The sequence below is a fragment of the Trichomycterus rosablanca genome, chromosome 20 (genome assembly GCF_030014385.1).
Source record: "Trichomycterus rosablanca isolate fTriRos1 chromosome 20, fTriRos1.hap1, whole genome shotgun sequence".
NCBI lineage: Eukaryota > Metazoa > Chordata > Actinopteri > Siluriformes > Trichomycteridae > Trichomycterus > Trichomycterus rosablanca.
The window spans coordinates 10,524,370-10,644,573 of NC_086007.1; the positions used below are offsets into that span (position 1 = coordinate 10,524,370).

Consider the following 120,204-nt stretch of genomic DNA (forward strand, 5'->3'; position numbering starts at 1 on the left):
CTGAGTGGACCCTGCTCTTTTAAAACGCTGGATGATCTTGGCCACTGTGCTGCAGCTCAGTTTCAGGGTGTTGGCAATCTTCTTGTAGCCTTGGCCATCTTCATGTAGCGCAACAATTCATCTTTTAAGATCCTCAGAGAGTTCTTTGCCATGAGGTGCCATGTTGGAACTTTCAGTGACCAGTATGAGAGAGTGTGAGAGCTGTACTACTAAATTGAACACACCTGCTCCCTATGCACACCTGAGACCTAGTAACACTAACAAATCACATGACATTTTGGAGGGAAAATGACAAGCAGTGCTCAATTTGGACATTTAGGGGTGTAGTCTCTTAGGGGTGTACTCACTTTTGTTGCCGGTGGTTTAGACATTAATGGCTGTATATTGAGTTATTTTGAGGGAAGAATAAATTTACACTGTTATATAAGCTGCACACAGACTACTTTTCATTGTGTCAAAGTGTCATTTTGTCAGTGTTGTCCCATGAAAAGATACACTTAAATATCTGCAGAAATGTGAGGGGTGTACTCACTTTTGTGATACACTGTACATGCAGTTTGTAGTTCTACAATTACTGACTGTAGTCCATCTGTTTCTCTGCATTCTTTGTTAGCCCCCTTTCATGCTGTTCTTCAATGGTCAGGACCTCCACAGGACCACTACAGAGCAGGTATTATTTAGGTAGAGGTTTCAGTGTTATGGCTGATCGGTGTATACCTACTGTAGGTAGACTTCCAGTTAACCTGTCCGATTGTCTTTGGACTTCTAGAAAGTATTTTATTTATTTATTCATTTATTAGGATTTTAACATCATGTTTTACACACTTACATTCATGACAGTACAGGTAGTAGCTGGTTACACAAGGTTCATCAGTTCACAAGTTTCATATCAAACACAGTCATGGACAATTTCGTGTCTCCAACTCCCCTCACTTGCATGTCTTTGGACTGTGGGAGGAAATTGGAGCTCCCAGAGGAATCACGTTTACTTTTACATCATGTGGAAGGCCGGGCACATGTGTCGCTTGTACCTGGGGAACACACGGCACCAGTATGCACTATGGCAGGAAGGCAAGCCGGCGGAGGCAGTGTGATGCTTTGGGCAATGTTCTGCTGGGAAACCTTGGGTCCTGCCCAAGTTACTTTGACAAGCAAAAATGGTTCAGGAATGGTTCGAGGAGCACAACGAGTTTGAGGTGTTGACTTGGCCTCCAAATTCCCCAGATCTCAATCCAATCGAGCATCTGTGGGATGTGCTGGACAAACAAGTCCGATCCATGGAGGCCCCACCTCACAACTTACAGGAGTTCAAAGAATCTGCTGCTAACATCTTGGTGCCAGATACCACAGCACACCTTCAGAGGCCTAGTGGAGTCCATGCCCCGATGGGTCAGGGCTGATTTGGCAGCAAAAGGGAGACCAATACCACAATATTAGGAAGGTGGTCGTAATGTAATGCCTGATGTGTATATCAACAGTTAGGAAGAAGTACACATTCAATTCATGTTTTACAATCTTCTTTTATTTAGTCAACCCAAATAAAAGGCACATAAAACATTGTGTTTACACAACTGTTCGACATACATACATTTAAAAAATGTAGGAATGTTTTACCTTTCTAACCAAAACTCCTAGTCTTCTTGTATATACAAAATTATCAATGTTAATGTTCTAATACAAAATTTTATAAAATGTTATTTTTTTCCTTGCACATGTCTAACATGACTACGACATCCTCTGAGCTAAATGTTTTTGTACAAAGATATACATTCACTGGCATTCACATCGTTCTGCCAAATCAAAGCAAAGTTTAAAGGACTGAACTACAGTTTAACTCTCCAATGCAAAACAAACTATTTTGTCCTCACTAATGAATGTTTTTTGTATGTAATATACTGTTGGTGCATAACATAAAAAACAATACTTCAGATACAAAACCAAGAGACAAATTCAAATTCAGAATTCCTTACATGTGACATTTATCCAAAACAAAATAGACTTAAAATGTTCAAAATGTTTTGGTAAACAGGACAGTCATATTCCTATGTGGCTGTTTTTTTTTTTTATAGACATTTTCAGATTAGGCACTGAAGTGATGCCACAGTAGAGGGACAAAGATTTCACAGGCATACTCCAAACCCATGCGTTCTGTAATGCTTTTAACAAGTCCCATCAGTCTCATTCTTTAAATTCCAGTTCTTAGAGTTATGGGAAAAGATCATGCCCCGTAACACAAGGCCAGATGTACTTCTCAGGCTGCGCATCCCATGTTTGGAAGTTAATGCTATGTATGGGATAGCTATGAAGTGAAATGAAAGAAGTATAGAAATGACAGAATAAATCAAAGTAGAAGATTAACCAAACATGCAGTAGCACTTGGACTTGACTCACAGTCAGATTTGTTATTATCCCCATTGTATATTCATTCTATTCCTTATCAGGAGAGCTTGTGCGGCATAAGACCACACGTCTGGGTTTGTTTGATTGTTTATTAGGATTTTAACGTCATGTTTTACACTCTTGGTTACATTCATGACAGGAACGGTAGTTACTCATTACACAAGGTTCTTCAGTTCACAAGGTTACATCAAACACAGTCTCCAATTCACCTCAGTTGCATGGTCTTTGGACTGTGGGAGGAAACCGGAGCACCCGGAGTAAACCCACGCAGACACTTGGAGAACATGCAAACTCCACACAGAAAGGACCCGGACCGCCCCACCTGGGGATCAAACCCAGGACCTTCTTGCTGTGAGGCGACATCTGGGTTTGAATGTCGTGCAGAAGATGCATGGCACTATGTAAACCTAGCCATAGGGGAGAAACATCAGTGCACCCTTAGTACCGGTTCCAAGCTCAGATAAGTTGGAGGGTTGTGTGTTGGAAGGGCGGTCGAACAATTTGCTATGGCATTCACTTTATATTTCTAATCAGAACAGCAGAAATGACTTTCAAAACAATTATTTAATTTATTTCAAGCCAATAAGCATAACACATTGCATGGCTTAAATATTGGTATTCAAATGCATCAACTGAGAGAAAACATCCAACATTTTCCAATACAGATCATCATTTGATTTTATCTTACTTATTCAGTTTAGAAGACAATTCTATAAAATGACACTTTTGCTCACCAAAGAGGCTGACAGATTTCCTCCCAACACCCCAGCACTGTCACATAGCTAACTCCAGTGCAACCTGGAACTTTAAATCCTGTTGCTAATATCATTAGCTTCCATGTTGACCAGAGTCTGTACACTTTCTTGTTTTCGGGTCAAAGCAATAGTACCTGCAAATCCTGTTATGTAACAGTACAGTAAATCAATCATCAAATAAGTTAAACAAAGTATATGTTTTTAATATCACAACACAATTCACCAGTGTGTGTGGATGTTTTGGGTGCTCACAACTGTGATTTACATATTAAATAAAAACCTTTAAGCTGTAAACACAGTACTGACATTTATAATAAAGTATGGGCACATTAAACCAATCTTCAGATTTATCCAGACTCACCCTGATTATACAGGGCACAATCGTAAACGAGTCTAACATACACATGTCAGCAACTGATTAGAAAGGATTGGCAGTGCAACCAAGATATTGCTTTTGCCATCCATAACAGATGAAACGCTGTTCATTGCTAGCTTCCTACAGACATCTGGAATCCAGATGTGTCATAAACAAACACTATACCTACAAACCCTGAACATCAGATGGCAGTTTTGGTTCAATCGTTATGGAAAGAAAAAAGAAAAAAACACAATTAAAATAATTAAAAAAAAAAGCTTTTAAAAAATTAGAAATGCAACCAATTTTATATTCAACCCAGATCATTTAAAGTTCATGTCACATTGTCAATATGTTCAAACAATATAAAATGGTTTAGTGTAAAGTAAAAATTCTAAAGTGTTGAGCATGGTATGATTAAAGAGTGTGTCTAATAATCGAGATTCTCTCAGCAAAGACCCTGAGCAAAGGTCTATTGGAGCATAGCCCTCCCTACAGAACTAAACTAAACCAGTGATTCTCAACCTTTTACTGGGTGTTAACATTAACCGAATGTATGGTCTACAGAGTTTGTTTATGTATGTCTTAATGCCATGTCTGCTGCTATGGCTAGCCTACATTTGTTTGTTTATTAGGATTTTAACGTCATGTTTTACACTTTGGTTACATTCATGACAGGAATGATAGTTACTCATTACACAAGGTTATATTGAACACAGTCATGGACAATTTAGTGTCTCCAATTCACCTCACTTGCATGTCTTCGGACTGTGGGAGGAAACCGGAGCTCCCAGAGGAAACCCACGCAGACACGGGGAGAACCAAGGACCTTCTTGCTGTGAGGCGACAGTGCTACCCACTTGGCCACCGTGCCGCCCGGCTAGCCTACAAAGTAAAGTAAAGACTAAATATATTCATTATTCAGCTGTTATTTAGAGAATTTGGTTTTCTGCAACCACCAATTAAAAAATCAGATGCCTACTAAAGAAAATAGTCATGGTAGAGCATGCCGTTATAACCACTGGCAGATGTCACTACACCAATCACGTGGTACTGTACTGGTCTGGCGCCATCTGCTGTCAAACGCGTGAAACGACATGTCAGACAATGCATTAAAACTGCATAGTGGTGATCAATTCAGATGACACTGAGCACACTGTGATCTTGACCAGCACTACACATTTGCTCATACTAAACACCTGCATTTGAGACTTTGTCATACAGAACATTTTCTGTCAGGCACCAGTACAGCAAGTCAAATTTCTTGTATGTGAAAACTTAATAATAAATCGAATTCTGATTCTAAATTAAATAAATATTGTAAATAAACTGATCAGCCATAACATTAAAACCACCTCCTTGTTTCTACACACATTGTCCATTTTATCAGCACTTTGTAGTTCTACAGTTATTGACTGTAGTCCATTTGTTTATCTGTGTGCTTTGTTAGCCTGCTTTCACCCTGTTCTTCAATGGTCAGGACTCTCCCAGGACCACTACAGAGACACTGACATGGTGGTGGTGTGTTAGTGTGTGTTGTGCTGGTATGAGTGGATAAGACACAGCAGTGCTGCTGGAGTTTGTAAACACCTCACTGTGACTGCTGGACTGAGAATAGTCCACCAACCAAAAACATCCAGCCAACAGCGTCCCGTGGGCAGCGTCCTGTGACCACTGATGACGGTCTAGAAGTTGACCGACTCAAACAGCAGCAATAGATGAGCGTCTAATATATATAAAGATATAAAGATGTCTAATAGAGTGGACAGTGAGTGGACATGGTGTTTAAAAGATCCACTCATACCAGAACAACATACACTAACACATACACACCACCATATGTCATCGTCACTGCAGTGCTGAGAATGATCCACCAGCTAAATAATTCCTGCTCTGTGGTGGTCCTGACCACTGAAGAACAGCATGAAAAGGGGCTAACAAAGCATGCAGAGAAACAGATTGACAAGAGTCAGTAATTGTAGAACTACAAAGAGTGTAGAAACAAGGAGGTGGTTTTAATGTTATGGCTGATCAGTGTATATAAATGAATGGTGGGTGTAATATTGATCACTTCCATGTGTCGTCCATAAGCTGCAGGTTGAGAACCACTCGACTAAACATTCTCAATATCATGCTTGGGTCTTGCCAACCCCTTCAGTGAATATGTCCTCCAGACAGTCCGACATCTACATAAAGACACTTAACTCCCAAGATTTAAAAACATGTTCTCATAATACTGCCAGTAGAGTATCACCAATCGGACAGGTTCAGTGCAAGACGTCAGATTTCATGTCAAACCCCCACTAAGCATAAGCATGTCCCAGATATTCAAAAGTAAAATAATAGTACATAATCTTCTACTAGAAATCTAGGAATGATCATCTCCAGAAATTATTTAAAAACTTGTATAACAGCTACAATTTTAGGTGGCTTACACTAAATGTTAAACCAGTACAGCCTCAGAGCAAATAATTACATAGTATTGTATTTAAAAAAATAATAATCTTCCACAAAAGGAAGCTCGTGTCCCTTTGTAGTACACAACTCAATGCAATAAACTAGGGAAATACTGATAAGCAAGCTTAATATATATATATAAAAAAAGGAAAAAAAAATCACAGTTCATAATTCCGTTAATATCAGTCCCACACGCTATTTTATTAAGCAATCTGCTTCTCTCCAAATGGCCACTGGCACAGATTTTCTGGCACTGGCAAAGTGAAATCACCTAACGTATGTTGTCAGACCTTCGCTCTATGCATTTTCTACTTCTTTCCACCTTCCTGTAAGCTATTTTACTAAACTCTAGAAAGTTCTGGATCTGCTCCGTTACCAAAAAGGATAACAGAGCATCACCTAATAGGAACTACCAAGATCTTTACTTTCTATTATCTGCTGCCACTACGTCTATCCACGAGTCTTTGAGCTTCTACCTCATGTACTTGCATGCCCTTTTTTTAAGCCGTGCTACTGATGGAAGACCGGACCAGGATTTAAAATAAGACACGAGGAGTCCAGACATGTACCAACTGGCCATTCGGGATCTACCAGGGAGGGGAGGAAGGCAGGACCTGTGAGAGAAAGGGCATACTCTCCATGGGCCGCATGGCGATGTTGAGCGGGCCCGTGATGTTCATGGCCATGGGCGTGCTGATGGCCACCGGGTGGGCGATGTTCATGGCTGATGCCGTGGCAGGTATGTTGAGCGAGGCGATGTTGACTGGAGCAGTGAGGGTGACTGGGTAACTGGTAGAAATGGTAACTGGATTGCTGACTGTTCCACGGTTCATGCTGGCAGTAGCCACGTTAGTGACCGGCGTAGCTGAAGCAGAGTTACATGAGTTGTTAGTGTCTGGAAGGCAAAGAGAAAGCCAAACCCAAAATTCATTTTTATATTAAATGTGCATTAAAAAAATAGAAAAACATTTGATCCAAATAGAAGTCACTTCATTTGTTTTAATTTTTCATTTACAGCATTTAGCATACCCTTTCATTCAAAGCGAGTTAAGACTGTGATGAATACAACCCAAGGCCTTGTTCAAGGTTTAACTAATTTCCCCATAGAAGCCCAAATCGTCTGATGGACGTGGTCCTAATATCCCTAACATTATGACCTGGCAGTAATATATTGTTTGTTTATTAAAGCAATAAGCCACGAGAGGCCGTGCATTACTGTGATTTTAGCACGGGGATGACGTTTTCTTTCCCCGTGCTAAAATCATAACAGTAATGCACGGTCTCGAGTGGCTTATTGCTTTTATAAAACGGCGGTCAACATAAAATATAATAAATACAACAATGTTTAATTCATAAATGTATTTATTGTGTATAAACTTACAATAAAGCGTTCTTCCGCGACGCAAAATAGTTCGATTAACAGTGTTGCTAGGCAACATGAGGGCGAAAATAACATTAACTTTTTCTATTCAGTGGCGTATTAATATGGAATGATGTGAGGTGGTCATAGGTGTGCCTTTATCGGGGATTTTACAACGGCTTCGAACGCGGCTCAGCCAATCAGATTTTAGGACCGGAACTATCCGTTTTATAATAGGATTTTAACGTCATGTTTTACACCCTTTGGTTTCCCAGCAGATCATTGCCCAAAGCATTACACTGCCTCCACCGGTTTGCCTCCTTCCCATAGTGCATCCTGGTGCCATGTGTTCCCCAGGTAAGCAAGGCACACGCACCCAGCCATACACGCTCAAATCCTTACGTTTGTCCATTTTTCCTCCTTCTAACACATCAACTTTGAGGATAAAATGTTCACTTGCTGCCTAATGTATCCCACTTACTAACAGGTGCCGTGATGAAGAGATAATCAGTGTTATTCACTTCACCTGTCAGTGGTCATAATGTTATAGCTGGTCGGTGTACAGGGTGAGTCAAAATTCCACTAATGGATCTATTCCCCATGAAATGTGTGTCCGGGCTTTAAATGGTACTGCTGCTCACTGGATTTTGTGTGTTGAACATGATGGCGAACAGGTTGAGACTGTCCTATAAATCATCTTATACGTATGAAGTATGTTTTGTGAATAAATGGTTTCCGCCATTGAAGTGTTAACATAATTTTGACTCACCCTGTATATATATATTTTTATTTTTAAGTCCAATTGAGACCCTGCTCATGACCATCACCAATCTGCAGTGAAATTTGCACACAGGCATGTAAACAATTTCAGAACTATGGTTATATAAAACAAAAGTACTTTTTGGAGTCCAAAACTTTATAATATGGGGCTTTTTTGCAAATGGTACTGGATCATGTAATGGAATATCTGGAGAGATGTTTTAACAGCTCCAAACATTAAACCAAAATGATGTATTATTAATTAATATAGTTTGTAAAAAATATATATATATATAGTTATTGTGTGGTCAATACCTTCTATACCAATTACTGGTGCAACTATGAAAAAATATTCTAAAAATATTTACAATTTCATAGGGAAAACCCTACACATATCTACACAGCATCAAACACTTACTGACAAGCAATACATAATAAACAGGTAAAAAGTGCTGAATTTTGTGATAGCAGAAAAAAGGAATGTTTAAGCAAGCGACATCACCACAGCAGAGGTAGATGCCCACCTGAGTTCATGCCGTCCTGGTTTGGCACGGCCTGGTTGAGTGGAGACCAGGAAGACGTAGTAGAGGTGGTAGAGGAGGAGGAGGAGGAGGAGTTAGGGGCGAGGACTGCCGTACCTTTGTTACAGGGTGAGCTGAAGCCGGCTTGGCTGTGTGTCTTTAAGTGGCTGGTTATGTAGGCTGCACTCAGCATCTTGCCGCAGATGTTGCAGGTGACTTTCCCCTCGTGCCGGATCATGTGTGAGCGCAGCCGGTCTTTGGTGGCAAAAGCAGATGTGCAGGCCTGTCACACAAGTAGATGAAACAGGTGGAAACAGACAGACAGAGACAAAATGATTAGTGCCTTATAAAGCACCACGATTGCATGATCTCTACTGCATAATCATTATTATTATTATTATTATTTATTTGTATTTTACTGTCATGTTTTACACACTTTGGTTACATTCACGACAGTACAGGTAGTTACTGGTTACACAAGATTCATCAGTTCACAAGTTTAATGATAAACACAGTCATTTTGTATCTACAATTCACCTCACTTGCATGTCTTTGGACTGTGGGAGGAAACCAGAGCTTACGGAGAAAACCTATGCAGACACAGGGAGAACATGCAAACTGCACACAGAAAGGACCCGGATGCTCACCTGAGGATCAAACCCAGGACCTTCTTGCTGTGAGGCAACAGTGCTATCCACTGAGCCACTGTGCCGCCCGCATAACCAATAAAATTGCATTACATATTTGCAACATGCAAACAACCACTCTGACAAACCAAATTTTTAATAGTGTTTCCTAAGTTTAATGGCTAATCTCATAAGATCCAGATAAAACTTTAATAAATGTTTTGATATTTTACAGCATTTTGTAAATGTCATGTTAGGGGTGGCACAGCGGGGTGGCACAGTCTGGTTTCCTCCCACAGTCCAAAGACACGCAAGTTAAGTGAACTGGAGATACAAAGTTGCCCTTGGCGGTGTATGACATTGACTTTGAACTGATGAATCTTGTGTAACCTGTAACTACATGTCCTGTCACGAATGTAACCAAAGTGTAAAACATGATAAAATCCTAACAAATAAATAAATGCCATATTAGTCTATGGGCTATCTCTATGGCCAGAAAAGTAGTGTTTAAATTAGCGCTGTCGTTTAACGCGTTAATTAACGAGATTAACGCGTTAAAATTTTAATCGTGATTAAAAAAATTAATCAAGATTACAATTTTTAATCTAACTATTTTTATTTGGCTGTTTGTGCCACGTAAATATGTGTCTCTGTGGTAATGAACTGTATTTCAGATGAATTAGGGTGTAAAGCGCATGAACTGTACACAGAACTTTACAAACACTGCTGTTAAATGGATCACACTGGACTGTTTATAGCAGTATGTCCAAAGTCCGGGGTGTTCTGTCGACACCGGATCTGGTTTTCTACGGCCCGCATCTTCTGTTTCAAACTGCATTACTTGTGAGCCGCCAGCGCAGTCAAACAGAAAAAATTAATAAATTATCATCGCTGTCCGATGAAAAACTACTTTTTGCGGTTTTCACTATTTTTACGTGTTAATGAAAAGATGAATGAAATCACGCAATCTGTGTAACTCCATTAGCTGCTAGACCTGTCCATCAACACCGCGTAGCTCCGCCTCCCTTCCCTCAGGTACTGTTTGAGACAGAAGTGAAACTGCGTAATGTTTCATCTATACAGTTTATTCAGGTTATTCTATCACATGGCTATAAACATGATTTATATTTGTGATGTTTGTAGTTTTTTAAAAACACATTTGTATCTGATATTTATATGGACTAAGAGTTTACATGGACTGTATTAATTAACACTTTTTATAGCTACAGTCAATAACTTATATATAATGTCTGGTAACTTGATTGTTTTAGGTATTTAAATGGTAATTTAGAACAATATTTCCCAGTCATGTTTCTGCACAACACAGTATTAAAAGGTTCTGTGGTCCTCCACGACATGAACTCAACCACTCACCTCACTGCCCCCCCCCAAAGCCCCACCTCCCCCCTGGCTGCACTCGCCAAGTCACTTGAAGTGTAACGTCCGAGTGACTTTTAGTTCATTCTGTTCAGCCATCAGCATGTGCAATTTGTTGAGGGGGCCCAACTTTTTTTTTATTTTTTATTTTTTTTATATAAAAACAGGGGCCCATGAGCTCCTAGTTCCACCACTGGTGTTGCATCTAGAAATTGTTCTTGCTATAAAAATGGGCATAAGTGTTCAAATTTTGCTTAACTATTAGTTTGCGATTAATTAAATAATTAATTAAAAAATTTTAATTGCATGACAGCCCTAGTTTAAATGTTTTATTTATCAGTAAGTATACTGCAGTTCTGCTGTGCTTAATGAGTTTGTAATATTGGTTAGATCTGTGGTTAGTTTTGTTATAGTGAGGGATTTTTAGTAGTGTCTCTGCCTTGGTGGTGTTGAAAATTTAAAAGCAAGTAATTTAAAGCAAGTAGGAAGAAAACTGGAAAAATTCTAAGCTGAATTTTTGAAATACTATTTTAAAATCAAAAGCTTACCGTTACTTGGCATTTAAAAGGCCTCTCTGTGGAGTGGACATGCTTAACATGACAGCTGAGATGATCGGGCCTGCAAAGAGGAGAGTAAAGAGTTCTTATTTGTACTTGAACATGTCAGGACTTTAAAGTAAGAGTCAAAATACAGATTAAGTAGGTAACATATATAAATGTTATATATGGTCAAAAGTTTGCATACACCCATCTTAATAACTGAGTTCAGTTGTTTAATTTACCAGTTTCTTTGCGAGAAGTCCCGCTCAGCCAACATCACTATCTGACCTCACTACGATTGTGTTCTCAAAGACCAAAAACCTTGTGTAAAGTCTCACAAGAGTAGTAATGCTTGTTATTGCTGTAAGGGTGGAGATGCCCCAAATAAGATGTCCAACAAACTCATGTTTGTTGATTTATAGAGATATTATAAAAATATATCAGAGGACTAACAGCAATAATTTATTTATTTATTTATTTTTCCTTTTTCTTCCACTTCAGTGCATCCAATTTCTGCCCGTCAATCATCCTCTCACTAATGCTGGTCCCTGCTCCTGATTGGGGAGGACGAGGCTGCTCCACGCCCCCTCTTACACGTGCACAGCAATCGAACATCTCATCACCTACACTTGATGAGTGCAGTGCAGTACAGCACTGTGTACGGAGAGCCACACCCTCTACCGCACTCCTTTCCCATCTCCGTGCAGGCGCCACCAACCAGCCAGCAGAGGTCGTAATTGCAATAGTCTGAGGCTTAATCCTGCCCCTATCTGAACAACAGGCCAATCGTTGTTCATGTGGCTGCTTAGCCTCAGCCGGCAGGCAGAACCAGGATTCGACACGATGTATTCGAGATCTCAGCTCTGGTGAACAGCGTGTGTTTTTACCGCTGCGCCACCTGAGCGGCAATATTTTTATTTTAAGTAAACCTAGTCCAGGTTAAAAAGATTTTAAGGAGTTTTATTAATAAATTAATATGTAATGGTCAATTATTTAAAAGAAAATCCAAATCAAACTTAAACTTAATTTGTGACCCTACATTTAGTGTTTATTGCCATTGTTAAGTGACCGGTACTGTACCTATGCTAAAATATATAAAAAAATTATCCTGCTTACCAGCTGCAACTCTGATGCTGTGCTTAATGTCACAAAACAGCTGATCCATAATAATGGTAAATGCACTTACTATGACTAAGACTATATAGACTAAGACTTTATATAATAATACCAAACCAACCAATAAATAAACTCATTCATTCATTCATTAGATGTCTAAGCTTAGCAGTAGTAAGCTTAGATAGCAATCCACTGGCTCGGACAAGTATACAATCACATAATGTATAAAACTTGGCTTCAGAACATTCAGAACATTAATGAAGCTGCAAAACAAGAATAAATACACAAATTGCAATTTCCTTAAAGCTAAAATACAATGCTGATGCTAAATCATGGACCACAGGTTCAAGCTATTTAAGCCACGGAATCAAAACACGCAACACTACCTTTATCACGTGATTTAAGTCAACAGTTTTTTAATTTTCTTAATACTATAAATCATCTAAATCTTGGCCTATGTTAATCACTGATTCGCTACGTATGTGGCAGGCAGAATAGGTTCAAAAAGATGAAGCAGTCAAGCTTTAAAATTCTACAGACACTCAGGACTTGGAACTTCACCCACCTGGAGAAGCCCTTTCCACAGACAGAGCAAATATAGGGCTTGTGGACACCACCATCATGCGAGCGTACGTGGTAGGTCATGCGATCCTTTCTCTTGAAGCGCTGGTGGCAGATGGGGCACTCAAAAGGCTTCTCGTCCGAGTGCGACAGCTTGTGTCGGTTCAGGTGGTAGACGTCACGAAAGGCTTTGCCACACATATCACACCCGTGGTTCTTTTTAACTGGCTTGGGCGGCTTTTTGGGCACAGCGGGTTGCTGCTGCTGGGGCAGAATAGACATCGTGCACACTGGCACAGAGGCAGACGTGGTGCACGTTGACAGGATTCCTGCAGCAGAGACGTAGATGGGGTTGCCGTTGCTGTCTCGTTGTTGCACAGTGGAGATCATGGGCACCATAGTGGGTGCTGCTTGAGTCTTCTTCGTCCGGGATACCATCTTGATTCCTGTGTGGCATGACTCGTGTCGTCGTAGGTGATAGCTGTCACGAAACGACTTGTTGCAGTAGCCACAGATGAAGGGTGTTTTGGACTTGGGCTCCTTCTTAACCACGACCAGACCGCCCCCACCTCCTCCTCCACCACCATCCACCCCACCGCCCATACTGTGCTTAAGGAGCTCGGCCGCACTGACTGGTGGCTTCTGCTCCAGTGGGATTGGAAGCACAGGCTTTTGGTCTTGGGGTTCAGTTGCAGCATTAAGCAGAGGCAGCAGGCTGTTCTGCCCAATCTGGTGTTGGTGGTGGAGAGTGTCATTTGTCTGGACAAAGAAACAACACAAAAGAGATGAGTTCAGTTTGAGTACGACTACTTTTGGACGCAGAATACTTTTACAAACTACTGTACAGAAAATAAACAATTGTTTTAACTAATCTATGCCTTAGAGTACAATCACACATCACAAGTTTCTAGTCTTTGTTTAGTGCTCTGTTTATAGGGTAAAGAAGTAAGCTGTGTCAAACACATATTAATCATAATAAAGACAACTTGTCTGAGAATCTTAGAGCAGTAACTACCACTTCATTATTTACTTCAGGGATTTAAAAAACAAAACAACTATAAATCATTAGTCGGTTGCTGTTTGGCGCAAAGTGTGGACATTCATGGGCATGAGTCCCTAAATATATTAAATATTCCGTTGTTAACCGAAAATTAATGTCTGTGATATCAGCATCTGTAAGAAAAATACAATACAATAAAAATGATTGTTGTGTATACTGTTGAAGTTGAAAAGTTTACACACACTTGTAGGGATCTTTTGTGACTGAATAATTAAAACAAAAACTTCTTAATCCAAGAAACACAAAACACGTCTGGCATGCTGGAAGCTGCTGGACCACAGGTGACAACTGATAATAATTTACTTTGCGATTTAGAAGCTACGTCGGTTTAAAGAAGCAATGCAAGAAACTCCCAGCTCCTGCTTGTTAAAGCAGAGCATCCTTTAAGCTTAAAGAGATGTGACGTGTAGACAGTGAGACCTTAATGAAGTGCTTTCTGGGACAGGTAAAACTCTCTATCCATATAGTTACAGAGAAGTTTTTACTCTGAATGTACTTTTATCAAGCTAAAAAAGAAATCCCAAGCCCAACAATGATGGATCCTTCGATTAAAGCTTATTTTTATCTTTTGAGTTAAAACAGAGAAAAACTTTTGCTTTCAAGTTAAATGTTTACCATAATTAGATAACTGTAGAACATGTAAGCTCAACGATCATATCATCATCATTTTATCTCTTGCAGTAATTGAACTACAGCGTGCATGCAAATGCAGTCATTCTTCATAGTAGACTTGTTTGGTGGTGGTTCTCATGTTCTCATTGTGGCACAGAGGCCACTGTCAAGTCAAGCGAGCCCTGTTTATAAGGGCACAGAGATGACTAAAGCTATGGTCAGTAAATCACTAACAGGGAATTAGGAGGCCATGCAACACAGTTACGTGAAATTCTGGAACTTTTTGGCAAGTTATTAATCAAAAATATAGCAGAAATATTTTCAAAAATCTACAATTAACTAAAAAAAGAATTAAAATTTGATGAACTATTTTGAATAAAGTAGTATGCTTTAAGCAGTCATAGTACAAGTGTAGCAGAAATAATTGAAATCCCAACACTGTCACATGCCACATACATCCCTAACAAGTATACGTACATTTTGTTCTTGGCTCAAAAGATTCTGCTTAGTTTTACCCACAATACTAATATTTAGTTTCAAATGTAGCAAAAAAATATATATCTATTTCTGTTCATTTTTATTACGTTTAGCATAACGACTTTTAGCATAATAATAATAATAATAACATTCTAAAACAGCACAGGAAGAAGGACTGAAAGACAAAAACCAATAGCATATACTAGTTTAGGGATCTGATAGTGTTTCAGTTATACTATCGAGTATGATTAATCCAAATGATAATGGTGTTGAATCTTTATCAGAAATAGAAAATGACTCATGAGTGTGTGTGCAAGTCTCAGCAAGATGCAGAATGCAGATAAACAAATGACACAAAGTGAAACTGGTCAGCACCAAACAGCCCAACTTAGCCAGGTCAGGAAATACTAAAGCCAAATGAAAAAGATAAATAAAAATTACACCACTGCATACATGTACAGAACATTCTAGCCTGTTCTTGTTGTGAAGGATGCAAAATTCCCCAGGTCCCCACAGGTCCCACCAACTAAATGCCAATATGTAGGATTAGATCAGTATAAAATTACTATATAAATAACCCACATCAAAAACAACTGTGATACAGAAACACACAAGAAAAAGACCCTACGTCACTGTAGAAATGCCCACAGGGCTAACGAGGCAAAATATGTACATCAGTGGATTAATATGGGCAGACATTAAAGGTTTTACATAACCACACTATTTAGTCAAAAGTATGTGGACAGCCCTCCTTATCATTAGGTTTTGTTGTTTCAGCCACACAAAAAAGGATAACAAAGAATCAAGAAGACAGAGCCACTTACTACTAACAGCATAACATTTGTAAAACATGCACAAAACAATGATTGTACATTATGCTATTTTAGTTAACAAATATGTTAATGTGATGCTTTAAGCTTGTTGGCTTTGGTTAACCATCATTAAGAAAAATGTGTTGAACACTGTGTTGAAATAATCAGCATTTTGCTCTGTATGTGAATCATGACGTCATGTTCCAAATCATATTGGTACAGGCATGGCACAAGTTTAAATAACAACACATTAATCCATAAATATGTACAAACCCAATTTCCAAAAAGTACATATTTAGAATTTAATGCCTGCATCACATATTTGAGTTGGACAGGTTATAGTATCTTAAAACGTTCCACAATAAAAAGGTAAATTGGTTACAGGTGAGGGTATAAAAGGAGAATTTACAAAAAGCAAAAAAGCAAAAACTGCAAGCAAAGATAAGTCTTGACTTTGTGCCAAACACTAAAGAATTGTCAATCATTCAGCTTGTTTTTGGAAAAGCAGACATTCATGCAAAGTGAAAATGCAACTAAACTTCAGCAAAAGCAAACATCGGTCACGGAGGGTGGATCAGTGCCCCTGGTATGGATGAGATGCATATGTCTGAAGGTACCGTTGTTGCAGAAGCTGATGTTGGTATTTTAGAGTGACATATGCCGTCATAAAAATGTCCATGATTAGTTCAGCGAGACAATGGCAGGACTCATTCTGATTGCACAACAACAGTGTTGCTTTATAGACAGTGTGTGCGCTTGGATGGCCTTGCCTGTAGTTCAGACCTGTTTAAAAATATTAAAAATGTGGTGGATCTTAAAAGAGAATCAGACAACAGTGACCACAGGCGTCTCTTCCACCACTTAGGGTACTTACACAGCGTATGAAGATCCCACATATAGTTCGGTCCCCACCCTGCAGATACGGTGTCCAATTAGTATCTGCTGCAGGTAGTGCTGGACAATAATTCGATATCGATATATATCGCGATAGAAAATGTTTCAATAACGGTGATATGACTTTTAAACAAATTCGATCGATATGCATTACGTCAGTGCGCTTTGCCCGTGTTACTTTTTTGCGGAAGCATTTCTGCTCGCAGGTTCCGCAAAAGGGACGCAATTTAACAGCGCACCTCAAGCGAGTAGTTCTCCATCAAAACAGTGCAGTTACACACTCAACATAAATGTCAACCACCAACACAATTACAGAAGAAGTACTAGTACTGAGTACTAATACCAGTTATTAATATTACTTCTTATTAGTTGTGGCGCGCTACGAATAAAGGCACCAACTGGATATTCGCGTTCCACTGTTGCCAGATTGGGCTGTTTTCCTCCTAATTGGGCGGTGTTTTTTTTTTCAAAAACAATTTAAATATATTTAAATAAATAACACTTCTATTGAAAAGAGAATATTTAGTTTTAAGAAGCCCCAGCATTGTGGAAGGCTGTTAAAAGTAAAGTCAATTTTCAATACTGATTTGGCTTAATAGTGTTGGTCAGAATGTATCATATTTTTGAAAGAAAATTAAAATTTGTTTTCCATGCATTCACACTGGCATGTTCTGGGGTTCGGATGAGTCTCATCAGTACACACGAGTTTGCAATCAAATGATCAAGTATTGCAAAGGAATATCTTTGAAATTCTGTTAAGGTTATAGGCTATATTTTAGTTTTTCACAGGGAAAATGAGAAAAAATAAAAAGCTTATTATGCTAGGCTTGATGTAATTCTACATGGCACTCACTGCCTGTATAGGTAAATAAGTGAGTGACCAAAACACTACTAGATCAACAGCTACTAGCCACATACAAAAATAAGGTATCAGACAGTTTCTGTGCCACCCCTGTGTGAGCAATGGTCTCAGTCTGGCCACCCCTATGGAAATTGTCTGGCTTTGCCACTGTCCACAGTTGAAAAAGAAGCAGATGAAATAGCTGATAAGAGAGGAAGAACTAATTCAGTGGTGTATTCAGCTTGTATTTCTTGCCAGAAACCAGAAAAGAGGTTTGCAGGTACAGCCATCCAATTTTGGTGTTTTTGGCAGTTTTTCTGACATTTGTGTTATTCATATCGTTATCGAAATTATATCGTATCGACCGAAATTAGGAGTTATATCGTGATATAAATTTTAGCCATATCGTCCAGCCCTAGCTGCAGGCACAGCCAATTATGCCCGCCAGATGCTGCCCAGTCGACCGGTGGCAATGCCGAGTTTCGAACCAAAGAGTTCAGAATCTCGGCACTGGTGTGCTAGCGGAATATTCCGCTGCGCCACCTGGGTGCCTACCACACTGTTAAAACTGTTGCATCAATTAGTGCTAGTCTTACAAACGATTAAAAAGTGGAATAAATAAAAGGTGATGTTACAGTGGTAAACACAGCTTTGACCCAACATTACGTGTATTGCAGACATATTTACAAAATACAGAATCACAGAACTTATTAAAAAAGTTCCCAGCTTTTTCAGAAATTGGGTTTGTAGTTTAATTTAAAGGTCACAATTAGACAGAAGGCTGGATTATAGAGTAAATGTTTGCCAGAAATGAGTAAGCTTAGCTTGCTAAAAACTGTCATGGAAAGGCTGACAAGTAAGGCAGATGCCAATGAGGTCCAAACGTTTTAAAAAAAAAAAAAAAAAAAAAAAAAAAAAAAAAAAAAAAAAAAAAAAAAAAAAAAAAAAAAAGACAAACTGTCAAATATAGGACTATTTGTCTTTCTTCAAATCAATTTTAAAAAGTTTAATAGCATTAACAAAGCTACCAGAGTGCAATTCTCTAAATTGCTACCTTTTTCACAATGGAGGAAGGCAAGTGTCCAGGCTAAAATCTACCAAATCCAGGCTAACCACAACCATGTTCTAAATCAATGCAAATGTGAAATCTATGGTATAACTGGGGCTTTATGTTGGACAATTTGTTTTATGTACATGACAATATTGTTTAAAATCAAAGCCACTCGCTTAGATGTTTTATTGGTATACTGTGATTTAAACTCTGATTTAGGGACAGTGGTAGCCTAGTGGGTAGAGCTTTGGGCTATCAACCGGAAGATTAGCGGTTCAAATCCAGCCTCTGCTATGCATCCACTGTTGGGTCCTTGAGCAAGGCCCTTAACCCCGTCTGCTCCAGGGGCGCCGTACGATGGCTGACCCTGCGCTCTGACCCGGCTTCCAAACAAGCTGGGATATGCGAAGAAAGAATTTCATTGTACTGTACATGTGTATATGTGACAAATAAAGTATATCTTCTAAATTTTTATTTTCCAAATTTGTTATGTTTGACATTAAAAAGTTGCTGCCAACTTAGCTGATCAGCTTTATAGCCTTTTTATAAAACTATATGTCATAGCAAATTCTTGCATTTTTTTAGGGGTGAAACAGGCGAGGTTTTTTCCCAGGGTTTTATTTTTTTATTTATTTTTTATTTTTGAGTAAACTGTCGTTTTCAGCACAGATTGTGTGTCAATTTAGTGTGACCGCTGCTTTAAGACACAGCAAACTATTATTGTTACTATTATTGTTGTGTGTGTGTGTATGTACAAGTTAGGCGGGTAGAATAAAAGAGAACCCAGACAGACAGATCAGACTGGGTGCGCCGCCTTCTTGCAGCTGTGATGATTTAGATCCACAGTTAAGGATGAGCATCAGCAGCAATAATAATGCAGAAGCATGACAAAGGCTTTCCAACCCCATAGGTGGCACAAATTGTAGATTGTAGAAGGGTAATAAAACCTAATTCATGTTAAATCTCACAATGTAATACATTTTCCACATTCACCTGCCTATTTCGATAAAAAAAAAAAAACATTACCAAGAATTGACTGTAAATTCACCTTAATACATAAACATAACATAACAGAAACATAACTCAAAGTTTATAACTCTGCTACAGACGGATTAAGCGATGCCTGTTGGGAGCTAGACAATGGCATGCTTATGAATAATCTCAGACGCCTCATGAACAATGCCAAGCGACGCGCTACACTGCCATCTCAGTAGATGCTACAGCACAAGAAAGGAATCCATTCTTTTTTTGCTTTTCTACCAAAAAAAACCAAACTTTGAACCTTTGACACAACTCTCATTTTTCGTCTTAATTCTAAATCACAAACAATATTTATTATAATTATTAATGCTTTACACTTTGTAACAGTAAGTTGGAACACGTTAAATAACTCATCTTTTCAATAATTAAATGAAGTGTTGATTCATACTAATCTGTTAGAACAATTGAAAAGTAAATCTCACACTATTCCCAATGTAAAAGTTACACCGAGTTCACTCTAATCTCACGTTTCAGTGATCAAACAGATGTACTTTACAGGAGTTTTTCCAGTTACCAGTTAAGTTTTTTCAATGTCTCATACCAAGGCTGCTGGATACATTACTTGTATTTTATATTATTTAAAAGTGGTTGACAATGTTTAGTGACTTTATGCCTTAGGTCTATTTACTTTATAGCTTAGGTGATAAATTGATAACCAATAATAGAACTTAAAGTAAATCATATTACAAAAAAAACAAACCCTCACTTTTCAGAACTGCTGTAGGTACTTATCGTAAATGTATTTTGTTCTCTAATAAAATCTATAAAATGATCAGCAGTTTATAAAATGTTAGTAATAAACTTACTCTTCCATAATGATCAACAAAGAAACTTTGTTAGGTACACTTTAAAATAACTCTGTTTCAAATTTGTCACTTCAATACAGATAAGTTCAATTTAATCTGTTAAAGTTTAATTCAAGTGGCACATTCCTGAATTATCAAAGGCAGGAAAGCAACCTGTAACACTAAAGAGTCACTTTTGAGTCACATAAATAAGCCTAGGTTACGTATTTTTCTTAAGGAACTAACTGGTGTTAAAGAGGCCGAGAACACTTCAAAATCTTATTAACACTCTTAGCATTCCTTTCTGCCTCTCAAGCAAGGAGAGACGAGGTATCTTCTTTCTGATGCCAAAATACTGCAAAGCACAATGCCAAATCAGCAAAAGCAGCAGTAGTACTAGCAGCATTATAAAACCTAATAAATTCACCATATCCACTCTGCATCCAAGAACTGCAGCTATGTAGTACCTGCTACGATGCTGCTTTAAAGACGTCCAAATTGTTTAATTTTTGTTTTTGACAACAGCAAAAACACACTATTTATTCCACAGCATAAATTATCCAAACAAGCACTGAAAGTTGATTTAAAGCTGACATTTTAATTACATATATTATATGAATTGGGTATAATTTTTTTGTCTGTATAAACAAAGTATAGTCTAAATATTTGACTTATCATTTGGCCTTGGTGAAAACTAAAATTTGAGCAAAAAATGGCTTCAAATACTAAAACATCAGTAATTCCATAGTTTTGCATATGCTTTTCTTTCCTGGGTACAGTCTACTGTCTGTTTGAACGGTCTACGCTCTGTTGCCTGTTTATACAGTTAATATAGCCCAAAAGTCAAAAAAAGAAAGTAAACAGTACTATAGTATTGTTGTTTGAATTGTATAAATGGGGCTTGGTTCACTGCCTGTATGAACTGGGTAAGTCATATTGCTTTCGGAAACAGAGTGCCATTATTGCCTGTATGAAGCTAGTACAGTATATAACCTGCTTTAACTATGTATACTTTATTAGCTGTATACACTAAATACATTTCATTAGCAGTATCTGATTTATTAGCATCTGCTGATGTTTTGCCTATGCACCTAACTAGATATACTGTACTCTTTTCTCTATATAAACAAGTAAGGCTACTGTCTGTATAAACTTTGTACATGCTATTTAATTACGTTTAAGAAAATGAGATATATACCATTTCTTGTGATAACTGTGTAAAGGCTGGGGACTGTATGAATGTATTGTACTAGCATAAGGAACTGAGTAATGTCAATTGCTTATATGAATTATGATTATGAAATCATCTTGTGATTTGTTGCTGCTTAGTCTTGCTGCTATACTTTTAGCATTTATGCACTTTAGATCAACATATGTAAGTACTTTTTACTTGTCCTTTTTTTTTTGTTTCTTAGTTTATTCTATTTTTATACTTATCTTAGTTTATTCCTATTTCATTCATGTCACACACACCAAGGCCTGGGTATTCGTACTGTATTTCGTTCTATCATGTACGAGGTTAAATGACAATAAGGCAGAGTCTGAGTCTGAATTACGTACAATATACACTATATGGACAAAAATATTAGGACACCCTTACATATTTTTGAATTCATGTGTTTAGCCACATCAGTTGCTAACAGGTGCAATAAATCAATTATATAAATTATATGTTTCCAACTTTGAAGCAAGGTAAGATCTATTTTTTTTACTGAATGGGCACAAATCTTTACAGACACACTTTAATGTCCTGTTAGAAGCCTTCTCAGAAGAGTGGCCGTTACAGCTGAAAAGATCACACAGCAGTCACTCTATTTTAATACCATTTGTTTTTGAAATAGGATGTCTAACAAGCTCACAGTCAGCTGTCCAAAAACTTTTGGCCATATAGTCTACTGCCAACAAAAAAGTGTACAGACAAAAGGCCTGCATTAATTTGATATACTATATTACACGCAATTACACTAGTCAATATTACCTGACTATTTTTGCTTATATGAAATTACTGCAGCCTTTATGAACTAGGTATATTACACTGTCTGGTTAAACAGACTACAGCTTTTGTGAACTGGGTGCATAATAATGCTTATTTAAAGAGACTAGTGTATATAAACTAGGTATATTAAATTGCCTGTCTGAAAAGACTTTAACTTATAAGAACTGGGTAGAGTAAATTGCTTATATGAACAAACTGGACACATAGGCAAATGCATATATATTTTTTAAAATATTTTCTTTATGCATTTTCTCCCCTTTTTAGTGTATCCAATTGCCCGATTGCATTATGCTTCCTCTCCACCAACGCCGATCCCTGCTCTGGCTGAGGAGAACGAAGCTAACCCACGCCCTCTCCGACACATGGGCAGCATGCCGTATGCATCTTATCACCTACACTTTGACGAGTACAGAGAGAGTACGGAGAGACACACCCCGACAACACTCTTTTCTCATCTCAGGCACCATCAATCAGCCAGCAGAGGTCGTAATTTCACCAGAGAGAGAGAGACCCCATCCGGCTTAGTCCCGCCCATCTGGACAACAGGCCGATCGTCGTTCATGTGGCCGCTCAGCCTTAGCCGGCAGGCAGAGCTGAGATTCGATACGATGTATTCGAATCTCAGCTCTGGTTCCAGCGTGTGTTTTTACCACTGCACCACCTGAGAGCTTCTTCAATGTGTTTTCCACTATTTGTGATGCAACATGTACGTGTGTGTATTTTAGTAAACATATAGTTTAGTTACAGTTAGTGACATTTCATGTGTGTGCAGACTTTAGGGACAGCCTGTACAGCATATATGAATTGGGTATATTAATAACTCCATTACCAAATTATAATCTATATGAACTGGGTATATTTCATGCATGAACAGGCACCAGCCTATAACTATGAGCAATATATTGAAAGTATGGGTAAAAACTAATCTATATTAACTGTGTTTTTATACTGTATTTACAAACAAGCTAACTTATATAAACATGGTATAATGCAGCCTTTGTGAAGAGACATTAGCCTAAATAAACTGGCTTAAAAATACTACTTATACAGGTAGTGTGAACTGCCTGTATAAACAAACTTACACTCATGTGAAATTACTATATTGCCTGTATTAACAGTATATAGCTTGTATGAACTGGGAATTTAATATTGCTTGTATAAACGAACTATAACCCAATGGAACTGGGTATAATGTGCAGATTGTGTGTATATATACTGGGTAAAGTGTTTTGCATGCATGTTGCAGCAGCAGTTGCTTTAGTTCTGTGAACATTGCTGACATTCCTCCTGCAGTCCGCCTATGCTGCTTTTTCAAAGTAAAAGTTTGAAAAGACCCAAAGAAAACAGTGGTCCAATATTAAAAGTTAATTATGTTAATAATTCTAAACAACTCAAGCAAAGTAGAGTTAAAAGGCAACTCGCACTTAATACACAGATTTCTTAATCCATCGTATCGCTCGTACAACACGCACACCGAGAATGTGAGTAAAATGTAAATAAATAAGCTAATATAGCTAAATAAAACGTCAACAAGGTTATCACACAAAAGTTACAAAAGCTAAAACGAATTAAAACAGATTTTATGCACAACCACGTTTGTTTTCGTTCTTTTTCGCCATGGCCTCGGTAGCTCCGCCAAAACCATGCACTTATTAAATCAATGAGGACATCATTAAAAGTAGCCAACATGCTCCGCAGTCAAAGTAAGCAGCCAGCTAAGCTAACAGAAGCCCAAACACGCACAAGTCGGGTGTAAATTCAAGTAAGAAAAAGCGAGAAGATCCGCAGTGTCTCCCTCACACTTCACAGCTGAGAGTCTGGATCTGATGAGGCTAAATTCGCTAGCTAATGGAAGCTGGCACGCTAGCTAACCCTGTTAGCTACCATTGTTTTGCTGGAATTGATTTAGCTTAAATCGTGTTTTTACACAGCAAATGTCGGCAGCACACACAAGCTTCGAGAGTTTTTATTAATTCCGCTCAGCGGTACATTTAAATATGCAAAAAATGTATCTTACCTGAAATAAAAAGCTCCAGCTCGGCTCCATTGCAGCACTTAGCTGAAAATCTGCAGGAAACCTACAACAAAGCAGCTAAACATGGCAGCTGCTCCAACTTCCTGTAAGCCTGCGGGCCAAACCATTATCGTTTCTCATACTCTCATTCAACACATACACATACACACACACACACACACACACACACACACACACACACACACACACACACACACACACATATACACACACACACACACACACACATACACACACACAGACATATGTACACACATTACATTACATTACATTTACATTTAGCCGACGCTTTTGTCCAAAGCGACTTACAATAAATGGAGTACATCTCTAAAAACAGCATAAATAATATAAAAATAAGAAAAGAAAAAATAAATAAACGAAATGATTTGCTAGATTACCAGGCCAGAAAGGTGGCATAGACAAAGAGGAAGAAGAACTAGAGGAGGAAGAGTGGAGGAGAGGGAATGAGAATGAGGTTAGAGGTGTTAGTGTGTTAGAGGTGTTAGGAGAGAAGGTGTTCCTTGAAGAGCTCGGTCTTCAGGAGTTTCTTTACCGTAGCGAGGGACGCCCCTGCTCTGGTAGTGGCTGGAAGCTTGTTCCACCATCGGGGGACTATGTATGAGAACAGCCTGGATTGCTTTGTGTGTACTTTCGGCAAAGCTAAACGGCGTTCTGTGGAGGAGCGCAGCGGACGGAGGGTAACGTAAGCCTTTAGCAGTGAGTTCATGTAAGTGGGTGCCTGTCCCGTTATCACCTTGTAGGCGATTGTAAGAGCTTTGAACTGGATGCGAGCAGCAACCGGAAGCCAGTGGAGCTCAATGAGTAGTGGAGTAACATGTGCTCGTTTTGGTTGGTTGAATACCAAGCGAGCTGCTGCATTTTGTACCATCTGTAGTGGCTTTATGGTACAGGCCGGGAGGCCCGTTAGCAGCGCATTGCAGTAGTCAAGGCGGGAGATGACCACAGCTTGGACCAAGAGCTGGGTGGCATACTGCGTTAGGAACGGACGGATCTTTCTGATATTGTATAGTGCAAAGCGGCAGGACCGAGTCACTGAGGCAACATGGTTTGTAAAGGACAGCTGATCGTCAATCATGACTCCTAGGTTCCTAGCAACCTTTATTGGAGAGAGTGAAAGCGAGTCGATGGTTATGCTGAGGCTGTGCTGTACGGTTTGTTTTGCCGGAAGAATCAGCAGTTCAGTCTTAGATCGATTCAGTTGAAGGTGGTGTTCCTTCATCCAGGAGGATATGTCTGAGAGGCAGTGTGATATCCGCGCCGAGATTGAGGAGTCGTCAGGTGGGAATGATAGATAGAGCTGTGTGTCATCAGCATAGCAATGGTAAGAGAAACCATGTGAGCGAATAATCTGACCCAGAGAGGTGGTGTAAATGGAGAAGAGAAGGGGTCCCAGTACTGAGCCCTGGGGGACTCCAGTGGATAGTGAGTGGGCTGAGGACAGTTGTCCTAACCATGACACCTTGAAGGAACGCCCGGTGAGATATGAATTAAGCCATGAGAGTGGTTTGTTTGAGATGCCCATGTTTGAGAGTATAGTGAGCAGAAGGTCATGATTGACCGTATCGAAAGCAGCTGAGAGGTCCAGTAGAATGAGGACTGAGGACTGCCCTGCAGCTTTGGCAGATTTTAAGGCTTCTGTCACAGACAGCAGAGCCGTTTCAGTGGAGTGCCCTTTTTTGAAGCCACATTTACACAAACATACACATACATTTGCATATACACACATTTACATATACACACTACACTATATCTATATACACACCATTTACTGTACACATATACACACTACACTATATACACACAATATACTATACACACATTTACATATACACACTACACTATATCTATATACACACCATTTACTATACACATATACACACTACACTATATACACACAATATACTATACACACAGTTACATATACACACTACACTATATCTATATACACACCATTTACTATACACATATACACACTACACTATATACACACAATATACTATACACACATTTACATATACACACTACACTATATCTATATACACACCATTTACTATACACATATACACACTACACTATATACACACACAATATACTATACACACATTTACATATACACACTACACTACATCTATATACACACCATTTACTATACACATATACACATTATACACACATTTACAAATACTGTACACACTACACTATATACACACCATTTACTATTCACATATACACACTACACTACACACAAAGCACTAAACACATTTACATATACACACTACACTATATCTATAAACACCATTTACTATACACATATACACACTATACACACATTTACATATACTGTACACACTACACTATATCTATAAACACCATTTACTATACACATATACACACTATACACACATTTACATATACTGTACACACTACACTATATATACACACCATTTACTATACACATATACACACTACACTATGTACACACAAAGCACTATACACACATTTACATATACACTATGCTATATACACACAATATACTATACACATATTACATATACACACTACACTATATCTATAAACACCATTTACTATACACATACACACTATACACACATTTACATATACTGTACACATTACACTATATCTATATACACTATCTATATACACTCCATTTACTATACACATATACACACTATACACACATTTACTGTACACACTACACTATATCTATATACACACTACACTATGTACACACAAAGCACTATACACACATTGACATATACACACTACGCTATATACACACAATATACTATAGACATACATTATCAGATACACACTAAACACTATACATATACATTATTATATACAAACAAAACACTATACACATACCTTAACCTATACACCACACTATATACACAAAACACTATACACACATTTACATATACACACAAAACACTATACACACATATACTGTACATATACACACAAAACATTATACACACATATACATATACACACTACACTATATACACACAAAACACTATACACACATTTACATATACGCACAAAACACTATACACACATATACATATACACTACACTATATACACACAAAACACTATACACACATTTACATATACGCACAAAACACTATACACACATATACATATACACACTACACTATATACACACAAAGCACTATACACACATTCACATATACACACAAAACACTATACACACATATACATATACACTACACTATATACACACAAAACACTATACACACATTTACATATACACACTACGCTATATACACACAATATACTATAGACATACATTATCAGATACACACTAAACACTATACACATACATTATTATATACAAACAAAACACTATACACATACCTTAACCTATACACCACACTATATACACAAAACACTATACACACATTTACATATACACACTACACTATACACACATATACATATACACACTACACTATATACACACAAAGCACTATACACACATTTACATATACACACAAAACACTATACACACATATACACACTACACACATATACATATACACACTACACTATATACACACAAAGCACTATACACACATTTACATATACACACTACACTATATCTATATACACACCATATAGATGCAGGCATTTATCAAGAATCAAGTATACAGGCAGTGGTTGCAAAGTGGGTAGAGCTTTGGACTGTCAATTGAAAGGTTGAGAGTTTGAATCCCGCCTTTACGATGCCGCCACTGTTGGGTCTTTGAGCAAGGCTGTTAACCCTCCCTGCTCCAGGGGCGCTGTACAATGGCTGACCCGGCGCTCTGACCCCAGCTTTCGAACAAGCTGGGATATGGGAATTTTGTTGTACTATACACCTGTATATGTATATATGACAAATAAAGGCATTCTATTATTCTGTAATTTAGTATGAACTGTATCTTGTCTGTTTTAACTGTATATTGTTTGTAATATCTGGATGAGAACATGCCTTTATGATCTTTCATACTTAGTAGAATAAAGTATCAATCTTAGTTTGAACATTCCTATATTGATACGTACGTATATTAGAGCTGTATTATAATCACAAATGACACCAAAGGAACAGGTTGACTTGAACAAAACAGGCTTAATGAATGTCCCTTCCAGCTGGTTCTTTTGAATAGTTTGTTTAAATGATCATGGACATTCAGAGAAGTTGCCTCCTATTGTACTTTTAAATCCTTGTTATGTTGTACATTGGGAGTCTTTGTCTGGATACAGCTCAGTGGGTTTTGAATGGACAGTGTGAATAGTTTGGTCAGCCTGTTCTCTCTGTGCTCACTCAGTGGAGTTCATTCCATCTAACAGGCTTTTCTACAAATGTAGAAATGCAGGTGGCATGTTTGGATCTAATGAAGGTAAAATACCCAAAGGTGAATGTCTACGTCTGTATTTTAATCTTACACATACAAGATGTGCAGCTGTTTTGGTGTCCTTCTATTAGTACAATTTTGGGCATAATTAAGCAATTTTTAAATATTAGCCTTTTGTTTGTTTGTTACCTCTTTTATCAATGCTTGTTGTGGTCTTGATGTGATCCTTGCAACAAGGAAATCCATATCACTTGAGAGGACTCACAAAATTACTGGTCTTTATTTCTTACAGTTTAAAGGATGGGAGACTGGTCCATACTGGGACGCTTCTTAGTGGAGGTCCAGAACCACTCCACAGTAATAGGCAAGATCTGGCTGACAGTGCTGCTGATCTTTCGAATCCTCTTAGTTACTCTTGTAGGAGATGCAGTATACAGTGATGAACAGTCCAAGTTTACCTGCAACACTCTTCAGCCAGGCTGCAACAATGTCTGCTACGACACCTTTGCACCCGTCTCACACCTGCGCTTCTGGGTCTTTCAGATTGTTCTAGTCTCCACACCATCTATATTTTATATCATCTATGTTCTGCACAAAATCACCAAAGATGAGAAACCTGAGGAAGAACGGGATCAGATTGGCCTTCACCAGCCACAAGGAGTGCAAGTTGAAAAGTTGGCTGAAGAAGGTAATGTTTATCAGGAAGTTCAATCTTTACACGGTCCACAGGGTGAGAAACCCAGCGAGGAAGAGTGTGTGGAGCAAAGTCTGCTGCAAGATGACTACCAAAAGGTTGGCAAGGACCCTACTGAACTTTCTAGCCAAGTTTTACTGATATACATCATCCATGTAATTCTACGATGTATTTTAGAAATAATTTTCCTGGTTGGCCAATACTATCTGTTTGGCTTTGAGGTGTCACATTTGTTTCGCTGCAAGGCCTATCCCTGCCCAACACAGACTGTTTTGTCTCACGTGCCACTGAGAAGACTATCTTTTTGAACTTTATGTTCAGCATAAGTCTCGGCTGTTTCCTACTCAATATCGTGGAACTTCATTATTTAGGCTGGATCTACATCTTCCGCATACTGTGCAGTGCTTGCTTCCACTGCTGTGGACCTGAAAGAGAGCTACATGTCACAAAAAATCCTTTCCAACTGAGGCTCAGACATTCAATGCGAGGAAGATTTGTCTTGCAGTCTTCTTCAACCACTCTGTCAAATGGGAAAGCAGCAACTACCATGCTCTCCCATGCTCCAGCTATTGCTTTTGAGTCAGACTCCATGGTGGAGTGCACCTCAAAGCGACGGACAGAGGAAAAAGAGCGTACAAGGTTAAAGCTAGCCAACATAGCTAGGCTGAGCAAAAAGAAGTCTTGGTTATGAGTAATCATAACCAAGTAAAATTAAATGTAAAGCAATTTCTGAAACTAGCAAATGGATTGGATTGTCATGGATTGATTTATGACTGATAGTGGCTGAATAGTAGATTGGTAGTAATATTGGATCAATTGTTTGATACATTGCCTTATTTGTATGCCAAATGACACAGATCATATTCTGGAATGTGAGTTCATATACAGTATATATACAGTATATATATTTTTTTTCCTTTATGCATTTTCTCCCCCTTTTTCTCCCATTTTTAGCACGTCCAATTGCCCCATTGCATCATGCTTCCTCTCCACCAATGCCGATCTCTGCTCTGATTGAGGAGAACAAAGCTAACCCACGCCCCCTCCGACACGTGGGCAGCATGCCGTATGCATCTTATCACCTACATTTCGACGAGTGCCGTGCAGCCTAGCTGCGTGTACGGAGGGACACACCCTGTCTGTGCAGGCGCCATCAATCAGCCAGCAGAGGTCGTAATTGCACCAGTCATGAGAGAGAGACCCTATCCGGCTTAGTCCCGCCCATATGAACAACAGGCCAATCGTTGTTCATGTGGCCGCTCAGCCTCAGCCGGCAAGGCAGAGCTGAGATTTGATACGATGTATGTTTTTACCGCTGCGTTACCTTCGCGGCTCTGGAATGTAAGTTTAATCCCTGATGAAGACTGCCTAACTTGACCTGCATTCTGGGTAGGAGGGATAGCCTTCCACTATCCTACTTTGTGGGTACACACTGTTGCTCTGTACACTTTTTCAACCCCCTCTATGCCTTCCATTAATTGAAAGGGACTGTATATTATTTGGGTAATGTCAATCATTATCAATACTGCACTGTACTGTATGTTATACTGGCACTAAGAGTATCAGGTGCAGCAGTGTTGTTGGCATTTTTAAATACTGTTGATACTGACTTCTTTATCAGCAACACATACCTTGTTAGCACTTGATGTAGCTGTATATTTTTGGTTGGAGCATTATTTTCTTCTCTGAAATTGTTTGTTAATCTTAACAACACTGTTTCTTTCCATAATATACTCATATCAGTACGAAGCACAGAGATTTAATAGATGTATGGTCAAGACAGATGTAAAAAAGTGCACAGTGAGAGTATAAGGGAAAAGGGTTGCACTTTTACGCATTTAATACTGCCATGTATATGCAGTAGCTGATATATTTTTCATGAATGTAAGAGCTCTGAATAAAAAAGATAATTAAAGTATAATTTCAGATTATTACATATAATTATTGGAATTTGACAATAATGTCAGTTCACTTAGATTCTGTCAGGATGTCAATATTTAATCACATAGGTTTTTATATTGGTATTGTACTGAAAATAGAAAACTGCAAATAGAAATAGAAAAACTGCATTGATACTTGATATGATATGATACATGTTCTTTTAAGGGGTCTAAACTTGTGTGGACTAATGCCAAATCATTGCTAAGTAATTTGTGTTCTCAAGTGTTATATATACATGCCTATTTTGTATTTAGCACTGGATAGTTTACAGTATTTCAAATGTCAGTGCTATCAAACGAGATGCTAAATTCTTAAATTGTGTACGCATATAGATAAATAAAAGTAGAAAGCAGATAGTGTGGATTTTGTTTTGCTTATTACAGTTTATTTTTCATTAATTACTGTAAACTAAAAAGGTAACAAATGCGCAAAGAGTATCAAAGTCAAAATTAATAAAAATAAACATCGCGTGCTTTACATTATTAGCCTGCTCGTTTACAGTGTAGTCGTCCTTTTTGGCCAAGTACCACGTTTGTCCATGAGAGGGCACCATTTCCACCTTTTTAAAAGTATTTTTCGTCACATTTAACAACGCGATTTTTAGAAATGTTTTATGAAGCACACATCAAATTTTAAGTGTAAACAGATTTTAAATAACCTAGATTTGAGTAGCCTACACCCTACCTCCCTACTAAAACACTGTATATAAAAAATAAGTCACGGTAACAAATCAGGTGTCGTGTTCAGTAGTACAGAACATGAAAACTACACTGCCTGGCCAAATAGGTAAGAGCCTCCCAGTGGATAATTACTGCATGGGTGATTATGTTTCAGCTGGCAACAAGTGATTTAACCCTAACTGATGCAGTGAGTAGCTTCTCATTCGTTAAACAACCATGTCGAAAGACACAGATGTTAATCTGTTTCAGAAGGGTCAAATTATTGGCATGCATCAAGCAGAGAAAACATCTAAGGAGATTGCTGAAACTATTAAAATCGGGTTAAGAACTGTCCAACGCATTATTAAAAAGTGGAAGGACAGTGGGGAAACATCATGTTCGAGGAAGGAATGTGGTCGGAAAAAAATCTTGAATGATCGTGATCGGCGATGGTGAAATCAGATGGTAGAAAAACTACAGTAGAAGTCAGGGAGATGTTTAATAGTAAAAGAGCATTTCCACACGCACAATGCAAAGGGAACTCAAGGGATTGGGACTAAACAGCTGTGTAGCCTTAAGAAAACCACTTGTCAGTGAGGCTAACCGGTAAAAACGGCTTCAATTTGCTAGGGAGCATAAAGATTGGACTCTGGAGCAATGGAAGAAGGTCATGTGGTCTGATGAGTCCAGATTTACCCTGTTCCAGAGTGATGGGCGCATCAGGGTAAGAAGAGAGGCGGCTGAAGTGATGCACCCATCATGTCTAGTGCCTACCGTACAAGCCTGTGGGGGCAGTGCTATGATCTGGGATTGCTGCAGTTGGTCAGGTGTAAGTTCAGCAACGTTATGTGTCCAAAGAATGAGGTCAGCTGACTACCTGAATATACTGAACCACCAGGTTATTCCATCAATGGATTCTTTCTTCCCTGATGGCACGGGCATATTTCAAGATGACAATGCCAGGATTCATTGGGCTCAAATTGTGAAAGAGTGGTTCAGGGAGCATGAGACATCATTTTCACACATGGGTTGGCCACCACAGAGTCCAGACCTGAACCCCATTGAGAATCTTTGGGATGTGCTGGAGAAGACTTTGTGCAGTGGTCCAAATCTCCCATCATCAATACAAGATCTTGAAGAAAAATTAATGCAACTCTGGACAGAAATAAATGTTGTGACATTGCAGAAGCTTGTGGAAACGATGCCACAGCGAATGCGTGCGGTAATCAAAGCTAAAGGCGGTCCAACGTGTGTGACCTTTTTTTTGGCCAGGCAGTGTATATTAGCTTTCAGTCACTCTCTGTGCTTTGTAGTTTGGAATGTTCTTTTGGTAAGTTTAGAGGTGTCCGGACCCACCAAGACCTTGGCCAGAATGGAGCAGATTTATCATGAATTATGATGAAATTGATTGCATTTTATTTTGCTAATCCCGAATTTGTATTTAAAACAGTGTATTACTATTAAATACACTGTAATATTTGCTCAAGATGCCAGTGGTAGTTACATCTTATGCAGTTATTATTAGTATTATCTGTAGGTCAGGTTATCTTCATCCGAACAGGTTGCCAGTCCATAGGGCAGACACACACACACACACACACACACACACACACACATTTTTAGTAGCTCCAATCGGCCTGACTGCATGTTGTTGGACTTGTGGGAGGACACCAGACCACCTGGAAGAAAACCCACATAGACTCCACATGACCAGGTCATCCACATGACATAACTCCACATGACCAGGTCATTTCAAACCCTTGTGGTGATATCAAATCACAGAATCATGCCGGTTTAAAATGCAGTTTCATTTGAGAGATTAAACATCACAGACATTTATTACTGGGTTTGAGCCAGATTTATTAAATCATTTGATAATATTATGCACTGTAGAGGTCAAAATATATTGCAAAAAAGTTTACAATTTCATAATTTATCCTATTACACATTGTATTCATGCTAAACATGTACGCTATATGGCCAGAATGATAAGGGGCCCTGACCAAAAGCTTATTTAAAATTCACAGCTGTTTTACAGCTATGCACATTATAAAGTTGCCAACACTTGGTAAATTTAGAGGTGTCCGGACCCACCAAGACCTTGGCCAGAATGAAGCAGATTTATGATGAAATTGGTTGCATTTTACTTTGCTAATCCCACATTTATTTTTAAAACAGTTTATTACTATAAAAACATTGTAATATTTGCTCAAGAAACCACTTGTAGTTACATCTTATACTGTTATTATTACAAGACAAGAGAAATGGGTCAAAATAATACAAAACAACAGTGCTGTTTAGGCATAAAAATACATACTTTTTATTTATATGTATTAGTACAAAGTTAAAAGAATTGACTTGATGTGGATATATGCACTAAATGTATATTACATAACAACAGAAGTGGTGAAACACAAGTCCCCCCCCCCCACTGTATATAAAACCAATCACCTAATCAAACACATATGATATTACACACCCCAAATGCATTCACTATAAATGTACCATTTATTAACCTATTTGACCTTTAAACATAAGCATTGGTTATTTCTAAGTAATACAGTAAAAATGCATGTTACATAAATAATCCATAAAATTAAGAGTAATTTGAATAATCCATCGTCACCAAATATCGTTTCACACAATAATTATTTTTCATTGTTATATGAATTTAATCTGACACACGTTCCTTCGGAGACAAAATATTACAGCAAATCAATAAATAACACACAAGTTAATAAACACCAATCTGTAAGCCCACCATACATTATATAAACTGTGAAATATATTAGTCCAAAAATATTCATTTAAAACATTTAAATCTATTAGCACTAACAGCAGGTGTTGACCTCCTCAGCTGTAGCCTTTTGTGCTCCATGCCACAGAGGAGCACTGTTGATTTTTCCCACTTTAACCGTCTCATTCTGAATGTTGTCTTCCACAACACGTTTTTGGATTTCAGAGGCCATGGTTAAAAATGCTTTCTCCACGTTGCTTGCATTCTTTGCGCTTGTCTCCAGGAACGGGATTTCAAGTTGCTCAGCAAATTCCTGAAAAAACATGCATCAGTATTATTAACGGCTACTTCCAAAATGTGGATTTTGCCAATTAAATGAAGCACACAGGATGTAAAGGAAATGGATCACAGCTTTACGTATGAATGAATTAATTTATGAATCAACGAAATTAAAGTACAACCCCCCCCTGCAAGAAAACAACATAAAACAATATTAGCACTATATACAAATACAAATAAACACTCAAAGTAAACAGAAGCTGAACAGAAGCGATTGCACATGTCCCACTGAAATTTGTAAATTTAAATTATAAGTTGCACATTGACCTATTAAAAGTGAAATATGGAATTGCACGAGACCTATTGAAATGACACATGATGTGTCACATGTTCAGACATCCCAAGTTGCAAAAACTCATTTCAGGGAGGTACCCCCGGACCCGCACGCACACAAAAAAAAGAAGAAGCTGAAAAACCTCTGGCACACACCAAAGTATATGGGTGATAACAGAACTTTTAGGAGCTGCTAACTGAGCTACTAAGCTAACTGTTTGCGTCACAAACACATAGTGCACTAGATAGTGTGAAAGATAATAGATTTATGTTCCCTGCATAGTGCACTAGATTGTATATTAGAAAAGAATTTATGTTCCTTACTTAGTGCACTAGATAGTGTACTAGATAACAGACTTATGTTTCTTACATAATGCTTTAGGTAGCATATTATTTAACAGATTTAGGTTCCCTACATAGTGCACTAAATAATATATCAAATAACGGATTTATGTTCCCTACATAGTGCACTAGATAATATTTTAGATATGAATTTATGTTCCCTACGTAGTGCACTAGATAGTATTTTAGATATGAATTGATGTTCCCTACGTAGTGCACTAGATAGTGAATTAGACAATTGGTTTATGTTCCCTACACAGTGCACTAAATTGTATATCAGATCATGGATTTATGTTCCCTACATAGTGCACTAGATAGTGTATTAGATAACGCATTCATGTTCACTACATAGTGCACTAGAAAGTATAACTAGATGATGATTTGTATTACATAATTAATTATGTTCCCTACATAGTGCACTAGATTGTATATCAGATAACGGATTTATGTTTCCTACATAGTGCACTAGACAGTATATTAGATAATTGATTTATGTTCCCTACACAGTGCGCTAGATTGTATATCAGATAACGGATTTAATACGCTTGGCCGCTCGTTCAGATTTTATCTGACTTGCGGGCATCAGGGAGCCGGGAGACTTGGGATGTCTGCATGTTTGTAATTAACAGAGCTATGGCCCTGTTGTAAAAACTGTCTCTCAGTCTATTAGTCCTTGTTTTAAATGTACAATTTCACAATAATGTCCTATTACACATTGTTTTAGGACATTGCTAAACATGTGCACTATTTGGCCAAAATGATGTGGGCCCTGACCATAAGCTTGTTAAATATTCAGTTTCATAACCAAAAACATTATAAAGTTGCCAACACTTGAGTGGATCACAAATAAAAGTTTAGGTTTAACTTCCACTGCTCCATGACAAAGCATTACAGAAACATGTCTAAATGATCTTGGCTGCATCGAGCCTTTCTTGAAGTATAAAACAGATGATTATATGCAGGACAATACGTTTCAAGTTCACAAACTTTTATGAGGCTAAACATCTGTCAAACAGTGCTCGTTTGTTCGTTCGTATGAGTCCATGGATTATCGATGACGACGATATACTGTAGTCATTTATTACTGGTTGGACAACAACAACAACAGTACAAGTACTACTGCAGAAGAAGATTAACATGGGAAATGGTTGCGTAATCCACAGCCCACGAGACTTTGCCACGATCAACAGGAACCTGATGGTGAGGATAAGAATCCAAGACAACCAGTGCTGACAGTGGCTGCAGAGGTCTGCCGGAAGCTTCCAACTATGAGGAAAGCCGCCTAACGTGTGACCTCAACATGAGAGTGTTGTGAGCTTTGGTGGTGGCGGCTCAGGCTCGCCACGTCACAGAGACCGTCATAGAATACATGTGGGCATTTTATAGCAGTAGACGGCACCACCCGTCTACCACCCCCATATTCTGTTGGTTCTGCTACTGTTGGTCCATGACTGTTTATTCCATGTCTGAAGGTTGTTCCTCTATCCGCCACCTGAGGATGCGGTTGGTAGCCTGCAGCTCGGCCCACAACCCACAACAGTGCCACCAGATGTCTAAAATAAGCTCGAGTGCACTTTCTTTTACCATGTTTTTTAGAAGGACTCAGCAGAAATGTATTGCTTATGTTATTTACAATTCACTGCTTTTTTTGTGCATATTTTTAATGTTATAAAACATTAATCTTGAACCTTTTTTCCTATTTTTGTGAACACCTTTATTCCAGTTTGTTGCAACCTTATCATAAACTAATGTGACTACATTTATTATTTAATTTCCACAATGGGTGACTTCACTATGCACAAAATAGGAATAGGAATCTTGGACAGCACATTAGACCATTATAGGGTATGACACGTCCATTCACCTTAAGGCAATTTATCTTCTGTATCCACAGACATGAAAAGAACATGTCAAACTTCTCACAGACATTGCCCAGATGTCAGGTTTGAACCTAGGTCACACGGCCCTTGTGCTGTGCAGCACTACATGCAGTGGGACTGTGCTACCTTAGGCTACGTTCAAAATTAGACTCCCAATGACTTAGGATTCTTACTTCCCTGGGAAATTTGCTTTAAAGTGAATAAATTAAGTACAAAACTAAAAAGCCATGAAATCCAGGAGGTTCTGACTAGCTAATAGAGCACTTCACATTTTATTAGGATAGTGGTGAAATTTGATCATGACATTTATATAAAATAGCTGAATAAGATGACAGTTGTAATCAAATGTATTGGTTACATATTGTATAAAAATTATGTATTAATATGGACATGAAGTTGGAACTGGAACTGGGATTCCTCTAAAGTATGTATTTAAAGTATTAAAATGTGCCAATTTTAAAAAAGCAAATAAAAACATGACAACATTTACAAAACAGAAACCTTTAGCAGAGAAGAAAAAAACTAACAGCTAAGACTTACTAACATAAAAACAAAAAGGTTAAGACTGTTAATTGTTAATATACTATGCATTTTCAAAGTTTAATTGGAGACCTTTACTTTGCAGTATATAACTGTACCTGTCAACACCAGTAAATAAAACCAAAAATACGTTTAATTTACTAAGATGGCAATTATGACACACACTGACAAAGCTTACACTGATCAACCATAACATTAAAATCACCTCCTTGTTTCTACACACTTTGTCCATTTTATCAACTTCACTTACCATATAGAAGCACTTTGTAGTTCTACAATTACTGACTGTAGTCCATCTGTATCTCTGCATGCTTTGTTAGCCCCCTTTCATGCTGTTCTTCAATGTTCAGGACTCTCCCAGGACCACTACAGAGCAGGTATTATTTGGGTGGTGGGTCATTCTCAGCACTGCAGTGACACTGACATGGTGGTGGTGTGTTAGTGTGTGTTGTGCTGGTATGAGTGGATAAGACATAGAAATGCTGCTGGAGTTCTTAAACACCTCACTGTCCCTGCTGGACTGAGAATAGTCCACCATCCAAAAATATCCAGCCAACAGTGCCCCGTGGGCAGCATCCTGTGACCACTGATGAAGGTCTAGAAGATGACCGACTCAAACAGCAGCAATAGATGAGCGATCGTTTCTGACTTTACATCTACAAGGTGGACCAACTAGGTAGGAGTGTCTAATAGAGTGGACAGTGAGTGGACACGGTATTTAAAAACTCCAGCAGCATTGCTGTGTCTGATCCACTTATACCAGCACAACACACACTAACACACCACCACCATGTCAGTGTCACTGCAGTGCTGAGATCATCCACCACCTAAATAATACCTGCTCTGCATGTGGTGGTCTTGTGGGGGTCCTGACCATTGAAGAACAGGGTGAAAACAGGCTAAAAAAAGTATGTAGAGAAATACATGGCCTACAGTCAGTAATTGTAGAACTTCAAAGTGCTTCTATATGGTAAGTGGAGCTGATAAAATGGACAGTGAGTGTAGAAACAAGGAGGTGGTTTTAATGTTATGGCTGATCAGTGTATATAATAAGTCTTTGCTGCACTAGCTTTATATTTTTAATCATCTTTAAAAGGCTTAAGTGTTTGGACACTGATGACACATAAAAAACACTCTATATCAGCTACTGGTATAACAACTTTAGGCAGATACCTTTGCTGTGGTAAAGTCCACCACCTTTTTTGAAGTTAAATCACTTTTGTTTCCCACCAGCAACTTAGACACGTTTTCACAGGCATAGCGATCAATTTCTTCCAACCACCTCTTCACATTGTTGAATGATTCCTGCAATTACAACGCCTATTAAAATAGCTGACAGGGTCATAATTATTATAATATCTGATAAGTAGGATGGTCACTACCTGGTCAGTTACATCATATACAATGATAATCCCATGAGCACCCCTGTAATAGCTTGAGGTAATAGTGCGAAATCTCTCCTGGCCTGCTGTGTCCCACTGTAGCAATGGAAATCAGAATTAGTAAGATATATAAAATATAAAAAACAAAACCAGAATTACCAGAAATTTTAAAGGCTTCACTGTTTGTAAACGGGTACCTAATTAAAGTGGTTTTTTTTGTTTATTTTAATGCATTTTCTCCCAATTTTCCTCCCGATTTAATGCACTTAATTTTTGTCTTCCGCTTCTGAGAGATACCAGACTGCATCAGAGGAGAGCATGTCACTGCACACGCCTCTTCCGTTATGTATACAGCCCTCCTCTTCTCGCCCCTGCATTCTGCACAGGCGTGTCTTCCGCCAATCAGGGTCCTTACACAGTGTATGAAGACCCACCCACCCACACATACTTCCATACTCAATAGTACCATCGCGAAATGAGTGCGCGAGAGCGGTTAGTATGTCCGAATACATAGTATACACAAAAAGGTACGCGAGAAGTACCCGGATGACCTACTTCTTGGGCAGCCATGTTTGAGTATGTAAGCGATGCACACTTGTGGTCCGCTAATGCATCCCATAATGCAACTGGAGCTGCGTAGGCATTCGAAGCGGAAGAAGAAACAAGAAAGATAGCGGAAAACGGAGAGTCCTCTGTTCACAAGTGTAATTAAGATAAATAAAATAAAAATTTTAAAGACGAATAAATAACAAAAAGACGATAAATATCCAAAATTTTGGCGAGTGGGGTTTGTATCGAGTCTGTAACTATGGTGATATTACGTCATCACGTCATCACTTGACGTTGGTAAGATGGCGGATGTAGTACGTAGCGGTGTTGTGTGCATACTGCACACTTCTGTACTGAAAGTATGTACTTTTTTACCGGCCGAGTAGTGCATACTTCCTCCAATCTAGTTCGTACTCTGTAAGTATGCGATTCCGGACGCAGCTATAGTCTGGCCCCCACCCTGCAGATACTGTGGCCAATTAGTATCTGCTGCAGGAACTGACAATTATGCCCGCCAAATGGCGCCCAGCCGACCGGTGGCAACACCGACTTTCGAACTGAGGAGTTCAGAAACTCGGTGCTGGTGTGCTAGCGGAATATCCCGCTGCGCCACCCTTTGCATACATACACACATTCATGTCTGATAACGGCAACCTGTAACTTAGACATGCTTAAGTGTAAATCTTAATGTTTTGACACACACTCTCCATTACTTCTACCCCTGGGGGTACTTATAACCCAGGGAAAACAAACAAGGGTAGCAAAATGTATTGCATTTAAAATACTTACAATTTGCAGTTTAACTATCTTGCCATCCAGTTCAATCGTCCTGATTTTAAAGTCGACCCCTATAGTGCTGATGTAGCTCTCAGTGTAGGTGTCATCCTGTTGGTAGTAACGTGCATTGTAAGATGAATTTCAAAAAATATATAATAAGTAATTTGAACCAAAAGAATTATCAATAAATTGTCTCTGATTCTGGTCTTCTCGTTGGCTTGTAATTGATCAAAATGTGGTTCAGTCATTTGTAGTCCAGGGTCTTACTGTGCGCCTTGTGCCCATTGAAAAGCTGCCTCCCCCCCACCCCCCATCCCCAGTTGGATAAGCGGTTAAGAAAATTAATGAATGAATAAATGAATATAGACTATTCAGGATTTGTATGATATCGTATGACTTACTTCTTATTGTAAATTTTAGTAGTGTGACAGTTTCCTATTATCAAACAGTACAAAGAAGGGAGACTTACCGCAAAGCGCAATAATAGACATGACTTTCCAACTCCAGAGTCACCAATCAGCAGCAGCTTGAATAAATAATCACTGAGGAAAAGCAACACATGCAAAACAGCAAATAAGTGTTATACATACAGTATGTATTCTATGCATGTTGTAGAACAATAGAGGTGGAAGTATCATGATATGGGACTGCTTCTCTGCTAAGCCTTTTGGGGCATTCCTTTTTTTTTTGTATTTTCCCCAATTTTTCATCCCAAGCTAGTCGTATCCAATTACCGAATTGCACTATGCTTCCTCTCTACCGATGCTGATCTCCACTCCTGATTGAGAAGAGCGAGACTGACACACACCCCCTCCGACACGTGTGCGAGTTCATAAGCGGATCAGGTTTGTGTACGGAGAGTCACACCCTGATCAACGAGGCACGTCCTGATATTGCAGAGTGAGATGTGGCCCTGGGTCAACAGGGGAGGTGCTTCAATCGAAATCGTTCGACCAATCACAAACTAGCCGCCCGCTATGACATCACCACATTTGCTGGGCCTTTCTCGTTTTTCTCCTTTTTTTTTTCTATTTTTCTCATTTTTTAACCTCAACCAGAGAAAAAGCTCTGTGCCACGCACGCACTAAATCCCCTTGTTATAATACATGCTTAACATGTAGTAGTACCGGTGGCTTAGCTTGGCTAATCTCTCATAGCTTTTTGCTATGTTAGCTAGTAGTTAAGCTAGCTGGCTAACCTAACAGTAAATCTGAGAAATTTATTTCATGCTTTGCACACTGTTAATGTTTTGCTTGGAACAATGATTTAATGAATTACTGAAAGTAACACAGTTGCCGGATCTTTTAGCTTGCATACTCATTACCTAGCTAGGATTAGCTAGCCCCGGCAAATGTGGTGATGTCATAGCAGCAGCTAGTTTGTGATTGGTCGAACGATTTCGATCGAAGCACCTCCTCCACGCCTCACTCTGCAATATCAGGTTGTGCGATCAATGAGGTCCCTGCTCTGGCTCCCACCCTGTATGAACAACAAGCCAATCATTGTTCGTGTAGCCACCCGGCCTGCCGGATGGCCGAGCTGAGTTTTGAACCGACCAGTTTGAAATGTCAGCTCTGGTGTGCTAGCGTGTTTTACAGCTGCACCACCTGAGCGGCGGGGCATTACTTTTTATTTTTTTTAAAAATCATGTGTTGTACTAAGACATATTAGAGGAGCATTTAATCTCAACAGTTGAAAAACAAAAGGATATAAAAACAAAAGGTTAAGAATCTGGCTAAAAAATAAATGAATAAAAAAGGTGCTTTCATAACAGCACATAACAGCTCTGTGGTTAGCATTATCTGCAGGAGCAGAAGTGTATACGTTGCAAAATGGTACGCTCAGCTTAATGGTCAAAAAGTCCATAAGTACATACACCGATCAGCCATAACCTTAAAACCACCTCCTTGTTTCTAGATACACTGTACATTTTATTAGCTCCACTTAGAAGCACTTTGAAGTTCTACAATTATTGACTGTAGTCCATCTGTTTCTCTACATACCTTTTCAAGCCTGCGTTTACTCTGTTCTTCAACGGTCAGGACACCCACAGAGCAGGTATTATTTAGTTGGTGGATCATTCTCAGCACTGCAGTTACAATGACATGGTTCTGGTATGAATGGATCAGGCACAGCAGTGCTGCTGGAGTTATTAAATACCATGTCCACTCACTGTCCACTCTATTAGACACTCCTATCTAGCTGGTCCACCATGTACAGTAGATGTAAAGTCAGAGACGATCGCTCATCTATTGCTGCTGTTTGAGTTGGTCATCTTCTAAACCTTCATCAGTGGTCACAGGATGCTGCCCACGGGGCGCCGTTGGCTGGATATTGTAGGTTGGTGGACTATTCTCAGTCCAGCAGTGACAGTGAGTGAGGTGTTTAAAAACTCCATCAGCGCTGCTGTGTCTGATCCACTCATAGCAGACAACACACACTAACACACCACCACCATGTCAGTGTCACTGCAGTGCTGAGAATGATCCACCACCCAAATAATACCTACTCTGTGGTGATCCTGTGAGAGTCCTGACCATTGAAGAACAGCATGAAATGGAGCTAACAAAGCATGCAGAGAAACAGATGGACTACAGTCAGTAATTGTAGAACTACAAAGTGCTTTTATATGGTAAGTGGAGCTGTAGAAACAAGGAGGTGGTTTTAATGTTATGGCTGATCGGTGTAGTACAAAGTACAGACATTACAAAATGAATCATGAACATCAAAGTAATTATGCACTATATTATAGTTTCATTTAAATAAAAAACTGCACCATCTAAAACAATTCTGATAATGCATTAAGTAAATTCTTTACAGAACTTATATAAGAAGAGTACAAAAGCACAATACAATGATCTACACTACAAATGGATCCCTAATTCCTTTTCTCCATGCAACATGATACAATAAAACTGTAGCAAACATCATAAGGCAAAATACTCATAGAAAGATACTCACTACTCAGGATTCATGTTCAAACCAACTGATGGCACCGCTTCAAACAGATCTGTTTTCCTAATACTGTGCTGTATCTCCCTTTGAAACAGCAAACAAGGAACAATGCTGGGTATGGAGATCCTAGAAAAAGCTCCATTATTTATTAAAGGCGCTTATCGAGTTACAAAGTGGCCACAGGATCCATCTTAAAGCACTATGGTAGCAGGTTCAGAAATGAAAGACACAACAAAACTGAATCATCGGATAGCCAGTCAGAATATTTATTCTCCTTTATTCCAATAAATACAGCAGATTTTATTAAAAAATTAACAGTGTTTTAACAATTGGAGGAGCAGCGAAGGAGTCAGTGGAAGTGGTATCAAAGTTGTTCTTAGGGATTTTTAACAATAAAAAAATATGGCGTTACACTGATCAGCCATAACATTAAACCAACCTCGTTGTTTCTACTACTGACTGTAGTACATCTGTTTCTCTACATACCTTTTTAGCCTACTTTCATGCTGTTCTTCAATAGTCAGAGCAGAGCAGGTATTATTCAGGTGGTGGATGATTCTCAGCACTGCAGTGACACTGACATGGTGCTGGTATGAGTGGATCAGACACAGCAGCGCTGCTGGAGTTTTTAAATACAGTGTCCACTCTATTAGACACTCCTACCTAGTTGGTCCAAAGTCAGAGACCATCGCTCATCTATTGCTGCTGTTTGAGTCGGTCATCTTCTAGACCTTCATCAGTGGTCACAGGACGCTGCCCACAGGGTGCTGTTGGCTGGATATTTTTGGTTGGTGGACTATTCTCAGTCCAGCAGTGACAGTGAGGTGTTTAGAAACTCCATCGGCACTGCTGTGTCTTATCCACTCATACCAGCACAACACACACTAACACACCACCACCACCATGTCAGTGTCACTGCAGTGCTGAGAATGATCCACCACCTAAATAATACCTGCTCTGTGGTGGTCCTGACCATTGAAGAACAGCATGAAAGGGGGTAACAAAGCATGCAGAGAAACAGATGGACTACAGTCAGTAACTGTAGGACTACAAAGTGCTTTTATATGGTAAGTGGAGCTGATAAAATGGACAGTGAGTGTAGAAACAAGGAAGTGGTTTTAATGTTATGGCTGATTGGTGTATATTCTTTGGGTCAGTAAGTAATTGTTAAAAAATTGGCACTATGACAAAGCAGAGTACATGGTGGTGGTGTTGTGTGTGTTGGGGGGGGGGGTTGTTGAGAAAACGCAAAAAAAGAACTGAATAATACATCAATGTCCAAATACTGATTAAGATAAATATAATACTTTTTAAAATCTCTTGTATAATTTAAACTACTAGCGCATTCTTAAATTAGACTGTATTTATTGCATAATTAAATAAAGCTTTGTTGATTTAAAGTACCGTGTCATTCCACTGGTCCAAACAGTCGATCATTACTGAGTACTTTAATAAATTATTTATCTTCAATAAATATTACAGCTACCCAAGACACTGCTGCTTTTAAGTTGTTCCATATCTCCGTAACATATTCTTTAACTAGTATTTAAAGAACGGCTCATTTTAAAAAGCTCCTGCCCACAGTAAGAAGGAATTAGTGCATGTCTGAAACAAGTCCTGTGGTCGCTATGAACACTGGGAGTGAGAACATTATAGTTATAGTGATACATGACTTAAATAGTGACTCCTGAGGCATATACAGTTACAAAGAAAGTTTATAAACCCTGTAGTATTACCTGGATTTTAGCAGTAATTACTCATAAAATGTGGTCTTTATCTTGCATAGTGCCTAAAATAAATTCAAAACTGTAGTTTTCGCCACTCAGGTGGCGCAGCGGTAAAGTACGCTAGCGCACCAGAGTTGGGGTTTCGAATACATCGTATCGAATCTCAGCTCTGCCTTTCCGACTGGGTTGGGCGGCAGCATGAACAACGATTGGCTGTTGTTCAGGGTTAGAGGGTAAAAAAGTCGGATCATAGGTCCTCATAACTGGTGCAACTGCGGCCCCTGCTGGCTAACTGATGGCACCTGCACAGGGCTGAGGAATAATGCTGATGGGGGTGTGGCCCTCCATACACAGTGCCCGCCAAGTGTATGAACTCGACTCGTGCAGGTGAAAAATGTCAGTTAAGAGATGTCCTCAGTCAGCGGTGAAGGGTCGAATCAGTATAGAGGACGCAATCAGGGTACTTGGCTTCAAGACTTTCTAGTGACTTGGATCTTCATCAGTCTGCTACAAGGCAAACTGTTCATAGGTGGAGAAAATTTCTCTAGAAGTACTAGTGTGCTGCAAACAACACATCAGGAGCACACCATACAAAGCTAAAGGTGGTTATAAGGAATCCAAAAGTCCTGCAAAATGCAGAATAAGTCTATATTCCGCTAGCACACCAGCACTGAGATTCTGAACTCCTCGGTTCGAAACTTGGCGTTGCCACCGATCGGCTGGGCGCCGTCTAGCGGGCATAATTGGCAGTGCCTGCAGCAGACACGTTTCTGCTAGGGCAGGATGACCGGACTACGTGGGTGGGGTTTTCAAACGCTGTATAGGAAACCTGATTAGCAGATAGAGAGGCGTCTGTGCAAAGTGCATGGGTGAAAAAGGGTTCCGTTAAAGGGCCGCACGCGGGTCGTCGGAGGCGTGAGCAGCAATATACCCACCTCGACCGCAATCGGGGAGAAAAAGGGAGAAAACGCATAAATAAAATAGAAAAGAAACGTAAGTATATGCAATGCACTTGGATAGCGCAGCCGTATATTATGCTAGTTCACTATCTCTATCACTATCCAGGGTTGGAATCCCCAGCAGTGCTTTTGGCTGGTCGTGCATCCACATACAGACATCACTTGCTATGTTTAAGGAAGCAGGGATGACTGAGGCCGCACAATAAATTGCTGTTCTGTACTGGGTGTGTTACTGTTACTGCACTGCAACTAGTGATTCCTGGGAAACCAGACCCACTGTCATAACCATGATAAAGTGTTAGTAAAAAATGTATATGGAATAACCTACTGCTGTCAAAACAACACACCACACAGATGTTCCCTAGCTCGTTTAAGACAATGTTTTGTAGGCAGTATGTTTTGACCTAAAAAGTCACTGCCTCAGGACTTTCATCCAATCAGGACTGTCAAGTATGGAAGAGGAATCATGGTTTGGAACATTAAGCTCAAAATAATGTCAAAATATTTTCCTGAAGAATGTCAGGCTGATGTAAAGTTTGACAATGGAACAAGACAATTATCAAGAACACAAAAGAAAATCAACAAAAGAATAAGAGTTAAGATAAGGTCTGCTCAAGCTAGAAATTTTACAACCATTTAAAACTACCTACACACTGTTGTGCAAGTCTGATCGACAAAGAAAATGTTTACAATGACTGAAAAGGTTTAGATGGCTGCTCAGGTGGCGCAGCGGTACAACACGCTAGAACACCAGAGCTGGGATCTCAAATGCATCGTATCGAGTCTCAGCTCTGCCTACCGGCTGGGCTGAACAGCCACGTGAACAACGATTGGCCTGTTGTTCATATGGGGGTGGGATATTAAGCCGGATAGGGATTCTCTCATAACTGATGCAACTACGACCTCTGCTGGCTGATTGATGGCGCCTGAACAGAGACGAGGAAAGAGTGCGCTGATCAGGGTGTGCACCCATCAAGTGTAGGTGACAAGATGCATACGGCTGCTGCCTACGTGTCGGAGGGGGAGTGGGTTAGCTTCGTTCTCCTCAATCAGAGCCGGGGCCGGCATTAGTGGAGAGAAAGCGTGAAGCAATCGGGCAATTGGACGTGCTACATTTGGGAGAAAATGCATAAAAACAATATATATATAAATATATATATAAAAGAAAAGGTTCAGACCACAGATTCCAAGCAATCAGCACAAAAACCCAAATAGTTTATTAATTATTTTCTTGCGATTGTAACCGTCATTCCCTAAACGAAATCCCTCCTCTTTCCCACAGCACTCGCAGCTTAAAGCTGCAATGTCTGGACTACGAGTATAAACTCGGGTGCTATGGGTGCCCGTTGCTTTTGTCTTGCAGAAGTGCCAGTGCGCTGGAGGAAAAGTCACGCAGAACATGCAGTGTGTCTCTCTGCAGACGCAGGGTGTCCCGCACAAACTCTTGCTGGGTCTGCACCAGGCTCTGCACCGACTCGGCCACCGTTTCGAGTGAACGCGACAGAGTCCCTATGAGCAGAGTGGTGGCCTGCTGCTCCTGTAAGCTGAGGGAAGCGCTCTTGGCCAGGTGTGACGACAGACTGCTGGGGGCTGATGAGGGTGGATGAAAGATGGCTGCGTTGGAAGATTTTCCCCCACTAGTTTTGCTATTGCATGAGGGTTTGGTTTCTTTTCGGATTTGCTCCCTGTCAGCACTGGGTGAGTCAGGAATAGTAGTGGTGTTTCGAGAAGGCTGATGTCCCACCTCGCTGAACTGCATGTCCCGGTCTGGTGAGGAAGGAGACAAATGATTTAGTACCAAGCATTACATTTTCTTATCTTTCCTTTGTTAAAGAGCAACAACATCTAGTGCTTGTTTTGTCTATTTTTACTCCATAAGTATATTAAAGGTATTTGTTTTGAGTTAGGTCAGAAACATACACCGATCAACCATAACTTCAAACCACCTCCTTGTTTCTATACTCACTGTCCATTTTATCAGCTCCACTTACCATATAGAAGCACTTTGTAGTTCTACAATTACTAACTGTACTCCATATGTTTCTCTACATACTTTTATAACCTGCTTTCACCCTGTTCTTCAATGGTCAGGACCCCCACAGAGTAGGTATTATTTAGGTGGTGGATTATTCTCAGCACTGCAGTGACACTGACATGGTGGTGGTGTGTTAGTGTGTGTTGTGCTGGTATGAATGGATAAGACACAGCAGCGCTGATGGATTATTTAAACACCTCACTGTCACTGCTGGACTGAGAATAGTCCACCAACCAAGAAATAACCAGCCAACAGTGCCCTGTGGGCAGCGTCCTGTGACCATGGATGAAGGTCAATAAGATGACCGACTCAAAACAGCAGCAATAGATGAGCGATCGTCTCTGACTTTACGTCTACAAGGTGGACCAACTAGGTAGGAGTGTCAAATAGAGTGGACACGGTATTTAAAAACTCCAGCAGTGCTGCTGTGTCTGATCTACTCATACCAGCACAACACACACTAACACACCAGCACCATGTCATTGTCACTGCAGTGCTGATAATGATCCACCCCCTCAATAATACCTGCTCTGTGCTGGTCCTGTGGGGGTCCTGACCATGAGTGAAAGCAGGTTAAAAAAATATGTAGAGAAACAGATAGACTACAGTCAGTAATTGTAGAACTACAAAGTGCCTCTATATGGTAAGTGGAGCTGATAAAATGGACAGTGAGTGTAGAAACAAGGAGGTGGTTTTAATGTTATGGCTGATCGGTGTATAAGTCAGATTCAGATAATGTTAGAACACCAATCATTAGAGTACAATGTGCATTTCCTAAATACCTTTGTGACCTTTATGAGCATATTATTTTAAATAAAAAGAAGTCTATTTACATCAACATAATGACATCACAAACAATCATATGGTTACTACAAGTGGATGCATGACCCATTAACATAGTGGAGAGTTTTGCCATATAAATCACCACGTTGGCCTGAGACAGCCTAATACATATTTATGTCTTGAAATTAATCTGAAGGACCAAACTACCCAGGTCTGATGTTGACAAACTAACCCCTTAATAACTAGTAAAAAGGTACAGATGTAATGCAGCTACACCATCTTATCTGGATGGTCTTATTTAAATCCAGATAAATACTTTTGCATTTAGGTCATGTTTATACTTGTAGTTTGGTTCCCTTGGTCTGGACCAAACAAGTAAATGTTATATTTTAGTCCTGGTTTGCTTATTGTTCACACTTACAAACTGACAATTTACGAGGGTTCTTCAAACCCTTTTTCTTTTTAAAACTCTATTTATAAAATTACATCACTTTTCTACATAGTAACCTTCCGATGCATCTTTCCCAGCGTCGTACCAACTTTTTAATGCCATCAGCAAAAAATTTTTTTGGTTGAACGTGTAGCCACTGATGCACCGCTGCTTTCACATCATCATCACATGAAAATCTTCTTCCTCTTAAAGCTTCTTTGAGTGGTCCAAAAAGGTGGAAATCAGATGGCGCTAAATCTGGACTATAAGCTCTCTCTCAGTCTCTCAGACACGACCAATTACTACTCCTCCCACCCTCACCGTTTCCAACCAAAATATAAAAGTGCGGAAACTTCTTGAAGATCCCTTGTACAAAAAAAGTGGTAACGCGGCATTATGTGGTAAAATGGATAAAAGAGTCAAAACAGTGGCAAAAATTTCTCATAGTGCGTTTAGTGTCGCATCTTGTGACATCACTGTGCTTCATTCTCTTAGATGCCATTGGGTTGTACTGTGTTTATACCTGAAATGAATCGCTAAACACATGAATTTGTTTAGAAACAGACTGAGCACTCTTGGTCTACTTACCTGACCAAGAGTTTGAAAAGAAGCATTTAAACTTACTGTTAAGAACCACATTTAAAGAGCAATTGCATTAGTCGAACTAAATATGACAAGTATAAACACAACCTAATGTATGATTCTTATAAAAAAATAATTCAATATTTTGCTATTTCAAACCATTTTTTTCCCAAATTTATAAACTTTTAAAACGTGCTTATTGTACTAGATCTAATAATCTGTTGAGGGTCAGTCTTAATAATGCATCCAAGTATCAAGGCATCATACAAATAATACTGTATTATAATAAAACAAAATATAAAGCTGCTCCTTAAATAAAGGATTTTTTTGGGGTTACCTTCTTTGTCTGATTGATCAAACTGGAGGTCAGTAAGGGGCACTGCAGAATTATCTATCAAGACAAGCCAACACATGCCACAGTAAGTAAAGCACTTATCCTCACTTTGTCATGATTCATTACAGATTCACATTAAGCCAGAACTTACAGTCTATTGGTGTATCCAGTTCTTCTTTACTACTCAAATCGGTGTGAAGTGGCACGGCCAGTGTTTGAATGGGTAGTTTGCCATTTGCTATGCCGGAGGAATGTGGTGCAATCCCAAGGATACCCTGGGTGTCCTCTTCTTTATCCTCCTTGTCTGTGGCGACTGAAATGCAAGGCAACTTCTCCCCAGGTCCAGGTATCAGGATCTGTTGGACCATGCGCTCGACCGGAGAAAGGTTAGCGGCAATGCGTGCAGACGACAAGCCGGAAGCCCTCATAGCTGCCACCTTGCGCTTGGTGTCACATTTAAGGTCAGCCCATTTCTTGACAACCTCGATGATTTCTCTGTGACAGTCACTGATCTCATTGATGCGAGCAGTGAGAGAGGCCCACGTTCGCTTCTTCACATCACTTGAGATGCCATGGTTTAATTTACCTGTTTGGAACAAGCATAAATCAGTATTGATATACATTACATTACAGAATATACAACTTTTGCATTTACAGTACTGACAGTATACAGTCTAAGAAATTAAAAGTTAACCCAACAGCAGCAGCCTGCCAGTGATGAGGCTTAAACCAGTGACCACCTGATTACTAGTCCAGTCCCTTAACTGCTAGGCTCCAACTGCCCTTCAAACGTCGTTCATTACAAATGAACAGACGAACTTACCAACCAGTATGTGGCGATTTCTCTTCACCTCACTGAGTAGAAGCTGGACCTCGGGTAATGTGAAACGTGACTTCCTTTTCTTAAACTGTACTGTGCCACCTGCAGAATCAGGGTCTGAACAGGGGAATCCAGACATTCTCCTGTTACTCTCACAAATTCCGTTCCAGCCAAGAACCTATAATGACAATTTGACAAATGTTATTTTTAGAAATATTATTTTAAAACATTGTTTATTTTATTAATAGAGGCATTTATTCTTCCATATCAGAGTGAAAGTAGACTCTGGGAGGATAGTATGTCTTGTCCAAGTTTGTTGATTTTGTCAACGAGGTTGCATAAGCTCAAAGGCTCAAAGGAAGCATGTGTGTCCAGATTTATTAAGGTCATGTTATTGCATTTGAATTGGAAATATTAGGTAAGATTCATATTTAAAAAAGTCAAAAATGAAAAAGTCTGACAAAGTTTTGGGCTTCAGGTCTATTAAAACACAATAAGGGCGGCACGGTGGCTCAGCGGGTAGCACTGTCGCCTCACAGCAAGATGGTCCTGGGCTTGATCCCCAGGTGGGCCGGTCTGGGTCTTTTCTGTATGGAGTTTGCATGTTCTCATGCATGAGGTTTTCTCCCACAGTCCAAAGACAAGCAAGTGAGGTGAATTGGTGATACAAAAATTGTCCATGACTGTGTTTGACATTAAAGTTGTGAACTGATGAATCTTGTGTAATGAGTAACTACCGTTCCTGTCATGAATGTAACCAAAGTGTGTAAAACATGATGTTAAAATCCTAATAAATAAACAAATAAAAGACAGCAACATTAGATTTGCAAACAATAAACCAACGTCAAATGGACTTCTGTAAAGATATGTGACAGGTGCATATAAAACCTGCAAGTAAATCAGACCGGTGTGTTATGTAGTATGTGCAACCTTGTTTATTCTGTATTTTATTATGTATTTCTCAGTATTAAAAAGAGATCGTTTTGTTTTAAATGAGTTGATGATTGTGCCTTAATATTTATTTTATTTATTTGGGATTTTAATGTCATGTTTTACACTAGTTACATTCATGACAAAAACAGTAGTTACTCATAACACAAAATTCATCAGTTGTCAAACAAAGTCATAGACAATTTAGTATCTCTAATTCACCTCACTTGCATGTCTTTGGACTGTAGGAGGAAACCAGAGCTCCCAGAGAAAGCCAAAACAGACACGGGGAGAACATGCAAACTCCACACAGAAAAGACGCAGACCGCTCCACCTGGGGATCGAACCCAGGACCTCGTGCCGTAGTGACTTCTACACCGATCAGCCATAACATTAAAACCACCTCCTTGTTTCTACACTCACTGTCCATTTGATCAGCTCCACTTACCATATAGAAGCACTTTGTAGTTCTACAATTACTGACTGTAGTCCATCTGTTTCTCTGCATGCTTTGTTCTTTCCCTTTCATGCTGTTCTTCAATGGTCAGGACTCTCCCAGGACCACTACAGAGCAGGTATTATTTGGGTGGTGGATCATTCTCAGCACTGCAGTGACTGGTGGTGGTGTGTTAGTGTGTGTTATGCTGGTATGAGTGAATTAGACACAGCAATGCTGCTGGAGTTTTTAAACACCTCACTGTCACTGCTGGACTGAGAATAGTCCACCAACCTACAATATCCAGCCAACAGCGCCCCGTAGGCAGCGTCCTGTGACCACTGATGAAGGTCTAGAAGATGACCGACTCAAACAGCAGCAATAGATGAGCGATTGTCTCTGACTTTACATCTACAAGGTGGACCAGCTAGGTAGGAGTGTCTAATAGAGTGGACACGGTATTTAAAAACTCCAGCAGCACTACTGTGTCTGATCCACTCATACCAGCACAACACACACTAACACACCACCACCATGTCAGTGTCACTGCAGTGCTGAGAATGATCCACCACCTAAATAATACCTACTCTGTGGTGATCCTGTGGGGGTCCTGACCATTGAAGAACAGGGTGAAAGCAGGCTTAAAAGATGTGTAGAGAAATAGATGGACTACAGTCAGTAATTGTAGAACTACAAAGTGCTTCTATATGGTAAGTGTGTAGAAACAAGGAGGTGGTTTTAATGTTATGACTGATCAGTGTCTTGGTCACACTCCGCTTCCTGATTCTGTTGATTTACGTTAGCTAGGTAGAGATGAAATAGTAAACATTATAATAGTACCGCATACACACAGCTTTAAGCTAACCAATACTATAATGCTCTTAATACAACACATATACATTGTAAACAGGTCATTTAACGTCACAGTGTGTTATTATGGTGTCTGTGTGGACACGTTAGCCAGCTAGCTATCTACAGTTTAAGCGACAGCTCTAATAGGTCTGTGTGTAGCCAGCGGGCTGCTAACGTAGGTGCACCTCGTCTCTGACATCCCATAATTATTTTACAGCCAACTTTTTAATATTACCTTTAAAATATAGTACAGTGACAATTGTAATTACCTATAAACATGCCATGACGGTGTCCAAATGGTCACCAAATTAACAAAAACCACGCTCCGGTTCTCTGTGGGAAAACTTCGTGTCGAACGTACGTATTTTTTCGCTTTAGCTTACATTTAGCCGTACAGGCTAACAGCGCCATCGTGTGTTACTACGTACATCCGTGCGTTACACCAAACTTCGCAAAACATTCCTTCATTATAAAACGGATCGTTCCGGTCCTAAAATCTGATTGGCTGAGCCGCGTTCGAAGCCGTTGTAAAATCCCCGATAAACGCACACCTAGGACCACCTCACATCATTCCATATTAATACGCCACTGAATAGAAAAGTTAATGTTATTTTCGCCCTCATGTTGCCTAGCAACACTGTTAATCGAACTATTTTGCGTCGCGGAAGAACGCTTTATTGTAAGTTTATACACAATAAATACATTTATGAATTAAACATTATTGTATTTATTATATTTTATGTTGACCGCCGTTTTATAAAAGCAATAAGCCACTCGAGACCGTGCATTACTGTTATGATTTTAGCACGGGGAAAGAAGTTTTAGGCAAAAACGTCATCCCCGTGCAAAAATCACAGTAATGCACGGCCTCTCGTGGCTTATTGCTTTATTAAAGCACTAAGCCACGTGAGACCGTGCCAAAACATCCTTCCCCGTGATAAAATCATTGCAGTAACGCACGGTCTCGAGTGGCTTATTGCTTTTATAAAACGGCGGTCAACATAAAATATAATAAAATACAACAATGTTCAATTTATAAATGTTTTTATTTACAAAAAACACTTACAAAAAGCATTTTTCCGTGACATTATGTAATCCGTTAAGAGTGTGCCCATGTTGCTAGGCAAAATGAGGTCGAACATTACATAGACATCCCAAGTTGCAAAAACTCATTTCAGGGAGGTACCCCGGACCTCGACCCCGACCCCCCAAGCCCAAAAAAAACCAACTAAAAAACCTCTTGCACACACCAAAGTATATGGGTGATAACAGAACTTTTAGGAGCTGCTAACTGAGCTACTAAGCTAACTGTTCGCGTCACAAACACATTAATGTGTACTACATAGTGCACTAGATAGTGTGAAAGATAATAGATTTATGTTCCCTACATAGTGCACTAGATAGTGTACTAGATAATAGACTTATGTTTCTTACATAATGCTTTAGGTAGCGTATTAGTTAACAGATTTAGGTTCCCTGCATAGTGCACTAAATTGTATATCAGATAACGGATTTATGTTTCCTACATAGTGCACTAGATAGTGTGAAAGATAATAGATTTGTTCCCTACATAGTGCACTAGATAGTGTACTAGATAATAGACTTATGCTTCTTACATAATGCTTTAGGTAGCGTATTAGTTAACGGATTTATGTTCCCTACATAGTGAACTAGACAGTATTTTAGATATGAATTTATGTTCCCTACGTAGGGCACTAGATAGTGAATTAGACGATTGGTTTCTGTTCCCTACACAGTGCACTAAATTGTATATCAGATAACGGATTTATGTTCCCTACATAGTGCACTAGACAGAATATTAGACAATTGATTTATGTTCTCTACACAGTGCACTAGATAATGGATTTAATACACATGCGTGTGTGTGCACTCTTGGCCGCTCGTTCTAGATTCCGGGAGATTTGATCTGACTTTGGTGGTGCGTCGCCCGATCGCCCTAAGGAACGAGCCGCCCCTGCAATTAACCAAACTGCATGTCTTTGGACAGTAGGAGAAAACTCACGCAGACACCCAGACCCCTCCACCTGGGAATCAAACCCAAGACCTTCTTGCTGTGAGGCAACAGTGCTACCCACTGAGCTACCGTGCCACCCAAACAGTCCAAAGCAGTGAACATAATAGTGCTTAAGCTCAGCATTACTACGAACAGGCATCAGTATCTATTCCCCAAGTAGTGCACTACTTCTTCCTTTTTCTCAGTTTCTGTCATAATTGCAGCAAAAACTCACAAGCTCAGCACTGGTGGGCTAGGGATCGTTGTCCTGTTAGAAGGTCAATTGATGACCAAGCTTCAGCCAAAGAATTTTAATGGGGTTCAGGTCAGGTGACTGTGATGGCCACTCCAGAATCTTCAAAGAATTATTTGAAACCAAGCCTTGGTGAACTTTGAGGTATGCTTGGGATCATTGTCCTGTTGGAAGGTCCATTATTGACCAAGCTTCAGCCTCCCTACAGAAGGCACAATGTTTTCCCCTCGGATCTTGTTTCCTTCTAGCCACCACCATGCTTTACTGTAGTCGGGGTGTTCTTTTCAGCATCTGCTTTATTCTTCCTGAAACTGAAACCTCAGTGCCTACTGCCACCAAATCTTGCTGCATGTTTTTTGATGTCACTTGAGGGTTTTCGACCACTTGCCTCCTCAGGAATCTCCTGATCCTACATCTTTGATGACTTTTTAGTCACATCCAGGTAGTGTAGCCAGTGTTCCTTTAACTTTTAACTTGCAAACTTTTCTACCAACTGTATCTCTAGGAACATTTAGTGTTCAGTGCCTTTGCTATCTTTTTGTTTCCCTTTTCTTGGTGCAAGGCAATGATCACTTCTTTTTTTTGACAACTCACTTGACTTGGCCATATTTCAAATATACAATCAAACATCACAGTCAACAAACCACTAGCCAGTCCCATTGCCGGTGGTTTATCTCAACCAAGCCCTTGATTGGTTGCATCAGGTGTGCTTGAACTGTGTTGAATTTGGAGAACCCACTTATTATATTAGTAGTGTTATGCTGTTTAGATTTGCAACTTAACTTCTGAAAAATAGTGCACTATAGCTAATAAGCACTCATGTGTGTTACTGTGCACAAAATAATGCACTATAGCTAATAAACCTCCCTCTGCATTACTGTTTACAGCCATAAGTATGGAACCTCTAGTGGTGCACCCCTTACACCGCTTTGAGTGTAAAACACCCAAATACTGCACTACAGTAAATAAATGCCCTTTTACATTACTGCGTACATCCATAAGTACTAAACAACCACAAATAATGACCTATATAGTGAAAAACCACCTTAGCATACAGCCAATAGTACAAAACTTGCTAAAAGTAGTGCACTACACAGTGAATAAGCTCTCTCTTCTACTAGCCATAAGTACCAAACAAAAATAATGCACTTATGTGAATAAGCATGCATACTTAATCTCCACAAAATAGTTCATAATATAGTAATAAGCTGGCTGGGGTGTGTCGAGGTCCAGTGATAGATTGGCGTTCTGTCCAGGGTGTGTTGCTGCATTGTGCCCAGTGATTCCTGGGATCCTGAAAATAATTAGTCAAAAGCTTACATACGCTTGTAAAATACACGTACTGTTAAAATACACATACTGTATGCAGCTGTTTTACTGTGACTCTAAGGCATCCTATCATTTGTTCCAAAAATATTTATTTATTGGTTCATTTATTTATTCATTGGTTTTCTGAAAATATGCCGGGTTTAAGACATACTGTACCTACAGCCATAAAACTGATTATTAATGAATATTAATTGTAGTAATGCATAAAGTTACAAATAATACCTATATCAAGATACATCATTTAACGTGGCATGTTGTCCTAATCTGTGCCCATATAAATAGGTCTAGTTTGACTGCATTCTTTAAAAGGCCAACTAGGAAGAATGGAGTGGACAGTGAGTGGACACAGTATTTAAAAACTCCAGCAGCATACCAGCACAACACACACTAACACACCACCACCATGTCAGTGTCACTGTAGTGCTGAGAATGATCCACCATCTAAACAATACCTGCTCTGTGGTGGTCCTGACCATTAAAGAACAGGGTGAAAGCTTCTATATGCTTCTATATGGTAAGTGGAGCTGATAAAATGGACAGTGAGTGTAGAACAAGGAGGTGGTTTTAATGTTATGGCTGATCGGTGTATTCTGTGTATCCTTTAGTTCAAAGTACTTTAAACACACTTTAGCAAAATGCCATACTAAGGATGAAAGCTGACCTCACTATCAACTTCAAACAACAGGGCTGAAGGTGTCGTGCTGTTAAGACTCCATTTTGATGGTGTCAGAGTACAATATTGAAGTTGCTGGTGTTTTCCAACAGATGCTGCTAGAGAGTGTGATAAATGTACCTGTATTACAGTTATGAAAGGAATAAACAGGAACAAATTTTATGACAGCAAATTTACAATGAAATGGAGCAGATACAAAATACAGCTGAACACCAAATGAAGGCGTTTGTGCACATTCATAAATATATACAAGAATTGTGTAATACTTTAAAAAACAATGTGTTTTGGTTAAACCTTTTAAACATAAACTGGACTGGCGACCTGTCCGGGGTGTTTCCTGTGAATGAATTAGACCCACCACAACCCTTGATAGGATAAAACCATGGTAAAACAGAGAATAAATCAATGAATGAATTTTGAATGTGTTTAGGTAGTCAGTGTCTCCAAATCATATTGGAGAAAGACCATTAGAAATTAGACCATTAGCCGCTCAGGTGGGGCAGCAGTAAAAACACATGCTGATACCAGAGCTGGGATCTCAAATACATCATATCGAGTCTCAGCTCTACCTGCCGGCTGGGCTGAGCAGCCACATGAACAACGATTGGCCTGTTGTTCAGAAAGGGGTGGGATAATAAAAGCTGGATAGGGACTCTATCATAACTAATGCAATTACGACCTCTGCTGGCTGATTGAGTGCTTGTCAGGGTGTGTCTCTCCGTACACAGTGCTGATCCGCATTGCACTCGTCAAAGTGTAGGTGACAAAATGCATACGGCTGCTGCCCAGGTGTTGGAGGGGGTGTGTGTTAGCTTCGTTCTCCTCAATCGGAGCAGGGATTGGCATTGGTGGAGAGGAAGCGTGACGCAATCGGGCAATTGGACGCGCTAAAAGGGAGAAAAAGGGGAGAAAATGTATAAACAAATTATATATATAAAAAATAAAGCTTATAAAGCAGCACAGAACTATTTATACCACCACACTGCTGGCTGTAGTCATTAGGCACACTGTCCTGACATGTTGACATATGCTTGTTGACATATAGTTATACTAACTATTCGTAAAATCCATTAAGGCAAATAGAATAAGAATTCATAACGCAATAGTGTGTGCAAAAGGTTCTACAGTCAATCATAAACATCAAAAATATATTAACATCACTATAAATAAATTAGGTTTATGATTTATCTTTCAGACATGTGTGCTGTCCATATCAATGTACACTCTTGTAGCAATCAATCATCTCTCCTGGATGTGTTTATCTCACTATTAACTTGGTAGCCTTCTGATTAGCCTCACTGATGCGACACTCATTCACAATGGCCTACAAAAGAACAAAACAGACAGAATCTCATGATTAACACTGATGGCTTGACTGCACACATGAGAATGCCCTTTATGATATGTTTATTAGAGTGAAAAAAAATAAAAAAAACCACTGACCTTTGACTGTATCCGCTTGGTCTGTACATTCTGAGCATCAATTTCGTTGCCTATGTCAAATGCCATGTTTCTCAAATTGCCGAGGATGCTATCTACATGCGTCAGGTTCTCCTCCATCTCATCCTCCCTTGCATCATTTGTCACTCTGGTGGACACACACACACACACATGCATGTACACATCAACAATTCAATTGAATTCTAATCTGGTTAATGGCATTAAACTGACAAAAAAACAATTACAGACCTCGAGAAATATCCACCACTCATTGTCATTTTCTCTCTCTCATCCACCACACGAGATGGGGGTTGACTGGACACCACACCATCCTTATTATTCATCCATACCTTTTTATAGGCTCCACTGACTTCAAATGTCTTTAGCCTGGAAATATATAGACAAATAAGACAGTAACTGTTAATGATAGTGATCTGTTACTATTGTTACTATCTTCATACCTTTAAACTACATGTTACATTCAGGTCCAAATGACTCACTTGACATAAACAACTTGATAAATAAGTATGTATTCTGTTTAACTAACCTATTTATTTATTTTTTTATTTCCCTCCTCTTTTTCTCAGAATTTTCCCCCAATTTTCTCCCCTAATCTAGTCGTATCCAATTACCCTGATTGCGTTATGCTTCACCTCCACTGATACAACCCTCCACTGCTGACTGAGGAGCTTTGCAACTGGCACATGCCCCCTCTGACACGTGATAGTACCAACTGCCTCTTTTCACCTGCACGAGGCGAGTTCATATGCCGACCAGCCTTGTACACGGAGACCCACACCCTGATCAGCATTATTCCCCAACTCCCCAACGCAGGCGCCATCAATCAGCCAGCAGAGGTCGTAATTGCACCAGTTATGAGGAACCCTGGTCCGGCTTACCAACCCTGTGAACAACAGCCAGTTGTTGTTCATGTGGCTGCCCAGCTGGTTGGCAAAGCTGAGATTCGATGCGATGTATTCAAAATCCCAGCTCTGGTGTGCTAGCATGTTTTACCGCTGTGCCACCTAAACGGCCTAACCAGTTTATTTTGATTAAGGTCATGGTAAGTCTGGTGAACACACATTTTGTAATGTGGCAGCTGACTCACTTTAAGAGTCATGTCCTGCGTTGCCATTTTGGCCGGCAGAGGAAGCATGGAGGCACAGATTATCAATGTGTCTGTTTCTCTTGATTAACAATCACCTGCGCAACATAAACGTTAATTTGTTATTTTTTACTCGCCAGATTCTTTGTTGGCCGGCTTTTCCACTGTGCCGCTCTGTCCGGTCCGGTCCAGTATTTCACTGGCATGCAATTCCCATTGAAAATGACGAGGATAGACTCGGAGAAGATTAGGAAGGGGTTTATTAGAGCACCAGTACATGTAGGGTGTCTTAGAGACAAAGTTAGATAAAGCCACCAGGCGGGAGTAGGAGCATGAGACCACAGAGGAGGTTTATGGACGTAAATAGTGCATGGTGTTAGAGGGCAAAAAAGAGAACAAATGATCTGCTGTGGCAGCACATACTTATCACATGAGCAGAGGCCACAGCATTTGCCAAGGTCTGTGAGACTTTTCTCAGCTTCCCTCATATTGTGATTGATCTGGTCCAGCCCCTCTTCTATTCGCTCCAGTTGCTCTGGGAAATCAACAATAACACATAACCATGAAAAATATAGGATTAACAACATAGGGTTTAAATTACTGGCTGAACAGTACATGAACTACACAGTATCGTACCACAGGGTGTCCTAAAATATAAGAACACCTGTAATTAAGAGTGACACTAACTAGTTTTAAACATCTGTTTGCATATGCAGAATGTGACGTACTGGTAATGTCAGGCTTGTATGTGACATGTATTTGCAACCTTCCCAATTGCTTCTATTTTGCATATTTGTAACTATTATGAATCAGATAATCAAACCTCTTTTAATAGTAGACACGTAAACATAAAATGCTGTTCTTAAATATGTATTTCATTTATTGAAGGAAAATGATGTTCAGCCCTACCTGGCCCTATTTGGAAAAATTGCCAAATCAGCTACTAAATCAATTGTTTGACCATATTCAGTTTATAGTTGGTTTAGTTTTACAAGCTACACCTAGGGAATCTAAACATCACTTAAATAAAAACCTGCCTGGCATGTGAAGCAGGTTAGAAGGTCTCAAAAAGCAATACATGATGCCACATAAGCAGCACATGATGCCACATTCTAAAAAGATTCAAATACATACATAAAACAAAGTCATAGAAATCTACCAGTCTGGAAAGGGTTACAAAGCCATTGCCAAGGCTTTGGGACTCCAGCAAACCACAGTGAGAGTTATTATCCACAAATTTAAGACACTTGGCAAAGTGGTAAACCTTTACAGGAGTGAGCAACCTACCAATATTTGACTAAGAACGCATTATTGACTCCAGGATGAACATCTACAGACCTACAGGCTTTACTTACCTTAGTTAGGGTCATTGTACATTATTCCACAATAAGAAAGACACTGGATACACAGAGGAGGATGTTTACTTTTACATTTACGCCATTTAGTGGACACTACAATAATGACTGATTACAGTTCAAGCAATTGAGGGTAAAGGGCCTTGCTCAAGGGCCCAACAGTGGCAACCTGGCAGTGGTGGGGCTTGAACCAGTGACCTTTTGATTGCTACTCCAGTACCATAACCACTGAGCTACTGCTGTTTTATGAATGTAGCATTGTGGGCCTGTGGTGCACAGGTAAAATTGTAAAATTTAAAATAGTCCACATGTGCACTTACAAAATATTTAAGGTTGTATGGAATAAGGACATTATAGTGCTTTTGCAAAAATGTGTAAGCATAAAGAATCATGTCATTACCGCCTTGTTCATCTAGCATGACCACTGTCCTGATCCCGGCATGTTTGCTCTGTTATAAACACAATAAAAAATTGTAAATGTACATTAAACAGGTAATCCATGATGACTATTGAATTTATATTAACTCTGCTATTTGCTATTTGCTATTAATAAATGATGTGTGTGTGTGTGTGTGTGTGTGTGTACAGATCACAGGTTCATTTCACATTCATTTCTGCTGTGTAGTGCACTCTTTTGACCAGTAACCAGTGCTCATGATATAAAAAAAGAACTATTATGGCAACCTCTGGTTACACTTAATTAATAGTACACTTAGAGTACATACAGATTAAAAACTGTTTAAAAAAAAAAAAATTTTGTTTATGCATTTTCTCCCTTTTAGCGCGTCCAGTTGCCCGATTGCGTCATGCTTCCTCTCCACCAATGCCGATCCCCGCTCTGATTGAGGAGAACGAAGCTAACCCACGCCCCCCTCCGACACGTAGGCAGCAGCCGTATTGCATTTTGTCACCTACACTTTGACGAGTGCAGTGCGGATCAGCACTGTGTACGGAGAGACACACCCTGACAGCACTCTTTCCCGTCTCAGGTGCCATAAGCGGTCGTAATTGCATTAGTTATCTGATCAACAAGCCAATCGTTATTCATGTGGCTTCTCAGTCCAGCCGGCAGGCAGAGCTGAGACTCGATATGATGTATTCGAGATCCCAGCTCTGGTGTCAGCGTGTGTTTTTACCGCTGCGCCACCTGAGCACCGATTAAAAACTGTTTTACACAGATCACTTTTTCATGTCAGTATAACAAACACAGCATTACAGCTTTTAAGTTTTAACAAATGTTTTTTACTGACAAGATATTAAATGTGTAAACCTAACTGTATTATCAGTAACAAAACCAGCCCCATACAAACACAGTATTAAACACTGAAATGTTCTCTCACCTCTTCTAACAGAAGCTTCATGTTTCTGGTGCTCTCTAATGACTAGTAGTGGACAGAAACATGATAAAACAAGACAAAATAGAATCAGTAACAGTGTCTTACAAGGATGAAAAATGAATTGCCATCAGTAGTTTTATAAACTTCATTGAAACCAGACTGACAGGCTGGAATAGAACATGCAGGAGATTAGGATGTCTGTGTTATTTTCCCTGCTGAGCAGTCGGCTGGGGAATAGATCAGACCTTTATTAACCTTTACTTAATTGATCAGAAGAGTGATGTCATCATGCTAGACTGCAAACTAATTAGTCAAACCTGCATCCTGTTATGTTATAATTATCCAGGATAAAAACCCTGACAGTTCAGGAGGGGATCAACACAGAGAAATGGTTTTCTTGTATCCAAATTAATGTTTAGCAAAAATAAATATATAATAATATTTACAGGACTTACAGTTTTCTTTAGGTGACAGATAATCCATTTACACTGATCAGCCATAACATTAAAACCACCTCCTTGTTTCTACACACACTGTCCATTTTATCAGCTCCACTTATCATGTAGAAGCACTTTGTAGTTCTACAATTACTGACTGTAGTCCATCTGTTTCTCCACATGCTTTTTTAACCTGCTTTTACTCTGTTCTTCAATGGTCAGGACCCCCACAGGACCCCCACAGAGCAGGTATTATTTAGGTGGTGGATGATTCTCAGCACTGCAATGACAATGACATGGTGGTGGTGTGTTAGTGTGTGTGAGTGGATCAGACACAGCAGCGCTGCTGGAGTTTTAAATACTGTGTCCACTCACTGTCCACTCTATTAGACACTCCTACCTAGTTGGTCCACCTTGTAGATGTAAAGTCAGAGACGATCGACCTTTATCAGTGGTCACAGGACGCTGCCCACGGGGCGCTGTTGGCTGGATATTTTTGGTTGGTGGACTACTCTCAGTCCAGCAGTGACAGTGAGGTGTTTAAAAACTCCATCAGCGCTGCTGTATCTTATCCACTCATACCAGCACAACACACACTAACACACCACCACTATGTCAGTGTCACTGCAGTGCTGAGAATGATCCACCACCCAAATAATACCTGCCATTGAGTCCTGACCATTGAAGGGTAAAAGCAGGCTAAAAAAGTATGTAGAGAAACAGATGGACTACAGTAATAGTAGAACAACAAAGTGCTTCTGTATGGTAAGTGGAGCCAATAAATTGGACAGTGAGTGTAGAAACAAGGAGGTGGTTTTAAGGTTATGGCTGATCAGTGTATATAAATTGTGGTATGTTCAAGTGTTAGGATTTAGTGACCTGCTCAAAAATGCCACTACATGGCATTATGGTCAATAATTCACCATTTACAACAATGAAAGTTTTGCTTGTGGCATTACCTCATTTGTTAATTGATCAGCCCTCCTGCAGAGCTCGTTTGCATCATCGGGTGTCAAGGGGCATTTGGCAGCCATTTCAGACTTCAGACTTTTCAGAAAAGAAAAAAGAAAGCACAGTTATTCTTAGCAAGTGTTTCACCCTGGCTCAGACTGGGAGGTATAATTGGTCTTTTTTATCAGCTAACACTTTTTGGAACAATTAATTGTGCTCATTCAATGCTTATGTACATTGGATGCAGGCAGGTCTAAACCTAATGCAGCATCTTATTCTACAGCAAACATCCCATCTTTGCCTCCCACGGTGCTTGAATTGCATTCAATAATTACAGTTTAAAAATAAGCTCCTTGATTTCTAAAGCAAGGATGTTGACAGTTAAATTATAGATTATCTGTAATGCTGTGAGCCTACCTTTCCTGACAACTTGCAGCACAAAATGTGCACTAGCAAACCAAACAGAACAAAATTAGAATCGAAAACCCAAGAAAAACTAAACGACAAACAAAAATTGGCCAGAAACAATAAAAATAAGAAAAACCAAGAGGGAATAGAAAACAAAGAATAACTGTTATTCGTGACAATGCGGCCTGATTTCTCCACTAGTGTGCCATAACCCAACAAGATTACTATGAATAAGTTTCCTTTCTTTTATGTTCTTATTATTATTAGTTTTTGTTTTCTTGTACCATTCAGCACCATGTAGATCATTGTATCTTACTAGTTGTGTCTACCAAAACCGCCGATGAGTGCACAGCATACCTAGATAAACAACACTTAAGTTATCTGTGCTCAACCAAACTGGCAATGATGCTTAAGCCATTACACAATTTTTCCAACCCTGTTGCACAACTTAAGAACTCTTCAATTCAGGGTTTAGCTTGTGGCAATGAATGTTCTTTAGGGTGGTATACCTCTCAGTTGACGATATTGGGAATCAGAATAAATTACCTATATATGTTGGGGACCCAGCGATTAGTTAAGAATTTTGGTTGGTGGACTATTCTCAGTCCAGCAGTGACAGTGAGGTGTTTAAAAACTCCATAAGCACTGCTGTGTCTTATCCACTCATACCAGCACAACACACACTAACACACCACCACCATGTCATTGTCACTGCAGTGCTGAGAATGACCCACCACCTAAATAATACCTACTCTGTGAGAGTCCTGACCATTGAAGAAGAGGGTGAAAGAGGGCTAACAAAGTATGCAGAGAAACAGATGGACTACAGTCAGTAATTGTAGAACTACAGAGTGCTTCTATATGGTAAGTGAAGCCGATAAAATGGACAATGTGTGTAGAAACAAGGAGGTGGTTTTAATGTTATGGCTGATCGGTGTATGTATAAATGTCTTAAATCAGTGGTCCTCAACCACCGGGCCGCGGACCGGTACTGGTTTATTTATTACCGGGCCGCACAGAAAGAATAAATAATTAGAGATCGCTACAAGAGCAATTCAATTTCCAAAACTCTTAGGGTGTTATTGTCTCCAATCACCACTAGGTGGGAGCAGCGTCTCATTGCATTGAAAAAAGCTCAGTATTAACATTGATTTTAAATCCTCCTTGCTGGTCCATGAAATCATACCTTTTATGAAACGGGTCCATGTGCAAAAAAGGTTGGGGACCGCTGTCTTTAATTAAAATATTAGCGTTTTGATTGTATGTATATTGTTGTCCTCTGGAATATTATACTCCAGTTGGAAATAATGAAAAACATGAAAAATTTAAATATGTGGCTGTTTTATTTTGTTTGCAATGACAATTATTATTGTTATCATTATTATTATTATATTTATTTATTTTTAGACTCATCCATCCATGATTTCTTCATTTATTTTCAGAGCAGACTTTATTTCAAATGCTTTACATATAAAATAGCTGTCATGGCTGGAGGCTAAAAGTTAATCGACCCTCTTCTCCTGGTGGAATGAAACGTGTGTGCTAGACTTTTTTCATTTAGGATATTTTTCTATTTAGGTTGAAAATAAAGCACTGGCTGTTATGTTGAAGTGCTGATTAGATTTTTTAAATGCATTTTTTCCCCTTTTCTCCCAATTTTTAGCTCGTTCTGTTTTTACCCAATTGCATTAAGCTTCCTCTCTACTGGTCCTGACCCCCTCCTCGATTGAGGAAAGCGAACTGACACACGCCCCCTCCGACACGTGTGCAGTAGCCGACTGCATCTTTTCACCTGCACGAGGTGAGTTCATGTGCGGATCAGCTTTGCCTCGATTGCATTATCCCTCAACTCCGTGCAGACACCATCAATCAGCCAGCAGAGGTAATAATTGCATCAGTTATGAGGTCCCTATCCGGCTTCCCACCCTGTATGAACAAGCCAATTGTTGTTCATATAGCCGCCCAGCGCAGCCGGATGGCAGAGCTGAGATTCGAACCGACCAGTTCGAAATGTCAGCTGTGGTGTGCTAGTGTGTTTAATGCATAGATTTAATTTTAAATTAATTGCCACCTTCACCCACTGATCACTCATCATTCATATTAACAAAGTAAAATATGTTTTGTAGTTTATCTACAACTGTATTCACAATTCACAAGTATTCAAAATATGTATTCAATCATTTAAATATGTCTCTACAAGCTTTGCACATCTGGATTTAGGCAGTTTTTCCCATTCTTTAGAGTCTATTATAGGTCTATTACCCAACAGTGGCTTGACTTATGAAGTGCTGTGAGATGGTTGTCCAGTCAACAGGTTCTCATATCTTTGCACATGATTTATGGAGCTCATTTAGAGTGACCATTGGGTTCTTTCCTACCTCACTGACCAAGACCTTTCTTGTCTACTCTAATAAAGTTTAAGGTTGTCCCAAGCTTCTTTCATTTCAAGATTATTGAGGCTACTATAGTCCCAAGAACACTCAACACCTCATATATTTTTATATATTGTTTGATGTATATTGTTATGGTTTTATATCCTAATCTATACCTGGCAACAATTTGATCATGGAGTTTTACAGACTGATCTTTAGACTTCATGGTTTGGACAGCTTGGACAATGCAATGTAAATTGGCCGTTATAGAACAGGGTGAGTGTCTTTCTAAGGTATCTCCAATCAATTAAAATAGCAACAGGTGGACTCCAACTGTACACACTGCAGCAAAAGCTACAATACGTTTGTGAGTTAGAGATTTTGTTTTGGATTTTTTTTGTTTTCACTTTGTGGATGATTAAGTGTAGATTAATGGGTGAAAAACCAAATCCATAACACACCAAAGTGTACAAAGTAAAAACACCTGAATTCTTTTTAAACCCATTGTATACACCGATCAGCCATAACATTAAAACCACCTTCTTGTTTCTACACTCACTGTTCATTTTATCAGCTCCACTTAACATATAGAAGCACTTTGTAGTTCTACAATTACTGACTGTAGTCCATCTGTTTCTCTGCATGCTTTGTTAGCCCCCTATCATGCTGTTCCTCAATGGTCAGGACCAGTGGCGATTTCTCTAAGACTGCAAGGGAAGCTCAGCTTCCCCTAAAATGTCAAAAATTTAATGGTCAAATATGTACAGTTGTGTTAACATTTCATTGACTACAAATGCGTTAGAACACGTTCATCTCGAAGACGAGTTCGTTCAGAATCAGCTACTTATCACAAATCGACTGATTTGATTTTGTTAACTTCTCATACATTCCCGTAGCATCAATGCATTTGCCTGTAGAAGCTGAGCATCTATTCACTTCAACGGGACTGCATGGAACGATTTTTTTCATTGCTTCGAAACTCGCCGGTCATTGGATAAATGCCACGATTTTGTCCCGCCCCCAGACGCTGAGCGTCTCTGGGGGTGAATGGAGCTGTGGGCAGGTCTGGACGCGGAGCTTCTGCAAGATGATTGGAGGATCAGTCGAAAAGCTGAATCCCGTTTTGATTGACAGCTATTTTGAGATCTACACTGTCACTTAATCACTGGGAGCTTCAGTCCCATTGCGGATTTTGCGAGTGAAGTCGAAAGACAAGCTGCAACCCATTTCTTGGTATTTGCTTGGGAAAATTACTTGACCATTTCCATTGTTCATTGTGTAAATAAAACACACTTATAGTATTTGTTTCAGTTTAACATAATTTCAACATTTCCTTGTTTGAGTTTAATATCGTTTCGTTAGTTCATTCAATCAATCATTCATACTGTTGGCTAGGACGGAGTGAACTAGCCAGCTAGCAAGGTGCACACGATGGCAGACAATGCTAATATTGTCGACCTGATTTTGGCAAAGCCATTTGATAGTCTTCCTTACGAGGAGAAAGTTAGAATTAAACAGCAGGGCAGATTGATTTGGTGCAAAAAGTAGGTACAATGGACCAAGGCCGTCTAAGCAGCCTAGCTCTGCTGGCCATTGAGAGGACACTGGTCAAGTCCCTGGAAAAGACACCTACTTGGTACGATAGGATCACAGGCCATTTTCTTGAAAAGGAACGGAGGGCAGAATTAATGTATAAATAAATTGACAAATTTTATGATGTAAGCCGACAATGAGCTTCCCCTCTTTGAAAAACCAGCAGCCGCCACTGGTCAGGACTCACTACAGAGTAGGTATTATTTGGGTGGTGGATCATTCTCAGCACTGCAGTGACACTGACATGGTGGTGGTGTGTTAGTGTGTGTTGTGCTGGTATGAGTGGATAAGACACAGCAGCGCTGATGGAGTGTTTAAACACCTCACTGTCACTGCTGGACTGAGAATAGTCCACCAACCAAAAATATCCAGCCAACAGCGCCCCGTGGGCAGCATCCTGTGATCACTGATGAAGGTCTAGAAGATGACCAACTCAAACAGCAGCAACAGATGAGCTGTCATCCCTGACTTTACATCTACAAGGTGGACCAACTAGGTAGGAGTGTCTAATGGAGTGGACAGTGAGTGGACACGGTATTTAAAAACTCCAGCAGCACTGCTGTGTCTGATCCACTCATACCAGCACAACACACACTAAGACACCACCACCATGTCATTGTCACTGTAGTGCTGAGAATGATCCACCACCTAAATAATACCTACTCTGTAGTGGTCCTGACATTGAAGAACAGGGTGAAAACAGGCTAAAGGGTATGTAAAGAAATAGATGGACTACAGTCAGTGATTGTAGAACCACAAAGTGATCCTATATGGTAAGTGGAGCTGATAAAATGGACAGTGAGTGTAGAAACAAGTAGGTGGTTTTAATGTTATGGCTGATCGTTGTATCTTGTCTGCCTAACTAAACATCTGCCTTCCCACATGTTGCCTTGGTAAAGACGGTTTATAATTATATGCTATTATATCTTCTTTTAGGAGCAGCATTTCCTGCCCCTGTCTTAGTGCATGTATAATTGATTCCATCCTGGATTCAACATGTCCAAAACAGTTTATACTCTCTAAAAATGCAACAAAAGTGAAATCTGTAATTTTTTAATTCACATGAATATTTATTTCTAAATATGTAAAATGTACAAAAAATGTATGTGTGTGCTTACCTTTTAGGGAAAAGTGATGGTTATCCTGTTTAAGTGTTACAGTTTTTCATGGGGATAAATCTGTCCTTGCTCTCTGATCCGATTCCAGCATCATCTAGTCAACATCCAGCACACTGCATCCCAGGTAAATGCAAAACCCTGCCTACTTTGTCAGTCCTCTCAGCTATTGGCTGTTGTTTTTATTTTGCTCTACAATGATTGGCTTTTAAAGTGCCAGTTATGACCGTGCATGGATTTGACTAGTGTCTCTGCTTTTTCTAGTGAATCTAACAGGTCCATTGCTCTGTGTCCTGTCAGTGTTTCTCAGTGTTTAATCTCCAGATTTAGTGTTTGCCTTTAATGTAACATTGAATTCAAACCAGTTCAGACATGTTCATTTGTTACAGCTGAAAACAAAACTATGTAAAGAACTTGTAAGGAATACTCAGCTAACATTCTTATATGAATTGGCTGCTGCTAACATTACGTTCTAACAACATTTTCTTGCTTCACCTTTAACTTTGTGTTCAGATGAGTAAAACATTAAAAAAAAAACCTTGCTTATTTTATTACTAATTTCAGATGTAAAAAGTTTTAACATCAATTTAAAATTAATAGCCTAAACAAAATGAAATAAAATGGTAAGTACAGATAAGTAATCTAATAATGAGAATATAAAATGGACTAGTGCATCTCTCTAGTAGACATAATTTACAAGCATGGCACTTGTATGCAGAGGACAGCTGATGTGTCCCAATATGCTGACCTACACTATATGGATGAAAGTATTGGGACACACCTCCTAATCATTAAAATCAGGTCTTTTGTTTAGTTTAAAATTGATAAAAGTGGCAAAGTTGGAAATATACATAAAATAGATTATTACCTAATTGGGGTAAAGTTCTAAGTTGCCATCTAACTTTGTGGCATGGCCTCCTGGTTCATTGTTAGTGATTATGAAATTAGACATTACTACAGTTGGTAACTTCACAATGCTTATACTAATAGGTCTACTTTGAGTAATATTATAAAAATGACATAGAACAGTGATCTCTTCTCATTATTTATGTTCTTGGGTTGGTTTTGAATAACAGATGACCTTACAAATTAATCTGACAGCGACTGAGACACCTTGTGCTTTTTTACAGATCCGGGCAAAAGATCAGTTTTCCCATTGCACAACAAGCTGTCTAATATTCTAATAATATTGGCATGGCAAAAATGTACTCAATGTTTTACCACGTTGATAGTCCTGTACCCAGATCACAAGACAGGTTCTGCAGCTAAAGTTCCTGGGTACTATATCATCCTCTACAAAGCTCTGGAACCTGTTTAGCATGTCCAGACACTCCCCATATTTTAACTAAAAAAATGTATGCAGTTGTAAAAATAAAAACACGAACAAACTTCAGAATGTCAGATAAAAATCAGATCATGATGTTTAGGGGTGGGCTTCAAATCTGATTGCTGCATAAATCTAGACTCCTGTGTTATTGGCTAAATCTGGATTTTTTTTTATCATCATCATCATCTGTTCCGCTTATCCATTCAGGGTTGCGGTGGCAACAGTGCAAGCAAAAAGTCCCAGGTATCTCTCTCCCCTGCCGCTTCTACCAGCTCCTCTGGTGGGATCCCTAGGCGTTCCCATGCCACCTGGGAGATGTAATCCCTCTAGCGGGTCCTGGGTCGACCCCGGGGCCTTTTCCCGGTCGGCCGTGCCTGGTGTACCTCCAAAGGGAGGCGTCCAGGAGGCATCCTTATCAGATGCCCGAACCACCTCAGTTGGCTCCTCTCCACGCGAAGGAGCAGTGGTTCTACTCCGAGCTCCTCACCCGATCACAGAGTGTATGCCCAGCAACCTGCCGGAGAAAGCTAATTTCGGCCGCTTGTTTCCGCAAGCTCGTTCTTTCGGTCATTACCCAAAGCTCGTGACCATAAGTGAGGATAGGGACAAAGATCGACCGATAAATTGAAAGCTTTGCGGCTCAGCTCTCTCTTCACCACAATGGTCTGGTGAAGTGACCGCATTACCGCATTATTTAAAAAAAAATATTTAGTCTAATATGCCTGTGACACAGTAAAAAAGTGGGGGTATGGCATAGCTCCAGAGTAATAAAGAGCTGGGTGCAAACCTAGACTCCTATGTCCATAAGGATCCTGGTGTGCACATGGGTCACCCCTGGATACCTTAGTTTACTGACACTTGCTTAAAAAGTACCACAGTATTGTCGATAAGCAAACATGTTTATTGGTTTAATACAATGCAGTGCATAAAATTACTTACAGTTTAAAATAAGGGCTGATGGCCCAATTGGTTTACAAGATTTCCAACTTCCCATTTAACTCACTGTAGTCCTGAATTGCACTCATGCTTCAGTAACCCTTAACCCAGCTTTACAGCTGCTGAATGGTCTCGTTTAACTACAAAGCGTAACACCAAGCACTTTTATTTAGCATTATACAATCACAAATGTGCCCTCTCTTGGGAAAATACTGCATCATTTATACTGCTGCTAGCATTAACATGCTGTTTAATCAATTCCTCGATATAAACGACACTTTCACGATTGATGGCCATTACTTACAATAGGCCAATAACATCTAGTAAAAAATAATCACATGCTTAGCCAAAATGATGAAGATTTCTGGTAACTCTTTAGGAATACATGGTCAGCTGTAGCCACTATGGATATAAAGCAGGAATAAAAGTTAATAAGAGGCTGAGCTAAAAAGCACAAACTAGCATGACCCTTTAATAAAAAATGCCTCATACCTCCTTAACGTTGACTTTAACAGAACCTGTGTTGTTCCTGTCAAGTGTCTTGAAAGCACCTACAAATACGTAAAAATGATAGTAAGTCAGTTACATTTTAAGAAGACCAGAATCGACTGCATTTCACAGACCAGAAGACTTACGGCACATCGCATCCAGTCGCACTAGACAGCCAATGAAGTTGTCAAAGTCCATGTTGCCATTTTCCTCACTGTATCTGCGAATGATCATCTGGCAGAGCTGCTCATTAAGAGGAAACCCTAAGGAAAGAGCATTGTGAATAATAAGAGATCGGGAGGGGCTGTGTGTTACAGAATCATGCCCACCTGCCATGCTATTATGGCCGGCAGGATGCAAGGATCATCTCTCTGTGTATCACCAGCGTTAATTCGCTGCAGCTGGTAGAGCCCTTTAAATCACATGCTCTGAAAGGCCAGTACTTTTATTTCTGCCAGCTCCTATGTCGACATCCTTTAATCTTTCTCAGCTGGTGCTTGACCATCATGGTTTAACTGCTCTATAGAGACGGGGTGACAGCATCTTTCTGAGCAGCACCCCACAGACGGATCCACACTGGACGTAGGCTGCATCAGTGGGTGGTGTGGCTGCTTTGCTCCTGTTATAGCTGCCCCCAACTTGTACAGGGCTCCTCTCATTTTAGGTTTTTTCCAAGAATGGGGATTATCCAGAAGGGTCCAGGTATAGAACTCCAAAGCTCCACTTCACTGAAGAGCCAATCAAATTGCAGAACTGTAATTCTGCTTAGCTATGAAGAGCTCCACTGAGCAGCCAGTAAGTTTATGATATTTAGTCATGATTAGGACTTACACCTTGCGTGTTGACAAAACTACACCTTGCATGTTGATGTCCATAGCATTAAGATTTTTTTTTTTCCTCCCGATTTAGCACACTCAATTTGTCTTCCACTGCTGAGGGATACCCGATTGCATCAGAGGAGAGCATGTCACTGCACACGCCTCTTCCGTTACGTATACAGCCCTCCTCTTCTTGCCCCTGCATTCTGCACAGACGTCTCTTCCGTCAATCAGGGTCCTTACACAGTGTATGAAGAACAACCCACCCACACATAGTCCGGCCCCCACCCTGCAGATACGGTGGCCAATTAGTATCTGCTGCAGGCATTGCCAATTATGCCCGCCAGATGGCACCCAGCCGGTGGCAACACCGAGTTTCGAACTGAGGAGTTCAGAATCTCAGTGCTGGTGTGCTGGCGGAATATCCCGCTGTGCCACCTGGGTGCACTTAGTTGAAATTTTGACACTGAATCATAATTGATCTGGGTAATAAAGCCACAGTCACACTATATTATTTATTCTTAGAGGGAATTAATAATAACAACAACAGTAACAACAATAGTAATAATAATAAGACAAATTGATATCAGCCTTTTGATTTTTGTGCACTCTTCTCTGGGTGGGACCACATTTTAGTGGAGTGGTGTGATGCCATACTAACCTGCTGCTGTGAATGCGCCTGGCAGCTCACTGGCCCCAATCGTTCCAGATCGGTCTGAATCATAATTCTTATAAATGCCCTGTAACAAACAAAACCAATGTAAACCTTATTAGTGTTTAATTTAAATTCTATAGCAAATACAATGTGTGGTGTGTTGCATGTAGTCTACAGTACAAATATAATATTAAGTATTAATTACTAATTTAATTAATACCATGACCATGAAGAAAACTCCTTTGTAATGCATGAACAGTGTGTATTAATGCCTCATTTTAGGGCAACTGACAAAGTAAATATGGGAGAAAATGTCACCATGAGAAGCAGTAAAAATAACAAGTTACTCCACACCTATATTTACTCTTTGCAGTCACTGTGGCTAAATGTGCTGTTAAACCATATATAAAGGAGAGTAGTGTGGCTCTTTTACAAGTTGTGTTTGTATTGTGGGCAGGGTAATACTCAAGTACATGCAAATATAAAAATGCGCGGCACGGTGGCTTAATGGGTAGCACTGTCGCCTCACAGCAAGAAGGACCTGGGTTCGATCACCAGGTGGGGGTCCGGGTCCTTTCTGTGTGGAGTTTGCATGTTCTCCCCGTGTCCGCATGGGTTTCCTCCGGGTGCTCCGGTTTCCTCCCACAGTCCAAAGACATGCAAGTGAGGTGAATTGGAGACTAAATTGTCCATGACTGTGATCGATATAAACTTGTGAACTGATTAATCTTGTGTAACGAGTAACTACCGTTGCTGTCATGAATGTAACCAAAGAAATCCTAAAAAACAAACAAACAAATATAAAATCTTTAAATTACTACAATGTAATTTTTTTCTGTTTTCCCATATTTTCTTATCAGGTCCAATACACACTATATGGACAAAAAAATTCGGACAACTTTCGGACACATTACACCTCCAGGAGCTTTTATGACATCCCATTTTAAATCCCTAGGCATTAAATAGGGCTACAACGATTAGTCGACATAATCGATAACGTCGACTATAAAAATTTGTCGACGTGGAATTTCATTGTCGACGCGTCGTTATTATTGCAACGCACTAAAGGAACTGCAGGGGGCGCAGCATCGCTTCCATGGCGCAGCGGGGAGTTTATGAACTACAAAGCAGAGTTGTGGTTTCACGCCAGCAACACGGTGAAACGCAAGCACCCTGCAGCCGTGATGACCAGCGTTATTCCGGTAAGTTTTTACACCGCTTTGTGCTTTAACCAATGTAGTTAATGTTTGTTAATGCTAGAGTACTTGTCGGAAAACTTCCTAAGAGATCGCTATTTTTCAGGTTCGTTAGCTAGCTAACGCATTAAGTGCAATAGTTAATCAGTAATTTATATGAGTAATGTTATATAACTTAACATTATAGCCTAACGTTACCCTGTCTCGTCTTCCATATTTTTTGCTCTTGTTAATGAGAGCATTCATTCTAAATAATAAGCCTCCTCCACTTAATAGTAGCTAGTTAGCTCAGCAGATAATTCAGTTAAGATATTTAACCTGTTATGGTTTAGTTGGCATAGCCAGTACACTAAAAATGTATAGTGACAATAAAGTTCTACTACTACTACTACTACTATTTGTAATAAACTATGATACATAGCCTTCAGTTTGTGATAATTAATACAGCTTTCTCTTTTGCTCTTTCTATTAATAGCACTAAGCAATGAAGTGTGGATGAGAAGAGGTTCATGCACCCCTCAAATGGCTGAGGTCTTCACAGACAGCATTCACATGTTTCTCAACCACATGTTATAAATGTTTTTGACTTCCAGAGTGATAACTTCTGAAACATAACAGTTTCTAATGCTGTCCAAAGCTTTCTTATTTCATTGAATTTTTTTATTGTGATTGTGTATTAATGTTTCAAGTATATTTAATTAAACTATCAAGCTTAAGTTTCATATTCATGTTTCATGGGTCATTATTTTAATTTGATATTGGAACTTAAATAACACAACAGAGTTTTGTTATGTTAAGGCAGATATGGAGGGTATGACATAAATAATCGTTGACTAGTCGACTAATCGAAAAAATAATCGTCAGATTAGTCGACTACTAAAATAATCGTTAGTTGCAGCCCTAGCATTAATATGGACCTGGTTCCCCCTTTGCAGCTATAACAGCTTCCACTTCTCTGGGAAGGCTTTCTACAAGATTTGCCTATTCATTTAAAATAGTCCATTCATCCAGGAGAGCATCTGTGAGGTCAGACACTGATGCTGGGTGAGGGGGCCTGGCTTGCCATCTCTGGTATAGGTCAAAGTCCCGAAGGTGGATGATTCGATGGGGTTGAGGTGAACTCTGTGTGAGCCAGTCAAGTTCTTTCACACCAAACTCACCCAGTCATGCCTTTATTGACCTTGCTTTGTGCACTGACAATGCTAGAACAGAACAGGGCCTTCCTTAAACTGTAAAGTTTTAAGCTCATAAAACGTTTTGCTATTTTGGAACATGTTTCCAATGTTCCAGAGGCTTGCATGAAGCTGCCTGGCCATGGAAACCCATGACAAGAAGCCTCCATGCTAATGTCAATGACAGAGGAAGTTTGCTGCAGAGGAGTCAGCAGAGCATTGGTGATTTTATACATTATGCACCTCAGCACTACGCAATAAAAAAGCGTCTGCTAAATGCCAAAAATGTAAATGATGTGTGCAGTAGCCGACTGCATGTTTTCACCTGCACGAGGCGAGTTCATATGCGGATCAGCTTTGTGTACGGAGAGCCACACCACGATCAATGAATTATTTCTCTACTCTGTGCAGGGGCCATCAATCAGCCAGCAGTGGTCATAATTGCATCAGTTATGAGGTCCCTGCTCTGGCTCCTATCCTGTACAAACAACAACCAATCGTTGTTCATGTAGCCGCCCAGCCTGCCGGATGACAGAGTGTCCCAGTATTTTTATCCAGTCTACTTCCCTGCTATACTTAATATTTTATCATTATTTTATAATAAATTAATTGATTTATAACTGGTAATTTAAGACCTTGCTTTAGCACCTTTATTGTTCCGTGAGCAATACATTTACATTCTACATTTTCGGCATTTAGCAGACACTTTTATCCAAAGCGACTTACATTACTATTACAGTATATTGTCTAAGCAATTAAGGGTTAAGTTGCCAAGGGTTAAGTGGCAACCTGGCAGTGGTGGGGCTTGAACCAGCAGCCTTTTAATTATTAGTCCAGTACCTCAACCACTAGGCTAAGGTGCTAAATTTAAACTTCTACATTTTCCCACCTCATTAAAATAAAATACATTTAAATACAATAAAAATATTTACTGCAAGATTCTCTGCAGGAGGAAATGCAAATATACTGCTTTCCCACAGATGGTAGATTACACTACAGTAGATCATCCAGATCAACAGTAACACTACTTAATTCATTGTCTGCCACCTGCTGGTAGAACCGTTGAACTGCATGTTTATTGCGTAATAATGGAAACAAGAAGAGTGGTTTGTACAACCACAAAGCAACGTTTAAAATTAGTAAGGATTTTGGTTACATACCAATCTTGGTGCTAATGCATTTTATTATTCTTATATTATATGTAAATTATTACTAAATATGCCAAAAGATGGTCATAATCTTTAACTGTGTCAACCTAAAGCAGTGTTACATAATTCCAATAAGTATTGTATTTCATATGCTTTGAAATGATAGTACAGTGGTACCTTGAAACTCAACATCAATTAGTTCTGGGACTGGTGTCGAGTTTTTAAGGCGTTGAGTTTTAAGGTATTTTTTCCCATAAGGATGTATGGGAAACCTGTTAATGTGTTCCATGGTTCCGTGGAACTGCATATATTTTAGGCTTATGTAAAACAATGGGGTTGTTTTTGACACTTATACACTAAGAATCACACAAATATAATATAAAACACTGAAATACAATTGTTTAACAACAGTTAAAAATAATTAATAAAAATACAATAAAACCTTTTACCTTTAGTTACCTGCAGTTTACCTTTAGTTTTTTATTGTTTTCTTATGCTTCTTAATCGTGGAGATGCTTGATCTTGGAATACTGTATTCCTTAGCAAGTTCAGTAAAGGCGCATTCACGTGAGAAGTGGCAAAACCGTTTTGTGCTGATGTTCCGTTATTTCCTATGGAGTGTGCCGGTGCAAAAAGCTTAACATGACTTACTGTACTAAAACGAGTGAGGAATTTCATTAGTGGAGAGAACTTACGAGCAGTAATAATTAAGAGAGGTTTAGTTTTCCTATGTCGTTCTTTTAATACATTAAGACTAGGGCTGTCAAACGATAAAAAATTGTAATCGCGATTAATCTCAGAATTTCATATAGTTAATCGCGATTAATCGCATTAAAAAAAATCTGTGTAAATGTTATAGAAAACAAGGATTTTTAAGTGAAATGTTACAATTAAAATGGTGAACACATTTTATGCTAAATGTACTGATGTTAAAAACTGCTGGGACAAGAGAAAACTGTAAGGGAGTTTTATTCACTCACATACTAGGCAGTAAATGTCAGATTGTAGTTTAGAATTTCTCCATCAGCAAACATTGTAGATCAGCGGTGCTTTAGGTGGGATAAGGCGTAGTTATTGTAACAGACTTTTCTGTGGTTGTATTGTGACAATGGTTTGATGGACGTTTCTACACGAAGTGAGTGTGTTTTGACCCTTTGGGGCTTCCATAGTTCATGGACTAACGTGCTTGACTCAGCTTTCCGGTATTTGGTACCGTAACAGAATAAGTTAATAAAAGTGTTCTGCTCCCGACAACTTGTGAATATAGCGTGTATTTATTTCTTTATTAAGCAAGTGCATCACTACAACGCTCGGTTACATTATGGTAACAAACCGCAAATGAAAAACGGTGGCAAGTCCGACATTAAAACGTTTGTTCTACCAGTCAAGTCTCAACATGAACTAGAATTTGCGTTAACGGCACTATTTTTTTTAATCGCGTTAAAGTGAAATCGCGTTAATGCGTTATTATCGCGTTAACTTCGACAGCCCTAATTAAGACACATTAAGCTTTTTTTTAATGCTAAGCGTTTTAGACTCTCGGAAAAGCTGATTCTTACAATTTCTCAGAACTCCGAGCTATAACACAAGTTTAAAAGTGACACAGGAGAAAAACCCACCTAAACACAGATAAATGTGGAGCTTTTAGAGTGAATTTGACCGCTATTCCACACAAATGCAGATTTGACTCATTATCATTGAGACGTGGAGCAAAGCGGCGGTCGTACACACTTCAAGTTTAAGGTAAACATCGAGTTTAAGGGTACAAATTTCTCAACGAAGGGCGTCGAGTTTCAAAGATTTCGAGTTTAGGGGACGTCGAGTTACAAGGTACAACTGTACTTATTTTGCTTAGTCATAACTACTTAATAAATAAAGTTTAAATTATCAACAGATATTCCTATTCAGCTAGCTTTAACAATTTAAAATAAAAATGAATAACATATTTGGACAGCTGTCTTACCTGCCACTTCTTGATGTTGTTCCACAGGTATCTGAACTCTGTAAAGCCCAACTTTCCAGAGCTGTCAGACTGTTTGATGAGAATTAAGGAAAAAGAATAGCCATACTTCTCAAAACAAAACTAAACCTAAGCCAAAAAAAAACACTACAATCTTTATTCACAATCCAGCGCTCTTGTGAAAAGGATACATCCATTACGGCCACCATGCTCCTGCAAGACTCAATGGAGAAACCATCAGTCTTTAGGTCACCGTCTGTAGGTGGGGGACATAGAGTCATTACATTTAGCCACAGTAACTGAAACTAATTTTAATACATAGCTCTGCTGCAACACTAGTATACACAACATGCCATAATGATCTTGTTTTTAATTTTGCAACTATTACTGGCTTTATACTGACATTACATACACACACCCAACTTTTTTAAATGCTTGGGCAATGATGTTTTTACAGGTCTAAGCATCAAAGCATACATGTTCTTGAGTTGTGTAAAATAAAACTTGTTCATTTAACTTTGTAATCGGCAGTTATATTTCTCTGTAATTAAATGATCCAATATTTAGAGATAAAGACAAGTTACTCATGCTTACGTTTGATCACAATCTTGTTAAGAATGTTCATCAGTTCTGTAGAACTAACTTCCATGTCCTAGAAGTAAAACAAGAGTTAAACCCAAAGGCGAGAACACAGACTAAATGGCTGACCACTTACACAGTGAATTAGCAAAATATGGGCTTAAATTAATGACAACTTCTTAATTATTATTCTTAACTTCATAACATATGTGGCTTGACATTGTCTTGTTGAAATAACCATGTACATAGAACTGATGTTGCCTTTATGGCAGCATATGTCTCTCAGAAATCCCAATATACACCTCTGCATCAACGGTACCAAGAAACCCATGCTGCAGGCATTAATGGTTCATTATCTTGTAAACACAAGATATGGTGTTTGAATCTCAGCTGTGCTATCGGCCGGTCAGGTGTGTGCACAGACACAACTGTCTAGTGTCCGATTGTCTGATCCAAAAATGGTGTAGGAGAGTTAAAAATTTACAGATTTTACCCACAATCTAGTTGTGTCCAATTAACCAACTGCATTTTGCTTCCTCTTTACTGTTGCTGACTTTCACTCCTGACACACTTTTCACCGGCTTGAAGACTTGAAGTCCATATGGAGCTCAGTCTTGCACACGAAGAGTCACGCACTGATCCTCATCATCCCTCACCTCTGATAAAGGCGCCATAGTTCATTGCATCAGTTATGAGGAATCCCCTCCGGCATCCAACCCTGAAGGACCAGTCAATCATTGTCCGTGTAGGCGCCCAGCCTGCCGGTAGCAAAGCTGAGATTCGATTTTTCAAAATGTCCTAAATTTGGGGAATGGGGTTTGTACATTACCAATTTTATGAGCTGAGCCACTCATATAGATGCCCTTTTTGGGTAAATAATTACTGACTACAGCCCAGCTGTTGCTCTGTACACTTTGTCACCCCCTCTATTCCATCCATTTATAAAAAAGGAGCCCCCACAGGACCACCACTGTCCAAATGTTAATTGGGTGGTGGACGATTTTTAGCACTGCAATGATACTAACATGGTATAGTGCAGTGATCCCCAACCACCGGGCCACGGACCGGTACTGGTCCATGGGTCATTTATTACCGGGCCGCACAGAAAGAATAAATAATTTGAGGTCGCTTTCAATGCTCTTCCGGTGTTATTGTCTCCAATCACCACTAGGTGGGAGCAGCATCTCATTGCAATGAAAAAAAGCTTAGGATTCACACTGATTTTCAATTCTATAGTAATTCTATTTTTAATTCCCCTGCCACCGCCGGTCCGTGAAATTATATCTTATATGAAACCGGTCCGTGGTGCAAAAAAGGTTGTGGATTGCTGGTATAGTGTATCAAATGCAGTAGTTCTTTTTAGGCATGCATACCCAGTTAGCACAGGATGTAGGTATACAAAGAAAAACTAGAGCTATTTAATATGTTTAGACACTTAGGGTTGGTTTCCCAGACAGGGATTAAGGCTAGTCCAGGACTACATTTTGCTTTAAATGGAGAATTCAAAATGCTGTGTAGTCTAGGACTAGGCTTAATCCCTGTCTGTGAAACCAACCCAATGTGTATTACTTCTCCGCTAGCCAATTTCCCATAGACATACTCCAAAATCTTGTGAAAGGCCTTTCTAAAAAGTGGTGGGTGTTATAGCCTCAAAAGTAAGGTCAACTCCGTGTATGGTTTTGGATGTCCAAAAAGCACATAATCAGGTGTCCACCACCTTTTGGCCTTCAAGAAATACTGGTATTAAGTAGGGCTGTCAAACGATTAAAAATTTTAATCGCGATTAATCTCAGAATTTCATATAGTTAATCGCGATTAATCGCATAAAAAAAAATCTGTGTAAATGTTATAGAAAACAAGGATTTTTAAGTGAAATGTTACAATTAAAATGGTGAACACATTTTATGCTAAATGTACTGATGTTAAAAACTGCTGGGACAAGAGAAAACTGTAAGGGAGTTTTATTCACTCACATACTAGGCAGTAAATGTCAGATTGTAGTTTAGAATTTCTCCATCAGCAAACATTGTAGATCAGCGGTGCGTTAGGTGGGATAAGGCGTAGTTATTGTAACAGACTTGTCTGTGGTTGTATTGTGACAATGGTTTGATGGACGTTTCTACACGAAGTGAGTGTGTTTTGACCCTTTGGGGCTTCCATAGTTCATGGACTAACGTGCTTGACTCAGCTTTCCGGTATTTGGTACCGTAACAGAATAAGTTAATAAAAGTGTTCTGCTCCCGACAACTTGTGAATATAGCGTGTATTTATTTCTTTATTAAGCAAGTGCATCACTACAACGCTCGGTTACATTATGGTAACAAACCGCAAATGAAAAACGGTGGCAAGTCCGACATTAAAACGTTTGTTCTACCAGTCAAGTCTCAACATGAACTAGAATTTGCGGCACTATTTTTTTTAATCGCGTTAAAGTGAAATCGCGTTAATGCGTTATTATCGCGTTAACTTCGACAGCCCTAGTATTAAGCATTCACAGTACATAATATACTTTCTATTTAAAGCACTGTTTAAAGGCTACGAGGAAATGTTTCTTTTACTTACTCTAACTTAATGTACTAAACGTTTATATAATTTTAATTTTCAATTTGTTACTGCTTTAATTTTCAATTGTGTTACTAAGGTACTAAGGACCTTCAATTTTGACCAGTATTTGTACTGACTACCAAAATCCTTATCTATCAAGGACCTGTACTTTCTGATAGAAAATGTGCCACATTAAAATGAATAAGAGCTATGCTAAACACTTGGTACAGTACAATCAACAAAATGCTCATGCTTTTATTAGTAAAATAAATCCCATACCCGTGCCTTATCACATACTCACACCCCCTATTATCATGACAAAGGAATGTGCAAAAGAGGAGAAACCAGTCAAGCCTCCTAACCGCAAAAGTCAATGAGATTTTACATGCTTGAGCCACTCCCTTTGTTTCAGGAGTAAACATACAAACAGAAACTAATATAAACAAGTATTCCAAACTCAAACAGAAAGAGCACTAAACCTTGTCAAATGGACACTAATGAAAACTACATAAACTCATAGCTATATGTTATGCTCAGTATGCTGTGCTGTATTGTTTATATTCTCTGTTTTAGCTGACAGTCATACCTGCTCTTACAAGCATGAAAATGAGTGGGCAGGTAAGCTCTATCACCTGTGGGTATGGACAACACCTCAGTGCACTTGCGGCCCACCAGTGCCAGGCAAGACCAGGCATGTGCAATGGCCTTTTAACTATGAACATTCATAAAATAAATTCTTGTCAGTGTGTGATATATGTGTGATGTATGTAAAGTACTCACATCCCCAGCGAGTTGCGTGAAAACTTTGCGAAACTGCCTGTCCTCATCGCTCTCGTTTACAGCGGCGTTAAGGTTATGGGTGGGTCTTCTGGCAGGAGGCTTGGGTACAAATTAAGTAAGACAAATTGTAATTGCAAATGAAACCACCTATTGATGAAGTGTGGGGTGTTTAAAAATATTTTACAATAATTGTTGATGTGCAGTATGTATTTACATGATACAACAGTATGTAAGATATTGATTAGGTCATTTTTTTCTCCCTTTTAGCGCGTCTAATTGCCCGATTGCGTCATGCTTCCTCTCCACCAATGCCGATCCCTGCTCTGATTGAGGAGAACGAAGCTAACCCACGTCCCCTCTGACACGTGGGCAGCATGCCGTATGCATCTTATCACCTATACTTTGACGAGTGCAGTGCAGCTCAGCACTGTGTACAGAGAGACACACCCTGAGAGCACTCTTTTCTCATCTCTGTGCAGGCGCCATCAATCAGCCAGCAGAGGTCGTAATTGCATTAGTTATGAGAGAGATACCCTTTCTGGCTTAATCCCACCCATATCCGAACAACAGGCCAATCGTTGTTCATGTGGCCGCTCAGCCGAGCCGGCAGGCACAGCTGAGATTCGATAGGATGTATTCGATCCCAGCTCTGGTTCCAGCGTGTGTTTTTACCGCTGCGCCACCTGAGTGGCGATTAGGTCATTTTTAACATACAAAAAAAAAGCATTTAATAAACGTGAAAACACAAGACCTTTATATTTTTATGTGAAATGTCTTCGCACATGTGGCATTATTAAAAGATTGCAGTTATAGAATAATACAGTATTTTGCTGTTTTGCAATATATTATCCATCAATAAATTTGTTGAACCGATTAATATGATTTGTTTGTTAAGATTAAAGAGAATATTAATCAGCATTGCTTTGTATACACTATGCAGGTCAAGAAGATTAGCAAAAACTGTATAAAAATAAATGTGACTTACTGGAGCTGAAGGAGCAAACTGACCAGGGTCGATGTTACTGTGGGAAGGGGTAAACATTTATTGTCAAATAAATGTATTTAAAGTGTTTTAAAGTAAATATAGTCAAGTAAATGGTGAATGTTTACTTACGTCACGACATCCAGAATCCCTCCTATGATACTTTTAGCGAGGAACATAGTGGTGGTTCAGATACAGCCGTATAAAGTCTTTAAAACAATGTAATAAGCAATGTTAAACATTTATAACCCTAGTCATCTGCTTGATAAAGTTTCAGGCAGTTAACTTAGATAATTAAAAACAAAACGCTTCTTTTTACAGTTAACTAAAGTCTGTAATTTTTCATTTCCTGTTTCTGTGCTAAGAAAATATGTTGCAGTAGTTCGTGTGGTCGAGTTGTTACGTCATAATAATAACACGTTATGATTTCTGCTTTTGTTTTTCACTTAATAAGAATTTATCAGATTGAATCTTAAAGCATCGAAGTACTGAAAATGCTCGACTAACATTACAAGTCAGCAGCTACTCATTCTAAAAGAATGTAAACCTATACAACATATAATTTTACTTTAAAAAGACCCCCAATACGACGAACAAGCAGTCTTGATTTAAAACCTGTAGTGCACTGTAAGTTAAGGTAGTGTAAAACTTACATGATGATATGGTCAAGTGTTCCGTCAACAGTCACTGCAAAACTGCCTCCCTAGCAGATCAGACCTGGTTGTAATTTCTCCCCGCCCTAAAACCGAGTCACACCCGTTCTACAACTACATACACCCTGAAACAGTGTAGTCTTACACACTGTACTACTGACTAACCATAGTCTAGCACAGCCCCGGTTCTGGACCGATTTTCTTGGGGGGGTAGTAAGACCCAGGTGCGTCGTAGTGGGGGGCAAAGTGGGATGGAGTCACCAGGGTCCCAAATCGGGACCGACCGCTGGTTCACCAAGGGGAGGGGGGCGTAGCAGCCCCCCCCTAGCGCCGGTGTTACGGAGAATTCAGTTCCCCCTGTTTCCCCTTTAACGCGCATGTGCAAAAATCATGACGTTTTTTTCAGTCGCTTCGTTGAGCGTCGGTTTATTTGGAATATGTATTTATAGCGGTATGTTCTTTTCACATTTCATGTTGTATGTTAGGTAGTTTGTGATTAAATACATACTTTAAAGTACTGAGTGAACTACTGTCAGAGGTTTTATTGCTCCACCGCAAGTCAGAGGTTTTCACACTGCTGTCTTCAGCCTTGCTGTCAATCAACTAGAATTAACGTGTCAGATTTATTTGTAAATAAATCCTAATACAGGACATGCTCTTATTCACACACTAGTTTAAGGTTATTCATCTCAGCTGCACTACCATTTACTTTCAAGAATAGTTTCATTCATGGTGATCTCTCGTTCATTTAAACTTCACAAACTGCATCCATGTGATTTTAAAATTAACAAACAGTATGTAGAACAAGTTTAACCTATAGATCAGTCCATTATACTAACAACACAGGGGGGAACACATTTACCTGGAGACCTGGGGAATATGGTTCCCCACATGTATATCACTGTGTGTGTAATTATAAAACACTACAGTGATGCTGGTGATGTATTTAACTGTTGTTATTATGTAGAACAAGTTTAACCTATAGATCAGTCCATTATACTAACAACACAGGGGGGAACACATTTACCTGGAGACCTGGAAAAAATGGTTCCCCACATGTATATCACTGTGTGTGTAATTATAAAACACTACAGTGATGCTGGTGATGTATTTAACTGTTGTTATTATGTAGAACAAGTTTAACCTATAGATCAGTCCATTACACTAACAACACAGGGGGGAACACATTTACCTGGAGACCTGGAAAAAATGGTTCCCCACATGTATATCACTGTGTGTGTAATTATAAAACACTACAGTGATGCTGGTGATGTATTTAACTGTTGTTATTATGTAGAACAAGTTTAACCTATAGATCAGTCCATTACACTAACAACACAGGGGGGAACACATTTACCTGGAGACCTGGGGAATATGGTTCCCCACATGTATATCACTGTGTGTGTAATTATAAAACACTACAGTGATGCTGGTGATGTATTTAACTGTTGTTATTATGTAGAACAAGTTTAACCTATAGATCAGTCCATTATACTAACAACACAGGGGGGAACACATTTACCTGGAGACCTGGAAAAAATGGTTCCCCACATGTATATCACTGTGTGTGTAATTATAAAACACTACAGTGATGCTGGTGATGTATTTAACTGTTGTTATTATGTAGAACAAGTTTAACCTATAGATCAGTCCATTATACTAAAAACACAGGGGGGAACACATTTACCTGGAGACCTGGAAAAAATGGTTCCCCACATGTATATCACTGTGTGTGTAATTATAAAACACTACAGTGATGCTGGTGATGTATTTAACTGTTGTTATTATGTAGAACAAGTTTAACCTATAGATCAATCCATTACACTAACAACACAGGGGGGAACACATTTACCTGGAGACCTGGGGAATATGGTTCCCCACATGTATATCACTGTGTGTGTAATTATAAAACACTACAGTGATGCTGGTGATGTATTTAACTGTTGTTATTATGTAGAACAAGTTTAACCTATAGATCAGTCCATTACACTAACAACACAGGGGGGAACACATTTACCTGAAGACCTGGAGAATATGGTTCCCCACATGTATATCACTGTGATGATTCTTTTTTTTTTTAATGCAAACTACAGGCACACACACATTTTAAGAACAAAATATCTGTATTAGAAATTAGTGTTAAACTAAATTATGCATATATTACAATTATGCAAATATATAATAAAGAAATCCACCTCAATGCAAATTAAAACTTAAATACATATTTATAGCTTAATAGAAATATATATATTTTTAAACGAAATAAAATAAAATCTGGGATGGTGCCCTGGGATTGACTAGCATCACATCCATAGTGCACTCCTGCCGTACGTCCAGTTTCCCCAGGAACAGTTCTGGATCCTCCACGGCCATGACCAGGATAAAGCAGTTACTAAACAGAAATGAATGATTAATTTACTATCTACTTTATAAATAAACTAAAAGAGCAACATAAAATAAAATACAGCAACAAGCAAACTTTTTAGAAATAACATCCCAGTTAACCTTGGTCTAATCTTCAGTACATGCCAGACAATGAAGGTCTTCCTCTACTGGTGGGTTGCCAACACATGACTGGTGGTACCATCTGTCACATCCATCACAGGCTATAATAGATAGATCACTTTATTAATCCCAGAGGGAAAGTCAAGGACATACATACAGTGTATCACAAAAGTGAGTACACCCCTCACATTTCTGCAAATATTTCATTATATCTTTTCATGGGACAACACTATAGACATGAAACTTGGATATAACTTAGAGTAGTCAGTGTACAGCTTGTATAGCAGTGTAGTTTTACTGTCTTCTGAAAATAACTCAACACACAGCCATTAATGTCTAAATAGCTGGCAACATAAGTGAGTACACCCCACAGTGAACATGTCTAAATTGTGTCCAAATTGTGCCCAAATGTGTCGTTGTCCCTCCCTGGTGTCATGTGTCAAGGTCCCAGGTGTAAATGGGGAGCAGGGCTGTTAAATTTGGTGTTTTGGGTACAATTCTCTCATACTGGCCACTGGATATTCAACATGGCACCTCATGGCAAAGAACTCTCTGAGGATGTGAGAAATAGAATTGTTGCTCTTCACAAAGATGGCCTGGGCTATAAGAAGCCCTGAAACTGAGCTACAGCATGGTGGCCAAGGTCATACAGCGGTTTTCCAGGACAGGTTCCACTCGGAACAGGCTTCGCCAGGGTCGACCAAAGAAGTTGAGTCCACGTGTTCGGCGTCATATCCAGAGGTTGGCTTTAAAAAATAGACACATGAGTGCTGCCAGCATTGCTGCAGAGGTTGAAGACGTGGGAGGTCAGCCTGTCAGTGCTCAGACCATACGCCGCACACTGCATCAACTCGGTCTGCATGGTCGTCATCCCAGAAGGAAGCTGACGCACAAGAAAGCCCGCAAACAGTTTGCTGAAAACAAGCAGTCCAAGAACATGGATTACTGGAATGCCCTGTGGTCTGATGAGACCAAGATAAACTTGTTTGGCTCAGATGGTGTCCAGCATGTGTGGCGGCGCCCTGGTGAGAAGTACTAAGACAACTGTATCTTGCCTACAGTCAAGCATGGTGGTGGTAGCATCATGGTCTTGGGCTGCATGAGTGCTGCTGGCACTGGGGAGCTGCAGTTCATTGAGGGAAACATGAATTCCAACATGTACTGTGACATTCTGAAACAGAGCATGATCCCCTCCCTTCGAAAACTGGGCCTCATGGCAGTTTTCCAACAGGATAACGACCCCAAACACAACCTCCAAGATGACAACTGCCTTGCTGAGGAAGCTGAAGGTAAAGGTGATGGACTAAACCCAATTGAGCACCTGTGGCGCATCCTCAAGTGGAAGGTGGAGGAGTTCAAGGTGTCTAACATCCACCAGCTCCATGATGTCATCATGGAGGAGTGGAAGAGGATTCCAGTAGCAACCTGTGCAGCTCTGGTGAATTCCATGCCCAGGAGGGTTAAGGCAGTGCTGGATAATAATGGTGGTCACATAAAATATTGACACTTTGGGCACAATTTGGACATGTTCACTGTGGGGTGTACTCACTTATGTTGCCAGCCATTTAGACATTAATGGCTGTGTGTTGAGTTATTTTCAGAAGACAGTAAATCTACACTGCTATACAAGTTGTACACTGACTACTCTAAGTTATATCCAAGTTTCATGTCTATAGTGTTGTCCCATGAAAAGATATAATGAAATATTTGCAGAAATGTGAGGGGTGTACTCACTTTTGTGATACACTGTATATAATAGCATGGTGCAATGAAAAAGCCAATAAAATTAAGGCATTATTACTATTTCTTTGGTACCACCAGTCATGTGTTGGCAACCCACCAGTAGAGGAAGACCTTCATTGTCCGGCATGTACTGAAGATTAGACCAAGGTTAACTGGGATGTTATTTCTAAAAAGTTTGCTTGTTGCTGTATTTTATTTTATGTTGCTCTTTTAGTTTATTTATAAAGTAGATAGTAAATTAATCATTCATTTCTGTTTAGTAACTGCTTTATCCTGGTCATGGCCGTGGAGGATCCAGAACTGTTCCTGGGGAAACTGGACGTACGGCAGGAGTGCACTATGGATGTGATGCTAGTCAATCCCAGGGCACCATCCCAGATTTTATTTTATTTCGTTTAAAAATATATATATTTCTATTAAGCTATAAATATGTATTTAAGTTTTAATTTGCATTGAGGTGGATTTCTTTATTATATATTTGCATAATTGTAATATATGCATAATTTAGTTTAACACTAATTTCTAATACAGATATTTTGTTCTTAAAATGTGTGTGTGCCTGTAGTTTGCATAAAAAAAAAAAAGAATCATCACAGTGATATACATGTGGGGAACCATATTCTCCAGGTCTTCAGGTAAATGTGTTCCCCCCTGTGTTGTTAGTGTAATGGACTGATCTATAGGTTAAACTTGTTCTACATAATAACAACAGTTAAATACATCACCAGCATCACTGTAGTGTTTTATAATTACACACACAGTGATATACATGTGGGGAACCATATTCCCCAGGTCTCCAGGTAAATGTGTTCCCCCCTGTGTTGTTAGTGTAATGGACTGATCTATAGGTTAAACTTGTTCTACATAATAACAACAGTTAAATACATCACCAGCATCACTGTAGTGTTTTATAATTACACACACAGTGATATACATGTGGGGAACCATTTTTTCCAGGTCTCCAGGTAAATGTGTTCCCCCCTGTGTTGTTAGTATAATGGACTGATCTATAGGTTAAACTTGTTCTACATAATAACAACAGTTAAATACATCACCAGCATCACTGTAGTGTTTTATAATTACACACACAGTGATATACATGTGGGGAACCATTTTTTCCAGGTCTCCAGGTAAATGTGTTCCCCCCCTGTGTTGTTAGTATAATGGACTGATCTATAGGTTAAACTTGTTCTACATAATAACAACAGTTAAATACATCACCAGCATCACTGTAGTGTTTTATAATTACACACACAGTGATATACATGTGGGGAACCATTTTTTCCAGGTCTCCAGGTAAATGTGTTCCCCCCTGTGTTGTTAGTATAATGGACTGGTCTATAGGTTAAACTTGTTCTACATAATAACAACAGTTAAATACATCACCAGCATCACTGTAGTGTTTTATAATTACACACACAGTGATATACATGTGGGGAACCATATTCCCCAGGTCTCCAGGTAAATCTGTTCCCCCCTGTGTTGTTAGTATAATGGACTGATCTATAGGTTAAACTTGTTCTACATACTGTTTGTTAATTTTAAAATCACATGGATGCAGTTTGTGAAGTTTAAATGAACGAGAGAGATCACCATGAATGAAACTATTATTGAAAGTAAATGGTAGTGCAGCTGAGATGAATAACCTTAAACTAGTGTGTGAATAAGAGCATGTCCTGTATTAGGATTTATTTACAAATAAATCTGACACGTTAATTCTAGTTGATTGACAGCAAGGCTGAAGACAGCAGTGTGAAAACCTCTGACTTGCGGTGGAGCAATAAAACCTCTGACAGTAGTTCACTCAGTACTTTAAAGTATGTATTTAATCACAAACTACCTAACATACAACATGAAATGTGAAAAGAACATACCGCTATAAATACATATTCCAAATAAACCGACGCTCAACGAAGCGACTGAAAAAAACGTCATGATTTTTGCACATGCGCGTTAAAGGGGAAACAGGGGGAACTGAATTCTCCGTAACACCGGCCCTGGTCTAGCACCTTGTAGGGTGTCAAGTCTTGAGGCTCACCGCAGAACCACTATAAAGTTTTACATTTAAACACCTGTTTTAACATTTTTTTCCAGTTCCACTGCTGCAACTTTGCATAAGCAGCAATTATTAAAACTGGTTCTACTGGTATGCAGAGCAAACCTGATTTTCTGAAACTTTCCACACTGAAAGGTCATTTATACTTGCCAGCTCCTAAGACAAACATTTGATACCATTTTAGAGACACAAATGTGGTAAAATGCTTAAACCTAACTATGAACAGCTTGCAATAGTTCATTTGCAATTTCAAACTGACCAAGCTGTTTTTGAATACTATGTTTAACCCTCCTGTTATGTTTACGAGTCAAATTGACCCGTCTTAATGTTTCAAAATCTAAAAAGATATTGTTAAAATAATTTTTTGGTATGAAACTTCATTGATTTAACTTATTAAGTCAAGCAGAAGGAGTTAATAATGAGATATAAACAATGATTATTGGGATTTTTTGGTTTCTGACACTTTTGGATAATTAAACATGCCCTGGGTCAAATTGACGAGAAACGAACACAACAGGATGGTTAAATAGTTACTACACTGGGATGACTGAAAAACAGTGGTTAATGAATGATTAATAAATTACAGTGCATATGAGAAATGTTATTAATGAACTAGGGAAAACATTTTATATATTGGATGACTGAAAACAGTGATCAATGAGCTCAGGTTCTTCATTACAGTACATATGTGACATTCTGATTATGAAATGGGGCAAAACATTTCATCTACTTAGTGGAGTCACTATAAAATATCCACAACTTGAAGCCAGTTCCATTTAATATTTAATTTGGCAAATGAGGTCCTTTAACTGCAGATATGGTCAGTTATTCCTGCAGTTATGGTTAAATGTTGGTTCCACTGCCATCTGTCCCTCAAATTGTGCTCGTAATCTTGGTGTCCTTTTCGATTCTCACCTTTCCTTTGACTCCCACTTAGCATCGGTCTCCAAATCTGCCTATTTTCACTTGCGCAATATCTCTCGCCTTCGTCCTTTGCTTTCACAAGACTCTGCTGAGACTCTGGTCCATGCTCTAGTCACCTCCCGGCTTGACTACTGCAATTCAATTTTATATGGGCTTCCTGCCAAAACCCTCCGCCCTCTCCAACGTATCCAAAATACTGCTGCTCGGATCCTTACATTTTCCCAAAAATATGACCATATTACACCTGTACTGGCTAAGCTGCACTGGTTACCTATCTCTTTGAGAATTAAATATAAATTACTTATACTTACATTTAAAGCGCTACATGGCCTGGCCCCGGTATATTTAGCTGACTTACTAACGTATCACTCTCCCTGTCGCAGTCTTAGGTCCTCTGACTCTGACTTATTGGCTGTACCCAGGTTCAAGCGGGCTTCTATGGGTGGCCGTTCATTCACCTGTGCTGCCCCTCGCCTCTGGAATTCCCTTCCTCCGGCTCTCCGCTCTGCGTCTTCCCTCACTATTTTCAAATCTTTGCTTAAAACACTTCTCTTTACTGAGCATTTTTCATAGTTTTTGTATTGTATTGTAAAAGTATTGTATTGTATTGTATTGTATTGTAAAATGTTGTAAAGCGTCCTTGAGCATTGAGAAAGGCGCTATATAAGTTTAACTTATTATTATTATTATTATTTAAATGTTGATTTTTGAATTATGAATCAATAAAGTTCATCACTTTACTTTTACGGCATTTAGCAGACACTTTTATCCAAAGCCACTTACAGTATACAGTCTAAGCAATTGAGGGTTAAGGGTCTTGCACAAGGGCCCAACAGTGGCAAACTGGCTAGGCTCTTCTTACTAGGCTACAACTGCCCTAATACATCACATAATGTATTATATTATTATACATGTTATATTATTTTTATAATATTTTAGGCTCTGACAGTGGGTGTATTTGTGTGGATATACAGGTTTAAGAAATGTCAGAGCCCTCTAGGATATTCTAAAAATAGTATAACATACAGTGTATCACAAAAGTGAGTACACCCCTCACATTTCTGCAAATATTTTATTATATCTTTTCATGGGACAACACTATAGAAATAAAACTTGGATATAACTTAGAGTAGTCAGTGTACAGCTTGTATAGCAGTGTAGATTTACTGTCTTCTGAAAATAACTCAACACACAGCCATTAATGTCTAAATGGCTGGCAACATAAGTGAGTACACCCCACAGTGAACATGTCCAAATTGTGCCCAAAGTGTCAATATTTTGTGTGACCACCATTATTATCCAGCACTGCCTTAACCCTCCTGGGCATGGAATTTACCAGAGCTGCACAGGTTGCTACTGGAATCCTCTTCCACTCCTCCATGATGACATCACGGAGCTGGTGGATGTTAGACACCTTGAACTCCTCCACCTTCCACTTGAGGATGCCCACAGGTGCTCAATTGGGTTTAGTCCATCACCTTTACCTTCAGCTTGTGAGTTTTCGAAGGGAGGGGATCATGCTCTGTTTCAGAATGTCACAGTACATGTTGGAATTCATGTTTCCCTCAATGAACTGCAGCTCCCCAGTGCCAGCAACACTCATGCAGCCCAAGACCATGATGCTACCACCACCATGCTTGACTGTAGGCACCACCATGCTTGACTGTGCCACACATGCTGGACACCATCTGAGCCAAACAAGTTTATCTTGGTCTCGTCAGACCACAGGGCATTCCAGTAATCCATGTTCTTGGACTGCTTGTCTTCAGCAAACTGTTTGCGGGCTTTCTTGTGCGTCAGCTTCCTTCTGGGATGACGACCATGCAGACCGAGTTGATGCAGTGTGCGGCGTATGGTCTGAGCACTGACAGGCTGACCTCCCACGTCTTCAACCTCTGCAGCAATGCTGGCAGCACTCATGTGTCTATTTTTTAAAGCCAACCTCTGGATATGACGCCGAACACGTGGACTCAACTTCTTTGGTCGACCCTGGCGAAGCCTGTTCCGAGTGGAACCTGTCCTGGAAAACCGCTGTATGACCTTGGCCACCATGCTGTAGCTCAGTTTCAGGGTGTTAGCAATCTTCTTATAGCCCAGGCCATCTTTGTGGAGAGCAACAATTCTATTTCTTACATCCTCAGAGAGTTCTTTGCCATGAGGTGCCATGTTGAATATCCAGTGGCCAGTATGAGAGAATTGTACCCAAAACACCAAATTTAACAGCCCTGCTCCCCATTTACACCTGGGACCTTGACACATGACACCAGGGAGGGACAACGACACATTTGGGCACAATTTGGACATGTTCACTGTGGGGTGTACTCACTTATGTTGCCAGCTATTTAGACATTAATGGCTGTGTGTTGAGTTATTTTCAGAAGACAGTAAATCTACACTGCTATACAAGCTGTACACTGACTACTCTAAGTTATATCCAAGTTTCATGTCTATAGTGTTGTCCCATGAAAAGATATAATGAAATATTTGCAGAAATGTGAGGGGTGTACTCACTTTTGTGATACACTGTATATTGTAATATAATACATCAACCAATCAATTTTATTTTATCCATTCATTTTATTTGTTAAAGGGAGAGCTAAGGATAATTGTACAATACTTAAATATTTAATAAACAATAAAAATTTTATTTATTGCAACTGTTTTATGCGTACGGATTCCATCATATATTGTGTTATTTTGTGGGGCCGAGCAAAGCTTATAGTACTAAAAACCTTCATTATATACATGGTGAAATTAAAACTTTTTGACAGTAGAATAAGCCACCAACATATCAAAAATTCCAAGTCATAAAAAAACATACCGTGACATACCGTGAAACCGTCAGAATCTTAAAAAATACTGTGATACAAATTTTTGGTCATACCACCCAGACGTAATATACACTGATCAGCCATAACATTAAAACCACTTCCTTGTTTCTACACTCACTGTCCATTTTATCAGCTCCACTTACCATATAGAAGCACTTTGTAGTTCTGTTCTTGCTGTTCTCATGCTGCAATGGTCAGGACCCCACAGGACCACCACAGAGCAGGTATTATTTGGGTGGTGGATCATTCTCAGCACTGCAGTGACAATGACATGGTGGTGGTGTGTTAGTGTGTGTTGTGCTGGTATGAGTGGATAAGACACAGCAGCGCTGCTGGAGTTTTTAAATACCGTGTCCACTCACTGTCCACTCCTACCTAGTTGGTCAACCTTGTAGATGTAGTCAGAGTCAGAGACGATCGCTCATATTATCATATATTGCTGCTGTTTGAGTTGGTCATCTTCTAGACCTTCATCAGTGGTCACAGGACGCTGCCCACAGGGCACGGTTGGCTGGATATATTTTTGGTTGGTGGACTAATCTCAGTCCAGGAGTGACACTGAGGTGTTTAAAAACTCCATCAGCATTGCTGTGTCTTATCCACTCATACCAGCACAACACACACTAACACACCACCACCATGTCAGTGTCAGTGCAGTGCTGAGAATGATCCACCACCCAAATAATACCTGCTCTGTGGTGGTCCTGGGAGAGTCCTGACCATTGAAGAACAGCATGAAAGGGGGCTAACAAAGCATACAAAGTGCTTCCATATGGTAAGTGGAGCTGATAAAATGGACAGTGAGTGTTGAAACAGTACTGTATATATACTGTACAGTATATTAGTGTGTGTATGACCCACGTGATTTTACACACCCCGCCCCCGAGTGGCGTCACAACACTGCACTCTAGTTGGGGGATAGTATTAGGAGAACGAGTTGTCAGTGCTGCTAGTTGACAAAATGTCAACGTTCCCGGCGCAGTGTTTATCATTAACACAGCGGAGAAGCACACTGCTTTTATTAGTGTTCACTCTTATAGCGATCGCACCGATTAATGCTGTATCAGAACCGGGGAAATGGATCCTCAATGTGGACAGCGTAAGTCCATTAGCATTTCTTACACTGCATTCTAGCTATCTGAATATCTGTTTAACTGATTGATTATAAGCAGCTCTGTTCTGTATGTATATGTCAGTTGGTCATGCTTCCAGAATCTGCTGCTGACTAAGCTAACCACTTCTTATTATGTGTTATATAGTCAGCGAGTTTACTTCCTGGTAGCATTTAGCTAGCATGCTATCTAGGTTTAGTAAGCAGTGCAGGTTAGCCGGTTGCTAACTGCTCATGTCAGACGAAGTGTAAGGTTTAGGACATGTATGACATGACAGTCTGGATTTAAGTTCTCCAACCTTTTGTTTCAGTGACTGAATGATACTATGTTAAAGACTTTCACATATAATGACACAGAAATGTCATTCTTATTCACTGTTAGACATTATGATGGACTAACGTTGGTGACTTGTGTGTGTCAGTGTAAATAAGGATAGTCTGAATGGCCAGATGTTTGTTTATTAGGATTTTAACGTCATGTTTTACACTTTGTTTACATTCATGACAGGAACGGTAGTTACTCATTACACAAGATTCATCAGTTCACAAGGCTATCTCGAACACAGTCATGGACAATTTAGACTCTCCAATTCACGTTGGACTGTGGGAGGAAACCGGAGCTCCCGGAGTAAACGCACGCAGACACGTGGAGAACATACAAACTCCACACAGAAAGGACCCAAACCGCCCCACCTGGGGATCGAACCCAGGACCTTCTTGCTGTGAGGCGACAGTGCTACCGCCCCTGGCCAGATGTAATCCAGACACTATGCTATAGTTAATCATTATAAATATTAAGGAATTAAAAGGCTATGACAAACTGAAATTATATTATATTATAAATATATAAATTAATAATGTAAGTTTGAATGTGGCTCAGTGGATGGCACTGTCACCTCACAGCAAGAAGGTCCTGGGTTTGATCCCCAGGAGTGACGGTCCGGGTCCTTTCTGTGTGGAGTTTGCATGTTCTCCCCGTGTCTGCGTGGGGTTTGCTCTGGGAGCTCCGGTTTCCTTTAACAGTCCAAAGACATGCAAGTGAGGTAAATTGGAGACACTAAATGATCCATGACTGTGTTCGATATAACCTACCGTTCCTGTCATGAATGTAACCATGGTGTAAAACATGACGTTAAAATCCTAATAAACAAACAAACAAACATCTGGCCATTCAGACTATCCCTATTTAAATTGACACACACAAGTCACCAACTTTGTCTGTGACTCTGTATGACATTAAACTTGTGAACTGATGAATCTTGTGTAACGCGTAACTACCGTTTCTGTCATGAATGTAACCAAAGAGTGTAAAACATGCCGTTAAAATCCTAATAAATAAATAAGTTTGTATGTTTTTTCAGCCATCATATTATTTTAAGAAAACTTCCAGTAAGCGTATAGAATTATTTTGGATAAATGAGTATTGTTTCAGTCATTCAGTCACAAAAAAAGCATTTGCAAACACGATTGTAATTCATGTCCCTAACAAGTTTTGCATAGTGTTAGAATGCAGTTAGTGTTAGAATGTACAGTAGATATGAACAGACTTCTAGACTCCAATTTATTTTTAAGGTGTTAAGTGGGGTTGAGGCTTCATCTTTGTTAACACTGATTTGGCCTTCAACCAAACTTTCTTTCTTATGTATAACCTACCACTTAATAATGAATACTTGTGATAGTCTTTATATAAATATTGAGAGAAATTTGAAAGGTTTTTAACTAGTAACCTGTTCTGGTGCAGTGGAGTAACCAGGTAGAGTGGTCTGGATCCTTTCTGTGTGAACTTTGCGTGTTCTCCTCATGTCTGCGTGGGTTTCCTCCGGGAGTTTTGGTTTCCTCCTGCAGTCCAAAGATATGGTCAGGTTAATTGGAGATACAAAATTGTCCCTGACTGTGTTTGACATTAAACTTGTGAACCGTTTCTGTCATGAATGTTACCAAAGTTACATAACATGACGTTAAAAATGTCATTTGCTCTCTCTTTTGCATTGCAGGATTTGATAAAGACACAAAGCTACTTCTATTTTCCAAAGACAATGTTTAATAACTCTATTATTGAACTAAAATGTAAGTATGCATTTATCATTATCTACCCATAGTTTTTTTTCCCTGTGGACTCCTTATGTAATTTCACATTTTTGTAATTCCAAAAACAGTATTTAATAAGTATGTTACAAGCATTTTATCTGTTCAGCTGATGAAGTAGCCACATTTTTAAAACATTCAAAAATAAAAATACCCAAAGCATTTATTGATTGCATTAATTATAATGATTAACTATAACATAGTGTCTGGGTTACATATGGCCATCCAAACTAGCCCTATTTACATTGACACCTAGAAGTCACCGACTTGCTACCCACCAAGCCACGCCCATACGTACTTATGACTTTAATATTTAATAATTTAATATGCATTAATGTTAAATCCCTTAAATTTATAAATAAAATGTTAGTCTCCTAACAATGCATCACAGACTCCCTGGGGTCCTTGGACTAAATATTAAACGACTTAATATTATTGAATCATATTTCATGTTTACATTTGTTTTTAGGGCTCAATGAGAACTGCAGTTCTTCTGTAAACCTGAGCATATCGTGGTATCTGCGCAGCTCCCGATGCTACGATGAAGTGTTTGGCTTGGACGTAAGTAGACTGCTTATTCTGTTGTATCGTATTAATTAGGGATGTAACGATGCACCACAAGGCAGTTAATAACCGATTAAAAAATTTCACGATTCAAATCGATTGGACATGTAAAATGAATCCATATTCACTTTTAACAGCAGAGGCGCTATACACCTCGCCTGGTTGACATCACTGGCGCTATACGCCTGGTTGCCAAATTCAGGGTTTTTCAGCCAAATTGGGCTTAATTCAAAATTGTTTTTCATAGTTTGTACCTACCTCAGAAATAAAAGGGCATTCATTATTTAGATAAATAAAAGATAATCTCAAATACAGTATTTTATTTATTTATTTTTTTAAGAGAAATAATAAAAGGAAACTTTGTCATAATTTGTCTTCAATTTCAGTTAAAAAAATCGTATTGTGAACCCAGTATCATGAATCGCGTTGCATTGTGGGTAGAGTGTATCGCTACATCCCTAGTATTAATTGTTACATCATCATCAACATTTTAAATTAAAATAACTGTCAGTCAGTTCTACTCATGTCATTTCTGTTTTGATAGGCTCAAAAAGCAAAAGATTACTTTAACAGCAATACAGTGGTCAGAGAGGGAGATAGTGGTTACTATATCATCCACTTTTATGATCCAATCCAGTGCCAGCCACACATGACCATGAATACGGTATGTTACACTTTTATTTAATATGCTTGTTAAAAATGCTTATAATAAATTAGTGATGTATAGTTGTTGGTTCAATCATTCAACCATGCAACTGGTTTTATTTAAGTTTCTGACTTTGTTACAGCTGGCTGTGTCAGTGCCTGATAAGCCAATAATGTTGAAAACTCTACAGTTGGTAGGAAGAACCAGTTTTTCTAGCATATATTGTCAGAAGGCAATAAAAACCTTATCTTATGTAAACTTCTGCTGAATAAATAATCTTTATTTGTTTTTAGAAACCACCGGATACTCCAGAAAGAAGGAAGAGAGAAAAAGAGGTAAATGGGTTTAAGACACAGTAAAAATGACAGTTTACACACACACACACACACAGAATGTTTATCTTATGCCGAGTTCACACTACACGATTTTCAAGTTATTTGGATTGCTGTATAGTTACACTACACAATTTGATCTCTTGTAATCGGGAGTGGTTGTGGTTTTCACACTACACGACTGATCGGCGATAGGGGGTCACACACTCAGACGAGCCTATCTGGTATCCCAAACTACATTTTGTTACGAAAACACGCGAGAAGTGACAAGGGGTATAATGATACCATGTCCAAAAATGCACGTCAACGAGAAGCGAGCGATTAAAATTGTTTGTGCGTTGATGTGTAGAGTAAAAGCAAGTAGGAAAAATAATTGACTCTGGCTGAAGGAGTGGATTTGGCTATGCGGCCAGCAGGGATTGTCTGTTCTGCAGAGAGAGTTGGAAGACAAATAAATATTTTTTGCAGTGCAACGTTGGCATTATGGTTTGACATGAACAATAAGTCACAAATACTGTAAAGCTTGTATGCCATAGTTTTCTTTTTTTATATACATAGATTTTGTTTATGCATTTTCTCCCCCTTTTTCTCCCTTTTAGCGCATCCAATTGCCCAATTGCGTCATGCTTCCTCTCCACCAATGCCAATCCCCGCTCTGATTGAGGAGAACGAAGCTAACCCATGCCCCCTCCGACACGTGGGCAACAGTCGTATTCATTTTGTCACCTAAACTTTGACGAGTGCAATGCGGATCAGCACTGTGTATGGAGAGACACACCCGGACAGCATTTTTTTCCCGTCTCTGTGCAGGCACCATCAATCAGCCAGCAGAGGTCGTAATTGCATTAGTTATTAGAGAGTCCCTATCCAGCTTTTTAATATCCCACCCTTATCTGAACAAGAGTCTGGATACGATGTATTCGAGATCCCAGCTTTGGTGTTCCAGTGTGTGTTTTTACCGCTGCGCCACCTGAGCGGTGTGCCATAGTTTTTCTGATAGAAACTATATTATGCCTCTGCCCCACACCCACTCCTCCACCAGGGTTTCCCTTCTGTATGTTGTGTTCATAGTATTTACAACCTGATCGCAACACCTTTCACACTACATTATTTTGAGTCCAGATATTTAGCACGGTAGATATTTTTCTTGAGTCTGCGAGCGATCTGCAAGTGCTTGGTGAGCCACTCGGATCGAGACGTTGAACAGTTCACACATAGCGATCAAGAGCCAAAGGCATCAGGGCAAAAATCATGTAGTGTATACTAGGCATTAGCAGCCATTAATTTTTGCAATTGGTTTTTGTGACTAAATGATTGGAACAGTGTTTTTTTGGTCAAGTGTATGTTTTTAGATAAGTTTATTGTGGGCTAAGAAATCTGTTTAATGTAACTTTGTGGAAGTATCAGTAACAGTAGCTTATATATATAATCGCAATTATTAAATACAGTTGATCATTGAATCCCATTAAGCATTTCAAAAAATATATTTAAAGGTTCCAGATGAGGCTGCAAAAGAATCAAGCAAGGCTGTGGAAAGCAAAGACAAACCTATGATGGCTGTCAAGGATCAGGTGAGCCATATCAGTTTTTTGGTCAAGTGTATGTTTATACAGTTGATCATTGAATCCCATTAAGCATTTCAAAAAACGTATTTAAAGGTTCCAGATGAGGCTGCAAAAGAATCAAGCAAGGCTGTGGAAAGCAAAGGCAAACCTATGACGGCTGTCAAGGATCAGGTGGGCCATATCGGCACACAACCGACTCTTTGCCGTCTTTGATTTGGGCGTCTTCATTTAAACCCCTGTTTTTTCTGTTGTGCCAGAGCTCTTTACACAATACGGTGGCGCAGACATGGGAGGACAGCCCCTACATGTTCATCATACATTTTGTTGAACCGCCTACAGAAACAAAATGGAGCGTTACGTGTAAGATTAAAAATGCCAAACATGACACAAAAGTCACATTACAGGTTCAGTGGGTTCAGAAAGCATTTAGATTCTTTGACTTTTTGCACACTTCATTTTGTTGTGAATTGAAATATAGACATAAATGCTATTTTTCTATTTTTGCCCATTAATCTACACCTTATACCCCAAAATGTCAATGTGACAACCAAAATCTCTTATCTACAAAACTATTCAGACCATTTATGTAGTACATCTGGCAGGAATTAATTGTGGGCCAGTGATAGTTCAGTGGTTAAGGTACTGGACTAGTAAACAGAAGGTTGCCGGTTCAAGCCACGCCACCACCAAGTTGCCACTGTTGGGTCCCTGAGCAAGGCCCTTAACCCTCAATTGCTCATCGTGTTCCGCTCATTGTGTAAGTCGCTTTGGATAAAAGCGTCTGCTAAATGCTGAAAATATAAATGTAAATTACAGCTGCAACTGTTCTTGAATTGGCCTCTACAAGCTTTGCACACCTGGATTTGGGCAGTTTATTTCATACTTCATAGCAGATCCTCAAGCCATCTTTAGGTCTTGTCACAGATGTTTGATAGAGTTTACAACCTGGGCCACTCATTGACGTTTAGATACTTGCCTGGAGCAATTTCTGTGGCATTTGGCTGTATGCTTTGGGTCAGTGTTGTTTTGAAAGGGGAACTGTCGCCCCAGTTTAAGTTTTCTTTAAGGATGTTCCTTAATTTGCCTTAATTCTTACCAGTTTTTTGTCCTGGCTGCTGAGATACATCCCATGGCATAATTCTTTCACCATGTATCCCCACAGGGATGGTAATAGCCAGATCACATGAGGTGCCTGTTTTGTCTAATCTAAGTGCTTCCAATCTAAGTGTTTGTTGTTCTACCCAAATTTTTCAATTTCCAGACTAGAAAATATTTTTCCTCATGTTGCCAGAGTCCTTAACCTGCAGTTTGAAACTCACCACCAACAAACTCTAAGATATCCACCCTACCATAAAAACAGATAAAGCTCAATACCCCAAAAACGATGGAAACAATGTATCTACACAAGATGCCACATAGGACACACCAAATTGACCCATATCTACTTGCTAAAAGGAGACCAGGCCCCCACTTGTCCATTCTGTGGATCAAGAACTTCTATTAAACACATCCTCTCATAATGCCAACAGATGAACGCCATCAGAACAAAATTCTACAATACGAACAGCTACAAGGAAATCTTCCCCTCAATACACCCCCCCCCCCCCCCCAAACTGCTTAAGTCCTTGGAAGCACTTGCACTTAAAAACACCATATAAGAAAATATAAGGAAAAAACAATTAAAACTCTACACCCTCATTGTTACACAATCACTCTAATCCCCGTACACACAGGTAAAGAAAGCAAATCGACCCACCACTTAGACGTTAAAAGACTAAATCTATTATTCAGCCATGATAATAGCCATAGCAGCTGGCTTTAAGAATTCAACAACAACAACAACCTGCCATTTCGCAAACACCAAGAGGATTGTCATATGGTTTTTACTTAACAGTGACTTCCTACACTAAGGGCCAGATTTATGAAGTGTCCAACAGAGATGAATCCTTTTGGATCTCTTTTAAAGTGACCTTTGGTACAAAACGTAAAAGGGTTTGGATATTTTCGGAACCCACTGCATATGTGCATTTGCCATTTTTCAAAGTGTCAAAGTGTATTTGTATGTTCACAGTGGAAGTTAAAATGTCGGGGCCTCATCAGTATATCTCAGCCTCACAGTGGCCCTTAATGATTGTAAGTATCTCACTACTTGGTGGCCCTTTTTTTTTACATCATTATGTTTATGTTTTAACATAAACTTCAAGTTATGTTTGTTGTTTTGCGTTTAACTGAGGCGGTTTTCCAACAAGTGATGTTGAGAAAGATTTACAAATAATCCCAAAATGTACAAGAAGAGAAAATTGAAGCAGAAGGAGGTAATTTAATAAAAGATAGGAAAGTGAATTCAAGTCTGTGCATTTTGACTTTGGCATTTTGACACCAAACACATAATTTAGCCTCCAAGAAAAACAACGTGTCCAAGACTTAAAAGGCAGACTGCAATCACAGCAGGATACGTTAAAATTGTCTCTTTGAGGGCCACCATAATGCAGATGTGGCCCTCGGTGAAAATGAGTTTGACACCCCTGGTCGAAATTAAGTTCTTAATAAAGCCTAAACCCAGATTTACTGACTGTTTTTGTAGTCTATAAAATAAAACATATAAAATGAACCCGTAAAGTGTAGTTTCTGTACTTTGAAACCTTTTAATTGTTTCTTTTTTTGGTAATACACTCTTAGTTCTACATGGTGATGTGCATCATTTACGTGCTGCTTGGAGTTTTCTGGCTGGCACTGTCCGCCTGCTACTGGAGAGACTTGTTGCGGATACAGTTCTGGATCGGAGGGGTAATTTTTCTGGGCATGCTAGAGAAAGCTGTCTACTATGCAGAGTTTCAGAGCATCCGTTATGATGGACTCTCAGGTAACTAAATAAAGCCATCCATATTTACAGCTGCAAGTCAAACAATTACATACATTTTAAAGGGACATGTATGTTACGGGGAGTCACGACCTATAGTTGGTTGCAAAGACTGAGCCTTTGGTGTATCTTCCTTTATACCCAATCAAACAGTTCTGGAAAATGTGTTGTTGGGAAAAACATTTTTGAAAAAAGTTTAGTTTTCTTTTTATTATGGAAAGGCTACTTAAAATAAACCCTTATACTCTGTTTTGCACTGCAAAATTTAAAGTTGATCACTCTGAAGTTATTAAACCATATGTGCAACTAATTTAACAACCCCCAAGATAAATAAATGTTTTAATTAGGGCTGTCAAACGATTAAAAGTTGTAATCGCGATTGATCTCAGAATTTCATATAGTTAATCGCGATTAATCGCATAAAAAAAAAAAAAGAAGAAGAAAACAAGGATTTTTAAGTGCAATGTTACAATTAAAATGGTGAACACATTTTATGCTAAATGTACTTATGTTAAAAACTGCTGGGACAAGAGAAAACTGTAAGGTTGTTTTATTCACTCACATACTAGGCAGTAATACTATCCAGCAGAGACCCTTGACTTCGTATAAATGTCAGATTGTAGGTTAGAATTTCTCCATCAGCAAACATTGTAGATCAGCGGTGCTTTAGGTGGGATAAGGCGTAGTTATTGTAACAGACTTTTCTGTGGTTGTATCGTGACAATGGTTTGATGGACGTTTCTACACGAAGTGAGTGTGTTTTGACCCTTTGGGGCTTCCATAGTTCATGGAATAGCATGCTTGGCTAACGACTCTAGCTGTCCGCTATTCGGTACCGTAACAGAAAAAGTAATAAAAGTGTTCTGCTCCCGACAACTTGTGAATATAGCGTGTATTTATTTCTTTATTAAGCAAGTGCATCACTACGACGCTCGGTTACATTATGATAACAAACCGCAAATGAAAAACGGTGGCAAGCCTCAACATGAACTACGGATGACTCGCAGGGCCATTAGAATTTGCGTTAACGGCACAATTTTTTTAAATCGCGTTAAATTGAGATCGCGTTAATGCGTTATTATCGCGTTAACTTCGACAGCCCTAGTTTTAACATAAAACTATTTAATGACATATACTGAAAACAAACCAAATAACGACTAAGCCTCAGTAAAGACACCAAATTCTACCATTTGTTTGCCTTTATTAATGTTTCATATATCATTTATTAAAGCAAACAAGCGGTTTTATGGTTTTTAAATAGTCACACAGAGATTGAGTGTGCTCTGGATGAAATATAGCTTTCTTTCAGAGTATCAGGTTGCACTTTTTGATACAGCAGTGACAACGGTTTTCTGAAGTACTTCTGAGTACAGTAGTGTCGGTTTCTAATTCAGTGCCGTCTGAGAGCTCATTGAGAAATATTCTTTTAAAATGGATTGGTACTTCTTGGTACACAAAGTTGTTAGTCACGACCCATAAGACTGATCCTTTTATACCCAGTCATGATTCTCATACCTGTTACTAATTCACCTGATCATTGTGGAATGCTGTAATTTGAATATTCTAAAAACCTTTTACTCATATTTTCCTGTCCCAACTGGTTTGAAGTGCTTAAAATTCTAAAGTAAAGATTCCAGAGAATCACCAAATCATATATTCCTTTTTTTTTTAATTGCATTTTACAAAACAATAGGGTTTGTAGATTCCTCAGGTTGATTTTGCCTGTGTTTGTTTTACATTCTAGTCCAGGGTGCGGTGGTGTTTGCTGAGGTGCTTTCTGCTGTGAAGCGGACTCTGGCTCGGGTGCTTGTCATTATTGCCAGCCTTGGTTATGGCATTGTCAAGTGAGTCATTGTGACTGTTCTGGATGATTGATATTCATTGATATGATCAGATCACTTATTCTTTTCTTAGGTTTTATGTTGCAAGTGATCCTGTGTTTGCTGTTTTTTTGCAGACCTAGGCTGGGAGCTTTGTTGCACAGGGTTGTGGGAGTTGGATTGCTCTACCTTAGCTTCTCGATCGTAGAGGGAGTGCTTAGAGTCAACTCGGTAAGAAGCATCACAGTCTTAAGAATGCAGCTTAGAATTAAAGCTGCCTCGAACATTCAATGCTTTTAAATTATTAGTTATAGTTTTTATATAAGAGTTTCACAACACACGCAAAAACCTGCAGCAACTACATTCATGTAGGTGTAGTAGGAGCTCATTAAGTTTACTTGAAAAAGAACTTGAAATAAACATCAACAGCCCTGAAATAGGCGGCACGGTGGGTAGGGGGGTGTGTTAGTCACGGGTCTCCATAGTCAGAGTTGAGGTCAACATCAGTACAGAGGAAGCGAAATGCATTCGGGTATTTGGATATGACTAGATTGTGAGGAAAACTGGGGGAAAATGCAAAAAAGGCTGATTTCATGGTGCGATTTTCAGAATTTTGCAGTTCGCAACCTACAACCCCAATTCCAATGAAGTTGGGACGTTGTGTAAAACATAAATAAAAACAGAATACGATGATTTGCAAATTCTTTTCAACCCATTTTCAATTGAATAGACTACAAAGACAAGATATTTAATGTTCAAACGGATAAACTTTATTTTTTTTTGCAAATATTCACTCATTTTGAATTTGATGCCTGCAACATGTTCCAAGTTGGGACAGGGGGAACAAACGACTGGGAAAGTTGAGGAATGCTCAAAAAACACCTGTTTGGAACATTCCACAGGTGAACAGGTTAATTGGAAACAGGTAAATGTCATGATTGGGTATAAAGGGAGCATCCCCGAAAGGCTCAGTCGTTCACAAGCAAGGTTCACCACTTTGTGAACAACTGCGTGAGCAAATAGTCCAACAGTTTAAGAACAACATTTCTCAACGTGCAATTGCAAGGAATTTAGGGATTTCATCATCTACGGTCCATAATATCATCAAAAGATTCAGAGAATCTGGAGAAATCTGTGCAAGGCCGAAAACCAACACTGAATGCCCGTGACCTTCGATCCCTTAGGCGGCACTGCGTTAAAAACCAACATCATTCTGTAATATTACCACATGGGCTCAGGAACACTTCAGAAAACCATTGTCAGTGAACACAGTTCGTCGCTCCATCTACAAGTGCAAGTTAAAACTCTACCATGCAAAGCGAAAGCTATATATTAACAACACCCAGAAACGCCGCCGGCTTCTCTGGGCCCGAGCTCATCTGAGATGGACTGACGCAAAGTGGAAAAGTGTCCTGTGGTCTGACGACTTCACATTTTAAATTGTTTTTGGAAATCATGGATGTCGTGTCCTCCGGGCCAAAGAGGAAAAGGACTGTCTGGATTGTTCAAAGCGCAAAGTTCAAAAGCCAGCATCTCTGATGGTATGGGGGTGTGTTAGTGGCCATGGCATGGGTAACTTGCACATCTGTGAAGGCACCATTAATGCTGAAAGGTACATACAGGTTTTGGAGCAACATATGCTGCCATCCAAGCGACGTCTTTCTCAGGGACGTCCCTGCTTATTTCAGCAAGACGATGCCAAGCCACATTCTGCATGTGTTACAACAGCGTGGCTTCGTAGTAAAAGAGTGCCTGCAGTCCAGACCTGTCTCCCATTGAAAATGTGTGGCGCATTATGAAGCGCAAAATACGACAACGGAGACCCCGGACTGTTGAGCAACTGAAGTTGTACATCAAGCAAGAATGGGAAAGAATTCCACCTACAAAGCTTCAACAATTAGTGTCCTCAGTTCCCAAACGCTTATTGAGTGTTGTTAAAAGGAAAGGTGATGTAACACAGTGGTAAACATGCCCCTGTCCCAACTTCTCTGGAACATGTTGCAGGCATCAAATTCAAAATGAGTGAATATTTGCAAAACACAATAAAGTTTATCCATTTGAACATTAAATATCTTGTCTTTGTAGTGTATTTAATTGAATATGGGTTGAAAAGGATTTGCAAATCATCGTATTCTGTTTTCATTTATGTTTTACACAACGTCCCAACTTCATTGGAATTGGGGTTGTAATTACAAGCCATTTTTAAACAAGTCAAGGATGCTGATTTGATGTTGCTTTTAAATCTAAGACTGTTTCTCTCACAGGAGCAGGGGGGCTCCAGCAGGCTACTGTGTGACATTGTTCTGGCTGTTACTGACTCTTGCATTGTGTGGTGGATATCCTTTCATATGTCACTGTATTAACGCGGCACCACTGCACAATCGCATTACAGTGGGATGTACTTTATGCAGACACAGAAGAAAGCTAAATTTTTTAATAAGAATAAATCATTTAGAAAGCTAGTTCTTTTTCTATCCCTGTTGAAGCTTACTCTCAACACTTTACTGCACTTTACCCACACGTCTGCTTGTTCTGCACTAAATGTATGCATGCACAACCTTTGGTGGAGGAAGTGGCATTTAGCGACCCCCTTTCCCCCCTTTTTCTCTGTTTTCTATACTTTCTCTCTATGTTCCTGCCAGGCTGAAGATGACCTCGTATTGCTGGCTGCAATTCCTCTAGCTGTTTTGGATTCTGCTCTCTGCTGGTGGATATCCTGCATTGCACCGTGTCTGTCTTGTCTTTCCTTAGCTCCTAATGTCTATGCACTGCTGCACTGGTTGCTTCTATCCTTTTATAGTGTGTTGTTACTTTGCCCTTTTAGCACAGCACTTTACAAGAGGCATTAACTGAGAAAAACGTATATACCAAAATAAGCATTCTGCATCCCACCTTAATTTATATTTATTACATTTTAATAGTCACTATGACCACAGCTGTTTATTATGTTTGGATTAGTTATGCATTTTGTAATTTAGCACATCTGTACACCAGTGTTTTTGTCCTTGACCATAAGTTACATCTTCACAAGCCTGGCACAGACCATGAAGCTTCTGCGACTGAGGAGAAACGTAGTGAAGCTCTCTCTCTACCGCCACTTCACCAACACACTCCTCTTTGCAGTCATAGGTACAGATACACCAAAACTCTCAGATCTGACTTAACAGTTACACCGATCAGCCATAACATTAAAACCACCTCCTGGTTTCTACACTCACTGTTCATTTTATCAGCTCCACTTACCATATAGGAGCACTTTGTAGTTCTGCAATTACTGACTGTAGTCCATCTGTTTTTCTACATACCTTTTTAACCTGTTTTCACCCTGTTTTTCAACGGTCAGGACCCCCACAGGACCACCACAGAGTTGGTATTATTTAGGTGGTGGATGATTCTTAGCACTGCAGTGACAATAACATGGTGGTGGTGTGTTAGTGTGTGTTGTGCAATGCTGATGGAGTTTTTAAATACCATGTCCACTCACGTTCCACTCTATTAGACACTCCTACCTAGTTGGTCCACCTTGTAGATGTAAAGTCAGAGACGATCGCTCATCTATTGCTGCTGTTTGAGTTGGTCATCTTGTAGACCTTCATCAGTGGTCACAGGACACTGCCCATGGGGCGCTGTTGGCTGGATATTTTTGGTTAGTGGACTATTCTCAGTCCAGCAGTGACAGTGAGGTTTAAAATCTCCATCACACCACCACCATGTCAGTGTCACTGCAGTGCTAAGAATGATCCACCACCCAAATAATACTTACTCTGTGGTGGTCCTGTGGGGGGGCTGACCATTGAAGAACAGGGTAAAAGTAGGCTAAAAAAGCATGCAGATGGACTACAGTCAGTAATTATAGAACTACAAAGTGCTTCTATATGGTAAGTGGAGCTGATAAAATGGACAGTGAGTGTAGAAACAAGGAGGTGGTCATAATGTTATGCCTGATCGGTGTACTTCAGAATGAAATTACATCATTGTTGCTTATTTTTATTTTATTTCAGCATCAGGCATTTTTATCGGTTGGACAACAAAGACCTTCAAGTTATCAAAATGCCAATCTGTAAGTACAATTTCATGTCCTTTTAAATGCTGAGACAACATGCAATGCGCCTCTCTATCTGCTAACCAGGGTCCTTACACAGCACACCAGAGCTGACATCCTGAACTCGCTGGTTCGAATCTTATCTCTGCCACCCGGCAGGCTGGGCACCTACACGAACGTTTGGCTGTTGTTCAAGCGAGGGTGCCGGAGGGGATTCCTCATAGCTGATGCAATTACGATGGCATCTGCACAGAGACGAGGGATAATGAGTTGATCAGGGTGTGGCTCACAGTACACAAAGCTGTTCCACATATGAACTTGCCTCGTGCAGGTGAAAAGATATGCAGTTGGCTACTAAACACGTGTCAGAGAGGGGGCGTGTGTTAAGGAAGTGTGTTCGCATTTGAGGAGGGTATGTTGCTGCTCACTCCTCCTCTGACCCGTGCGCAATCCTAGCGGACCCCTTCTTTTCGCCCATGCACTCTGCACAGGTGCCTCTAGCTGCTAACCAGGGTCTTTACACAGCGTTTGAAGACCCAACCCACATAGTCTGGTGGCCAATTAGTGTCTGCTACAGGCTCTGCCAATTATGCTCGCTAGATGACGCCCAGCTGATCAGTGGCAACGCTGAGTTTCGAACCAAGGAGTTCAGAATCTCTGCACTGGTGTGCTAGTGGAATTCCCTGCTGCACCAACTGGGCGACGCTTGTCCCTTTAATTATTTATACTGTGTGGCCTGGTAATAAATGACCCACGGACTAGTAATAACCCACGGGGACCACTGTAATAAAGCACGACATATGTTTTAGATTTCTTTATTAGTTAGTGTGTAATAATAATAATAATAATAATAATAATAATAATAATAAGTACATGTCACTCTACACTTGACCAAGCATAGTCTTTACAAATACTATACTGTACTGCCTGTTTGCTGTAGGATTGGAGGGAGCTGTGGATCGATGATGCATTTTGGCGTTTCCTATTTTCTACTATTTTGCTAGTCATCATGTTCCTATGGAGACCATCTGCCAATAATCAGAGGTGAGGTCACCTAAATCTCCTTTCATCTGTTTGCAATTAACATGATTAATGATCTTTGGAACGGAATTGCAGGGATTCTTTAGCTGGAAAGGGATTTAAAGTATAACAGCAAATTCAAATGGCTGTAAATAAACAATTGAATACAGTGAGTAATGTAGTACAGTTGGTTGCAGTCATTGGTAAGGTTACTAAGTTAAGAGGGCAATTCCTTTATTATGGGTTGTGTGTGTGTTGGGTAATGTCTTTTAAATAAATGAAATAATCTTTTACATGTTGTCAGGTTTCCTTTGTGTAATCTCATGTTTAATGGTCTGAACTAGATTAGTGTGACTATTGTGCGATATCAAAAGGGAATCAGTAAAGGGGATTTTACAGCACCCACACCCATCTTATACTACTTTTATTATTTATTTATTTATTTATTTATTAGGATATTAACGTCATGTTTTACACTTTGATTACATTCATGACAGAACAGGTCGTTACTCATTACACAAGATTCATCAATTCACAAGTTTAATGTGAAACACGAACATGGACAATTTTGTATCTCCAGTTCACCTCACTTGCATGTGAGTGTGGGGGAAACCGGAGCTCCCGGAGGAAACCCACACAGACACAGAGAGAACATGCAAACTCCATGTTCCCAGACTGCTCCACCTAGAAATCGAACCCAGAACCTTCCAGCTGTTAGTCGACAGTGCTGCTCACTGAGCCACTGTGTCGCCCCTTGTACTACTTATTAATGCATTAAAATGAATGATTTCATATAGAAGTATAACATTGCTTTTCTGTAGCCATTTGACTGTGTGAGGTTTTTTTTTAGTTTTGCACTGTAAATAGTTTAAATTGGTAAATGCTTAATACATTTTAAGTGCTAATATGACTACTGACATCATCTGGACTATACACTTTACCTACTTGCATATCTAAGTATTATGGCCTTTAAATAAGGTTGACAGGTACATACACTGCTGCTTTATTTAGATGCTTTAAAACAAAAAAACAGTCGGTGTGTTTGATGTTACATGACTAACACAAATAAAATAGAACATGACATTTATTTATGCTTTACTGTTTTTGAAAAATTGAAGTATACATTGATTTCTGTTATTTTGTTTAATATCCACAGATATGCCTTCAGCCCATTGGTGGATGAAGTTAGTGATGAAGAGGAGGCAGAACAACTAATGAATGAAGCTTTTGGTAAGAATCAGATCATGTCCTTGTCTAAGGCATATAATACGAATCTAATATGAATAGCATTTCCTTACCTACAAACCCCTTTTCTGGAAAAGTTGGGACATTGGAATATGCAATAAAAACACGAATCTGTGATTTGTTCATTTTGTTGAACCTTTACTTAATTAACAGGAGTACAAAGAAAATATTTTAATTATTTTTACTGACCAACTTAATGTTATATTTTAAATATAAACACATTTTGAATTTGATACCTGCAACACACTTTAAAAAGTTGGGACAGAGGCATGTTTACCATTGTGTTCATTGAATAGAATAGAATTTTTTTTCCGTCATATATACTTATACAGGTGTATTGTACAACAAAATTCTTTCTTCTCATGTCCCAGCTCGCTCGGATCAGATCAGAGCACAGGGTCAGCCATGGTACTGTGCCCCTGGAGCCGAGAGGGTTAAGGGCCTTGTTTAAGGGCCCAGCAGTGGCAGCATGGCAGAGCCTGGTTACATCACCTTTACTATTAATTTAAGTTATTAGTTCTGATTGTCTATTTTTTGCTTGATGCAGCTGCTCAACAGTGGTTGCCATTGCTTGATTCTCCTCTTCATGATTTTCAGTAGGAGATCATTCTCAGAGAAATTACTTTGTTTTGGCTGGTCAACGTAACTGTATTTTGTACATATAAATACATACTAAATTTGATGCCTGCAACACAGTCAAAAAAGTTGGGACGGGGCAAAATACGTGAGAGTGTCATGAATTATGATTGATGTGGTTGAACTCCAGTGGCCTGCCTATAGCCCTGATCTCAACACTATTAAATATCTTTAGGATTAATTAGAATGAATTGAAATTGATCTATTTATTTTAAGCAAACAGCCTGCAGTAGATAGTAATAAAATATATATTTTTAATTGTCAATTGCATCTAACATTTCAGGCAGCACTGTGGCTCAGTGGGTAGCACTGTCACCTCACAGCAAGAAGGTCCTGGGTTCGGTAGGGCGGTCTGGGTCCTTTCTGTGTGGAGTTTGCATGTTCTCCCCGTGTCTGTGTGGGTTTCCTCCGGGAGCTCCGGTTTTCTCCCACAGTCCAATTTCTCCCACTATACTTTTATAGGTTGGGAAGTTTTTATTCACCAGAACTTAACCAGATTTATTTTTTACAGAGGGTGTGAAAATGAGGGGCATGAAAACAGAAGCTAATGGAAGTGCAAAGCCTAACAAAGTGGTAAGTGTTGTAAGTAAAAACATTCTTAAGTGAACATACTGTACATTAAATACATCCGTAATATCAAACCAGCTTTAACTAAGTTATGTTTGTTACAATTCAGCTTGATTTACTTGCCACTCTTTAGGTTTCTAACAGTGATATTAACAGTTTTGTTTAAATTGGTATCAACATGATATTGTTCGTGATCCAGACTTTCTTAATGCAGAGAGTAAAATCTTACACTATAAGCAAGTCTTGTACAGTAGTTCTCATGTCCATTTTAAGATTAAATGATTTCAAACGCCTTGATTTAGTTAAATAATTAATCACATGTTTCCAGAAAAAAAGAGGACAAAAATTCAATAATAATTATTTAATCAAATAAATATTAGATCATAGGATCATAACATTAACTGGGAGAAAAAACTACTTGCTACCTTGAAATAAAGCAAATAAAATACTTTTACAATTTCTTTGTACTATTTACACTGTGCGTTCATTGTTCTTTACTTTTTACAGACAAAGCAAATTAATTTTGGAAACATTTTAGAAAGATCTATCCTGTCAAATTTTTGCTATACAGAAAATACACAATCACTCAAAGATTTTATTATTTTATTATTTTAGTTTATTTGCAAAAATCTTTTGGGCCACATACACACTATAGCATTTGTTCATATTGTAGTCATTAAAATAATTTTATAGCAAAATATTTTTAATATAAATTGAACTTAGTGTTTTCAACCCCCAATTATATTTTTGTTTGTGTATTATTTTGATTCTATTTATTTTTACCTCCTCTGTTTTTATGATTACAGAATTACATTATATAAATTTTTTTTTTACTTATTGGTTATGCTAAATAAACAGTAACACAGACACAGACCTGATCTGTGTGCATTAAAGAACTGGTGTTGTTTTAAATAAAACTGCCTCTGTTTAAGTGAGATGAGTTTGAGCTTGACGATAAAGAAGTTCAGTGTACCGTTACACTGTTTTACTTTATCTGTATCTAGAATTGTTTAACTCCAGGGTGGATTGATTAATAAAGATAACAAGTATTGTCATGGAAACAATAAAAAAATGTGCTTTCCTCAGGATGAAGATCTAAAATGGGTTGAAGAAAACATTCCTTCTTCAATGGCTGATGTGTGAGTAATCTGACTTATTAAGACTCATTATGATTTTATTTAGTTTTGTTTGGTTGTGTCCTATTAAACATACAGATAGGACTGGTGTGCACATGTGCCACATATTTGAATGTTCTGTTATCGTTAACACTAACACTAAAACTGTTTAACCTCAGTGATCCTTTTGTCTAATTGTTCTTGTAGTGCACTGCCCCCACTGCTGGACTCTGATGAGGTACGTTACTTACAACAAACATTCACCTCATAACATTTTGTACAGTTGCAGGGCCATACATTTTATTCATCCATGCCTTTCAGTTAATTGGAATCATGAATCATATAAATAAATGATCAACTGTTATTGAGTGAACGCGCAATTAGTCATTTTGTTGACTAAATTAGTTCACTGTTGATATGCATTGTTTATTTATTTGCTATTGTATAATGCTTGTTAAAGACTTAAGATCCATGTTGTGTTAATATTTAATGTTCTTGACTGGGATCTAAAATAATAATAATTAAATGATTAATTATTAAATACAGTGGTACCTTCAAACTCAACGTCAGTTGTTTCTGGGAGTGGCGTTGAGTTTAAAAGGCGTTGAGGTTAAAGGTATTTTTTATCCATAAGGATGTATGGGAAACCTGTAAATGCGTTCCATGGTCCCATGGAGCTGCATATATTGTAGGCTTTATGATTTGATTTATGATATGATTTACAGGGCAAGCTGTAGCCTAGTGGTTAAGGTACTGGACTAGTAATCAGAAGGTTGCTGGTTCAAGCCCCACCACTGCTAGGTTGCTGCTGTTGGGCCCTTGAGCAAGGCCCTTAACCCTCAATTGCTCAGACTGTATACTGTAACTGTACTGTAAGTCACTTTGGATAAAGGAAGGTGTCTGCTAAATGCCAAAAATGTAAATGTAGACTAATGTAAAATAATGGGGTTGTTTTTGACACTTACGCACTGAAAATAACACAAATATAATAGAAAAAAAACACTGAAATACAATTAAAAAACGGATAAAAATCAATATAAAATACAGTAAAACCTACTATTTACCCTAACTTCTTTATTGTTTCCTTATTCTTTGTAATTAGTGGAGAGAACTTATGAGCAGTAATAATTAAGAGAGGTTTCTATGTCGTTCTTTTAATACATTAAGTCACATTAAGCTTTTTGTAACGATAAGAGTCGATTCTCACAATTTCTCAGAACCTCATGCTGTAACACAAGTTTAAAAGTGAAACAGTGAGGAAAATCCAGCTAAACACAGATACATGTGGAGCTTTCAGAGTGGATCTGACTGTTATCCCACACAAATGCAGATTCGTCTCATATTCGCACTTTGGTGACGTTTTACAGCACCACTCAAGCGCTCGAGTTGAGTTTAAGGGAAATGTTGAGTGTAAGGGTACACATTTCTTGACGAAGGGTGTTGGGTTTCAAAGATTTTGAGTTTAGGGGATATTGAGTTACAAGGTACCACTGTATATAAAATAATACATGAATAGGTGGGTCTGGATGCCCCTAAAAAATTGGATGCTGTAATTTTATTCCTCAAAATGAAACTATGTCCTTGTTTACATGCCCCTTTTTTTTTTTTTTTTTAAAAGCAACACTGTTTGTTGTTGCCCACCCAAAAATGATATCCCAGTTATTACTGCCTTGTTGATCTTAAGATTGTGAAGGCAATGGGGACATTTAGTATTCAGCATTTAATATTAGAGTATAGAATAGACAATTTATTATTCACTGTGAGTATTATTATTATTATTATTTAAAAACCGAGACTTCATTAGGACTATCCATCATGAATAAATGTTAAAGCCATTTGAATGAGGATGTTTTTGTTTTTCTGTGTAATACAATGATGGGCCACAAGTGGGCGAGCTCTGCATTTACATGTATAAATCAAATCATGATAGGCTCAGCCAGATACGTCACCTTGTCTAGTCTTGCTCTCTCTCTCCCTGCTGGGTGTTTTTTTCTGCTCAAGACAATGAGAGCACAGAGGCTTTGGAGCTTTTGTTAGATTAATAAACGATATGATGAGCTTGCCTTAAATATGCTCGTTTGGTTCACAGCCCATTTAGACTTGCCTCTTCAAAGACAAGAATTCACTACACTGTGCCAACTGAATTGTGCCAACTTTTAATGAGGCTCTTATACATAACATACGGTGTGTGTGCATATGTATGTTATATATACACTGATTAGCCACTGTCCATTTTATCAGCTCCACTTACCATATAGAAGCACTTTGTAGTTCTGCAATTACTGACTGTAGTCCATCTGTTTATCTACATATCTTTTTAACCTGCTTTCACCCTGTTCTTCAATGGTCAGGACACCCACAGAGCAGATATTATTCAGGTGGTGGATGATCACAGCACTGCAGTGACACTGACATAGTGGTGGTGTGTTAGTGAGTGTTGTGCTGGTATGAGTGGATCAGACACAGCAGCACTCACTGTCCACTCTGTTAGACACTCCTACCTAGTTGGTCCATGTAAAGTCAGAGACGATCGCTCATCTATTGCTGCTGTTTGAGTTGGTCGGACGGACGCTGCGCTGTTGGCTGAATATTTTTGGTTGGTGGACTATTCTCAGTCCAGCAGTGACAGTGAGGTGTTTAAAAACTCCATAAGCACTGCTGTGTCTTATCCACTCATACCAGCACAACACACACTAACACACCACCACCATGTAAGTGTCACTGCAGTGCTGAGAATGATCCACCATTCAAATAATACCTACTCTGTAGTGGTCCTGGGAGAGTCCTGACTATTATAGAACAGCATGACAGGGGGCTAACAAAGCATGCAGAGATACAGATGGACTACAGTCAGTAATTGTAGAACTACAAAGTGCTTCTATATGGTAAGTGGAGCTGATCAAATGGACAGTGAGTGTAGAAACAAGGAGGTGGTTTTAATGTTGTGGCTGATCGGTGTATTATAAAATTCTCAGAGGTTTTCCACATATTATACTATGTTAAAACTTCTAGATGTTATTTTGATGGCTTTGTTTTCTTCTATTTTGCAGGAAATCATGACCACAAAATTTGAGATGTCCAAAATGGAGTAGAAGTGTGGTGTGTGTACATGTTGTAAATATTGAGTGTCTGTGACTATGAACAATGGTTTTACCCAAAAAGTAAATTATGTAAATATGGGATGCTGATAATGAAGGTACAAACTGAAGGCTGGTTATTTGTTTTGCTTGTATTGCCTGTTTGCATTTATATTATTATTATTATTACTGGAATGGTGTTGGCCTCTTTGACTGTAATATTGCCTTTGCCATTTGTTTACATGTCATAAATACAAAATGTGATTAAAACATACTACTTTTTTCCTAAAGTAGTAGTATCTTTAGTTTTTTTAAGTGTTCATGCCTACTGTGTTTTGACCATTAGTGTCATCTAGCTGGTGTATAACTAATCAAACAGACTGCTTTTGAAAAGAATTTTATCTAAAGTGAGTTTATTGTTCCATGAACTCTAGCCAACACACACACACACACACACACACACACACACAAACAATCTGCTCCTGGGCATCTGTGACTAGCAACAGAACAAGACCCCATGCTTTTGTTCACATGTTTCAGTGTGTCTAAAAGACCTTTTATCCATTAATTGGTGTTTATCTGATACACTGCTTAATGTTTACCTTTATTTGACACATTAATGCTGGGTTTATTATCTATACGTTACATTTTTGTTTAATAATCCTTAAGCAATAAGGTCAAAACTAGTTAAAGGGTCTTTGGGCGCCCTGGGTGTTATTGTGACAGTATATGAACACTTTTAATCCAAGTTCATCCAGTATTTAGTTCAGTATTTAGCTGTCAATATAAATGGATTTTTAAGACTACGGTCAATAAGCATTAGTCTGCATATCTGTCAGTGTGCAGCAGTTAAATGTCTGAGCTATTTAATGGTGAACTGAACCATTAGCTTGGCATGGTCGTATTTATGTTATTTTTTTATTACAGCTAGTCTATATTTATGCGGTTGAAAAGCCCAATTAAACTGCATATGCAGTGTTATGCAAAAGTTTAAAAAACCTGGTCAAAGTTGACATTCTTTACAGGAAACAAACTTAAATATGACCGTTTTTGTGCACAATTTATTGTGTTATTGTTAACAGAACACTAAATTGTACAGGTTTTTCATTCAAGTTTATTTCACCTATTAATCAGTAATTGTGCAATACATTTAAACTTAAATATGACTTTTTGTGCACAATTTATGATGTTTTTGCTAACAGAACACTACATTATATGGGTGTTTCATTAAAGTTTATTTTATGTAATAATCGGTAATTGTGCAATATTTGCAGAGGAAACAAACTTAAATATGATCATTTTTGTGCAAAATTTATTATGTTTTTGTTAAGAGAACACTAAATTGTACAGGTTTTTCATCAGTTTATTTCACGTAATGATCAGTAACTGTGCATTAAATTTGCAGAGGAAACGAATGTAAATATGACCGTTTTTGTGCACAATTTATTATGTTTTTGCTAACAGAACACTAAATTATATGGGTTCTTCATTAAAGTTTATTTCACCTATTAATCGGTAATTGTGCAATACAATCGCAGAGGATTTCTGTAGATGTTATTATTATTAGTTGTTATATATTTTTACAACTGAATATAATTTGTTCATGGTTCTCCAAACTTTTGCATAGAACTGTACTATCTTGATAATGGTACTTTTTCTAGTGAACATAAACATTGGGTTTGTCAAGAATAGATAACTAAATTTTCTATACCAAGATCAGGCTAGAGAATTCTAGATCTTTTTAATTAAAGTTAAGTAATCTGTAAAATGTATAGTAGGTCTTGCATAACAGGTACTTTAAACCATACACTTTGTTTTTTATATTGTACAGATTAACATATTAGGGCGGCACGGTGGCTCGGTGGGTAGCACTGTTGCCTCACAGCAAGAAGGTCCTGGGTTTGAGCCCCAAGGCGGGGCGGTCCGAGTCCTTTCTATGCGGAGTTTGCATGTTCTCCTCGTGTCTGCGTGGGTTTCCTCCGGAAGCTCCCACAGTTCAAAAACATGCAGTCAGGTTAACTGGAGACACTGAATTGCCCTATAGGTGAATG

General features: G+C 39.1%; 6 protein-coding genes, 1 long non-coding RNA gene and 1 pseudogene across 10 annotated transcripts; 2 read left to right on the plus strand and 6 right to left on the minus strand.

Annotated features, from left to right (window-relative positions):
* Nucleotides 1-6,045: 6,045 nt before the first annotated feature.
* vezf1b (vascular endothelial zinc finger 1b) lies at nt 6,046-24,473 on the minus strand. Of its 2 annotated transcripts, none has more exons than XM_063016826.1 (5): nt 24,413-24,473; nt 12,831-13,585; nt 11,159-11,228; nt 8,725-8,890; nt 6,046-6,862 (listed from the first exon to the last, which is right to left on the minus strand). In XM_063016826.1, exons 1-5 carry the CDS (start codon nt 24,440-24,442, stop codon nt 6,555-6,557), a joined length of 1,329 nt encoding a protein of 442 aa, XP_062872896.1. In that variant the 5' UTR covers nt 24,443-24,473; the 3' UTR covers nt 6,046-6,554. The 2 variants fall into 2 exon arrangements, with proteins under 2 accessions (XP_062872896.1, XP_062872895.1); XM_063016825.1 differs by having other exon boundaries at nt 8,611-8,890.
* A 1,230-nt stretch (nt 24,474-25,703) lies between these two features.
* LOC134334619 (gap junction delta-2 protein-like) lies at nt 25,704-30,217 on the plus strand (annotated as a pseudogene).
* A 4,740-nt stretch (nt 30,218-34,957) lies between these two features.
* On the minus strand, nt 34,958-43,920 carry zgc:171927 (uncharacterized protein LOC100124616 homolog). The gene is made up of 6 exons (XM_063017025.1): nt 43,907-43,920; nt 41,415-41,487; nt 40,958-41,053; nt 39,620-39,715; nt 39,411-39,542; nt 34,958-35,176 (listed from the first exon to the last, which is right to left on the minus strand). Exons 1-6 carry the CDS (start codon nt 43,918-43,920, stop codon nt 34,958-34,960), a joined length of 630 nt encoding a protein of 209 aa, XP_062873095.1.
* Nucleotides 43,921-47,770: 3,850 nt separating this feature from the next.
* Nucleotides 47,771-54,284, minus strand: zgc:113149 (uncharacterized protein LOC541363 homolog). Its single transcript, XM_063016873.1, has 5 exons — nt 54,058-54,284; nt 51,574-51,748; nt 50,902-51,336; nt 50,754-50,807; nt 47,771-48,353 (listed from the first exon to the last, which is right to left on the minus strand). The coding sequence occupies exons 2-5, from the start codon at nt 51,707-51,709 to the stop codon at nt 47,920-47,922; spliced, it is 1,059 nt and encodes a 352-aa protein (XP_062872943.1). The 5' UTR covers nt 51,710-51,748; nt 54,058-54,284; the 3' UTR covers nt 47,771-47,919.
* A 5,031-nt stretch (nt 54,285-59,315) lies between these two features.
* zgc:101731 (SNARE_SNAP25N and SNARE_SNAP23C domain-containing protein) lies at nt 59,316-64,765 on the minus strand. The gene is made up of 7 exons (XM_063016780.1): nt 64,691-64,765; nt 63,298-63,339; nt 62,358-62,406; nt 61,026-61,137; nt 59,747-59,884; nt 59,501-59,645; nt 59,316-59,381 (listed from the first exon to the last, which is right to left on the minus strand). The coding sequence occupies exons 1-7, from the start codon at nt 64,763-64,765 to the stop codon at nt 59,316-59,318; spliced, it is 627 nt and encodes a 208-aa protein (XP_062872850.1).
* Nucleotides 64,766-72,377: 7,612 nt separating this feature from the next.
* On the minus strand, nt 72,378-85,768 carry capns1b (calpain, small subunit 1 b). The gene is made up of 11 exons (XM_063016327.1): nt 85,410-85,768; nt 84,889-84,965; nt 84,760-84,796; nt 83,775-83,873; nt 80,466-80,523; nt 80,063-80,127; nt 79,875-79,943; nt 74,402-74,480; nt 73,069-73,185; nt 72,926-72,984; nt 72,378-72,835 (listed from the first exon to the last, which is right to left on the minus strand). Exons 2-11 carry the CDS (start codon nt 84,933-84,935, stop codon nt 72,809-72,811), a joined length of 657 nt encoding a protein of 218 aa, XP_062872397.1. The 5' UTR covers nt 84,936-84,965; nt 85,410-85,768; the 3' UTR covers nt 72,378-72,808.
* Nucleotides 85,769-87,580: 1,812 nt separating this feature from the next.
* LOC134334136 (uncharacterized) lies at nt 87,581-91,638 on the minus strand. Its single transcript, XR_010015462.1, has 3 exons — nt 91,532-91,638; nt 87,915-88,015; nt 87,581-87,801 (listed from the first exon to the last, which is right to left on the minus strand). It is a non-coding gene; the product is annotated as an uncharacterized LOC134334136 (long non-coding RNA).
* Nucleotides 91,639-96,387: 4,749 nt separating this feature from the next.
* Nucleotides 96,388-118,423, plus strand: zgc:162698 (Transmembrane protein 87A-like). 3 transcript variants are annotated; one of them, XM_063016405.1, is made up of 22 exons: nt 96,388-96,567; nt 98,574-98,646; nt 99,134-99,225; nt 99,773-99,892; nt 100,017-100,067; nt 100,168-100,209; nt 101,700-101,777; nt 101,865-101,942; nt 102,029-102,131; nt 103,843-103,904; nt 104,451-104,634; nt 106,376-106,475; nt 106,589-106,682; nt 108,716-108,787; nt 109,472-109,580; nt 110,453-110,511; nt 111,434-111,537; nt 112,670-112,743; nt 113,906-113,967; nt 115,048-115,100; nt 115,284-115,314; nt 118,127-118,423. In XM_063016405.1, exons 1-22 carry the CDS (start codon nt 96,430-96,432, stop codon nt 118,166-118,168), a joined length of 1,821 nt encoding a protein of 606 aa, XP_062872475.1. In that variant the 5' UTR covers nt 96,388-96,429; the 3' UTR covers nt 118,169-118,423. The 3 variants fall into 3 exon arrangements, with proteins under 3 accessions (XP_062872475.1, XP_062872476.1, XP_062872477.1); XM_063016406.1 differs by lacking the exon at nt 108,716-108,787 and adding an exon at nt 109,094-109,162; XM_063016407.1 differs by lacking the exon at nt 101,700-101,777.
* Nucleotides 118,424-120,204: the final 1,781 nt, after the last annotated feature.

Bases quoted from the DNA above. Each gene is read 5' to 3' on its own strand.
- vezf1b (XM_063016825.1), bottom strand. From the start codon at position 24,442: ATGGAGCCGAGCTGGAGCTTTTTATTTCAG. The intron at 13,586-24,412 runs GTAAGATACATT...TTCTTTGTCCAG, and splicing joins GCTGGAGCTTTTTATTTCAG to ACAAATGACACTCTCCACCA. The intron at 8,891-11,158 runs GTAAGCTTTTGA...CTTGTGTGACAG, and splicing joins CTTTTAAATGCCAAGTAACG to GCCTGCACATCTGCTTTTGC.
- zgc:171927 (XM_063017025.1), bottom strand. The intron at 39,716-40,957 runs GTAAGTATTTTA...CCATTGCTACAG, and splicing joins AGATAGTTAAACTGCAAATT to TGGGACACAGCAGGCCAGGA. The intron at 35,177-39,410 runs GTATCTGCCTAA...ATGTTTTTTCAG, and splicing joins TGGACTTTACCACAGCAAAG to GAATTTGCTGAGCAACTTGA.
- zgc:113149 (XM_063016873.1), bottom strand. From the start codon at position 51,709: ATGTCTGGATTCCCCTGTTCAGACCCTGATTCTGCAGGTGGCACAGTA. The intron at 50,808-50,901 runs GTAAGTTCTGGC...TTGTCTTGATAG, and splicing joins ACTGGATACACCAATAGACT to ATAATTCTGCAGTGCCCCTT. The intron at 48,354-50,753 runs GTAACCCCAAAA...CTTCCTCACCAG, and splicing joins TGATCAATCAGACAAAGAAG to ACCGGGACATGCAGTTCAGC.
- zgc:101731 (XM_063016780.1), bottom strand. From the start codon at position 64,765: ATGGCTGCCAAATGCCCCTTGACACCCGATGATGCAAACGAGCTCTGC. The intron at 63,340-64,690 runs GTAATGCCACAA...GTCCACTACTAG, and splicing joins CTGATCAATTAACAAATGAG to TCATTAGAGAGCACCAGAAA. The intron at 59,382-59,500 runs GTCAGTGGTTTT...GTTCTTTTGTAG, and splicing joins CCAAGCGGATACAGTCAAAG to GCCATTGTGAATGAGTGTCG.
- capns1b (XM_063016327.1), bottom strand. From the start codon at position 84,935: ATGTTCCTCGCTAAAAGTATCATAGGAGGGATTCTGGATGTCGTGAC. The intron at 83,874-84,759 runs GTAAGTCACATT...TTTGTACCCAAG, and splicing joins AGTTTGCTCCTTCAGCTCCA to CCTCCTGCCAGAAGACCCAC. The intron at 72,836-72,925 runs GTATGAGGCATT...TTATATCCATAG, and splicing joins TTAAAGTCAACGTTAAGGAG to TGGCTACAGCTGACCATGTA.
- zgc:162698 (XM_063016405.1), top strand. From the start codon at position 96,430: ATGTCAACGTTCCCGGCGCAGTGTTTATCATTAACACAGCGGAGAAGC. The intron at 104,635-106,375 runs GTAACTAAATAA...TTTACATTCTAG, and splicing joins CCGTTATGATGGACTCTCAG to TCCAGGGTGCGGTGGTGTTT. The intron at 106,683-108,715 runs GTAAGAAGCATC...TTTCTCTCACAG, and splicing joins GAGTGCTTAGAGTCAACTCG to GAGCAGGGGGGCTCCAGCAG.